We start from the raw sequence: 144179 nt of genomic DNA, 5'->3' as shown, positions 1-144179 counted from the left end.
AAATTTTAAATGGCAATACCCTAACTGAACAAATAATGCTGCTCACAAAAACCATAGATTTTGAAACAAAAATCTCAATGCCAGTTGTGGGTTATTTCCTTCTGAGTTGTTGGCTAGAGGCTCCCAAACCATGGAGGGTACTGCCATTGTTAGGTCACCCACCAGAACTAGATGAGAAGACTACATCACTGAAGGAAGCACAGACTTTGAATCAAGCTAAGCTGGAAGCTTCCACTCTGCTGGCTGGTGTGCACAGTGCTGGAAGGCCCCATGCAGGTTGTGGGGGAAAGCCATCAATGCCCTTACCCAACTCTGGATCCTATCCATGGGAAGAATTACATACGTGGAAGCGCAGGTCTGTGCTGCCGTGATAAAACACCATGACCAAGAGCGACCTGGGAGGAGGAAATGGTTCCATCCTTCTTACAGCTTTGTAGTCTGTCATCCAGGGAAGTCGAGGCAGGAACCTGGAGGCAGGAACTGAAGCAGAGAACATGGAGGAGTGCTGCTCACCAATGTGCTTGCTCCTCATGGCCTGACCAGCCTGCTTTTACTTTTTTCATCTTTTAATGTCTTCTTAAGTTAATTGTTATTAGTTTTCCTTTTTTCTTTTATATTTGAGATAATAGAACTCCAACATTTCCATATTCACTTTCCTCCTTCCAAACCTTCATGTATAGCCCTCTTTGCTTGCTTTAAAATTCATGGTTTGCTTTTTGTTAACTGCTATCACACACACACACACACACACACACACACACGTCAACTGCACGAGGAGCCAACTATATACAAACATATATGCTAGTAAACATCTCTCATCATCCTCAGCAGGCCCACCATCATAGGCTACTGATTCTGCTCACCCAAACTGCATCTCACCACCTCTCTGAAACAGAGCAGTCTTCCTCTGAGCACTCTGACCGATCTTGCATCTCCACATTGACTACTGCCAGTACAAAATGTGCTGTCTTCTGGACATGACGTGGTGACCAGAGTCATGAATTGACAGAAGCTATGTATACCTGCAGAAGATCAAGTCAGTCCAAACTCAGAGAGGGGTGCTCTTCTGGATTCACTCCTTAAAGCAGAAACACTACTGACAGCCAATAGCTGCAGGGAGAGGGAGAATCATTGCTTTTTGAGGGTTTGTACTGCTAGGTTTCCTTTAGGGTGCAATAATTGGGCTGAGAGGGTTACAAAAAAAAGACATGAAGTTAAGAGGGGGCATGCTGGGGTTGGGGGAACATGACAGAAGTTGGAGAAGGAAACTGAGGCTCACACATAATTATCTTTCATTGTAGTTATGTATAAAATTCCCACCAATTGTATACAGATCTATTAAATAGACACATACACACACATAATAGAACATAAAATTCCTGGATGCCAAGGAACTATCTGTTTGATGCCATGTTATTCTAGGGTGGAACACACTAAAGGGAATTAAGAAGTCCAGGTGAAGGAGGAGCATTTCTTTGACTTTGGTTTGGTAATATCAAAAGGGTTTCTGTCTGACATCACTGTATACCTGTTGCTAGAAATTTTTCTTAATTACAGAAGCAAAATAAGTCAAATAGAAATGTACACCAATGAATTTTCTAGTGAGAATCTTTAAGAATAACCTAAAATTGCTCTCAGAAAGTGTCTTCTAATATGCTTTAGATTGCTGTATCTCCACTGCTTCCAATCTGTCCCACTGGAAGGCCAGATATTACCTCCTTCTTCACTGTTGCTGGTACCGCAGCAAAAAAGCAGGATCACATGGAAGACAGAGCTGAAAGCAGACAGAAAGGCATACTCAGCTGCCCCAAAGTCCACTCATTGCAGCAATAATGTGGCACTTTCAACTGCCCAAAATTAGCTCAGCAAGCCCTATTTTCTAGACACCTGCTTCCCCATAGTGACCTGACTCCGTTCCCACATATGGGATGAGGAAGGATGCACAGCTCACAAAGGTAAGCACTGACCTCAACCTTCTCACCTGTCACGTGCTGCTCAATGGGCTTTTACTAGACCGAAGACATGTCCTTGCTCACCTCAAAAACACGAACATACCCTACTCAAGAGCTATGACTCCATCTCCACATCATGATGTCCATTTAGACAAGGGCAGCAACAGTAAGCAGCCATCGCATTGCATACCTGCTTTCTGTAGGCACTCTCTCCGTTAGATATTCCGAGCCTTGCAGAGACCGATGCTCATACCTTTCCTGATGCCGACACGCTCTCAAGAGACAGTCAAGATGCACACTTCAACCCTGGGAAAATGGGAAAATGCAACAGGATTCTGTCCAAAGTCAGTCAGTATCTCTTAAGTACGTATCGGGATCTTTGGCATATGCAAACATTTCAGCAAACCTCTATGTTGCTGCCAGTGCTTTTTCCTAAGTCACAGGGATGTGGCACAGAAGATCTTTTAGGCAAGAGGATACCAATGAAGAAAACAGGTGAACAACCACACAACTATTTCCACATCACTAAGCAAAGAGTAAGGCAGCAAAAACTTGAGAATGGGGGGGGGGGGGTATGGATGCACAGAGAAAAGGAGAGGAAGAAAGGGAGGTGGGAAGGATGGACAGAAAAGAGGCAGTTTAATAATTGAAATTCTTTAAGATATATTGTTCTGAATTCTGTTTCATTTTTCCTTAGTTCCTTTTATGTAAAGTTCACACACAAGCAAAGCTTTGTATGTTTATAGACATCAATAACTACACAAGTTCCAAATCTATAGGCATACAAAGGTCTATTTAACTCTATGACAGAATCCCCGCTAAGGCAGACCACAAAGTGATGTGAGAGATAAGGGTCATGAGATGAGCTTCATCTCTGTCATGCTTTCTCTGGTTTTTTTTTTTTTTGCAAGTTTTAAAAATCTAAAATATAATTACATCATTTCCTCCTCTTCTTTCTAGCCCCTCTCATGTCTGCCCCTAACTCTCAAATTCATAGCCCTTTTTATTATTCTTTCATATACATAAATATATACTTACATATGTACATGTATGTATACATAGATAAATATATAAATAAATCTTCTGAGTCTATGCAATGTTACTTGTATGTATATGATTTTCAGGGTTGACCCCTTGTGGATAAGAGATTTGGAGGCTTAGTCCTGGGGAGACTAATTCTCCCTTTTTTCAGCATTCTCAGGTGCCTGCAGTTCTTTGTCTAGGGGTACAGTCCCACAAGATTTCCCCCTTCAAAGTAAGCATGCCTACTGGTGTATCCATTATTCAGGTTCATTTGGGCAGCCATATTTTTGATGGTATCATGGGAGTAAGTTCCCTGTCACTTCTAGTAGACACAATCTCACAGCAAACTTACCTGTCCTCTGGCTCTTGAAATTTCCGTGCCCTCTCCAATGTCCCATGAACTTTAGAGTTGGGGGTTCTAGATAGATGGATCAGTTCAGGTTGGCACCTACCATCACTCGTTCTCTGCATTGTGACCAGTTGGGGTTTTCTGGATTGTCTTTGTCTTTTGCAAAGGGAAGCTTCTTTGATGAGGGGTGAGAGCTACACATATCTGTGGGTAAATATTCAGAATGCAGTTAGGTTAATTACTGTTACTAGACATGGCACCAGTAGGTTCTACTTGAAGATCCATGAGCTCATTAGCAACAGGTAGTTGGTTGGGTTTCCAGTACCAGGCATGATTTCCCACTGTTTAGCAGATCCATAAGTCCAATTAGACAGCCGCTGGCTGCCACCAAAATATAACTGTCACTATTACATTTCTAGATCTTACCAATGCTGTTCATGCTTTGGTCATAGGACTCACAGACTGGTAGGACTGTTGACGGCTTCCCTCTTCCAGCAGCTTGTGCAGCTCCTTCCATTACTGGGAAAGCTAGTCCTCAGGGAAGAGGCTCTCAGGTCAGCTTCAGCTCAAATCCTCCAAGTCCTGTGTCTGAAGAGCAAGGAGTCGTCAACACTAGGAATTTACTTCTGGAGGGCAAAGACAATAGCAATAGCCTATATTGTTTTGGGAGTATCTTGGACTCCCCTGCACAACAAGAGGAAAGGAGATTTATCAGACTTTGTACTGGGGGTGGGGGTTTTTAATCTATGGTTCTTTGAGGAAGCATTAGTGAAAAGTTTCTGCACCCTGATAAGTCTCTCTGCTAATGCAATAATCCGAATCAGACCAAATCAAACTGAATTAGAAAAGACCCAGGTTTAACGGATACCAATGCTCCAAGATGGATTTCCATCCTCCTAGAGGGGAGATAGGGAAGGAAGACCAGAAAACCACGTGCTTGTTCTCTGGGGAGCAGTCTAAGTACCCTGTGGGAGTGGTCTTGAGCATCTCTGGGGAAGGATCATCATTTGGTGGGCTGTCTTGGAGGTGGAGTCTGGGCTAAGGCTTGGGATGAAACTTCCACCCAGACATTCCAGCTTCTTTGGGTATATGGATGCCAGGGGCTGGGATGAGGCCTTAACACAAACATTCCAGACTCTTTGGGCATGTGGATGCCAGGGGCTGGGGTGATACTTCCACCCAAACATCCCAGACTCTTTGGGTATAGGGATGCCAGGGACTGGGAGGAGGCTTTAACCCAAACAATTAGTACCCCAAGTGACATAACTTCACTGAAATTATTCACATATATAGACACATATACCTGCTACAGATGAAGACAGAGGTCCTACAGATGAAGCCTCAGATACACTGCCCACTAGAATTTGGCCACAGCACCCTGGACCACCCCTCACTTGGACTGACTGTAATGATCTGTTCTGTCTCTTTAAGAGACAAGCCACGCCCACTCCCTCCCCTGTCTGCTGAGACAGGCTGATCTTCAGCTTCCAGCCTGAGTTCCTGTTCCTTCTCTTTTCAGTCTCCCTCTCAAAGAGGCAGCTTCTGCCTCTCCCCACTTCTCCCCCTTCTCCCCTTTCCCCATTCTCTCTCCTCTCTCTTCTCCTCTCTCTCTCTCTCTCTCTCTCTCTCTCTCTCTCTCTCTCTCTCTCTCTCCTCTTCTCCTCTTCTCCCTCTTCCCTTCCATAACCCCCAAATAAATATCCAACCTCACTCTGCATGGTGTGCCTATCCATGTCTCTGTCGCCTGCCACTGTGTGTCTCCCTGCCCAGGACCAGCCACAGCTCAGGGACCTGCAGCTGTCTCTGCCTGGGACTGGCTGCTCCCAGGGCCCACTGCCTGTTGCCACATGGCCTGCTGCCACATGGCCCGCTGCCACGGCTTGGGGACCTGCAGCATTTCTGCTGCTTACCACAGCTGGGGATCTGCAGCATTTTTAATTTTTCCATTACAATGACACCCCTAGATTCCACCTCCTCTGAGAAGAAAGTAAGTCAATACCCACTCCTCCAATAGCAGGCAGTATCAATCTCTGAGGGGGTGGTATTTCTTAGTCATTGCTCTATTGCTATCCAGGCACACCATGACCTGGGCAACTCTTAGAAAAGAAGGCATTTAGTTGAGAGCTCCTTTATAGTTTCAGAGGTTTAGTTGAAAGTCACCATAGTAGGGAGCAAGACACCATGCAGACAGGCACTGGAGCAGTACCTGAGAGCAATATCCTTATCTGTAGGCAGAAAGAGGGACACTGGACCTGGCACGGGCCTTTGAAACCTCAACACCCTCCCTCAGTGACGCACTTCTTCCAACAAGGCCACACTTCCTAATCCTTATAATCCTTTTGAATAGTTGCCACTCCCTGGTGATTAAGCTTTCAAATATGAGCTTATGGAGACCATTCTTATTCAGACCACAGGGTATTAAGCATAGTTAGAGGGACTTAGGTAAACAGGGAAAACAAAAGCAGGCTCTGTGAGATGGCTGCTTTTTGTTCCCAGAGGACTCCATGAGGAGAAATGACAAGAAAGTCGGGGAGGGGAACAGGTATCTATACAGGATCAATAGGGGAAAGAAGAGGAACTGTAAAGTACCCAAGTCAGCCTCTGCTTAATGGACTTCCAGCTTTGGACTTCTCCCATCCTGACAGGAAAAAGCTGTGTCGTCGGTCTTCCTAGTCATTCAATTCTTTGTTCAAGTCAGGGAGCAAATCCCCTAGACAGCTGTCACATCTCCATTACAACAAAGATGGCAGAAACAGCCTGGACAAAGACGGCCTCTTCAACAAATGGTGCTGGAAAACATGCAGAAAAAAGAAATTAGACTCGTATCTACATCACCCTGGTCAAAAACAAACAAACAAACAAACAAAAGCTCCACATGATCAAAGAACTCCAATGTGAAACCTGAAATGCTGAAACGTACAGAAGAAAGTTGGGGTGGATCCTACAAGAGCTAGGTGCAGGAAATGACTTTCTGAAAAGGACTCCCTTTGCCCAGAAATGAAGGCCCAAAATTGACAAGTGGCACCTCATAAAACTAAAGAGGTTCTGTACAGTTATGAAAACAACCAATTGGGTGGAGAAGAAACTCACAGAGTAGGAGTCTTGGCCAGCTAAACATCTGACCGAGGATTAATACCCCAAATACATAAAGAACTTAAAGAGTTACAAAAACAAATGAACAATTAAAATAGACTATGAGTATGAACAGAAATCTCACAAGGAATGAATATGCCTTAAAATGTTCACAATCTTAGTAACTAGGGGAATTCAAATTACAGCTCTGATTTCATCTTACCCCAGTCAGAATAGCTAGGATCAACAAAACAACCAAAAAAAAAAAAATACCGTTGAGGAATTTAAGAAAAGGGAACCCTCATTCACTGTTGGGGGGATTCAAAACTGGTAAAGCCACTCTGGGAACAATTTTAAGAATTTTCACAAGTCTAAAAATAAGTCTAACATATTATACAACTACAGTACCCCTTGGCATATGTCCTCAACATCCTGGTCCATAAATGCTTGCTTAGCCTTGTTCACTGCCGCTCTATACACAATAGCTATGGTAATGATTTGAATAGGTATGCCCCCATAGACTCATGTCTTTGAATGTTTGGCCCAAAGGGAGTGGCATTAGGAGGTGTCGCCTTGTTGGAGGAAGTGTCTCACTGTGGAGGTTGGACTTGAAGTCTCATATGCTCAAGCTATGCCCAGTGTGGGACACAGTTGATTCTGTTGCCTGTGGATCAAGATGTAGAACTCTCAGCTCCTCCTCCAGCACCATGTCTGCTTGCACACCACCACGAAGATAATGGTCCAAACCTCTGAAACTATAAGTCAGCCCCAATTAAATGTTTTCCTTTATAAGAGTTGCTGTGGTTATCATATCTATTCACAGCAATAGAAACCCAAACTAAGATAGGTAGGAAATCCTAAATGTCTGTAACTGATGAATGAATAATGAAAATTTAGACATTATATGTAATGAAAAATTAAATCATGAAATTTGCAGCAAATGGAACTATAAAATATTATATTGAGAAGAGTAACTCAGACCAGAAAGACACACTGTGTGTTCTCTGTTACCTGTGATTCCTAGATCCAAATCTTCAGATGTGAATATGTAACCTTGAATAATTGCAGTAAGCAGGAATTTTCAGAAGCACATGTGGTGGCGGATGACCCTAGAGAGGGAAATAGCAGGACATGAGTGCTATGAAGAGGGAAATGGGAAAAACGAGGAGCGGAGTTTTCATTGGGGACGGGGGAAGAAAAACAATGCAGAAGGAGAGGACACAAACAACATCAAATATTTGGAAAATTAATAGTGAATCATATTATGCTGTATTTACCTAAAATTCCATAAAATACATTTATGTAGACATATATATGATGGTTTCAACTGATACAAAAACTAACACTAATCACCCTGGAGAAACTATGGGGAAGGGACTGTTTCTCGACATGTTATTTATCATAAAGCTAAATGGATGAAAATTGGACTAAGTCCAACTGAAATCAGAACAAAACAAGGGTATCCATGCTTCCCACTCAAATTCTACATAGTACTTAAAATACTAGCTAGAGCATTAAGACAAATGAAGGAATTGAAAAGAACTCCAAGTATCCCTATTTGCATATAATTTTTTCTGCAACTGAAAGACCCTAAAGACTTCCCTAGACCTGACACTTTCAGCAAGGTGGCAGGCCACAAAAATCAGCATATACAAATCAATGCCCTTGCTATATACCAAAGGCAAACATACCTTCACAATATCCTTAACTTATATAAATACAATACCACAGAATAAACCTAACCAACTGTGCCTGTTTAAATAAGAAGTGACCCCCATAGGCTCTGAGTTTTAAATGCTTGGTCCCCAGTTGGTGACACTGTTTAGGAAGGTTAAAGAAGTATGGCCTTGTTGGAGAAAGTATGTCACTGTGGTAAGGCTTAAAGTCTTGGCCTGCTTCCAAATTGCTCTCTCTGCCTCTTGCTTATCGCTAGGATGTGAGTTTCCTGTTCCAGCTGCCATGCATGATGCTGCTATGCCTCCCTGCCATGATGGATTCTTTATCCTTGTGAAACCATAAACCCAAAATAAATTCTTTCTTCCATAAGTTACTTTAGGGAATAGTATTTAATCACAGCAACAGAAAAATAACTAATATATTAAGGAAATAAAGGATGAAGAAATTAAAAAAGACAACCAGAAGATGGAGAGACCTCCATGAACATGGATTGATTAATAGGGCTAATATTGTAAAACAAAAAATTGGCCATCCTACCAAAAGCAATCTACAAATTCATTGTAATCTCCACCAAAATTTCAGAGGAATTATTCATGGATAATGAAAATGCAATCTGAATTTCATATGGAAGTACAAATGACCTTGAGTAGCACAAATAATCCTGAGCAATACACACACTACCAGAGGATTTCAAGGATTTCAGAGGCACAGTAAAGAAAACAGTATTGTATTTGACACATAAATGGGCAAACTGAAGACCAGATGAAAGAACATAAACCTATAGCCACCTGATTTTTTTTGATTTGTTTATTAACGGAATGTTTTCATTTATTTTGCATCCTGACTGCAGCTTCCTCTCCCCCTCCTTCCATTCCTTCCCTTCATCTTCCCTTTAACTCCTTCCCTCTACCTTCTCAGTTCAGAAAAGGGCTGGCCTCCCATTGGTGCCAACAAAGCATGGCATATCAAGTTCAGGTAGGACTTTAAGCTCCTCCCTTTGTTTTAAGTCTAAGCCAGACAACCCAGCATTAGAAACAGGCCCTGTATCCACTGCCAGGAGTCCCACAAGTAGACCAAGCCACACAACCGACACACACATGCAGAAGGCCTAGTCCAGTCCCATGCAGGCTCCCTAGCCCAGCCACCTGATTTTTGACAAATGTCAAAACTAGACATTGGAGAAAAGACAGCATCCTTACCAAACGGTGTTGTGAAAATTGGGTATCTAAATGTAATTCAAATTTGCTTCTTATCTGTCAGCATGTGCAAAAATCAACTCCAAATGGATCAAAGATGTTAATGGACACCTGAGCCCAAGAATCTGAAACTTCTGGGAGCACACACACACTTCAGGACAGGCTCAGACAAGGACTCTCACAAAACAGAACCAACAATCAGCAAGTTGGACTTCATCAGCTTAAAAGGTGTCCATACTGCAAGATAAACTTTCAATTAACTGGAGTCATCCAGAATCCGAGGACAGAGGCATGAGTCTTCAAAACTATGTGTTACAGAGAGTTAGTATCTAAGGTACATAAAGAACTCAGAATATTAAACACCAAGAAAACAAACTCAGTTTTAAAATTGGCTATGGAACTGAACAGAATATTATCAAAAGAACAAACACAAAATATTAAGAATATTTTTTAAAGTATTTGATACACTTAGCCATCGGGGAAATGCAAGTTAAAATTACATTTAGATTTAATCTCTCCTATTCAGAAATGGCTAAGATTAAGAAGACAAGTGACCACAAAGGTTGGTGAGGCTGTGAATAGTGGAGCCCTCACTAACTAGTGTGCAAACTGATAGAAGCCAGTGTAAAATAGTTTAACTGCAGTTCCCCTGCAGAAACGATGTTTCTCCCAGAAGCCAGAGGTTGCCAAATAAAAACCCACAGTCTCAGGCATGAGATTCCTCCCGTCAAGCTATTTGTCTGGATTGTTCCACGTATCTCTCAAACAATACAGGCTGCTGCTATTGCTCTTGCTTGCCCACTCACTAGAACTTGGCGGTAAGAGCCTAAGTGCTGAAGACTCTGAGTTTGGAGCCTAAGTGCTGAAAAGCCACAAGATTCTGAGTAATCAAGCTGGTACTGAGTGGGGAGCTTCCCCCCTACGGGCTAGCTTTCATACTAATGAAAGATACTGCGCAGGCTTCTGGGAAAGAGAAGCTGTTAACAGCCCTTCCCAGCTGTGAGCCCTGAAAGCTATAACAATGACCAGCCTGTCAAGGCATAGGTACAGTGGTAACTTAACTTAATGTAAGGCATCAAGGAATTAAATTACCGGTGACAAGCACAAACAACACCAAATTGAAAGGAAGTTGAACTGCGGCATTTATATTATCTCTGTGAAGGAAAGAACATCTCCCTTTGAATGTTTGTTATTTTATTCTAAGAAAAGTCAATATTGCTACAAAGTGGATTTCTTGGTATTTATATGGCACTGAAAGGTACTTCATAATTATATAAAGAATCACTATAGTAATCAAATAAGTTAGACCCAAAGATATTACTTTTCTAGAGATACACATCAAAGTATAAGTGGGGCAGCACTGTGTTCAGGGTCATTTCAAAAAGCATTAGAAATACCTATTATTCTTGTTTTTTCTCATTTTCAAACATGCCAGAGGCTGTGCACTTCAGAGAACTGCTGTACATATGTGTCTGGCCTTGCACAAGATATATTGCCCCTGCTTCGATCAGCGGATGCTGCTAGAACCACAATGCTTTGCAAAGCATGACTTTTCTCTGTGCGAGTGTACCCACTCCAGAGTTCCCACACAATTCTCCGTCGTCGTGTCTATGACCACACTGGATGCCTCCTTGCCCCCATCTCCATAACTCCAGGTTTAGGGATCTGAATCTGTTTCCCTTTCAGTCTGCCAAGGGAGGAGTCCACCTCCTGTCCCCTCAGAAAGGCACAGGCCAGTCTCTCGGTAGTGTCTGACCCATGTTCAAGTGCTGCTCATCTACTCTTCTATAATAGACTACGTCTTAACTAAAGTAAGTGAATAACGGCCAATAACTGTGTTTCAAAAAACAGATAAGCAGGGCATGGCGGTACATGCATTTATTCCCACAACTAAGAATTCAAGGCCTGGACTGTAAAATGAGTCTCAGGCCATCCAGGGCTACGTAGTGCGGACATATATTTTTAAAAATAAAATAGGAAAATTATCTCATGTTACCAACCTCATTAAAAAAAAGCTGAAATCACTATGCAATATGAACTTCACTGTGTTTAACATGCACTTTTGTTTTTAAATTATTTTCAACCTTTCTACCCTAAAGCCATAATAAATGGTATGAACTAAAGTGCTCAGGGGAAAATCTGCATCTACTTTAAACACTCTACAAAGCTAAGACAGTTGGAATGTTGCAGGACCAAAGCCAAATTATCTTGGGCTACCACAACTCCTAAACAGAGTTCCACCCAATAGATGTCATTCAACATCCTTGTGACTAGTAGGTAAATCCCAAAGCTAAGAACAGTACCTGAGGCCTAGAGTAGAGCTTCCCCACTCCCTCCCCACTCCCTCACTATAACCACTGCCAAGGAAAGAAACAGGTCTCACCTCAAAGTTAAAAAAAAAAAAGTGTCGTTTTTCTGGAGTCAAATATGAGTTGCCATGGCCCAGGAATAGAGATTTAGATCTCCCCCAAAATACCATGTTCCGATGAGGTAGCAGTTTCATACACTTTATCACTTTATAGTGACAGAACAAAGAAATCCATAGATCAAGATACTTTTCCAAATACATCAGTGGGCACATCAGATTGAGAGACCCCTGCTATAGGCCTTGATGCCACCTAACAATACTGTTCGCCTTTTTGGTTGGTTTTATCTGTTTGTCAGGATGGTGGGTCTACAGAGGGCAAAGAAAAGGCCATTCAGTAGGCTAAAGATCACCCAAGATAAACTGTAATTAGGCCCCAGAATGGCTACATTCCAGCCTCTCCACATCATTGAGGTAGGTTGTTTGTTTCTTTGTTTGTTTGAGACAGGGTTCTCTTGACAGTCCTGAAACTCACTATGTAGACTAGGCTGGCCTCCAAGTCACAGAGATATGCCTACAATTGCTGGAATTAAGGCGGACACCACTATACCCCACAAGGTTTTAAACAATCAGTAAGACTTTGCAGACTAGGCTTCTTCAAAGAATTCTCACATCCAGCTATCTGAATGCACTTGCAAAGGGTTCCCAATTAGGATTTCCTTTGTCTGTTACTATAAAATCTCATGAAACCATTACCACATCTTAACATGGTATTTGGGGTAACCCAAATCTATGTTCCAGGGTCAGGGTTACTCATCTCCATAATAAACTCTCTTCTTCCCTTTGAGGTAAGAGTTATGTGGTGATAATGGATAGATATTTCATTGAGTATTACACAATAAATAAATAAAATTTCACACACCTCATAAATATATTCAATATTGATTTCCAAGTATGAAAAATACAGTTCAAGAAAAATAAAATGTACCATTAGGAATGAAAAACTTGTAAGGAAAATTATAAGATAGTATGGTCATGGTGACCGGATACCTTATCTGGATTCCAAATTTTATACAGTGATGCTAACTGACGTCTATGAATCAAACAGTATATGGCCTCAATACAAAATCGGATCCTTACATGCCAAGACAACTAATAAAGAGAAAATATGAGTAGTTGGAGTTACCCGAAACCAGATATTGCGTTTTAGGAAAAAAAAAAAACAACTGAAAAAACACTCATGAAAATCCCATGGAATCTATAGCATTTAAGGGAGAAGAAAAAGAAGCACCACTCCCCACCCCCAGAAAACAGGTAAAAGGTAAGACAGCTTAGCTTCGTTGCGCCGCATTTTTTTCAAGCACAAAGGGCGGGGGCGGGGGGGGTGAAGCCAGGCAGCAGGCGGCAGCAAGGAGCAGTACTACCATCTACCGGCCAGAAAAAAAATAACTAGATCCAACCACAGCGAACGAAAATCTAACTTTTCTTCGTTCTTCGACCCACGGCCCAAGTGAGAAAGGATGTGGCAGCCAGGCGGCATAAATGAGGGGGTCGGAGGCTACAAGATTTCCTGCACTAAGTGCGCCGACTTGGAGAACATGCCCGGAAACACAGCCTTTAGTCTCGCCCTCGGAGCCATAGCAACAGCAGCAGGCCAAGCCAGACATACAGGAAGTACACAAGCCAGCAACTCACTGGATTCCTGGGCTTTGGGTCTGCACAACGATGGGATGTGAGGTCGTGAGCATCGGCCCTCACTTCTGGACCCTAACAACCTACCTCTGAGCCCACGTGAGTGGGCAGGCTGCCACTGCAGTCTCTCCTTTTCAAGAGCCTTCTGCTTATCCATTCTAAAGTCTCTTCACCTGCAACCCAGCCCTGCGCAGCACAGGAGACAGTGCATTTCTGTGCAGTCCAGGAGTGGCCAGTCGCCAGCACACATCTGAGCTGGGCAGGAGTCCTGACCTTAAGAAAGCATTGCTTATATAAACAAAAGAGGTTGCATCCCCTGGCCTATATGAGCTCTAAGCTTTTCTCTGTGTTCAGTGCTCCAGAAAGCAAAGGAAGCTGCGAAGACAAAGGAAATTAGGAAACCGAGTAAAGTTAGCATTCCTTAGGCTTACCAGTCACCCCAACTTAACCTCTAAGCTCCAATCCACAGCACTGACAAGCTACTGCCCAACCTTTGACTTAAGCAATGATTTGTAAGGAAACGTCAACCTTTTAAAAATCTCATTTGCTGCCTGCAAAATAGCCTGTGGCTCAGAAGCAAGTACAAAAGTGCATCATTGAAAACTAAGTTTCATAGAAATTTCAGTCCTATTTTTTTAGTTTTAAAAATATGAATATATTTTCACATTGTTTCATCTGCGTGTATACACATTTTTCCAAATAGCTCATCATATTTTTTCTTATGTGTAATTCCTACTTGAATGTAAAAATTGTTTTGTTGCAGGACCCTTTGCTTGCATGTTTGAAGATGCAGAGAAACTCTCCCAATTCCAGGGCTTAAAAATAATCTTACCCATTATACCATCATGTGACTAAGGGTTGAATATGTACTTCTAAGAACCAAAGCTTACATGCTTCAGGATGCAGGGAGACACCAGAACAGAGTGAGGGGGAGGCCTTATGTTGTGACCTGACAGTGGTGCTCCAGAATGCTCTGTCTTTGTCTTACATTTTAGTGTGGACAGATTGTTCAGGTCATCCAGGGCAAGGTGTCATGTCAAAGGGAAAAACAGAGTGACCCGAAGTTTAAGGGCTATTCATCTGACACAGAGCAAAGAGGACAGTGAGGCCAGACCACACCAGGGCTGACGTAGGGTAGAAATTTACTTAGGAAAGGAGTATGGCATGCAACTGTGAAGAATCCCAGCTTTTGAAGCTGGTTAAAGATGCTGGAAAGTTTCTGACTGCCAGAATGATCCCGAGAATGTCTTTCTTTCATCACATTCCCTAGTGCCAGAGATTGATACCACGGCCTCCCCATTCCACGTATGTGCCCATACATTGAAATTACGTCCCCAGTCACAAAGTAAAATCAGTCTCTTACATGAAATCTTACATATTTAAGCTGAACATAGTGACATGCACCTGTAATCCCAGCACTTGGGAGGTGACAGCAAAAGGATCTTGAGTTCAAATTACCCTCAGCTATGTGGCCCAGCTGACCTTGAACTCCCGGTAAACTAAAGTTGCTTGAAAAAAATAACTTCTGCAAGGCTGAATGGTTTGAATCATGCCTGTGGAGAGCGGAAATGTTATAAACCCATAGCCAAAACTATCTCAGTCCCCTTAAATAGCCATCAGTGCCTCCCTTCTGCCTCTGACCTAACATCCTTTCAATTAGTAGATGGAACCTTTAAGGCAGGAGGATCAAGAGTTCAGACACATCTCACTCACTCACTCACTCACATACACACACACACACACACACACACACACAGAGAGAGAGAGAGAGAGAGAGAGAGAGAGAGAGAGAGAGAGGAGAGAGAGAGAGAGAGAGAGAGCAGCGCAGTGGAGCATGATCAAGTACTTGAGTTCTACACCTAATATAAAAAAATCATGCTACACTCCCACCATCCATTTATGTATCTTAATTTTCTAATTAAAATATATCATATCTCTCATTCCCTTTCCTCTCATGCCCACTGTCCACTCTGTCTCAAGTTCATGACTCCTTTTCCTTTCATTGTTAGTATTACGTTGTTTTGTGTTTGGGGATGACTGCCTCTTGGGCTTTTTAGATCTATAAAGTGTCCACACAAAACACACAGTGCTCACCTCAAAACAAATATGAGATAGTTCGCTCTTAAGCAAAACCTAAGTACTCATGGCCTGGGACTATAGTACTCAGTCAGGGCACTCTGAATCCAACACTGTTTTTAGTTACGGAAGAAAACAAAGTCATAAATCAGAACATTTCTCAAATACTTTGGCAGAACAGCACATTATAGCAAAGCAGGGGCATTCTGCACTGTCTATCTCAGCTACTATCAGCTGAAATTCTTAGCTCTGGGGCTGGTGGAAGTTCTGGCAGAAACACCTCATGAGGAAGGAATGAGGGGCACTTTACAGGAAACCTTACAGGTGTTTTACAAGGGGTTAAGTCACAAAGTCCAACCAGCTCAGATAACCAACAAGCACCATTATTGGATAGTGATTTACCAATCACAACAAATGTTGTGTTCATTGTAGCTATTCATTTTATAAAGGGCTTCTAACCTCTACTTTTGCTGTTTTCAGCAAATGGTATACATATATTACTCTAGGTCAGGGGCATGGAAAACCTGTATATTTTAAGATTATGGCTATACATTAGCTTAGGCTGTAAAAGTTGATTACATGGAAAATCCAAGGCAAGCAAGGTTGGTGGTTACACTCTTTTCTTAAAGGCTGAGTACAGAGCGGGCTAGCAGTCTTAAGTCACCTCAAAGTATATTATTAACTCTAGCTGTGAGGTCCAGCAAGAGTTCCAGTCTTTTAAACATAGAGATACTTTACCACCTCTCTCCTCCCTCCCTCTCTCTTCCTCCACCCCTCTCTTTCTCTCTCACCAAAAGTGAGGAAGTGTTTGAATGCTTAAAGATAAACCATCATCTGGTATTCTAGCCAGTTTATATAACTACTTACTAACTCTCAAATATTTGGAAACTATAGAGGTTGAAGTAAAGATAAAATAACATTTACTACTTCCAAACTGGTTTTATCTCGTACACTTACACAAAGTCCTAGGCAATAAAAATTTCTAAAAACACAAATAGCCTGCTTTAATTCAAATCTAAAATACTGATAAAACTGCTAATCCATAATAAAGAGCTTTTGAAATAACTACATGAGTTAAATTAGATGCTAAAATAAATTAAGATTTGAGTTTATATCAAAACTAAAGATAAATTCTAAAACAGCTCCCTGCTCATTGAAGAACCAAAGTTCCTCCATTTTGTCCTACGCTCCATCTTATGTCTTGTATAAGCTATTTTCTATAAAACATTCCAGTCTTCAGAAATGGCTAGGAGCAAAAGCAACAGAGTAGCCATCCGGAAAGTACAAATAACAGCAGAATGTCCCCACCCAAAGGTCAGCTGATAAGAACACTTGACAAGCAACAGGCAAGTTTGAAAATAAAATTTCTGAGAAGTCCCTAGATACGAGCCAATCAGGAAAGAACCCATCACCACACTCTGCTAATGTAACTTTTCTGGCTTTTACCTTTAAATAATGCCCTCTAGAAGAGCAGGGTACCTCCTTTTGCCACTGCTGCGCTGAGGAGGTCCCTGCCAGCTTGCATGTGGACACAATAAACCTTGCTTTTGCATTTCGGTGAGTTAGTCTCCCTGGTGGCCTTTTGGGGTTCCCAGGGACTGGGTATAAAATTTATCCCTTTCTCTGCCCTTGTTTCTTTGTGTCTATGTGTCTTACAGTTTTCCTTGAGCAGCTTTTTTTCTCCTTTTAACTCCCCTGTTTACATCAAAGTGAAGTTTTTGTACAAACAAGTACTAAAATTCCTTCCAGTCTTAAACCAAAAGTCTCTGTTTGGCCTGAGTGGAGGTCCCTAGCTTAGGGGAACTGCTCAAACTGTTAAAGATAACCAAGTGAGGCCGGGCGGTGGTGGCGCACGCCTTTAATTCCAGCACTCGGGAGGCAGAGGCAGGCGGATCTCTGTGAGTTCGAGGCCAGCCTGGTCTACAAGAGCTAGTTCCAGGACAGGCTCTAAAAAAAAAGCTGCAGAGAAACCCTGTCTCGAAAAACCAAAAAAAAAAAAAAAAAAAAAAGATAACCAAGTGAAGCTAGGTCTGTGTCCCCACCACAACATTCCTGGAGATTTATGCTGAAATCCATCCTGAAAGTTGGGGGGCGGGGGTCCTTGTCTGTCATTTGTCTGATGGATCCTATTAATTGTGGGTTCTGGGTTCCTTGGCTTCTGCTTTTCTACCCAGAAACCTACTAAATGCCTGAATGATACTCCCACCAGAAATAGACATTGCCTAGAATTCTGCTCCTGAGTCATATGTAATAGCACATTTGGGGGGGGGGGGGGCGGGTTGGTTTGAGGGTAACATCATAAAACCTGATTCCCTATGTAACTGGTCTGGCAGAAATAAAGATATTATAAAGAGACACAATCTGGCTATCAGACTGTTGAAACACAGATCCTAAAACTATGAAAATTTCCCCAGAAATCTCATGCTGGGAGAAGAAAAGGACACCAGGTAGAGGGAACTTGTCTTAGGAAAGAGATTATTTCCACAGTTCTAACAGCTTGTCAGCCACCTTACAGGAGGAGACGGAAGCCGCCACAAGTGGCCTTGACCACACACTGGCCAGGACTGCTTAGATGTGCACATGCTTGGCCTTCTCTTTAAACCTTGACCTTACTTAGAGGCCCTAAAAATGGACATGAAGAGGTTTCTGTATTTCTTTGTCCCTCTTTCCAATGTGACTCCATTGAATAAATCTCCCTTTTCTGCTTTTCACTTTTAGTTTGACTCTTTTAATTGCCTTGTTGAGGAAGAGTGACCAGATCTGACTTGGTACAAATTGTGACCTCCAAATTCCTTAACACCTGCACATCCTAAGTCAATTTCTTACCTCCTAGTAAAGCAGCCTGGTGCACAATAAAAAAGTCCCTTCACTGTCAGCTCACTAAGGAGAGAAAGAAGAGAAAAGGGAGAGAAAATGTGGTACATTTACACAGTGACGTATTACTCAGCCATTAAAAAAACAAGCAAATGTGTAGAACTAGGAAAAATAATCCTGAGTGAAGTATCCCAGACCCAGAAAAACAAATAGCGACTGTATTCACTTACATCTGGGTATTAGCTGTTAAATCAATGACAACCACGCTACAACACAGAACCTCAGAGGGTAAGTATAGAGACATTAAGGGACTAGAGAAACAGACAGGAAAGGGAAATAGACTAGATCATTATGGATAGATGGGGTGGGCTGGAACTGGAGAAGCAAGTGGGGAGAGTGGAAGAAGGGGTTGAGGGAGGGAGTATGAGGAGAGACAGCTAAAATGAAGGGGCATCTAAGGGGTGGTATGGAAACCTAATAAAGTAAAAACTTCCATATATATACATATATTATAGGTGATTTAAATGAAACTGCTAAATCATGGGGGAGGCAGAGCCCTAACTAGCCATCTCCTGTCACCAATGAAATTTCCAGTACCAGGAATGGATTACATCGAGTTGAGTTGTTGGCCAAAGGGGTCCCATGGGAACCCCGAAACAACCCAGGCTATTGCTAAGACAATAGGTTGCTCTCCACAAACTGATGACAAGGCCCTATTGCTGAACACAACACCCACACAACTCACTGAACATGGAGAGCCCGCATAGAACTTCCATTCCTATGTTCTAGTGTCTTTGCTGATGTAGGTGTGTCTTCTATCTATCTGATGACTTCATTGGTTAATTAATAAAAAAACTGCTTAGCCTGATAGGTTAGAACATAAGTGGGTGGAGTAGACAGAACAGGATGCTGGGAGTGAGGCAGATACCTCGGGCAGATGCCATGATTCTCCTCTCTGAGCCAGATGCAATGAAGCTCCGACCCAAGATGGACGTAGGCTAGAATCTTCCCAGTAAGCCACCCCTCGTGGTGCTATACACATTACTAAATATGGGTTAATCAAAATGTGAGAGTTAGCCAGTAAGAGGCTGAAACTAATGGGCCAGGCAGTGTTTAAATGAATACAGTTTGTGTGTTGCTATTTTGGGGCATAAGCTAGCCAGGCCGGGAGCCAGGCGGGATGAAAAGCAGGCCTGTCCGCAGCTCATCACTACACTTTGCTATGGGAAGGTACTCTGCAGACTAACAAAAGAGAAACGTAAAAACTAACCTAGCCATAAACCCTCTGATCTTCAATAGTGTTCTGCCTGCAATATATGCTAGGGCAATGGTAGTACAAAGCTTGTGGGAATCACAAATTAAATTCTGATTAGACTTAAGGCCCACTCCATGAGATTGAACCCTTACTACTGATACTATTAGGGTAACCAAGAACCAGAGACTAGATAGCCCAGGGACTAAGGTAAAATCAAATACTACTTGTCTAAAAGAAGGGAGGGGAGATGGTGACAAAAGGACTCCTAGTAACATTATGCTATTCTTATAAATCATTGCCTCGTTCAGCCATCATCAGAGAAGCTTCCTCCTGCAGCAGAAGGGAACAAATACAGAGTCACAGCCAGACATTATACAGAAAGTGAGAGACCTTAGAACACTCAGTCCTAAATAGGATGTATCCATCAAATCCCTCCCCTCAGGGCTCAGAAAATGATGCTTCATACATCATTATGGGGTTCAGAAAATAACTGAGGAGTGGTGAGATGGCTCAGCAGGTAAAGGTGCTTGTAGACAAGCCTAAGGACCCAAAAAGAGTGTAAGAGTCAGAGCAGTTAGAGGACCCTGGGAGAAGAAGGCCCTCTAAAGCAACTGGAGCACATAGGAACTCAGAGACTAAAGCAGCACATACAACTGTGGCCTACACGGGTCTGTACCAGGTCCTCTCTCCCTCTCTCTCTCTCTCTCTCTCTCTCTCTCCCTCTCTCTCTCTCTCTCTCTCTCTCTCTCTTTTTCTCTCTCTCTCTCTCTCTCTTTTTATATATATATATATATATATATGTTGTGTGTGTGTGTGTGTGTGTATACACACACATACACACACATATATATGCTTTCAATTTAGTGTTTTTATAGGATTCTAAAGTGGGCAAATAAGTGGATATGATTCTTATGCCTTCTTGTGGACTCTTTTCCTTCTGCTTGTTTGTCAGATTCTAAAGTGATAGTTTTTGTTTTATCTTATTATATTATATTTTATGTTATATTTGAGTATTATCTCTTAAAAGCCTGTTCTTTTCTAAACAGATCTAAATGGGTTAGAAACTTGGAAGAACTTGGAGGAGTAGAGGGAGGGGAAACTGTAATTAGGATATATTATTTATGTGAGAAAAAAATCTATTTTCAATAAAAGGGAAAACTAAAATAAAAAAAAAGAAAGCTCTATTCATGTTTTTAGTGAGAACTGAAAGAACCAGATGTTGGAATGAGGTGGGAGGCTCATGTTCCAAATGGTCTTCACCATCCTTAAAGTCACAAACAAACCTGGCAGCCATCAGTGTTCTCAGATTTAGGCAGATAAATAGCTTGTAGACAAAACAACAGAGAATCAGAGGAATGCATTGTCAGAGCCTGTTGTCTGATTTTTTTCCCCCGTTTAGGATAAAAAAAAATGCCCAGTGTTATTTAACCCTTCGAAACCTTCGTCCTTTCTATATTTCCCAGGAACATTTTTTACCCAAATCTAGTTTCATCTTGGACTAATGCACCACTTATGTCTGATCGTCTCTGATCCTTACTAATAGAACTTCTAGGCTTCAAACTAAATTCAATAATGCCAGCCTCTTGAGGATACAAGAATTTGTTTCTCCTTTATTAACTATTAATAAGAAATATTAGTTTTGACGATAAAACTTTATCAGCACACATGAATTAACAAGAGACAAAAAAGAAAAAGACAGTTTGTATGTCATTATGGAATGACTAACCGAGGCCCTTTGAGACAGCTCAGCAGGGAAAATGTTTGTGGACAAGCCTGATGATTCACGTTTAATCTCCACGCCACACATGACGGAAGTAGATGACTGCTACAAGCTGTTCTCTGACTTCCACGCATGAACTGTGGCATGCACTCTCCCATAAATAAGTACAAAATAAGATTGGAAAAAAGAGTAAAAGATAAAGTATAATCCCTATCACCTGACCCTGCCAGGCTAAATGCCATTCCCACATCCATGATGACTTTTAGAGAGCAGTTATTTTCCTTATGATTTCATACAAAGGCCTTACCCTGCCAGTATCAGAGCATGCTTAATTGTATGGAATACCAATGCACCCTGTTAGGTTTTGTAGGTGGAGTATTATATAAAGCACTATAAAGTTTCTTTACAAAAGGAACAATAGAACTAACCTATGATCCAGCAATACCACTTCTGGGCATGTATTGAAAGAAATGCAATCAATATTGCAGATAAATGTCCAGTGCCCCATGTTCACTGTACCACTATCACAGCATCTAGGGATGCATAGATAACTGTTCTTTTAAAAATGTGTTCTGAAAACAATGACATCTTGAAATTTGCAGGCAAATGGAACTAGAAAAAAGTCATCCTGAGTGAGGTAACCCAGACCCTGAAAGACAAATATAACTAGAAAATAGACATAAAGCAAAAGACAACCAGAGAACCTAGGTAACAAAGAGGACCCTAAGAGAGACATACATGGATCTGTCTAGGAAGGGGAAAAAAAAGACAAGATCTCCTGAGTAAATTGGGAGCATGAAGGACAGGGGGAGGGAGGTGGGAAGGCAGAGGGTAGAAGGGGAGTGGGGAAAAATGTATAGTATTTTCCTTTCCAAACAATTAAAATGAGAAGGATTTAATAAAAAAATAAAAATAATGTGTTCTGGGTTACCATGATAACCTGTGGATCTCTTTGTAGAAACTCTTGGCTATTTCATATGTGTCCTATACAGTACAGCTTTAAAAATATGTATGTGTATTAAAATACATAGGAACACAACATGATGAAAGATATCAAGTACTGATACTGTTCTCAAATGATTTATTTGCAGATGGGAGTATTTACAACAAGCATGAAACCAGCAATGATTGATGCATGGAGTATGAGAGACGTTACTAGATCAACCCAGGCCAGAGATAATATTGGCCTAGACCAAGAGGACACGGTAGATTTGGATACGGAAGAATCTAAACACATTCCTGGCACTTTCTGTAAAAAGAAATCAATGGAATGAAATGAGTAGAAGAGACTATTTTAAAGAGGACGAGTAACACCGAACAAGGACTGCAGCTCTGTGCTTTAAAATAATTTTATTGTACAGGTTTGCTACTTTTAGGCTATGACACAGAAAAACTCATTTAACCACTCTGTGTCTCATGTCTTCAGACCTGTTTTAGGGTAAAAGGGACAACTGGGGCAGGAAACCAACCAATCACTGAGCACCTGACTCTGAACCCAGAGATAGAGAAAGAAACACACCCTGTATTTGAGACCTGAGCCAGAGAGAGAAACATCTTTATCCCTCAACCCAGGACTAAAGACGTGTGCCCTGGCTCTGACACTAGTGTCCAAGAAACACACTTTGTCCCTAGAATCAGAGTCAGTGAAAGAAATGTGCCCTGGTCCTAAGGTTAGAGTCAAAAAGCTAAAAAGGACCAGTGAAAGAAACACAGTTTGGCCATAAAGTCAGAGCCATCTCTGCCCCTGACCAAACTAAACTGACCAATTCCTGAGCAGGGAAAAACTAACCAATTCCTCTTCTCCCTGGGAAAACTGTGCCCCTAAGAAGCCCTGTATAAGCCTCTCTGCCCCTTCAGTTAAAAGCCACCATTTATCCCTCCCTGGCAGAAGGAGCCACTCTCCTGTACTCCTCCTTCCCAAATAAATTATCTTTCTCCAAAGAGTCTTGGTTGACAACCTTCATTTGCCTGCACAGACTAGAAGAACCTGGCTGGGATGTCCCTTAGGGGACTGAGCTGAAAAACCTTGCTGAGATGCCCCCTAGGGGGCCTCAGCAAGGTGGAGTAGCATAGAAGAACCTTGCTAGGACACTCCTTAAAGGGGGCTGAGCAAGGCCGGGCAGAAAAAAGTACCAACGGCAGGGGCTTCCCTTAGCAGAGTGTTAGCAGAAGAAACATCTTGGGCTGGAGAAGAAGCAGACAGCTCTGCTAGGTTGCTCCCTTAAGGGAGCAGAGCCGCTCTCCAGGAGAAGAGCAGGATCCCTATATCCTGCGGGGAGACCATCCCCCACTGCACCCCAGCTTCAGGTATCCTGGCTTCCAGATAGTCAGGACACATTTCCTACAGGGCTGAGCTGTCCTATTGTGGCTCTAAGTATAGCCTGGCTTCCCGGTAAGTCAGGATCTCTCTCCAACTCTACAACTGTAACACATTTCCCTACACCTGTAACTTGGTATATTGCCCAGCTCACTGTGTTATGAAATTTACATGGATTACAATATACTTCAGATAGTCCTGAACCGTATAGTGTGGAAAAATCAAATTGAACATAAGCAATCAAGCACGTTGGATGTGCCAAGCTCCTGCCCCTGTGACTTGCCTGCCATGCTAGACTGGAATCCAGAATTGTGAGCTGAGTCACCCTTTCTCTGCCTCAGTTTTCTCAGGGTATTTTCTCACAAAAACAAAAATGAAACTAGGATCTACCTTTTGGGTAAAACTGAGAGACAGAGACACATGGAAAATGAAGTGAAAGTACTAAATGACTACCTCAGAATATGATGGCCCAAGTATAGAAAAAAGGAATATCCAATTTACATGATCCTGTAAAGTACATGATCCTGAGTGTGTGTGTGCTTGCGCACACATGTGTGTACAAAATATTTTGGAGGAGATAGTAAGGAACAAGGATTTTCATTCCATCTCTCAATATTAAGGAACATGAAGATGAAAACATTTGGTCTCCAGAGAGCTGTTTCATACTCATAGGCCATCAAAGGACCACAGTAGGAAAAAGCTCCCACAGAAATTGAGGAACTTATTGGCCGTGTACCATCAATAGTAGCAGAAAATTATAGAAAGTTTTGGAAGTTATGGTGAGAGGGAAGAGATGAAGGAAGGACTGGATCAGAGACAGGAAAGGAAAAAAGAAGTGTAATCCCAACAAACAATAATGTTTAACATCTTGGTATAAAAATCTTATGTATGATTATAAATATATACACTATCTAAATGTGATTTTTTTCAACATAATTTACTCAATACAAGATTGGTTTATAAGTAAGTGTACCCAAATGTGACTGGACAAAAAAAATGAGTGAAATGATTCCGAATGATACTCTGCTCCACTCACAGATCAGATTGGTTCGTAGTCCACTTGTCATCAGAGAAGCTTCACCCAGCAGCTGAAGGGAGCAAATGCAGAGACCCACAGTCAAACATTAGATAGAGAGCCCAAATGAGAGATCTCCATAAGGTCCCTCCCTTGAAGTTCGAGAAACCACAGAAGATGGGGAGGAGAAGTAGAGGGTGTCAGAGGGATCAAGGACACCAGGAGAACATGGCCCAAAGAAACAACTAAGAAGAGGTCATGGGGATTCACAGAGATTGCAAAGCCTACACAGGTCTTTGCTAGGTCCTCTGAGAATGTTATGGCTGCTACCTTAGTGGTTTTGTAGAGCGGTGGTGTCTCTGACTCTTCTGTCTGCTCTCAGGATCCTTTTCCTCCTACTGGGTTGCCTTGCCCAGCTTTGATGTGAGAGTTTGTGCCTGGTTTTATTGTACCTTCTAGTGCCACGTTCAGTTGATGTCCCTGGGAGGCCTAGTCTTTTCTGAGGGAAGACGCAAGACCTGGATCTGGGGAGCAGGGAGGTGGGGGGAAGGACTGGGAGGAATGGTAAGAATATATTGTAAGAGAAAATAAATAAAAACAAAAATAAAATAGGTGTTTATGTAAACTAAAGTTATTAACTTGGCTCAACTTCATTTTGCCTTATAGTAAAGTTAAAATTTTAGGAACAAAATAATGAAAAAATACAAAGGAATACATTTACAGAGATGGCCAATGGTCTTAAACATTTCTTTGGAACAATTAGAATGAGTTTTTAAATTTTTATTGTTTTAAAAAAACAAGATATACATAATCATAAAATTCTGATAAAGATGTTAGCTCCTTGATCCTTATCTCAATTCTGGTTCTACAACATGGTCCCAACTGATTGAGGGTAAAAATTAACTTTAAGAGAAGATTTCTCATACTCTAGGATATGTTTCTTACCTATTAATTGTCCTCCTTTGAAATACTAAACTCCTTATTCCAAAGATCAAGAGAATAACTCACCTCTGTGCCTTTAGATATGTTTTGTATGTGAATATGCATATAAATACAATTTAAAAAATATTAAAAATTTTTAAAAGGTTTTAAGAATATTTATACAACTACTGCCTTTTTCAAAACAAATAAATGAGTTTTTCAAGAGCCATGTCTTAACCAAGCCTACGTAAGAGAAAACCCTAAACATATTTTTTATTGTCATTAAAAAAAACACTTTAAAAAAGATTTGGAAGCTCCTGGCTTTGTGTGTGGGCACAAAGTGGTGACTGCAGGAGGCTCCAGTGGCCTGATCCTCTGTGGGGGCCTGGCAGGGACAGGCCCACTACTGGCTATGCTTTCTCAGGATCTGTTCGGCTGGGGCCTGCCAGGTGAGCAGAGTGTGGCTGCCCAGCGGCTGCCCCTTGCTGGTGTTTCTGGAGGCACTAAGCCAAAGAGCCCGTTGGCTGGGATGGGATGGGATGGGAGCATCCCATATCAACCAGGCTGGCGTGGGTGTGCTCTATGCCCTGCCGGATGTGTGTGCGGGTGTTGCTCCTGATCAGGACTATCTGCTGCGGGAGAGGTAGCTGCGGTGGGAGACCCAGAGCCCTCAGGGGTAGCGTAGGTCTTTCTGTTTACACTTAGCTGATAGAATGTCATGCACGGGTCCTGTGTGCCTCTGCCAAGCCCACCTGATGTTTACGTGTGTTTGTCTGGAGGAGGTGCCAGCCCAGCCTCTTGGCTGCTCCCCCTCATGTCCCACACATTGCCCACAGCCTGCTCCCCATAGTAAATGGCTGTCTAGCCTCCCACTCCTGGTCAGCACTGTACAATTTTTTTTCAATGCACAAATTGGTGTACCTCCTCACATTTAGTTCCATCGTCCCTCCAGCCTTCGACCCGGCACTGATATCCTAATGGCCTGGCTTCTGGAAGGTATAGCTGTACATTGTTCTCAGGTGGTCTTGTGGATGTCTTTCTGAAAATGGTTATTTTATATGATTTGTTCGTTCTTCCACGTGGCAGCAAAAATAAACAAACAAAAAATACTTTGAGACTGACCAAGACATTTTAAGAGTTTACAGATAATCTTAATGTGTCACATCAAAATGATATATAAAATAATTATCTGCTTTTATTTAAAATAATAATAAAGTCATAAATGCCAAACTTTATCCTGCTCTGGACGTTTTACCCTACTATTGATGCCTCACAAACATTTAAAAAAGGAAATGCTTAAGCCAGGAGTGGAGGCAGAAGCAGGTATATGTTATGCCTCAAGTCTTTAACAAATAATTTAAATTGGGTTAAGAATAAAAAACCATTAATGTATTTTACCTTTATGCCTTGTGACATACACATCTTCATATACATGACCACAAACAGGAACTGCACACATGAGAATATTCTCACATATGATCATGCTTGGAAACTGCATGTGTCTGTATATGTTCATGCTCAGTAACTGTAAACATGAGAAAACATGCATCTGTACTGACATGTGACCATGCTGAGGAACTGCCCACATATGAACATGTCCTTATGCATTGACATATAACAAGTCAGGAATTGCATACACATGAAAACACACATAAACACTGACATATGACCATATATGTGAACATACATAGATGCACTGATGTGTGACCATACCGGGAAAGTACATACACGTGAACATGCATATATATGCCAATATGTAACTCTGTCTAGTGTCTTAGTTTTTCTCCTGCTGAGAAAAAACACCTTGACCAAAAGCCACTTGGGGAGGAATGGGCTGATTTGGTTACTTACACCTCCTGAGTCACCATCCCTTGAGGAAAGCCAAGGCAGGAGCTCAAACTGGAGGAAGCTGGAGACAGGAGCTGATGCAGACACCATGAAGAAGTGCTCCTTACTGGCTTGCTCAGCCTGCTTTCTTATAGAACCCAGGACCACCAGTCCAGGGACTACACCACCCACAACTGGTTGGACACTCCCTCATCAATCTCTAACTTAAAAAAATGCACTACAGATATGACTACAGCCCAATCTTATGGGAGCATTTTCTCTATTGAGGTTCCTTCCTCTCAAATAACTCTAGCACGCATCCAGTTGAAAGAAACACACACACACACAAAAACACTAGCCAGCAAACCCAAGAAGTGCACACATCTGAACATGTGCATATGTGCTAACATATAAACATGGTCAGGAAATACACATGTGAACACTATATACATTCACTGACATGGCCTTGTATAGGACTGCATGTAGGTGAGCATACACATATATACCAATATGTGACTGCACTTGGGAATTGTACACATATGAAAACTACATATGCGCCAACATGCGACCATACCTGGGACTCCACATATGTGAACATTTGCATATGCAGCAACCTATTCCAATGATGAGGAATAGTACACATGTGAACACGTACATATGCACCAATATATGACCACTCATGTTCAGATCTATACAAGTGACCACATGCATATGTACCAACATATGCCAGGACTTGGAATTTTCATGCATGTGAATATACCATGTGCCAACATATGACCTTGCTCAGGAACTGCCAGTGTGTGACCACGCACATACACCACCATATGGCCATGCTTGGGAACTGCACTTGTGTGGACACAATCATATGCACTGGCATGTTACTGTACTCAGGAAGCGTATAGGTGTGAAGAGCACATATGTGTTAACATGTAATACATAACACCTAGGACTGCCTGCATGTGAACACTCACAATATGACCCAACATATTCCCACTATCCAGAACTGCACACAACAGGCTGGGCGTGGTGGCACACACTTTTATTCCCAGCACTCAGGAGGCAGAAGTAAGCAGATGTCTAAGTTCTAGGCCAGCATGGGCTACAGAGCAAGATCCAGGACAGCCAGAGCTACACAGAGAAACCCTGTCTCAAACAAACAGAACAAAAAAACCCCAACTGCACACAAGTGAACATGTTTATACACACTAATATATTTGAAAACTACATGAACATATACATAAATACTGACATATGACCATATATAGAAGTGTACACAGGTAAACAAACATATATCACAAACGTGACTATGCTAGGAAAAGTATACACATGTGAACATGATTATATATGCTGGCATGATCGTATTCAGCAAATGCACATGTGAACATATGATTATGTACCAACATGTGACCACACTTGTAACTTGCATGTATGTGAGCATGCACATATATGCTGATATGTACCACACTGGGAACTACACACAAGTGAATGTAAGCACATGCATGTGATTTGTTTCGGAACTTAATGCTTGTAAACACACAAATTTGCAGACATGTGACCACACTCAGAACTGCACATGTGGAAACATGCACATAAGCACCATGTGATGCCTTTTGGAAGTTACATACCTGTCAACACATGCATATGTGCCAGCATGTGCTCACTCTCAGAACTTTGTATACATGTTAAAATGTGCATATGTGCCAAAATATGACCATACTTGGAATTGCCATGTGTGCCAACATGCACATATGTGCCAATGTGATCAGGATTAGAACTTCCACAGGTATAAAATGCTCATGCATGATGATATGTGACCATGCTTAGAGTGGCATGCATGTAAACACATTTACAAGATATGTGTCTGCTCAAAATGCACACATGTGAATATATATATATATATGTTCTGATATGTGACCTCCCTCAGAACCACATGTCAGTACACACATATGCACCAGCATGTTTGCTCTTGGCAGCTGTGTAAAAATGAGCATATAGTGGTATGTTACTATACCTCGACACCTATCAAAACACACACATGAAAAGGCTCTAGATTCAATCCCCAGCGCCACACAAGCATACACATAAGCTATACACATGCACACACATGAAAAGTAAAAAGAATTTATGACATGGGACTGAAAAACAACACACGTGCTAACGTAAAGAAAATGCCAAGGAAGTAAGTGGAAAGAGAAATACAATGTATTCAAATATGGGTTTTGGTTTTGTTTGTTGTGCCAGGGATTGAGCCAAGGGTTTCATGCACGCTAAGCATGCAATCTAGCATTAGTCACAACCCAAAGCCTTCAAATAAATATATTTTATATTGCCAACAGTTCAGGGTCCAATGAAAAATGTGTTAAATATAGGAAGAAAACAGCACAAAATAAAAACAAGATCTTTTGGTCCACTAGCCATGATCAAAAAATAGTCCAAAGGCAACTGATCTATCATGGTTGAGCAGTAACTTCTGTGTGGCACTATACATGGAACAGCTCTGTAAGACTCAATCCTATCCCCCCACAGAGAAGCTTTCAATCATGACTAAGAAGACAGCAATGGGAAGCCAATACCTTTCAGTTAGGAGAAGCTGGGTATTATTGATTAATAATCTCCAGAGTGAGCTGAGGTGTAAATCAAGTAATCTCAGTGAAGAAACTCGTGGACTCTACTCTGCAGAGGTGACAAAGATGAGCCGAATGAAGAAAGCCTAAAATAACAAGAACATAGCTGTAATTCTGACGAAGCTTAAATACACGCAGAGTACTGGTCCAGTAATACAAAAGTACTTCAGCATAAAAGAAAACAAATGGCTTCTGGGTGGCCAGGAGAATTCTTCTAGCGTCATTAATCAGGTAACAATACCAGCACTATTCCTGTCACTTGGCCCTATTAAAAGTATCCAATATTAATTTAATAAGTACACACCTATTTGTGTGTTTACTGTCTTTCCAGTTGCTATCAAATCTAGAAGGTCAACTAAACAGACAGCACAGGAATACAAAAGGATTAGTTTCCAAATCTTAATGAAATTTGGAAATTCTACATTCATTTTCACATGCGGTACACGTGCCAACCTTCTGGGCTGGTTGACCAGTCAAAAGAGGCTCCTGTTGGTCCTCCTCACCTTGGTAATTCAGAGTTCCATGAGCTGTGAGCAGAGGAACCATGAGAGAGGAAGCCACAGACAGGGAGCCAGTACACAGCAGTATCTTCATCGCCCCAGCAGCTAAGAGCATGCGCTACTTCATCCTGCATTTCTTTCTCCCAGGCATTCAAGAACTGGAAGACCTATACAAACTAGGAGGCAACCACGACAACCGGGGTCATTGTTACTGGTTATGAATGTGTCAGTGTCAGAGTTACTGTTCTATTGCTGTAAAGAGACACCACAACCAAGGCAACCCCGTCAAAAGAAAGCATTTAACTAGGGGCTTGCTTACAGTTTCAGAGGGTTAGTCCACGATCATCCTGGCAGGAAGCAGACAGGCATGGCTCCAGAGCAGTGCTTGAGAGCTTTACATCCTGATCCATAGACAGAGGGTGAATAAGACTGGACCTGGCATAGGCTTTTGAAACTGCAAAGCCCACCCCTAGTGAAATACCTCCTCCAGCAAAAAGCCACACCTCCTAATGTTTCCCAAACAGTCCCATTGACTGTGGACCAAGCATTTAAACATATGAGCCTATGGGGGCCACTCTCATTCAAACCACCGCAGTTAGGAATCTGGTTCCTTCTGCTGATTTCTGAAGCATCACCTCTACGTTCTCCTCCTCATTTCTGGGTTGTAGGGTCCAGTCTGCTGACTGCCAACTGGTGCGGCCCTAAAGAGTAAATATTGTCAGGGAAGAGCACACTAGTTGGTTATCCAGTGCCAGTCAGCCCTGAAAACATAATACAAGTAACATTATATGGACTGAAGAGGTTATAGTTAGGAATGTATACGTATGTGCGTAAATATGTATATATATGTGTGTGTGTGTATACATATATATGCATGCAATAACAATTAATGGCAAAAGACACCAAGGATGTAAAAAAGATAATGGAGGGGTATATGTGAATGTTTGAAGGGAACAAAGGGAAGCAGGAAATGGTGTAATTAAAATAAATCTCAAAAATAAGCAAAAACCAAAATCTCAAAGTGAGGCAAATAAAAGCCAACCCTTAAAAAGAGAGTAAAAACACTACCTTTAGCACACATGCTCATGCTCACACACATCCTCCATACACTGCATGTGTGTGCATGCAGACAAACAGATACACACAGAGACACACACAGAGGAATGAGCCTCGCACGCTAACCATGTGTACACATAAACCATACAGATACAGCACTGGAAATGCTCACTTAAGCTGTTATTCATATCAGTAAAGAAAGCAGGCCAGCTCTGTTTGAATCTGGATTTTAATTACGTACATAAATAGTGATATAAGAATGAGGAGTTCTAAGGCTTGTACATTATTTCCATGTGAAGGATTGCTGATTAGTTGGCCTGTAATATGGCATCACCCAAGATAGCAAAGAGGCTTAGTGTTGTTTTTCCTGAAGAAAGCCAGTTTACTATATCCAATACTGACTCTCTGCCATTTGTCTGTAGAAATACTGATTTACCGTCTGGAGTTTCCAATGTTTACCTATAACTAAAAGAAAGAAAAATGTAAGTTAACTGTACCCAGGAAAACAAAAATCACCCTAAAATTATGCATTTTGAAATGTATTTAGGTTTAAATTAATAAACAGTATAATTTTTTTACAATACTATTTCATCACCATAAAAAGAATGAGCTAGAAAACACAGTACCTAGTCTCATTTTGCACAGGAGTGAACCAAAACTCAGATTGTGCTCCATTCATACTATATCCAGACTTTCAACTGGCTGAGTACCCAAGCATACTGAGGTATATGGATGATGCCAAGTACATGCCTAAATGGCACAGCAAATACCATGCACCTCTTGCCCTCTGAGGACTAGGATATACTTCCATGTATCACTGAAGGAGAGTACAATCCCATCATCCTCAGACAATTGGATGCCTTTCCTCACACTTTCCTTTACCTCACATCCTTCCTTCCAGGGATAAAACACACACAAATGCACACCAAAGCCAAGCTTAATCTCCTCCAGACTGTCTTTTCCTTCATATATGATGAGCCTGCACAGCTCTAGAAGTTTATAAATCTTTTATGTGCTGGGGATTGAACCTGGGGCCTGACACACATTAAGCAGGCACTCTAGCACTGAGTATATAGCCCAACATCTGAGAAGCCAATGACTGAAGAAGCAAATTCCTTATTTAACACACCTAAGCATGGTGCTGTCTATGAGATATAGTAACAAAAAAATGAAGCCTAAATCTGATCAAGCTTTCAGATCCAACTGTTGTTACATGGGAAAAGAAGAAAAGAAAGAAATGAAGAGAAAAGGAGAGTTGGCACTAAATGGATATATTTAGCCACCATTTGAACATGGCAAATTTAAGATCAAAAAAGCCAAGTTTTTCAGTGAATAAATGAGGAACAAGAAACTATTACATTTAAAAGACAAATAAGAGATTTATTCACTTGAGCTTTTAATGTAAAATCAAAATTTCTTAAACATGCAAACAACTAGCTAATTGGTCTCTCTCCGTTTATCCACCTTTTAGTGACATACTAAGAATTTAACTGATTTAATGTTTTGTTAAATTCTGGAAGCAACCTATATTAACAAGGATTAAGTAAGCTCTGGCAAAGCATAGACCAGGAACTATGTGAATAAAGAAGGGGCAAAGTAGGCCTACAAATATTGATAGACAATATACACAATAAACCCAGTTGAAGAAGCAAATTCCTTATTTAACACACCTAAGCATGGTGCTGTCTATGAGATATAGTAACAAAAAAAAATGAAGCCTAAATCTAATCAAGCTTTCAGATCCAACTGTTGTTACATGGAAAAAGAAGAAAAGAAAGAAATGAAGAGAAAAGGAGAGTTGGCACTAAATGGATATATTTAGCCACCATTTGAACATGGCAATTTTAAGATCAAAAAAGCCAAGTTTTTCAATGAATAAATGAGGAACAAGAAACTATTACATTTAAACAAATAAGAGATTTATTCACTAAAATATGAAGGACAGATAATATTTGAGTCCTGGTTCAAATAAACCAACTATAAAATTGTTACTGAAAGGCCAGTATGGCTGAACAAGGCTGTATCCCCAGCACTCAGAGGGCTGAGGCAGAAGGATCACAAGTCCTCAACTACATAATGTATCTCAAAATAACAACATCAAAGTTATTACTGACACAAACAGGAAAATCTATACACTAACTAGATATTAGAGGGTATTAAGGAATTACTGTTAGTTTCTTTTGGTATGATAATAAAATTATACATACCTTTTTGGAGTTTTTTGTGTATTTGTAGTCAAAAAAACAAAAGCATACAAATGTGTATTATCTACTTAAATCCATGCATACTTAAATGTCTATAGTGTACCAAATTATGAGCAGAAACTATCTCTGGGAAAGGAATAATGACCAGGAAGCTTTTAAAATTTTTATCTGGGGCTGGGGTATACTCAGAGATAGAGTGCTTGTCTGCCATGTATAAAGTCCTAGGTTCCATCACTAGCTTCCAAAACAATAGCTACAACCAACATATACTGTAATTTTATTTTATGTGTGCATAGTATGTGTGTGTATGTGTGTGTGTGTGTGTGTGTGTGTGTATGTGTATGCATGTGTATGCAGGTGCACATGTACCTGGTGACCAAGGGTTGACATTGGGGATCTTTCTCAACACTGTATACCTTATTTTTGAGACAGGCTCTCTCAGTGAACCTGGAGCTCACTGAATCGGCTAGATTCCAGCCGTCATGCTCCAGGAATCAATCTGTCTCCACCTCTCCAGTGCTGGGACCACAGGAACATGCCACCACACCTAGCTGTTTATGTGGGTGCTGGGAATCCAATCTTAGGTCGTCATGTTTACATGGCAAGCACTTTGCTGACTAAGCCATCTACCTAGCCCCCTACTGCTCTTTTAAAAACTAAACCACCAATAAAATTCTAAAAAAAAATCAAGGTTGTATATAGGGTAAGTTGAACCCTGGTCTAGAACCCTCTGAACAGTGAAATGGCTTATTACCGACTTTTTCTTTGTTAGATCTCATCTCTATAGAGAAATACAAACACATTCTATATAAAGTATCTAAGGACTTGTATGGCCCTCTGGAAGCTCACTCTCTAGTCTCCCTTCTGCCGTCATAACCACAGAAATACTGATTCTGGGGTGGAGCCTGAGCCTCTGCCCTTTAACAAGAGCTCGGGATAGTTATTAAATTATTTGTCTAACAGCAGAGAACTACTGACTTTGCATTAGTATCAATGTCAAAGGGGAACTAGGTTTGCTCTCTGTGACACATCAACCAGGATCAGGACCACTATGTAGGAGTCACAAGACAATATCTTTCACTTACTATAAGCAGCAGCTTCCTAAACTATCAACTGCCCTGTGAGGTGTTTCCTACCAAAGGAAGTATATAAAAGGGGGTGATGAGCAGAGCAACAGAGGATTCTGCTTGGGGATGGGGGTTGCACTGCATGACCTCTCAAATTCCAAGTGATATGACTCTCTGGCTCTCTAAGAACATGGAGATAGTTGAGAAAGAGAATCCTCAAACGCAGAGTTTGGGGCATTTTAAATAGAAACTATGATGTACAACAATATAACACAAATTTTTAAGATGGATTGACTTTTGACTCTCTGGTAGAATGCTTGCCTGGCATGTGTGAACCCTTGGGTTCAACCTCAGTGCCAGCCACACACACAACTGATCATAAAAGAAAACTCATATCATGGCAGGAAATGTGAAAAAATAAAGTTCAAATAAAAATGCACACTTAAATTTTCTATATACCTCTTGATCTAACAAAATATACCACCTTTCTTCTCTAATTAATAATTGTAGCTCTGGGTCTGTCATCCTAGCTACACAGGAAGCTGAGACTTAAAGATCGTAAATTCAAGCCCCGTCCAGGCAACTTTATGGAAAGTGTCTAGAAAATAAAAGGGAACGTAGGGGCTATGGGTATAGCTCAGGAGTAGAGAAAGAGTGCTTGCCCAGCATGTGTGACGCCTTAGGTTCAAACCCAGTACCACAAAAAATTGTACATGCTCCCATGCAATTAAGTATAATTGAAACAATAATAATCCTCTTTATAGATCTATCATAACTAAGCTAGTTTCGTGTAGCTGAACACCTAGGTTAAATTTTAATTCCTTATAATTTGCTAATTATCAGGAAATGACAAGATCTATTACATAATTTTAACATATACACAAAATACTAATAGAATTAATACTTTTATACTTAGCAGGTGCTTGGTAAGTAAATATTAAGCAAATATAAGTAATAGTGAATTGAATAAGACTAAAAGAAATTGCATTGAGTTTCTAACCTCTGTCTGGTTCTAGTTTATCTAAAAAAAATTCTGGCACTTCTCAAAAAGAAACACAAACATAATTAAATAAGCCACGGCATTTAAAGCCAGAAATTAAAGACAGAATAAAATATGACCCTTATGTTTCCACATCAAGGTGAAAGTGCTATAATTAATTAACAAGAAATCATTTTAGCTAGCACTAAGAACGCTAAAAATAACCAGGTCTTTGTTTGCTTCTTTGTTTTACTCTTTACCTGATTAAAATGGGCAGAACATGGAGTTTTCTATTTATTTCCAGGTGAGTTCTTCACATTTCCTGGCTTGTAAAAGAAAATGGAAAGCTTTAATGCAACTTGAAAAGAGATAGTGAAATATGTGAAGGTGTCTTCAGTATTTGGCTGAACATAAACATGAAATATTATTATTTCCTTGTAAGGTGGTCAAACCATTTTGTTGAAGGTCTGAGGTGGGGTGTCAAAGAAGGGCTTGAGACCCCGAATTATCAACTAGGGCTGCAGTGAGACGTGTTAAAGGAAGATATAATACAGGTGACCCATTTCTCAGGAGACTGAAGCTATTTAGTCCGTTTCCTTCAGTGTCCTGTTGGGAAAGTAGCTTAGGCACATGGAATAGAAGAAAAGGCTATAGGAATTCTTATTCTATAGATCCAGCCAAACAGTTGATTCCATAAAAGCAAAATCAAATCAATATTCAAAAGATTCATTTCTTAAAAGTTGGATTTATTACTACAGACGTTAAGAAAGCTTCTTGCATTATCCACAAGGGTCAATTCATTAAACGTACACTCCCAAAGAGCTTTAAATTGAGCCACGACCATTCTGCCTATCCTTGGGAAACATATAATTAATTAGGTCATATCCATGGGAAGACATGTAGAAAAGGTTCTAGTGGAGAAAATTCATGTGTTTAAGTCCAGGCTTTCCTTTTCTGTATGTTTTTATGACTTAGATTCTGAAATCCTATTAATAAGACCTGCTTGGATATCAAAGGTCAAAACTCATGAACTGGCAGTCTGAACAACTCTGGGTTGCAACTGGACAGGCTGTGATGCTGTGCTTCGGGAGACTAGACTTGGTGCAGGTGTCCCTGGTGGCCCTCTCTCTCTCTCATCAGCACTAATGGGTGAAGGGGGGGTGTGAAAGCAAGAACATGTGACCGACTGTCAGTGCACAGCACAGCTTCTGGGCAATTCTAAAGTCTGCTCGAGTGGTTTAGAATAGTTCTCTATGTGCTGCTTTATGCCCATCATACCAGCATAATGAACACTGTTCTTTCTCATTCACAGGAGCATCCTAGTTTTGATGATAACATGGGCACCCATCTACACACCATATCACTTTGTAGACGAGTTCTGGGGAACAAGACCATATATGCACTGCCTGGTGATTCAACACAAAATACAGAAGCTGGCCCGATGGAATTCTAAAGGACCTATTATTAGTGCTAAACCCTCCCTGCACAATCACTCCCCACCCCCATCCCACATGTGTGTGTCCAGATGTGTGCACACCGCATTCAAATATTTGTTGCATGAACAAATGGAATAGGAGAGAACTTAGGGGTCTAGCGCTGCAGACCTATCATCTAAGCTCATCTAAACACTCGGAAGGCAGAGGAAGGAAGCCTGGGAGCTTACAGCCAGTCTGGTCTACACACAGTGTCTGGGGGAGGAGGGGGCGATTCATTAAGGACAGTCAGGGCTGTTACACAGAGAAACCCTGTCTCAAAAACTCCAAAACAAAGATATAAACAGAAAGTTATGAAAGTAACTGAGGCTTCCTGCCTCAGTTTAACCTCTCTGGCAACACTTTTACAGAAACAACTCTGTGTCTGATTCCAAATTCAATTAAAATGACAATGAAGATTAACCACCACACCGACAATCCACCTTGACATAGCAGTGCATCAGAATTAGAAACCAAGGTTTCCATGTTTCGAGTTTTTCAGAAACCACTTCAGTTTTGCTAACATAAATTGTTATTTGTGTTCATTGACATGATAATAATACATTGAAAGACAAATATGCATTAAAATCACATTATAAGGAAAATATTTTTTAAAGAAAACTTGTTCTGAAAATACAATAGACTTTTTTGCTTGTTCTTAAATCACAAACTGCTTTTTGAAGTGAGAATGTTGTTTCCTTTGAGATCATGGTGCTGCTTCAAAAGAACTCTTAATTTGTAACGTGGTCATGGGTAGGTAGGTCCAATTTTTTTTTAGTGAGATATTGGTTCTGATTTGTATTATTATAAGTGTTATAGATCTGAACAAGGCCATGTTCTTAGCAACAGAAAAAAAATGTTTTTTTCAATCAGTAGAATGGAATGCTTTGCCTGCTTATTTTCTTCATCTGGATTATTTTTGAAAATCTTGAAAATTTGGCACCTTAGTTTTTGAGGTTGAGAGATTGGCAGGTACGGATAGAATGTGTCTGAAGAATATCATGAGATATACTTGACAAGTAGTAAGTTAATTGAGATGTAAATAAAATTAATTAGGTGGGAAGCCACATTACTTTATGGCAGACCCAGTAGTTAGCCATGGTCACGGTCTCTGGTCGCAGACTAAACATACAGGAAAGCGAGTGGAGCGCCAACATTCCTTGCACTCTTCTGTTAAGATGTGAGGAAATAAGAGTCACAGCAAGAGCCATGCCATCACCATGCCTTTCCAGCCATGAGTACTGTGCCTTCATATCAAGACCCCAAATATGCTCTCCCTCTCTTAAGGTCCCCTTATCAGGTACTCAATCTCAGTAATAAGTAACTAATATGGCCAGCCAAATATTAGAAGCTTTGCATCCTCCTAAAATCTGTGAGTTCTAGAACTAGACAGGAATTTGTGACTTTGATTCCCAAAATCCACGACTGAAAATACAAAATAAACAAAAAAACCACCTTGCTCCTCTCCCATTTTCCTGCCTCCCCAACACCTCTTCATTCAGTCCGCTGGCACTGGGAGTGTCAGTGTGGCACAATCAGCCCTGCCCAAAAATGTTCATTGCAACTGGTCTGGTTCACGGCCTCCAGCCTCTGACACACCATTAATCACTGAACATCATAGACCCTCCTCTTGTATACTCAAAGGCAAATCTTCAATGATCACGTAAGTTACTCTCAACTAAACTTGTGTTTAAAGAGCTAAGAAATCTAGAAAGTGCACAATGTTTACTTAGGGTGGCGGCTGCTGTTTCTCTTGCATTTTCCTGTTGAGCCAGCAAAGGCCAGACTCAAACTATTAAAAGCTCAGCATGAGAGGTTCTACCCAGTTCTCATGTTGAGAAAAGTTTGTATTTCTGTGTTTTTCTGACCTTTAAATAATTATTTTTGGCTTTTAACAGTCATTTGAAAGTAACTTTTTGCAGATTTTAAAAACCTAGTAAAAAGAAAAAAATCTGCCATTTACTGGGAGACAGCTGTGTTTAGCTAATTCTAAGAGAACTTGAACTCTGCAAAGCTGCCTATGGTAGGCGTGCATGTAATCCTCCCAGCAAACACAAAGACAGCCACATGTTCCAGCCTAGCCCAGATTACAAAAGAAGGCCATGTCTTTAAAAAAGAGCTATTTGGGGGCTGGAGAGATGGCTCAGAGGTCCTGAGTTCAATCCCCAATATCTGCAGGCTGGCTCACAAATATCTCTAATGAGATCTGGTGCCCTCTTCTGGCCTGCAAGCACACATGCAGACAGAACACGGTATACATAAAAAAATAAATCTTTATCTGGCGCCTTCTTCTGGCCTGCAGGCATACATGCAGACAGAACACTATATATAATAAATAAATCTTTAAAAAAAAGATCTGAGGTTGGCATGATTCTGAAAAGGTTTTAGAATACTCATGTTCTAATTAAGTTTCTAAAGTAAAAGAATTCTGGAGATCAGTAAATCAACTGTATAAAGAATTTCTGGCTATCAGTAAAAGACAGCAGCCATGTTTGCTGATGTGCACCTGGAATCCCAGCACTTCTAAGAATGAAGCAGGAGAGCCTAACTTCAAAGTCAGTCTGAAGTACACAGTGAGACTCTCCTTACCAAAACAAAACAAACCAGACTTCTGTGCCTAAATAGAGCTTTCAAATGGTCAAATAGGAAGCAGCCTCTGGATTAGCTCACCCAAGGTAACTAGAAGTCATAAAAACTTGGCATGGTGGTGCGCACCTTTAATCCTAGCACTCACCAGGCAGAGGTAGGCACATCTTTTGAGTTCAAGGCCAATCTGGTCTACAGAGTGAGTGAGTTCTAGTCTGAGAGGGTTACATAGCAACATTTTGGGGAGAGACACAGTAAGGGAAGGAGGCAGGCGCGCGCGCACACACACACACAGAGAGAGAGAGAGAGAGAGAGAGAGAGAGAGAGAGAGAGAGAGAGAGAACCCTAAAGTGACAGACTAAGTACTAAAGTGCTGAAGCCATGAAGAAAGGTCGCTGTGTATGCATATATGGTCGCTGTATATACATATATGGTGACTCACGCCTCTAAGCCCAGCACTGGTGAGGCAGAGGTAGGAAGATCACCAAAAATTGGGGGCCACCTGAGTTACACAGTAAGAGCCTGTCTCACAAACAAATGAGAAAGCTATCACAATAAAATCCAGGACAGCAGCTGATTTAAGAGGTGGGGAAGGCTGTGCCTCATCAGCAGCTACCTACCCAGAGGGTTAAGTGGAAAGCTGACTGATCTATTTCATCTTAGGCCATAGTCAACAAGTATTTGCCTTTTAATAATGCACAGCTGTAAAAGTTTATAGTGGGGGAAACTAGAGAAATCTTGAGTGTGGAATATATATTAAATAATATTACTATCAACAATGAAAGAACTTTCCTGGGTATGATGATACCATTGCTGTTCATATAAATGAACCTACATGTTCTTTGGAAATACATATTGAATTATAGATGATGTATGGAGAGTGCAATGAATATTTAGAACTTTCTAATGGCTCCATAGAAGAATATACATATGTGTGTACATGATCAAAATGCATATATTAAAAGATGGTAAGACAAAATAGCAGATGCTAATGGGTGAATCTAAGTGAACAGTGCTGGTTTTACAACTGTCCTGTAGGCTTAAAGCTTTTCCAGCTGGGCATGGTGGCTCATGCCTTTAGTATCAAATTCGGGAAAGACAGACAGATGGATCTTTGTAACTCTGAGGTCAGCCTGTTCTATACAGTCAGAGTTACATATAGAGAAAAAAAAACCTCTTCCAAAATAGACACTGATAAATATATTCTCTCTCTCTCTCTCTCTCTCTCTCTCTCTCTCTCTCTCTCTCTCTCTCTCTCTCTCTCTCTCTCCCTCTCTCTCTCTCCCTCTCTCCCTCCCTCCCTCCCCCCCTTCCCCCCCCTTCCCCCAACTCAGAGTTAGATGTGGTGGCACACTTCTTTAATCCCAGCACTCAGGAGGTAGAAGCAAGCAGTTCTCTTGAATTCAAGAAGGCCAACCTGGTCTACAAAGCAAGTCAAAATCAAAAACAAAACAAATAAAAAAAAAAAAACTCCCATAGTTCTGTATACTGCCAACAGTATGCTGAAAACTACCCAATTAGCCATCAATGGATATATTTTCCACACAAAATTATAGTCTACAGAAGTAAAAATAAATAAGCTACTGCCTTATATTGCTTATAATCATAATATTAAAGGAAAAATACAAAGAAGCCTCAACTGAGATAGTTTATATGTTTATGTGTGGTATATTTATAAGCCAAGATAAAGGAAAATTACAAAAGCTGAACTGGATGTGAGGGCCCACACTTCTAATCCTAGAACTCAAAAGACTAAGGGAAGAGGTTTGGGAGTTGAAAGTCATGCCCATCTATATAGTGAATTCAAGGTTAGTCAGGACAACATGAGACCATGGCTAAAACAAACAAAAAAGAACATGGAAGAACCACAGTGTTTTATAATATATACATACATGGTTAAATAAAATATAAAAGTTTAAAGAAAAACAAGGATTAAAGAAACACATTTCAGTTAGTGATTCCCTCTGGGAGAGAGGAGGGGCCTTGGTAACTTCCTAGTTTTGAAGGTGGGTAGATGTGTGGCTTTACTGTTGGATTTGAAACTATACTTCACTACTTTTTAAAATTTATTTATTATGAATACAGTGTTTTATATGCATGTACTCCTGCAGGTCAGAAGAGGGCGCAAGATCTCATTACAGATGGCTGTGGTGGCTGGGAATTGAACTCAGGACCTTTGGAAGAATAATAGCCAGTACTCAACCTCTGAGCCATCTCTCCAGCTTGAAACTGCACTTATAGAAAAAAGAAACACAAACCATTTGTAACTGAAGTACCAGGAATCCAACACCCTCTTCTGACCGCACACACATGAGATATAGACATACATGCAAGCAAAACATTCATACACATATTAAGACTGCACTGAAAGGGATATTTATGTATATAATGAGGAAGGCTTATAACTTACTCTGTAATGCTACTCCTGTAATGCTATACACACACACACACACACACACACACACACACATATGTAAGTGTGTTTGTGGTACTGGGGCCTTGTGCATGCTAAGCTCACAGTTTACTTTTCCCTTTTTGCTACTAAGCCACACTCTAATGAATTTATTTAAAGACATTTTGATGGGTGTATAGTAATGGTACAAAATAATGGGCTTCACTATGACATTTTCATGCATGTATTTAATTTACCTTGATCATATTTGTCCCTGTTACCTTCTACTTATATATTTTGAGTATTTTCTTTTGAAATAATTGGAGCCAAAATGAACTTTCTTTGATCTATCTGCAGAAAGTCTGTTAACATAAGAACCCCGGTTTGCCTTTAGCTGGGTCTCTGCACATACAAGAGGCACTACACCTTGTTCTGTACTCTATCACAAAAAAGAGACCATTACTGCAGGCCACTGGGAGACGTGAAAAGTGGCACATCCTTATGATGGCACAACTTGCTCTCTCTGCTACTCATCCACCAGATAGCACAGAGAATGTGTGGCCTAAGGCTATTCCCCAACACACTGGAGCCTCAGATGGGAGATGAACAAATAATACTAGACAAGAACAGAGCTTATGATGAAGTATAAAACCAGGGAAGGTATATGTCTCAATTCTGCATTTTTTTTCTTGAGAGCATAATATATTCCACTTGAATCCAGGGCTTTTTTTTCTCAAAGACAGGGTTTCTCTGTGTAACAGCCCTGGCTGTCCTGGAACTCGCTTTGTAGAGTTGACCTCAAATTCACAGAGATTTGCCTGCCTCTGCTCCAGAGTGCTGGGACTAACAGTGCTACCACTGTCCGGCAAACCCAAGGCCTTTTTACATTACTTAATTACTTTATATGTGTAGATGTTTTGTTTGCACATATGCATACATACCATGTATGTGCCTGGTGCCTTTGGAGGCCAGAAGAGGCAGATTCCCCAGGAATGGAGTGACAGACAGCTGTAAACCCACCATGTGGGTGATAGAAATCTAACCCAGGGCACCTAGAAGAGCAGCCAGTGCTCTTAACTACTGAGCCACCTCTCCAGCCCCAAGTATTTTTAATCACATTTATTTACATGTGTGTGAGTGAGTGGACTTGTGGGCATGAGTTTTCTCTTTCCACCATGTGAGGTTCCCAGGATCAAACCCAGGTCATCTGGCAGGTAGCACCTCTACCCACTGAGCCATCTCACTGGCCTTGAATCCATTTATGTTACAACCTTTATACAATATGCTACACTCTGAAGAAACTATATATAGAACAGAATAGAAATTCCAGTCTAAGCTACACTGGAATGCATTTTAGTCACTATTTTTCACCTATTAATAATAACCAAATACTCAGGCATTCTACTACTCTCCAGAAATTAACACTTGAAAATCTGAGTAGGAGACTAAAAGCCAACAAAAGAAACAATTAATGGAATAAGGTCGTTTAAGTATTTTACAAAACTTTAGAAGAATCACATATATAAACCAAAGGGAAAATAATGAAATGTCTCTCACCTTCTGAAAATGTTGCTTCCACAAATCTTCAGCAATTATGTAGCCTTGTAATCCCCAGTCATATAACTTCTCCCCGCTGACCTTGAAACACAAATAGAAAAGACTGATGAACATTTCATTTGTGAATGATAAACAAGAGAATTTCTTTTGGCCTGTTTCCAAAAATACTACATTTGACCACTGTGTGTGTGTGTGTGTGTGTGTGTGTGTGTGTGTGTGTGTGTGTAGCTACTACAGGAAGTCTTGAGACACGTCCATTAGACCTGCATAACATGCCGGGGATACAGTTCAATGGTAGAGCATGTGCCCAAGAAACATCCCAGCTTCATTCTCTAGTACCACAAAAGAAGAAGAAAACACACTCCTACCTCAGTATGGTGGCTCACACCTATAATCTCAGCACCCAGGAGGCTGAGACAGGTAGATTAGTGCAAATTCAAGGCCAGCCTGAATACCACAGTGAAATCCTGTCTCAAAGGCAAAACATTATAAAACAGAAACAAGTAAAAGATAAAAATAAAATGAAAAACCAAAGTTAAGGGGAAAAGGCAAGAAGAAACAGTCTGGTTACATTTAGTTATCTCTTAAAATGACTTGCTATAAATTATAAGTATACATCTTTTATTACTGGTGCTAATGATCAAACCTGGGGCATTATACATGTTACTGATACCTACATCCCAGCTCCCAAAAGGTCTATCTTCTAAACTAAACGAAACGTAGGAGACCACTGATGAGATGGGGAATTCCTAAACTCATAGAGAAGAAGAAACAATCACCTAACCCATCTAGTACCCAGTCTGGTATAGTACAATCAATCAAGTCAAGGTAAAGTGAAAAAAATCATTCATTCATTTTAATGACTTAAGTTGTAAAATATGTGACTCCAATAAAGATATGTCCAATTTTCCCAGGCACAGTCATGACGAAGTCTTTTAATTAATATAGGGATTTTGTAGGTAGCATGATCCATAATCATCCTTCCAACATCCGATGAGGCCTGGACCTGAAAGAGGTCATGACCTTAAAATGATTTTGCCTATCTTTGGCTAGCTGACTTGAATTACTAGAATTTGTGTGTGCTGCAGTGTTTTCCCTGCATGTACGTAGCATACCACACGTGTCTGGTGCCTGTGGAGGTCAGAGGAGGTCAGAAGAGGGCAGCAGAGCATCTGGGACAGGAACTACAAACAGTTGTGAGCTGCCCTGAGGACACTAGGAAACCTGGGCCCTCTGCAAAAAGAACAAGAGCTCTTAACCACGGAGCCAACTCTCCTGGAAATTTTTTCCAAGTATTGGGTCTTCAAAAAATGTTTCTAATAATTTATTCATTGGTTCTACTTATAACAAAGAATGCTGATTGATCCATTCTATGATAATACTTCAAAAGTGTTTTTATTTGGTGTGTATGCTCAAGTGCACACAGGCATATGTGTGTCTGTCAAGCGTACGCAGCTACACTTGGAGACCAAAAGAGAGCCTCAGATCTCTTCGACTGGCTGTGAGCTGCCTATGTGGGTGCTGGGAATCAAACACTTCTTCTGGATGAGCAGTGACAGCTCTCCACCGTGGGGCCATCTATCTAGCCCTAACATTTTTTTTATTTGGTTTTAGAGGAGACATGGTTTCTCTGTGTAACAGTCCTGACTATCCTGGAACTCACATTGTAGACCAGGCTGACCTTAAACTAAGAGAGCTGCTTGCCTCTGCCTCCCGAGTGCTCATATTAAAGGTGTATGCCTCCATTTAAAATTCTCTTCTTAATGGATGAAGAAACTGTGGAATATATACATGCTAGAATACTACTCAGCGGTAAAAAACAATGACATCTTGAATTTTGCAGGCAAATGGATGGAAATAGAAAACACTATTCTGAGTGAGGTAACCCAGACCCATAAAGATGAACATGGGATGTACTCACTCATATTCGGTTTCTAGCCATAATTAAAGGACATCGAGCCTATAAATTTGGTATCCTTGAGAAGATAATAAGAAGGTGAACTCCTAAAAAAAGATATAGTAATCCTCCTGGATATTGGAAGTAGACACGATCGCCAGGCAAAATTGGGAACTTGAGGGTTGGGCGAGACTGGGCCAAGGGAAGATGGGGAGAGAAAAGTGTGAAGGGGAGAATGGGGGGAGCTCGGAGGAATGGGGTGCTTGGGATATAGGAAGGGTGGATATGGGAGCAGGGAAGCATATATCTTAATTTAAGGAGCTACCTGAGGGTTGTCAAGAGACTTGACCCTAGAGGGGTTCCCAGGTTTCCAGGGAGACGCCCCCAGTTAGTTCCTTGGGCAGCTGAGGAGAGGGAGCCTGAAAAGGCCAGTTCCTATAGCCATACTGATGAATTTCTTGCATATCACCATAGAACCTCCACCTGACGACAGATGAAGAAAATGACAGAGCCCCACATTGGAGCACCGGACTGAGCTCCCAAGGTCCTGATGAGGAGCAGAAGGAGAGAGAACATGAGAAAGAAAGTCAGGACCGTGAGGGAACCTCCAGCTGGCGACAGATGGGGAAGGTGACTGAGCCCCACATTGGAGCACTGGACTGAGCTCCCAAGGTCCTGATGAGGAGCAGAAGGAGCGAGAACATGAGGGAGAAAGTCAGGAACGAGAGGGGTGCGTTCACTCATGGAGACGGTGGGACAGAACTAATGGGAGATCACCAACTCCAGTTGGAATGGGACTGATGGATCATGCGACCAAACCCGTCTCTCTGAATGTGGCCAACAGCGGGGGCTGACTGAGAAGCAAAGGACAATGGCTCTGGGCTCTGATTGTTCTTCATGGACGGGCTCTGTGGGAGCCTTCTCAGCTTGGTCGATCACCTTCCTGGACCTGGGGGGAGTTGGGAGGACCTTGGTCTTAGCATAGAGTGGGGAACCCTGATGGCTCCTTGGCCTTGAGAGGGAGGGAGGGGAGGTATGGGTGGAGGGGAGGGGAGGGAAGGGGGAGAAGGAGGGGAGGGAAGGGGGAGGAGGAGGGGAGGGAGAGGGGAGGAGGAGGGAAGGAGATGGAAATTTTTTAAATATAAAAAAAAAAACCATGAGGAAAAAAAATAAAATTCTCTTCTTGATTTTTGTAATTATTCTTTGCATAGTGCTGTTAAAAAAACACTTTCACATGAGTTATCCCTACCTTACAGAACAGTAAGGACAGAAAGACCGTAAGGACACACTCAAAGGCCAAGTGACCTGTCTAAAGTCCCAAAAGAGTAGGCTCTGTAACATGCTGATTTCTGCATGTCACATTCCTCAGCTGAACATACTGCTCTTAAAATGTATGGTATGCTAACAATCCGGACCCTTGTTAGATATGGTGAGCATTTACCATATATGACACTGCTGTTGTTGGTGTTTCACATTTCTGAAAGGAAAATAACATTCACCATAGGAGGGTATTTTCTTTCCTTTTTTGTGGTTTGGCCATGGAATCTTACATATGCTGGACAAGTGCTCTACCACTGAGCTACTGCTTCCCGGCCCCAATCTACGGGATGTTATTTTTAGCTACAAACTACAGAACAGAGCAGGATTTAAGTGGCTAAGTGGTCTATCCAAGTTTGAGGTTTCTCAAAAAAGAAAACTGAAACTGTAAAAAAGAAATTAAACAACATGATACAAGATCGGAGAATCGCTTTCAAAGTTGCTGCTCTTCTGGCTTGGTATTCTTGTAAAATATGTGGAACATGACTTTTAATAGTAAAATTAAAAAGAGGAAACGATATGCAGCACAAAGTTTATCGCCTGCACTGTTTAGGAGTATAGCTCAGGGGTGGTGGGGCGGTGAGGCTATCCTTACTGCTCCACCACCACTACCCACGTCCAGATCCTCTTCATCACATCCTACTCCCTTGGGGGTGAATACAGAAAATGTTCTGCAACAAATGCTGAGGCACAGAGGCTGTAAAACAAGTGCCTCTCTCCGAGGACAACCACAGCTGCTTCCCGACCAGCAGTGAGCCCCTGCCTACCAGCTACTTCTCAAACTGCAAGAGACTAAATGATGTCTAGCTTTTATCTTTTATCTTGGCAAGGCAGACATTATTCCTTCTTCCTGAGCTGGAGCAAGAGCAGGGACAGGAACATTAACTTTCTACTTCCAGAACGAAACCCATCGATTTCCCACTGATGTGGCCATTAGATTCCCAACTACAACTGCAGCCCTGTCTGGGAACTGGAACGTCTGTCATGAAGAATCCAAGGGCCCAGTGTCAAGTTGGCCTGATTCTGAGAACTATACCCGCTGTCTCTTCCTAGGACAGCATTTCCATGTCATATCGAAGTTCTGGCCAGTAGGTCCCTATGTCCCTAAGCTGTTAGGGACCTCAAAACCTAAAGCCTGTCTTCCATGAATTATGTGTTTACAGTACCACTGACTCCAAACCAGCATCTAAAGCTTGTCTGTGTAAATCAGTGGCTCTCAAATATCTTGGCATGTGAATCGCCTGGAAGCCCTGCTAAAACGGAAATAGCTAATCCACACCCTTACACCGCCAGGTTCAATTAGTCTGGGATGAGACCTGAGAATTTGCATCTCTGACAAGTCCCCAGGAGATGCTGATGTTACTGATCCTAAGGTCATGCCTGGAGAACCTGTGATCTATCTTTACCCAAGTTTTCAGTCAACTATTATCTACTTGATACGATATCATCAAATTGAGGTCTGAAGGGCAAGAAAAAAGACAGTAAATAATTGAGAACCGCAAATAGGGCACTTCATGTTGCCATTGGGAAAGTGAGTAGGGCAGCAATACCAGGGAAGAGCACGGAGGCCAGAGCGCAGTCGGTGCCAACAATGCCAGGAAAAGCAGGCTGAAAGTGGCCTGTAATTATCAGACTGAGACACTGAGTCTTTAGACTTCTGCATAAGTATACAAATGGTATCTTAAATTTTCCTGGATTACTATTCAAATTAGGATGCGTTCTCTGAAGATTGACATTACTGGAAGGAAGGCTGCTACTGAGGTAAACAGTGAGGAGACACAAATTTTAAGTTGGCGAAGAAATAATTCTCAGTTTGGTGTAATAAGAACTGCAAAATAAACTAAGCCAGTGGAGCTCCCAGGCGCACAGAAGCAGGAATGAAGACCATCCTTGCTTCCTGGGTCTCACTTACCTGGGCAAAGGTGATGGCTTGTTGTGGGTAATAGACAGAGGCACCTAATCCCATGAAAAAAGGAGGATACACCAGCTTCTTTAGTTTTGAACCTGATCGATTAAAAAGTGGTACACTATCAGATGATTTGATACACAATTTATGTTATACTTTTAATGCCAAACAAGATTTCTTTGACCATAAATTGAAATATTACTTAATAGTACATACAACAAAATGAATCACTACGTCTTTAGGGTTTTGTGACATAATTATACATTTCACCCATTTAAAGTTCAAACTATAACGACTTAGTATATTCACAAATCTATGTAACCATCATCACAATCCACTCTGATATTCTCAAAAGAAACCTTTGATGGTAAAACACATGCTTAGCATGCACAAGGTCCTGAAATCCCCAGCAGTAAGAAACGATGAAAGAAAGGTAGGAAGAAGAGGAGAGAGAGAGGGAGGGAGGGAGGGAGGGAGGAAGCAAGCAAGCAAGCAAGCAAGCTGGCAGAAGCTAGTCAGCCAGCAATATCCCCCATTCCTACCAACAATCACATAAGGCTGAGAGAAACCTATTTTCAATCTCTATGATTTGCCTACTCTGGCAATTTCATATACACGGAGTCATATAAAGTGTGATCCTTTGTGACTGACTTCCTTCACTCAACAAGTATTTCAATAGAGTCACCATTTATTAATTATTAAGGTGTTAGGTGGTGGTGGCAGATGCACACCTTTAATCCCAGCACTCAGGAGACAGAGGCAGGTGGATCTCTGAGTTCGAGGCCAGCCTGATCTACAGAGTGAGTTCCAGAACAACCAGAGCTACACAGAGAAACCCTGTCTCCAAAATAATCAAAAAATAACTATTAAGGCAATGTAGCCTAAGTTGGCCTACAGGTATGTACTGCTCTGCCTTTTTCCAGGTTTTGTTCGTTTGTGCTGCCTTGCTTTTCTGGATTCATTTTGCTTTTTGAGATGGTCTCACTATGTAGCCCAGACTAGTCTTAAACTTGTGATATTTCTGCCTCTGCCTGCTATGTGGTAAGATCAGAGGGGTGGGGATTAGTGTTAGGACTACCTGCACACCCAACTTGAGAACATCATTTCTAAGGAAACCAGAAAAAAATTTTAAAAAACAGTACTTTTGCTTCTAGGGTTTGATTTTTTTTAAAACAAACTGATCATCTTCCTATTTAAACATGAAAGACAACTGTTCCTTTCCTCTCCTTCCTGAGTTTTCATTAAAGCAGCAGTAAGAAAATAAAACACAGATCAGAAATCCCATAAAGAAGAGAAAATGTGTAGAGGGGGCACTGGCATATAAATCATCCAGGATGGGGATGAAGAACAGTGGTAGATTACTTGCTTTAGCCTAAGGAAAGCCCTTGGTTTCATTTCCAGGACCACAAACCACAAAAAAGTATTAACTGCTAGGAATATAGCACAGTTGGCAGAGAACTTGTCTGGCATGCATGAGGTCCCAGGTTGACCACACACACACACACACACACACACACACACACACACACACACCCCAATTTTAAAAAGTATGAATGGAAATGAAAGACCAGTTGGTATTGTCTTGAAGAAGGGATGTGTGGCAAAGGAGAGAGCATATCTTCCACAGATACAGACAGGAATGACTATGGGCAATAGAGTGGGCAACCAGGAAGCAAGACAGGAAGACATACAAGTCCTGGCCTTTCCCTCCATGCCATCCCAGTGCAAACTTGCTCCTGGGTGTCATGGCAGGCAATTTTAAAAACAGAGGCAAAGTCTCACTAAAACAAATAAATCATGAATTTTATGCTGAGAACCAATATTGCACGCGTGCGCGCGCGCACATACATACACACACACACACACACACACACACACACACACCAATGTTAGTGCTTAAGAATAAAGACCTCTCCATACAAAGCCAACTCCCATCCAACTTACCCTAACATAGAACCTGCCTACCAGCAAGCCAAATCTATACACAAAATTCTTACTAGCATTTCAATTGCCTTATACAGAAACATGACTGGACAACAAGGGATCAGCAGACATTGGAGGAGAGCCTGCAACATAAAAGAGAAAGACCAAGACAAGCAAGAGGAAAATAAAGATGACCCAACAGGCAACAGAACTTTACAAAGAAAGTTAAACCTGTTAGGTGTCATGAAATCAACAGAAGAAGCTACTACACTACCAGAAAGCAAAGTTCAACATAAAAACGAACACCCAGAGAACAAGACCTCATGGACATGACCAAGGGAAAATAAAGACTGAAAAAGAAAGAACAAGAAAACATAAGACACATTACGGGCATTTAGAAAGAACTCAACTATTAATTAAAAGAATTCAGGGAGGAAAAAGAAAGAGAATCCTCAAAAGAAAAAGCAGATACAGATCACTGGAACTAAAGAAGGCACACCACCAAAGGCTAAAAGTATCTGTGTGTAGTCACCATGCCATAGAAATTCAGAGCACTGGAAATCCTCAAATTTTCCAAGAATTATTTTTTTTAAAAAAAAAAAAGAGAAGCAACAAGTATCCAGACTGGATACTCTGCCATCTGCCATGCCAGATGCTAGTTTGGATGGAAAAGAACTCCAAGCTATCTAAACTGTCATCATGAGGAACAGACATATAAAGTGTTAAAAGTTTGCCTCTCACATGTAATTATTTTAAAGCAACTTAGGCACGTACTTCAACAACATGGCTGAATACACCAAGGAGAAGGTGACATAGAAGCCCAGAAAACAGGGCTCCATACTGAGTATGAAAAGTCCATGACAACCGTGTGTTAGTCTCAGGCCAGGTTACAGGCCGATATAGAACTAGGGGAAAGTGCACTACATACAACAATCAGCAGGATACGAGCTTTGGAGAAACCTGACAACCAAGTGGAAACAAACTGGTAGAGGATGAGTCAGGAAAATGCACAGGACTTTTCTCCTCAGGTGAACCAAGGGGGCACCAGTGTGGTGGTCACCCTCCTGACTCTAAGATATACCTGAAGCACAGAGGGAAAAGGTCTCAAATCAGAGCAACCGCTAGAAAACTAGGCCCCTCTCTCTTTTATGGTGGTCAGATTAGAGCTCTTTGCTGGGATATTTCTATTTTGAATTTTTGTTTGTTGTGCTTGTTTAAGAGAGAATCTCACTCTGTAGGCCAGGCTGGCCTGGAACTCACTATGTAGCCCAGATTGGTCGTAAGGTAATCTTGCCTCATCCTCCTGAATGCTAGAATTACAGGTGTGAACTGTCACACCAGGCTTCTAACTGAAATTTTCATAATATCTGCATTTTATGTCATAAACATTTATTTTACAACTAGTAAAATTTCATATAGATCATAAAAAATAATCTCTTCATAGAGAAGCCTTTTATTACCATTCTGTGATGCAGCAGCAGAACAGAGTGGTATTTTCCTGTGCTTGGGATAGGGCCTAGGGCCTCAAGCACGCCAGGCAAGCATTCTGCCAAAGCTAGATGTCCCAGTCCCTACAGTAATATTCGGGGATACTTACTAGGTTCTTTCATTTTAAGCATTTTTAAAGTTTTTATATCATCACTAACTGAAGGTGTGACACCTGTTAATAAACTACCAAATCACTGTCTACTTGCTGTGATTAACAGCCTGGCCGCAACAGCTGAAACATTTAGTTTCTCAGGCGTGAAACACTTTGTTTACTCTTTCTGTACCAAAGAGCGACAGATATTTGAACTGGCAGATGTGCTTATTAAGTATAACTAATTTATTTTTCTTACCAAGAGTATACAATTTCTACATATGTTTAAAATCAAATGAAATGGGATGAACAAGGAAATGAATTATATGTTAAGAAGTTCACATTCAGGAACCAACTAATCAGGAAACTATTAATATAGATAAAGAACCTAACATATATCCCGTATAAACTGACTGGGGAATAAACCTACATAAACTGCACCTACCTCTAGCAAAAAGGAGTCCAACAAAACCAGCAAAACCAATAACACCAAGTCTTGGGAAAAATCCAGGAGGTGCGTTTTGGAGATATTCATAGTTGTCTACAATAGAATCAGATTAGGAAATAACTCCATAAATTACTCATTAAAACCAAAAACAAAAGTCTCATACATAACTAGAACATATAGTACCCAATGTTTCCCAACCACACACCCTTTACTTTCTGCTAACCAACATCTGTTTGTTTTTTTTTTTAAGTCTGGTTTCATTTAGTATGGAGTGGCCTTGAACTCATGATTCATGATCATCCAACCTCACCTCCCAAGTGTTGGAATTAGAGGTGTGTTTTAGCAAGCCAGACCACACATTTTAAAGACAGTCTTGTTATGTGGCACACACTTTGTATCCCAAACAGGCCTGGAACTGACAATCCTGCTTCACCTTCTGAGTGATGGGATTATGAATACACACCCCCAGGGCCAACTGTGCCAATATGCTTCTTTTCAGCACATTCTTTCGGGAACCAAACACATTCAACTCAGAAAAGCAAGCATCCTTTGGCATCTAAACTCATTATTTGAACTCAAGAACAATACATTTAGATAATGGAGGAAATTTTGTACTGGCTAGGTTCTTGTCAACTTGACACAAGCAAGGGCCATCTGGCAAGAGGAACCTCAATTAAGAAAATGACTCAGCCGAGCGGTGGTGGCGCACACCTTTAATCCCAGCACTCGGGAGGCAGAGGCAGGCAGATCTCTGAGTTCGAGGCCAGCCTGGTCTACAAGAGCTAGTTCCAGGACAGGCTCTAGAAACTACAGATAAACCCTGTCTTGAAAAACCAAAAAAAAAAAGACTCACTCAGAATGGCTTGTAGGCAAGTCTATAGGGCATTTTCTTGACTGGTGAGTGATGATGTGGGAGGGCCCATCTCATTGGGGGTAGAGCAACTCATGAGAAAGTGGCCCAGGGTGCTCTAAGAAAGCAAACTGAATGAGAAACCTTGGAACACACAGTCCTAAACGGGAAGTCTCTATCAAATCCCTCCTCTCAAGGCTCAGAGAGCCCCACAGAAGAGGAGGCATGAGTATAAAAGCCAGAGAGGATGGAGAACATCAAGGAAACAAGGTTCTCTAAATCAGCATGAGCAAAGTTCCATGGACCCACAGAGACTGAAGCAGCATGCACAGGGCCTGAATGGGTCTGCACCAGGTGCTTTGTGCATATATTATCATGGCTTCCAGTTTACTGTTTTCATGGTATTCCTAAGTGTGCAAACAAGTGGGCCTCTGATTCTTGTGCCTTCTTTTGGGCACTTTTCCTTCTGTTTGTTTTGTCAAATTCCAGTGTGTCAGTTTTCGTTTTATCTTATCTTATATTTTAGTATCTCTCAGAAGCCTTTTGTTTTCTAATTAGACAGGAAGGGAGCGGATACAGATGGAAAGAGCTGTGGGAGGAACTGAGAGCAGAGGAGGGGAGACTGCAGTCAGGATATATTATGTGAATAAAAATCTATTTTCAACGAAAGAAAAAAATTGCATTAGTGTGAAAAAAAAGAAAAGAAAGCAGGCTGGGCAAGCCAAGGGGAACAAGCCAGTAAGTAGCATTCCTCCATGGTCTCTGCTTTAGTTCCTGTCCTGACTTCCTCCATGATGGGCTGTAAGATAAACTCTAAACTGGAATAAACCCTTTCCTCCCCAGCTTGCTTTTGGTCATGGTGTTTTGTCACAGCAATAAAAAGCAAATCAGAACAAAGCTGATGCTGGAAATAAATAGCCACTCTTGGTGGTAACAGAATTTAATAACTGAATAATAAACAGAGCAGTAGGCCTACTCTGTGATAAATAAGACAACACAGACCTTATTTGCCATGTCTAGCTATGTCTTCAGACTTGGATTTGCATGATGTCTCCTCTCCTCTCTATGGGGCCAGTCTCACAGCGAATGAGAGCACTGTCTCGTCTGGAAAGCTCATCCTAAACTCATTGGCATAGACCCTGCCTCCTCTGAAGTACCATCAGATGCTATTCTCCATACCACCCTTGCTATCTCATCCTCAGGCACCTTGTATTTCAGCATTCATGTGAATATATTCTCCCCACACAGAATATATGTTCCTTCATGGTGGATTACTTAGGCATGTTTTAAGACAGCACCTGAAGCCAAAGCCTAGCTTGTTCTGGCTAAGTGCCTTAGCTGTGACTGCTGTAAAATGGACTCACTGTCTTGGCATAATGGAATGCTTCTTCCTAAGAGTCTTTGTAGTAACTCTGTGTTCAGAAGGCGAAAAACGAATATCTCAAATAATGCCAGCTGCCATTAATCAGTGGGAAATGACAGGTTATCAGTAAGAGTAACCTCAGTCTTATTCCACCGTGAGAGCAAACCCCTGGGAATGCAAGACCCTAATATGCTGAGATGCCCTAAAGAGAATAGAAGCTCAGTTCCTTCCTGCAGCTAGATTTGTACACCCTCTTTTTAAAGTTTTTTGTCTTGGTTTTTTGCTTTTGAGGGGGGGAGAGACGGGGGACAGGATCTCTCTACATAGTTCTGGCTGCCCTAGAGCTCACTATGTAGAATAGGCTCCCTTGAAATTGCAGAGTTCCATCTGCCTCTGCCTCTGCCTCTGCCTCCTGAGTACTGGGATTAAAGGCATGCATCACCACGCCTGGCCTACGCAACATTTATTAATGACAGCTAATGAATTACCATGATTCAGAAAATCTTGTGAGGAATAAGCACGTATTTTTTTTTTTTTAGCACTGACCTCACAGATGCTAAGAAAACATTCTGTTACTGAACTACATCCCAAGCCCTGAACATTTTTTTTTAATTCAGGGCCCAACAATCCTAATAACACTGTAGAGATTCATGAACTACTACTATGAAACCAGATTCAAGCATAGATTGTCTTCCAGAAACCATCTACATAGCTCTAAATTCTCCATTCAATTTCAATGACTCTATGGTCTCCAGCACCTATTCATGAAAACCCAGTTCAGTAGTTCAATAGGATGAAGTAACTGATTATGCCTAATTAAAACTCAGCTTACCTATTCCCCACTGGACGAAGCGTTCCACCTTGGGTTTAGTATGGGAGTATATTTCCTAAGAAGATAAAAAGAAAAAGAATGAATAGGATTTGTCAATTGGAAAGTAGCAGAATAAATATACTTTTCTTTACTGAATAAATTTCCATTATTAACACTGTACGAGGGATAAATCTGGGGCCTCCAGCAGGCTATAAGCATATACGCTACCATTGAGCTACACCTTAAGTTTTAAGTTTTTAAACTAAGGGATCTACTTTCAGTTTTACTGCTTTCTTTTCTCTTCTGTCATTTTCCTTTCAGTAGGAGCCTGGTCATCAGCATGCTTTACTACTGTCATGGGAAGCAAAGACTTGAAGTAACATGGCTTGACAACCTACTCTTCTCACTCCTAAGACTGAAGGAAATAAGAAGACAGAAAATTGAGTGGCTAGAGAGATAGCTCAATGGTTAAGAGAACACTTGTTTTGCAGAGGACAAGAGTTCAATTCCCAACACCCATGTCAAGTGGCTGACAACTACGTAATTCAAGCTCTAGGAGGACGCAATGCCTCTGTTCCTCACAGGCATCTGAAGGCAGGTGCACATAGCCACACACGTAGACACAGATACACACATGACAAAAAAAATCCTAAAATAAGACAAAATTGATATTCTTGGTAATCAGAGGTGATCCTTTCCCCATGAGGTTATTAACACCATCTTTCAAATTAAGTCTATTTTATGATTTGCAATACTTTTAGAGCCTACATTTGGAAAATGCTTCTTTGAAGCAGGAATGGGCAGCTTTACTGAGACCAATGAGTTGATAACTCAATTTTAAAAAGACATCCCAATCCTAAAGTAAACAAACTTATCATCATTCTCCTAACAATACAATGGTTTTGAGGAGCTAGAGATGTACCTCAGTGGCAAAGTGCTTACCTAGCATGAGTAAGGAACTGAGTTTCATCACTAGCTCTGGCCAGCAAACAAATATATAAGTCCCCACCCCCAAACAAAATAAAAGTGTAAATAATAAAATGGATTATACATAGGCTGGAGCAATGGGTTTGATTGCCAGGACCTGCACAGTGGCTCACAGCTATCTGTAAGTGCAGTCCCAAATGTTGAATATGGAGGAGGATGTAAAGAACTAACATCACTTCATTATAAATCAACTATTTTTTAGACAAGATCTCTTAAGTAAATTGGGAGCATGGAGACCATGGGAGAAGGTAGAAGAGATGGGGAGAGGAAGGGAGGGAAGCGAAGAAAAATATATAGCTCAATAAAAGCAATAAAAAAATTAACTATGTTTTAAATGTTGACTATACCTTTTTCCATCTATAAGAAGAAAAAAACAGAGGGCTAGACATATGGCTCAGTTGTTAAGAACACTTGTGGTACAGGCATGAAGTCTGGAGTTCAGATCCCAGCACCCACATAACAAGTTAGCTATCCCCAAAACACCTATAACTCCAGCTCTGAGCAATCTGATGCTCTCTCTGGCCTCCATGTGTGCAGACACTCTCACAGGTGCACATAATATGCACACACACACACACAAATAATAAAATGAATCTTTTTAAAAACAGAAAAAAACTACATGTCAAAGTCTAGAGGGACAGTCTATTTCTTTTGCTGGACTAATCATCTTGCCATTTTCAAGAAAGAACAAGAAATTTTCTGATCTAAAAATTTTTTAAAAGGCCAGAAATTAGAAATATTTCTCTTCATAAAGAAATCAGTGTACCTAATAAAGCCATCCTAATTACAAGAAAATTTTCCCATTTATCAGTACTAAAATAAGCATGTTGATATCTAGCATATGAGTCGACAGATATTTTGTTGCACTGAGTATCACAGAAAAAAAGTACTAAAAACGAACTCAGATTGAAAGGCAAACAGACAAAGTACTTTTTTCCTAAGACAGGGTCTCCTTACATAGCCCAGGCAGGCTTCAACCTTGCAGCAACCATCCTGCTTCAGCATCTTTAGTGTTGGGGTCATAGGCATGTGCCACCACCGACAAACTGCTTTTATTACAGAACAAACTAGGCTGCGGACTAGCTCAGCGGTAGGATGTGTGTGCAGCATTGGTGACAGAGCTCCTGGGCTTTTTTGTCCTCAGCTGTGTTCAGCAACAGCATAATTAATGAAATTTAAATTTTTACAGAAAGTCCTAAATAAAAATTGAATTTTCAGATCTCAGTTAAAATAAATCTGGATCATCTTGTACACATATGCATTAGTTTATTCGTTTTTCCTTCCTTTTCAAAACCAAGATCAGGTAGAGCAAATATGTATCAAAGCCTACAGCCGGCGATAGATTACAGACTTTGGTTTCAGTGTTTTAAAATCAGATTACATTCATTTTCTAAAACAACAAATGCCTGGAACCTAAAACATGAGCAAGGAAGGACAGAGCCAATCTATACTTACAGTAGTTTGGTTACTGGAGTGAACCGTTCAGTACTCCAACATATAATTCTACCTTATTATGATATCTACCTTCTATTACAGCACTCAAACACTCTATAGTCATGCCTAACATTTTTTGTTTGGTTGGTTGGTTTTTCCTTACTTGTTTGTTTTTGAGACAGGATCTCTCTGTGTCGCCCTGGCTGCCCTAGAACTATATAGACCATGCAAACCTCAGACCTCACAGAGATCCGCCTGCCTCTGCCTCCAGAGTGCTGGGATTAAAGGCGTGCGCCACCACCACTTGGGTACTCATGCCTGTATGAGTAGGCCTTATCTGAAATATATGGGAACAGATGTTTGCTGGTTTCAAGAGTTTTTGGCTTCTTAAGTTTTTTGGATTTATAGATTGAGCAGCCCTAGTGTGAAAATTCAAATCCAAAATAATCTTGGATTAGGGATGCTCAGCCTATAGGGGTTTGTAGTTTCTAGAGGGAGATAGAAATCCCAATTTTCTGGATGTATGTACATGATAAGCGTGTACAAGTATGTGGTGTGTATACAGGTTTGTCTTACCTGTGTGTGAGTGCAAGTTTGGATACAGGTATTCATTCACACATGTGTGTGCACATATTGTGAGGAAGCCACACAAAGTCAGCCGTGGGTTTCTTTCCTCCGGAGCCATCTACCTTGTTTTATATTAAGATGGAACCTCTCACTGGGACCTGGGTCTTGCTGATTAGGCTAGGTTGGCTGGCCAGTGAGCTCCAGGGATCTACCAAACTGTTACCCTATCACTGAGATTGCAAGTATATGCCACCACACCTACCTTTTAGTGGATACTGGGGCCTGAACTCAGGTCCTCACTCAGTAACTGAGTCATCTCACCAGGCCATCATCACAATTTTGATATACATTTTTACGTTATATTCATTTCTTTCAATTAATGTCCCATGTTTTCACTTTATACTATAAACCAACAAGGTAATTATTTGCCCTCTGCTCTCCAGTCTGGTGCGAGGGAAATCCCCCTTGCCGCCACCAGGATGCCAGATCTCACTGTATCTGCTCTCTGGTTAGAACTGAAGAACACTTATACGTTAGACACTTAGGACTCACTATTACACCTTTTTCTAAAAACATGCAGTCAGGGCTGGGCATGATGGCTTACATCTGTAATTCCAGCACCTATGCTGGTCAGTGAGGCAGGAAGATCACCAGCCAATCTGAGGACAATGCAGTAAATTCCAGGCCAACCCTACAGAGTGAGGTCCTAAGAACCTCAAATAAATAAATAAGTAAATAGAAATTAATCACTAAATAATGAAACTAAAAATTCAAACATACAACCAACAGACTTTTCACTATTAACTCTTAAGTAGCTGTACCTGACACCAACTTGTATATGGCTCACAATGATGTCGGAGTTGCGAGAAGTTTTCTTCAAGTTGAGTCCTTGGCTCCTCCACATATTTAGATTGACCCTCAGGAACTGAGTAGAGTGAAAGCTACACATATTAAAAACAAAAAAGTATATGCTATGAGATCGTGTAACATGATCAATTTTATAGGTTAGCATCACTAATAATTTATAAATTAGTTACCTTCAGGGTTGTACGCAACCTCTAACTTTACTTCAGATGATCTTTGTACCTTGTTCACTCAGTAAGGATAAGGACAAGAAGGCGGGACTACAAAGGGCCCTGTCTTCTCCCATCTACTCTATCTATTGTTTTGTTTTGGTAGTGTGGAGTAATTATTGAACTTAGGGCCTTACACACACAAGCAAGCACCTCCAGTCCCCTTGATCCACTTTACAGAGTGGTAACTGGTACTTTACCTCAAACTTCAAGTGGCAAACATCCTACTGCTCTGAAGAGTGAATGGAGGTTTATTTGCGGGGAGGGCAAAGGTCATGGTGCATGTGTAGCAGTCTGAAACAGCTTTCCGGGAGTCATGGCACATTGTGGCAGTCTGAAGACAACTTTCTGAGTCAGGTTTCTCCTACCATGTGGGTCTCAGGGATCAAACTATGTCATCCAGCTTGGCAGCAAATGTTTTTATTATAACTGAGTCATATTATCAGCCCTAGAGTTTTGTTTTGTTTTCTTAAGAAAAAAGCTGAGATGAACTGAATAACTAGCTACCTGAATCAAATATCAGATTGCTACTGACCAAAGCAGGTGAGCAAATCCACTAGAAAGTCACCTAGAAGAGTCTTCTCAGTAGGCACTACTAGTTCTAAAGCCTGAGAGGAGAGGAAAGGAAAAGGGCCACTAACAAGCTTCACATAAACACCATTCAGGAAATCTTGCCGGGCCACTAGTGACTTTTGTACATCACTTTACTACAAGGTAACAGAAATTGAATAAAATAAAAAATCCAAATAATTACTGTGAGGTACAGGAAAAAAGAATATAAATAATGGAGAGAGGATGTCTTAGTTCATTGATCTATTATATACAAATATTTATTTAAGCATCTCTAATCTTGCTAGGAACCAGAAAGAACCCAGGCATTTAAATCCTTTGAAAGAAAAATGTGAAAAGTTTTCTTAGCTTGATAATCAGTCCAGACTCAGGCAGGCCCTCTGAAAAGTGAGTCGTCCAGAGCCCCACAACTAGACAATGTGCAGAGAGGGAAAGATTTTGGAACCCTCAGTCCTAAATGGGATGTCTTCTCCAAACCCCTCCTCTCAGGGCTCTGGGACACATACAGAAGAGGAAAGCAGTAAGAGCCAGAGGGGATGGAGGATTCCAAGAAACAGTGTCTTTCAGACACTTTATGACTGAAGCACACATCAATTCGGCATGCATAGTGTAATGATTGTTCTGTCTCTTTAAGACACAAGCCATGCCCATTCCCTCCTCCATCTGCTGAGACAGGCTGATCTTTAGCTTCCAGCCTCAGTTCTCTCTCTTTTCCATCTCCCTCTCAGAGAGGCCGCTTCCCCCTCTCTCTCTCTCCTCTCTCTCTCTGTCCCTCTCTCTGCTCTTCTCCCTTTCTCCCCTCCCTTCCATAACCACTAAATAAATATCCAATGGCATGCCTATCCATCTGTCTCTCACCAGCTGCTCATGCCGTCCCTGCCTGGGATCTTATCTCGGGACCCGCTGCCCCATGCCTGCCACCACATGGCCTGCTGCCTGCCGCCGCTTGGGGACCTGCAGCATTTCTGCTGCTTGCCACAGCCAGGGATCCAGCAGCATTTTTAATAATCCATTACACATAGGGCCTGCACAAGTTCAAGCTGAGAGAAGGAAGTAGACACAGGCCCCCATCCCTAACCAAGAAGCTATCTCCAACTGACTACCTCTTGCAAAGAAAAAATTAGTTCTCTCCAATGGAGTCTCACTGAGGATTAAACACACTTAAGGGCAGGTCCCATGCCTTGCAGTAGATGACCAACACAAAATAAAATTAAATAAACTCAATGATATTTTTATAGACTTTTGTCCCATATTGTTTCATTTGGTCATTTTTCTGTTTTACTGGCCTTTTGCTTGTATATTATGGTTTCTGATTTTGGTTTTATGGAGAGAGACTGGTTTTTCTTTGCTGTTTTTAATTATAGTTCACTTGGACTTTTGTTGCCTACTTGTCTTCTCAGGAAAGAGAAGTGTGGAGTTGGATGGGTGGGAAGAAGGAAAGGATCTGGGAGGAGTTGGGGGAGGGAAAACAGTGAATAGAATATATTGTACGAAAAAATTTCAATAAAATAATAAGTACTTACTAAGAAAATGGAAAAGTAAGCTTTGCTTACAATCTGGGATAGAGTAAGCTCTCCACTAAAAACTAAATCTATCTATGAGCTATTCCTAGCAACATTCAACTATCATCTATGGAAAAATCAGAGTTCAGAAGTTTTCCACATAGAAAACAAACTCTCAGGAAATGTATGTCTTCCTTTCAAATATTGTCTAAGTATGATAAGGGTATATGTTAATATCCAGTACCTCAAAGAGTAGAACAAACTACAAACCTTTTATCATCTTGATACATAATTTACAAAAATTCTCCTAACTAAATCCGAAGTTAATTATGCACCAGACAGTATCAGCACATTACCTCATCAACCTTCATGTAATTTTTGTGAGGTGAGTCCTTTTTCGGTGCTGCATAGACTCTGAAGGTGAGCAGGCTCAGGCTGGCTGGCCCCACACATCTCTGAATTACCTGAAATACAAAAGCAATTTTAAATCTTTTGTCCATGCTACATACAAAGTACTACAAGGTAAGCAGGCCGATAACCTCAGACATTCCCACTCAGAAAAGCTTACTGTCCTTTCTGAAAAGTAAATGCAGTTCTGAAATTCAGAGGACGTCAAAACTTAAGCATATAGTCTAAAAGAGGTCAAGTTTCAAGATTTTATCTTAATTTCCCAAAGATAAAAGTTCTAAAGCCTTCAACTAAAAAATTAAAAAAGACACTAGGCAAAAGCTAGGCAAATTGATACCAATCTATATGCAATATATATGTATGTGTGTGTGTGCGCGCGTGCGTGCGTATATATACACATATATGTACATGTATACACATATATGTATATATGTATATATGTGTACATACATGTACATATATGTGTATATATTACATCTCTGAAAAACATCTAACTCATCATTTTTCACTCACACCTGCCTTTTTTTCTCTACAGCGTGTCTCAGGAATAGTGACAACCTCACCAGAAACTGAGGTCATTTGAAATTCACTCCCAAATATAATAGATCAATATTAACTACAATCGCTATACTATGCAATAGATCTTTCCAACTATATATTCCTAAAATTTTGTATTCTTTAACCAATAACCTTCCTCAATCCAAATCCCAGACACTGGTAGCTACCATTCTCCTATCTGCTTCTATCAGTTCAGTATTTTTAGATTACATTTAAATAAAGGGAAAATATGAAATAATGAACAAGTTAATTACTTCCATTTAGACACACTATAATAAATATTTGAAGGCATCATATATATACATATATACATATTAAACACATGCCTTTTCCCCATTTAAAATTAAAAATAAGCAGCTGGTGATAGCGCACACTTTTAATTCCAACACTCAGGAGGTAGAGGCAGGTATGAGTTCAAGGCTAGCCTGGCCTACAGAGTGAGTTCCAAGATAGTCAGGGCTACATAGTAAAACCCACTCTTAAAAAACTAAAATAAATAAATTAATTAATTAAAATTAAATCCCAAGGTCATCTTCACTACCACCGTCAATCCTTCTGGTCACTAAGCTCTGGCAACTGTGCCTATTAAATGATATCACTTCTACTTGCTCTTCTTTACTCCCTCCTGTAACAGTGCTTTCTAGAGCTCTCATTTTTTTCCTGAATTGTTTTTAGCAGCAACCTAAATAGTTGCCTAGACCTCTATGAATTCAAAAACATCACCTGATTCAATGCATCTGCTTCCATCAGTTGCTGGATGCAGGTTCTATGACGACATTTGAAGATAGTCACTAATCTGACTACAGGGCTAGGCCAGTGCAGGCACCCTCTCCACTATTGCTTAGGGTCTCAGCTGGGGTCATCCTTGTGGATTCCTGGGAATTTCACTAGTGCTAGGTTTCTTGCTAGCCCCATAATGGCTTCCTCAATCAAGATATCTCTTTCCTTGCTCTCCATCTTTGGGCTGAGCTCCCAAAGTCCAGTTGAAGAGAGGGAGGAGTGAGAATATGAGCAAAGAGGTCAAAACCATGATGGGGACACCCACTGAAACAGCTTACCTGAGCTAATGTAAGCCTTCCAACTCCAGCCTAACAGCAAGGGAACCATCATGGGACTAAACTAGGCCCTCTGAATGTGGGTGACAATTGTATGGCTGGGGCAGACTGTGGGGCCACTGGCAGTGGGACCAGGATTTATCCCTGCTGTTTGTTCTGGTTTTTTGGAACCCATTCGCTCTGGAGGGAATATGCCGGAGACAGATGCCAAAACTTTGCAGATAAGCTACAGCCACGTGGTGATACACAGATTAATAGAAATGGGTTAAATTGATATGTAAGAGTTAACCAATAAGAAGCTAGAGCTAATGGGCCAAGCAGTGATTTAATTAATATAGTTTCTGTGTGATTATTTCAGGTCTAAGCTAGGCGGGCGGCTAGGAAACAACAAGCGGCCTCCAACAACACTCTCTGGTGTGATTCTATTCTCCAGCACAATTTCTCTGATATGTTCTCTAGTGTAGACCCTCTTCAAACTTTGATTTCACAGAGCCCACCAGGGGCTTAAGAGCCAGAAGAAACTAAGCAACTGCACCAGTATTTGGTTAAACAGGACCCTACTAAATGCTGTAAAAGGGTATGATGCCATTATTTAAAAAGAAAACAAAAACAAACAAAAAGTCAAAGGTCATCCTCCTCCCTTTGCCAATCAAGTGGCTGGGATTACAGGTATGTGCCACCATCCCTGGTGGCTGCCACGATCTTAATACATTGTTGTTTCTTCATCTCTCCTTCTGAAGCTTGACAAAGACTTATGATTACAAAACACCCTCAGCCCGGTAGGCAGGATTACATGTGATAACAATTAGAAGAGGCCAACTAGAACTTGATTTCACAATGTTTCTTGCACACCAGCTGGAAGTCAGACACAGGAAAGCAGATATGGTCCCTGGTTTAAAGAATTTCTGAAAAATTTAGGTTACTCAAAAAACTCAAGCAGCCAACAACGCAGACTTCTTGAGTACAAGGTCAATCCTGGGCTACAGAGTGAGATCAAGGTCAGCCTAGGCCTCCTAGCCAGGCCCTGGCTCAAACAAAAACCAAAAAGACTCAGGCACATATTAACTCTTCAGCTCTAGCCACAGGAGTAGATTTCTGGAAGTCAGCCAAGATAATGAATCTGGCAAGGTCAGAAACATTCAGATCATAATGGGTACACAGAAAGCTAAACTGTTTTTGCTGCTTTCCAAGTTAAAGAGTACTGCCCAGAATTCAGCAACTTGGGGACACTACAACCCAGTAAAATTGCTTTGAAAACAAATGCAATACTCAAGCTAATTAGGATGCCTCCAATTTCCAAAGCCCAGACAACTTGCCTTCTAACTCTCTGGAGTTTCCAGTGGATAGTCTCTTCCATTTTTAAGTAGGGGACCTGTGCTGGTTTCATGTCAACTTGATACAAGCTACAGTCATTTAAGAGATGGGAACCTCAACTGATAAAATGTGCCCAGAAGATCAGGCTGCAGTTTAGCCTGTGGGGCATTTTCTTAATTAGTGACTATTGTGGGAGGGCCCAGCCCATGGGGCCACCCCTGGGCTCGCTAAGAAAGCAGGCTGAGTACACTATGGAGAACAAGCCAGTAAGCAGCAGCCCTCCATGACCACTGCATCAGCTCCTGCCTCCAGGTTCTCGTCCTGGCTTCCTTCAGTGACAGACTACAGTGTGGAAGTGTAAGTCTAATAAGCCCTTTCCTCCCCCCACCTTGCTTTGGATCACAGTGTTTCAGCACAATGATAACCCTAACGAAGACAAGGCCCTTTATTTATTCTCCCAGATAAATACCTTTCATCTTACTAGGCTTTCCATTTAAATTATATAGCTCTATCCTTTTCAATAGAAGGCCTTTTTGTGTGCCTATGGACATGTGGGGTTTCAGAATCATCGAAGGGCTGTTTTAAAAGCAAAGATTCCAGCACTTTCCCCTAAAGAGTCTGACTCCGTAAATCTAAAGGAACCCAATAACATATTCCTACCACAAGCCAAGTTTCAGAACCACCATTCTACAAGATGCTTAGGGAACAGACACCCACCATAAGCTGGGCTACACAATCAAGTGCACTTATTTTTAAGAACATTTTAAAGACAATGAACTGAAATGAAAATTGCCCAAAACATTAAAAACAATAGCATGATTAATTTATACTCCCGAAAACTCTCCCATCTTAATCAAGGTACAACTAATTTTGTCCTCTTCCTTCTCCTCCTTTCCTGGGGGTGGAGGGAGTACTAGGGATTAAGCCCTGGGGCTTGTGCATGCTACAAAATGCTCTATGCAGCACTAGACCTACAGCCCCAGCCTGACCAACACTCCACTCTAATACTCAACGACTACCTTAACCTCTATCAGTCTTCTACCTCCCCCCAGGAACAAATCTGGTTTAGCTTTCTAAGACTGATTTCTTTGTTGTGAGGGAGGGAGTTACAGGCGCTTGCAAATCACCTGACGTGGGTTGTGGGCACCAAACTCTGATCTTCTGAAAGAACAGCAGGTGCTTTTAACTTCTGAGCCTCTCTTCAGTATTTTTTCTTTCCTTTGTTCTTTTTTAACGATTTCTGGAGTTTTGTTTTCTGGTGGTGGTGGTGCTGAGACTAGAACTCAGGCCCTCAGGCATGCTAGGCAAACGCTACCCAGTTTATAAAAATCTAGGGCTTTAGCCGGGCAGTGGTGGCACAGGCCTTTAATCCCAGCACGTGGGAGGCAGAGGCAGGTGGATCTCTGTGAGTTCAAAGCCAGCCTGGTCTACAGAGCAAATGCCAGGACAGGCTCCAAAGCTACAGAAAAACCTTGTCTCAAAAACAAAACAAAAGAAAAAAAACAAAACAAACAAAAAAAATAATCTAGGCCTTTGTACATAAAAGACAAAATACTCCACCAACTGGATTGTATTTCCAGTCCCTAACTTTATTTTAAAATAAGCAGTAATCACAAAAGTATGCATAGCTTTTATTTAGCAAAGTCATCCTGATGTTTAGAGTCAGTGTTACTGGGAATGGCCTCTAAGGTTTAAAACATGAGGATGATTTTTTTTAAACACATCACAATCTTTGCAGCTTTATCCACAGAAGCTATATGGGATCCCATTTAACAGCTGTTACTTTTGCAATATTAAAAATAATTTCAATCAAGTTTTTGTTTTTTGTTGGTTTTGATTTTTTTTTTTTTTTGGTTTTTCAAGACAGGCTTTCTCTGTAGCTTTGGAGCCTGTCCTGGAACTAGCTCTTGTAGACCAGGCTGGCCTCGAACTCAGAGATCTCCCTGTCTCTGCTTCCCAAGTGCTGGGATTAAAGGCATGAGCCACCACTGTGCAGCAACTATAACCTAATCGAAGCAATTTGATTGCAAAACTTGTATGAGCAAATTTATAATGTTTTATTTTTATTTTCAAGTATCTCCCTACTTGGCCCAAACTGGCCTTGAATGCTCCATCCTCCTGCCTCTAGATCCTGAGTGCTGAGATTATGCATTCTAGCTATTTTATCACTTGGCTCATATAACCTGTACATTAAAATGCACAGCTCTTTCCAAAGTTATATAGAAGCATATTAAATCCCTGTGGGAAATAAATGTTACCTGAACATTTTAAAAGTAAATGTCATTTAAAATTAGATATTCTTATACTTACAAAAGGAGGCATACACATGTTTTTCCCCAAAATGTTATACCGAGTCTTTATTCTTTTTATTCGTCTTGTTTCCAATAGTTTCCATTCTCAAAGCATTTATCCTTTTGAAATAGAATGCTCCTATGACTAAGGGTGCAATGTAGTTCAGTAGTAGGGTACGTGCCTAGTATGCTTCAAGACCCTGGGTTCCATCTTCAGCACCACACACACTAAAAACCTTTTCTTTTGACTTTCCAGTCTTAAGAGGTAAAAATCTGAAATGAGGGAGCTGGAGAGATGGCTCAGTGACTAAGAGCTCTGGATGCTCTTCCAGAGGACCCAGGTTCCATTCCAAGCTCCCAGACGGCAGCTCACAATTGTCTATAACTAGTTTCGGGTATCTAATGGCCTCTTCTGCTCTCTGGGCACCGGGCACACACATAAGAGCACAGATATGCAAGCAGGCATAACACAATTTTTAACATGTGAAATGGACTTTTTTTAAAGTCTATGAAAACTGACCACACTTTCAAGGTTATTCTTGTTCTAAATAATTAGCATAAAACCAAAAGATAAGATGTGAATTTTTAAGGTAAAACAACCTAATAAAAATAATCAACAAGCCGGGCGGTGGTGGCGCACGCCTTTAATCCCAGCACTCGGGAGGCAGAGGCAGGCGGATCTCTGTGAGTTCGAGACCAGCCTGGTCTACAAGAGCTAGTTCCAGGACAGGCTCCAAAGCCACAGAGAAACCCTGTCTTGAAAAACCAAAAAAAAAAAATAATAATCAACAATTCGGTCCAAATAACATTACACAGGTATTCGTAAAAACATATTAACAATTTCTTTAATCTGAATTAAAAATAAAAAGAAACATTTCAGCTGGGCAGTGGTGGTGCACGCCTTTAATTCCAGCACTCAGGAGGCAGAGGCAGGCAGATCTCTGTGAGTTCGAGGCCAGCCTGGTCTACAAGAGCTAGTTCCAGGACAGGCCCCAAAGCTACAGAGAAACCCTGTCTTGAAAAACCAAAAGAGAGAGAGAGAGCAAGCGAGAAAACGAGCAAGAGAGAGAAACATTTCAAATCCACTCACAACTCTAGAAGCATCAAAAACAGACTACCTTCCCCTATAACAGGAGCTCAATGGGGATGTCTGTGTCACACAGCCCCCTACCCAGCTCTGTATGCAAACAAATGTTCTACCACTGAGCTATATCTAACTCTATCCCTACCCAGCTTTTCTATGATGGGCACAAATCCAACCCAATAAAGACTCGCTCTAGGTAGGGGGTAAAAGGGAGGTAGACAATAGACATTCGGTCACTATCTGTATCATTTGGACTTTTGAAAGGAAATATTTCAGTATTGGTTATAATTTTTTTAAAAAAATATGTATTTTCGAGAGCTTGCTTTGCCTCCCTTTCATCCACCTCCATCCGAGTCCGGTGGGGCCCATGAGGGCACTCTTGCCGGTGCGTGGAGGAGGTCGGATGCTGGTGGCACTGAGACCGGCAGGGGTGCAGAGCTCGGCTCGCCTGTCACGTCACCTCCCGTTCTAAAAAAGGATTCAGCAAGATCAAGGTGAAAAGGAGAACCCCATGCGGGAACTTTGCATCTGCAAGCTCTGCCTCAATATCTGTGTTGGGGAGAGCGGGGACAGACTGACCTGGGCAGCCAAGGTAAGGTGTTGGAGCGGCTCACAGGCCAGACACCTGTCTTCTCCAAAGCTAGCTACACCATCAGGTCCTTAGGCATCAGGAGAAATGAAAAGACTGCTGTTCACTATACTGTCCATGAAGCCAAGGCAGAAAAAATTCTGGAGAAAGGACTGAAGGTGCGGGAGTATGAATTACGGAAAAATAACTTTTCAGATACTGGGAACTTGGGCTTTGGGATTCAAGAACACATTGACCTGGGCATCAGATATGACCCAAGCATTGGGATCTACGGCCTGGACTTCTATGTGGTGCTGGGCAGGCCAGCTTTCAGCATCACAGACAAGAAGCGCAGGACAGGCTGCATTGGGGCCAAACACAGAATCAGCAAAGAGGAAGCCATGCGCTGGTTCCAGCAGAAGTATGATGGGATCATCCTTCCTGGCAAATAAATTTTATTCAAAAGGCCAATAAAATTTTTCTCAGAAAAAAATATGTATTTTCTAAGTGATGTTGATAAATCATATACAGCCAGAATTTATCGCCACCATTTATACAGCAAATAAAAAATGAAATGTAGTGAGGAGGCAACGGGCTGTGTTCCTGCCACCCAGCTCCTGGCCGCCTGGCTAGCTTATGCCCTGAAATAACAACACACAAATTGTAATCTTTTAAACACTCCCTGGCCCATTAGCTTCAGCCTCTTACTGGCTAACTCTCACATTTTGATTAACCCATATTTAGTAATGTGTGTAGCACCACGAGGGGTGGCTTACCGGGAAGATTCTAGCCTATGTCCATCTTGGGTTGGAGCTTCATTGTATCTGACTCACTTCCCTTCTTCCCAGCATTCTGTTCTGTCTACTCCACCTATCTAAATCCTGCCCTATCAAAATGCCAAGGCAGTTTCTTTATTAACCAATGAGAGTCCTCTATCAATGAAATTTACTTTTTATATGTAATCCCAGCTTCCATTTCTAAATGCCTCTGAATCAAAATTTAAGCCTATAAGAAATTCATTTTCCATCTATTTAAAATAACAAGAAAGCAGAGCTGGAGAGATGGTTCAGTGGTTAAGAGCTCTAGTTGCTCTTCCACAGGACCCAGGTTTGATTTCCAAAACCCATAAGATAGCTCACAATTGTCTGTAACTACAGTTCTAGGGGACTGGATGCCCTCTTCGGGTTTCCACATGGTGTACATACACACATCCAAGTAAATACTCTAACACAGGAAATTATAAATAAATCCTTAAGAAAAGAACAAAAGCCTATCGTAAAATGACATTTGTCTGAAAAAGTAGTGGAGGTAGACTATATGGAGGTAGTATAATTCCATTGATTTTTTAAAAGGTCACGCCAAGGGTATATATAGGTATACTAAGGAACGAGCACGGAAAGATGCACCCCATGGTTGCCTAGGAGTGGAGCTATTAACGGTGATTCTTTAGCATTATCTATATGTCTTGAAGTTTTGAGGTGAGTACTAATTTGTTTACAACACAAAAAGGAATAACACTAGCTGACTTCTGAAGATATTCTAAAGAATATACCACAAAGTATGAAGATCCTTCCAAATGAAGGATAATAATTATTTTATAAATATATTAATCAGTGATAGAGTTTTAGGAATAAAATATATTGAGAGGATAATTAAATCCATGTTCTCAAGATGTCTGTTTTGATAGACGCTATTTGGATGTACAAATACAGACCACAATCACTTCAATCTAACTCAGAGCACTGGGGACTATAAAGTTCAGGTTCACAATATACGCCAGGCTGGTCTTCGATTTCATCGCCAGGCGGGATCTTCCGGCAATATCTTCCCTAGTTCAGATATACACCATTAACACCAACAAAGCCAATATTTCAAAGGTGTGGTGGCACTTGGAGTCTGAGAAGGACCAGTTACAGACCAGCCTGGGTTACACAGTGAATTCCAGGCCAGGCCAGGGGAGGAAAAAGGGGGAAAGAAATAGGCAAAGTTCACACTATGAACCGCATCAGTTACAGGTCAGCCTGGAACTGTAAGATAGTCTGGGCTAAAGAGTAAGACTCCACCAGAAAGAATTGAACAGAACAGAACAGAACAGCACAGCACAGAACAGCACAGAACAGAACAGGAAGGGAGGAAAAGAGAGCAGAAAGAAATAGGAAAAGTTTTGCCGGGCGTAGTGGCACATGCCTTTAATCCCAGCACTCGGGAGGCAGAGGCAAGAGGATCTCTGTGAGTTCGAGGCCAACCTGGTCTACAAGAGCTAGTTCCAGGACAGCCTCCAAAAGCTACAGAGAAAACCTGTCTCGAAAAAAACTAAAAAAAAAAAAAAAAAAAAAAAAAAATAGGAAAAGTTTACACTATGAACCCCAAAAAGAAAAAAATACCTTCTAGACATAGTGAGTGACACCTGACTATAATCCTACCATTTGGGAGGTGAAAGCAGGAAATTCAAAACAGTTCAAGGCCAAAAGGCTGGAGAGAGGGCTCAGTGGTTATGAGCTCTTGCTACCCTTGTAGAGAACCTGGGTTCAATGTCTAGCACCACATGATGGTTCAGAGCTGCCCATGATTCCAGTTCCAGAAGATTCAGTACCCTCTTCCAACCGCCACGAGCACTAATCATGTACATGGTGCAGGTAGCTACATGCAGGCAGAATACTCATGCACATAAAATAATATAAATAAGTCTAAAATAATTTAAGCATTCAAGGATAGTCATGGCTATGCAGAAAGTCTGAAGCCGGTCTGAGAGCTGCTTGGCCTGCAAGGGGACCTGAAAGTCTGCAGGAGGATCCATCGTTCTTTGGGGTGAGTGAGGAGTGAGTGCCCGAACCGCGGCAGCTGCCCGGTGAGGGACCACCGACTCTCCACAACTCCCCCTGCCACCAGCACACTTCCTGCTCTTCCTGCAGGGGTTATTCTCCCCGGATACTGCCTCTCTCTTCCTGTCCCTTCCCAGCTTGAACCCAGAATCCTCCCCCCCTCCCCCTTCCTCATCCTCCCGTCTTTGGGGCCACAAAATCCCACAGCTCAGCCTGTTTGGGCTCTGGGGACCTGGAATTGAGTGCACCCAGGCCGGTGGGAGGTCCCCTCCTTCATTTGACTGCCCGGAGCAAGGTAGGCCTTTGTCTGAGAGCTGCTTGGCCTGCAAGGGGACCTGAAAGTCTGCAGGAGGATCCATCGTTCTTTGGGGTGAGTGAGGAGTGAGTGCCCGAACCGCGGCAGCTGCCCGGAGAGGGACCACCGACTCTCCACAACTCCCCCTGCCACCAGCACACATCCTGCTCTTCCTGCAGGGGTTATTCTCCCCGGATACTGCCTCTCTCTTCCTGTCCCTTCCCAGCTTGAACCCAGAATCCTCCCCCCCTCCCCCTGCCTCATCCTCCCGTCTTTGGGGCCACAAAATCCCACAGCTCAGCCTGTTTGGGCTCTGGGGACCTGGAATTGAGTGCACCCAGGCCGGTGGGAGGTCCCCTCCTTCATTTGACTGCCCGGAGCAAGGTAGGCCTTTGTCTGAGAGCTGCTTGGCCTGCAAGGGGACCTGAAAGTCTGCAGGAGGATCCATCGTTCTTTGGGGTGAGTGAGGAGTGAGTGCCCGAACCGCGGCAGCTGCCCGGTGAGGGACCACCGACTCTCCACAACTCCCCCTGCCACCAGCACACTTCCTGCTCTTCCTGCAGGGGTTATTCTCCCCGGATACTGCCTCTCTCTCCCTGTCCCTTCCCAGCTCGCACCCAGAATCCTCCCCCCCTCCCCCTGCCTCATCCTCCCGTCTTTGGGACCACAAAATCCCACAGCTCAGCCTGTTTGGGCTCTGGGGACCTGGAATTGAGTGCACCCAGGCCGGTGGGAGGTCCCCTCCTTCATTTGACTGCCCGGAGCAAGGTAGGCCTTTGTCCGAGAGCTGCTTGGCCTGCAAGGGGACCTGAAAATCTGCAGGAGGAGCCATCGTTCTTTGGGGTGAGTGAGGAGTGAGTGCCCGAACCGCGGCAGCTGTCCGGAGAGGGACCACCGACTCTCCACAACTCCCCCTGCCACCAGCACACTTCCTGCTCTTCCTGCAGGGGTTATTCTCCCCGGATACCGCCTCTCTCTCCCTGTCCCTTCCCAGCTTGCACCCAGAATCCTCCCCCCCTCCCCCTTCCTCATCCTCCCGTCTTTGGGGCCACAAAATCCCACAGCTCAGCCTGTTTGGGCTCTGGGGACCTGGAATTGAGTGCTCCCAGGCCGGTGGGAGGTCCCCTCCTTCATTTGACTGCCCGGAGCAAGGTAGGCCTTTGTCTGAGAGCTGCTTGGCCTGCAAGGGGACCTGACAGTCTGCAGGAGGATCCATCATTCTTTGGGGAGGATCCATCATTCTTTGGGGACACCAAACACCTCCGCGCTCCTTTTGAAGGAAGAGATGGGCAGGCGCCAATGCAGGAGCTCCTCCAACAACATGAAAGGCAACATGACATCACCACAAGCCAGACATCCCGAAACAACAAGAATTGAACACCCTACCCCAGAAGATATAGAAGAAACCGACATTAAACAGTACTTTATAAAAATAATAGAGGACCTTAAACAGGAGGTAAAAACTGCCATAAAGAAATGGAGATGACAAACAAAAAGGTAGACGAAATAAATAAATCTCTCAAAGATACCCAAGAAAAACAAGAAAAACAAGAAAAAGCAATCAAACAGGTAAGGGAAACAGTACAAGACCTGATAAATGAAATGGAGGTATTGAAGAAAACACAATCTGAGGGACGACTGGAAATGGAAACTCTGAGTAAACGAACAGAAACTTCAGAGACAAGTATTTCCAACCGAATACAAGAGATGGAAGAAAGAATCTCGGACTCTGAAGATACTATAGAAGAAATAAACTCACAGATTAAAGAACTAAACAAATCTAACAAATTCTTAACACAAAACATTCAGGAAATCTGGGACACCATGAAAAGACCAAACCTAAGAATAATTGGGGTAGAAGAAGGAGAAGAATTACAACTCAAAGGCCCAGAAAACATATTCAACAAAATTATAGAAGAAAACTTCCCCAACCTAAAGAAGGATGTTCCTATGAAGGTACAAGAAGCCTACAGAACACCAAATAGACTGGATCAAAAGAAAGCATCCCCACGCCATATAATAATCAAAACACAAAACATACAGAATAAAGAACAGATATTAAGAGCTGCAAAGGAAAAAGGTCAAGTAACATATAAAGGGAAACCTATCAGAATTACACCTGATTTCTCAATGGAAACCATGAAAGCCAGAAGAGCTTGGATAGATGTGCTACAGACACTTAGGGAACATGGATGCAAGCCTAGACTATTATACCCAGCAAAGCTTGCATTCACCATTGATGGAGAAAACAAGATATTCCAGGACAAAAACAGATTTAAACAATACGCAGCCACAAATCCAGCCTTGCAGAAAGTAATAGAAGGAAAATCACAAACCAAGGAGTCCAACAACGCCGACAATAACTCAGGCATCTAGCGACCCTTCACCAGCACAACTAGAAGAAGGGAAACACACAAACTCTACTACTAAAAATGACTGAAGTTAACAACCACTGGTCATTAATATCACTTAATATCAATGGACTCAATTCACCTATAAAAAGGCACAGGCTAAGAGACTGGATACGAAAACAGAATCCAACATTTTGCTGTTTACAAGAAACACACCTCAACCACAAAGACAGGCACCTACTCAGAGTAAAGGGTTGGGAAAAGGTTTATCAAGCAAATGGCCCTAAGAAACAAGCGGGTGTGGCCATACTAATTTCCAACAAAGTTGACTTCAAACTAAAATCAATCAGAAGAGATGGAAAGGGACACTTTATACTCATAACAGGAAAAATCCTTCAGAATGAAGTCTCAATCCTGAATATCTATGCCCCTAATATAAAAGCTCCCACTTATGTAAAAGAAACACTTCTAGAACTCAAGGCAGCCATCAAACCACACACACTAATAGTTGGAGACTTCAACACTCCTCTCTCACCAATGGACAGGTCAATCAGACAGAAACCTAACAGAGAATTGAAAGACTTAATGGAGGTAATGAACCAAATGGACTTAACAGACATCTATAGAACATTCCACCCAAATAGGAAAGAATATACCTTCTTCTCTGCGGCTCATGGAACCTTTTCGAAAATTGACCATATACTTGGTAACAAAGCAAACTTCCACAGTTACAAAAAAATATTAGTAACCACCTGTGTCTTATCGGATCACCATGGATTAAAATTAGAATTCAACAACAATGCTACCCCCAGAAGGCCCACAAACTCATGGAAACTGAACAGTCAACTACTGACCCACACCTGGGTCAAGGAAGAAATAAAGAAAGAAATTAAAGTCTTTCTTGAATTTAATGAAAACAAAGACACGACATACTCAAACCTATGGGACACAATGAAAGCAGTGCTAAGAGGAAAGTTCATAGCACTAAGTGCCCACTTAAAGAAAACGGAGAAAGCACTCATTGGTGACTTAACAGCACACCTGAAAGCTCTGGAAAAAAAAGAAGCAGACTCACCTAGGAGAAGTAGAAGACTGGAAATAATCAAACTGAGGGCAGAAATCAACAAAATAGAAACACAGAAAACAATCCAAAGAATCAATGAAACAAGAAGCTGGTTCTTGGAGAAAATCAACAAGATTGACAAACCCTTAGCCAATCTAATCAAATGGCAGAGGGAGAACACGCAAATTAACAAGATCAGAAATGAAAAGGGGGACATAACCACAGACACAGAGGAAATTCAGAAAATCATTAGATCTTACTACAAAAGCCTGTATGCCACAAAATTGGAAAATGTAAAAGAAATGGACAGTTTTTTAGATAAATACCATATACCAAAGTTAAACCAGGACCAGGTAAATGCTCTAAATCGTCCTGTTAGTCGCGAAGAATTAGAAACTGTTATCAGAAACCTCCCTACCAAAAAGAGCCCAGGACCAGATGGTTTCAATGCGGAATTCTACCAGAACTTCCAAGAAGACCTAATACCTATACTCCTTAAGGTATTTCATAATATAGAAACACTAGAGTCACTGCCAAATTCCTTCTATGAAGCTACAGTTACCCTGATACCTAAACCACACAAAGACTCAACCAAGAAAGAGAATTACAGGCCAATCTCACTCATGAACATGGACGCAAAAATTCTCAATAAAATACTGGCAAACCGAATCCAAGAACACATTAGAAAAATTATCCATTACGATCAAGTAGGCTTCATCCCAGAGATGCAGGGCTGGTTCAACATACGAAAATCTATTAATGTAATCCATCATATAAACAAACTGAAGGAAAAAAACCATATGGTCATCTCATTAGATGCTGAAAAAGCATTTGACAAAATTCAGCACCCTTTTATGATAAAGGTCTTGGAGAGATTAGGGATACAAGGGTCATTCCTAAATATAATAAAAGCTATTTACAGCAAACCGACAGCTAACATCAAATTAAACGGAGAGAAACTCAAGGCTATCCCACTAAATTCAGGAACACGACAAGGCTGTCCACTCTCTCCTTATCTCTTCAATATAGTGCTTGAAGTTCTAGCAATAGCAATAAGACAACATAAGGGAATCAAGGGGATCCAATTTGGAAAGGAAGAAGTTAAACTTTCATTATTTGCAGATGATATGATAGTATACATAAGCGACCCCAAAAACTCCACCAAAGAACTCCTACAGCTGATAAACTCCTTCAGTAACGTGGCAGGATACAAGATCAACTCCAAAAAAATCAGTCGCCCTCCTATACACAAAGGATAAGGAAGCAGAGAGCGAAATCAGAGAAGTATCACCTTTCACAATAGCCACAAATAGCATAAGATATCTGGGAGTATCGCTAACCAAGGAAGTGAAGGATTTATATGACAAGAACTTTAAGTCTTTGAAGAAAGAAATTGAAGAGGATACCAGAAAATGGAAGGATCTCCCCTGCTCGTGGATTGGGAGGATCAACATAGTAAAAATGGCAATTCTACCAAAAGCAATCTATAGATTCAATGCAATCCCAATCAAGGTCCCATTAAAATTCTTCACAGAGATTGAGAAGACAATAATCAACTTTATATGGAAAAACAAGAAACCCAGGATAGCCAAAAAAAATCTTATACAATAAAGGTTCTTCTGGAGGCATTACCATCCCTGACTTCAAACTCTATTACAGAGCTACAGTATTGAAAACGGCTTGGTATTGGCATAAGAACAGAGAAGTTGACCAATGGAATCGTATAGAAGACCCGGATCTTAAACCACAAACCTATGAACACCTGATTTTTGATAAAGGAGCCAAAAGTACACAATGGAAAAAAGAGGGCATCTTCAACAAATGGTGCTGGCATAACTGGATGTCAACCTGTAGAAGAATGAAAGTAGATCCATATCTATCACCATGCACAAAACTCAAGTCCAAATGGATTAAAGACCTCAATATTAATTTGAACACATTGAGATTGATAGAGGAGAAAGTGGGAAGTACTCTACAACAAATGGGCACAGGGAACCGTTTCCTATGCATAACCCCAGCTGCACAGACTTTAAGGGCAACATTGAATAAATGGGACCTCCTGAAGTTGAGCAGCTTCTGTAAAGCAAAGGACATTGTCACTAAGACACAAAGGCAGCCTACTGACTGGGAAAAGATCTTCACCAACCCTGCAACTGACAAAGGTCTGATCTCTAAAATATATAAGGAACTCAAGAGACTAGACGGTAAAATGCCAATTAACCCAATTAAAAAATGGGGCGCTGAACTGAACAGAGAATTCTCAACAGAAGAAGTTCGAATGGCCAAAAGACACTTAAGGTCATGCTCAACCTCCCTAGCTATCAGGGAAATGCAAATCAAAACAACTTTGAGATATCATCTCACACCTGTCAGATTGGCTAAAATCCAAAACACCAATAATAACCTTTGCTGGAGAGGTTGTGGGGTAAGGGGCTCACTCATCCATTGCTGGTGGGAATGCAAACTTGTGCAACCACTTTGGAAAGCAGTGTGGCGGTTTCTCAGGAAATTCGGGATCAACCTACCCCAGGACCCAGCAATTCCACTATTGGGAATCTACCCAAGAGATGCCCAATCATACAACAAAAGCATATGCTCATCTATGTTCATAGCAGCATTATTTGTAATAGCCAGATCCTGGAGACAGCCTAGATGCCCTTCAGTGGAAGAATGGATGAAGAAACTGTGGAATATATACATGCTAGAATACTACTCAGCGGTAAAAAACAATGACATCTTGAATTTTGCAGGCAAATGGATGGAAATAGAAAACACTATTCTGAGTGAGGTAACCCAGACCCATAAAGATGAACATGGGATGTACTCACTCATATTCGGTTTCTAGCCATGATTATAGGACATCGAGCCTATAAGTTTGGGATCCTTGAGAAGATAATAAGAAGGTGAACTCCCAAAAAAGATATAGTAATCCTCCTGGATATTGGAAGTAGACACGATCGCCAGGCAAAATTGGGAACTTGAGGGTTGGGCAAGACTGGGCCAAGGGAAGATGGGGAGAGAAAAGTGTGAAGGGGAGAGCGGGGGGAGCTCGGAGGAATGGGGTGCTTGGGATATAGGAAGGGTGGATATGAGAGCAGTGAAGCATATATCTGAATTTAAGGAGCTACCTGAGGGTTGTCAAGAGACTTGACCCTAGAGGGGTTCCCAGGTTTCCAGGGAGACGCCCCCAGTTAGTTCCTTGGGCAGCTGAGGAGAGGGAGCCTGAAAAGGCCAGTTCCTATAGCCATACTGATGAATTTCTTGCATATCACCATAGAACCTCCACCTGACGATAGATGAAGAAAATGACAGAGCCCCACCTTGGAGCACCGGACTGAGCTCCCAAGGTCCTGATGAGGAGCAGAAGGAGAGAGAACATGAGAAAGAAAGTCAGGACCGTGAGGGAACCTCCAGCTGGCGACAGATGGGGAAGGTGACTGAGCCCCACATTGGAGCACTGGACTGAGCTCCCAAGGTCCCGATGAGGAGCAGAAGGAGCGAGAACATGAGGGAGAAAGTCAGGAACGAGAGGGGTGCGTTCACTCATGGAGACGGTGGGACAGAACTAATGGGAGATCACCAACTCCAGTTGGAATGGGACTGATGGATCATGCGACCAAACCCGTCTCTCTGAGTGTGGCCAACAGCGGGGGCTGACTGAGAAGCAAAGGACAATGGCTCTGGGCTCTGATTCTTCTTCATGGACGGGCTCTGTGGGAGCCTTCTCAGCTTGGTCGATCACCTTCCTGGACCTGGGGGGAGTTGGGAGGACCTTGGTCTTAGCATAGAGTGGGGAACCCTGATGGCTCCTTGGCCTTGAGAGGGAGGGAGGGGAGGTATGGGTGGAGGGGAGGGGAGGGAAGGGGGAGAAGGAGGGGAGAGAAAGGGGAGAAGGAGGGGAGGGAGGGTGGAGGAGGAGGGAAGGAGATGGAAATTTTTAAATATAAAAAAAAATAAACCATGAGGAAAAAAAAAAAACAAAAAAAAAAAAAAACAAAAAAAAAAAAAAAACCTATCACTCTCCACTATGGTTCCAGCTTAAGATACCTGGGCTTTGCCCAGAGAAAGACAGCAAACACATGACAGTATCACGTGGACAGCCCCAATTTAAAAAATAAAAGAAAAAAAAAAAAAAAAAAAAAAAAAAAAAAAAGAAAGAAAGTCTGAAGCCGCCCTGGGCCTGGGCTATTTGAGAACTTCCTTAAAAAAAGGAAAAGAGGGGGAAAAAGGTACTTTTTGGTTTTGCAAACAGAACTATTTATGAATTTATGAGAAGCTTTCAATTCTGCAGTTTTGTGCCAAAGTTGCTGATATTTCCTAGTTCTTCTGTATCTACTATAAAGACTATTATAGTCTTAAAAAAGCAAAAAAAAAGAGGCTAAAAAAAGATGTTAACATCTTTTCCTCACAGAAAACTATTTTATTTTCCTTGGGGGCAGGAGCAAATATCACTACAAAATTACACCAATAAAGCAAAGAAAATACATTTCATCTGTAATTGTTCCGTTTTTTAAACCCTGTAAAAACAGCTATCTGATTCTGTCAAATATACATAGAAAAGTAAGAAGCTTGTGTAAGCCTGGCAGTGGTGGGGCACACCTTTAATCCCAGCACTTGGGAAGCGGAGGCAGGCGGATATCTGTGAGTTCGAAGCCAACCTGGTCTACAAGAGCTACTTCCAGGACAGGCTCCAAAAGCTACAGAGAAACCCTGTCTCGAAAAACCAAAACTTGTGTAATAAGCAGAAAAAAAATCTAATCTACATGGGAAGTAGAAAGTAGAAAAAGACAAGATCTCCTGAGTAAATTGGGAGCATAGGGACCTTGTGGGAGGGTTGAAGGGGAAAGGGGAAAGGCAGGGAGGGGAACAGAGAAAAATGTAAAGCTCAATAAATATCAATAAAAAATGGGCTTTTATAACTCTAAAAAAATAAAATAAAATAAAAAGGAAACAATGATCACAGTTTAAACATTATCCATAACAAGCTACACACATTGTACTTCCTTATACTATAGTACAACACCGATACTATCAAGCCTAGTACCTTCCAAGCTGGCAATTCCCAAAGCCAGACCAGTCCCTACCATTTATTCTGTCCCCTCTAAGCAGGGACTTGTAGTAGCAAACCTCTCAGCAGAGCCTTTGCAACCCCCCTTTTTTGGTTCTCTGGTCAGTGCCTCTTCCAAATCTTACCCTATTCATGAAATCAGCAACTTCAAAAGCACAGGGAACACGCACTAAGGATCTTACTAAATAAATATTTATATATAGCATATACTTATTTTTACACATAATACAGTACTGGAGGTACTCTGTATACTACCAGAGGAGAACGGTAAACACCAACCTAGCTACAAACCCTGTGATCTACACTGGTGACCTGCCTGAAACATACGTTGGTGCAAAAGTGCCAAAAGTTGTGGAAGTAACCAATCACTATTTGATTGGAACTAAGGCCCCATATCATAAAAATGAACCCATGCCTGACACTGCCCACGTACCCAAGAGCCTGAGACTTGCTAAGCCCAGAGGCATAGGGGAAAACTATTCTGCTAAAGAATGTAACAATAAAATGACTCCTAATAGTCTGCTGTACTCATAGATCAGTGCCTTGTTCAACCATCACCAGAGAAGCTTCCTCCTGCAGCAGATGGGAACAAAGACAGAGAGCCATAATTGGACAATATTCAGAGAGTGACAGACCTTGGAACACTCAGTCCTAAATGGGATGTCTCCATCAAATCCCTCCCCTCAGGGTCAGGGAACCCTGTGGAAGAGGAGGAAAGATTATAAAAGCCAAAGGGGGATGAAGGACACCAAAGAAACAAGGCCTTCTAAACACAGCATAACAGACACAGATGGATTCACAGAAACTGTTGCAGCATGCACAGGGCCTGCATGGGTCTGCACCAGATGGGGCACAATGCTGAGAGAAGTGGACCCAGGTTCCATCCCCAGCACCCATATGGCCTCTGACAACCATCTGTAACTCCATTTCCAGGGGATCATGTGCCCTCTTCTGGCCTCTGTGAGCACCAGGCACGTGTGTCGTACACAAACATACATGCAGGCAAAACATTAATACACATAAGATAAAAAAAATTAAAACTAAAACAAATGTTCAACACAACTAAAGACACAAAAAACAACCTCTGGAATTTCCAAAACATACCCAAAGGGAGTGGTACCAGTCAGCTGAGAACCACTGTTCTACAATCACAACATTCTTTTCCTTCCCTCTTTCTCACTCCTGTAAAAAAATAAACTGTAAAAAAAAAACTTATCTGAGTCATCCATCTGTGTCAATCTTTCATTTCCATCAATTAACTTACATGTATGAGGATCACGAAAGAGTTTCAAAGACCCCAAGTCAATGAACACGTTCACAGACTCATGAATATACCCGACGTGAGCACTGCTGCTTGTGGTTCCACTTTCCACCACACCTCTTCCTCCCTGAAGAACCGCACTGTGGTCATGAAACCATTCTTTTCCCAAGTGTTTAAGCAAAGTGATCCTAGTTAACTTAAACTAACAGGAGCCCAACATCCCCCTGGTAACTGTTATGGGGCTAGGGACAGATACCTGACCCATGTTGGTCCAATCAGACCTGAAGGAAAAACATAATCCAAGCATAGTAGTTTTATCCTCTCCTCTTCCCCTAGTGAATGACAAAGTATTGTTACTGGCAGTCATCTTGCAACCATAAGGAAAATTGACAATGCCATAGTAAACCCAGGAGAGCTACGTCTTTGATTGACAGTGAGCCAACAAATCAATGCATTCAGCGTCCATCCTTCCTCTGGGTTTAGGGAGCTAATTCTCCTCAGTATTTAACAATTAGACGTTTATTACCCTAACTTCAAGCAATAGAAAAAAAAACAGTCATGGAGGAGTTGTGACATGCCCACTATCACATAGCTAGGCACTGGCAATACCACAGCACTGGAAGGCAGAGACCATGATCTGATTTTACAGCCCTTATTAATGAGCCCCGAACACTATAGCTGCAAGGAATTTTTAAATGGGTAGCACAATTTTGAGGTTCTACTGGCACTATTCTGTGAATATTACGTTTCTTGGAGGACTTATTTTATAGATTTTGGGCTGCTTGTTTGTGTTTTGTTTTGTTTTAGAAAGGGTCTCTTTTTGTAGGCCTGGTTATCCTGGAAATCGCTATGTAAACCAGATTGGCCTCGAACTCACCTGTCTCTGCCTCCTGCGTGCTGGGATTAAAGGCGTGCGCTGCCTGTGATTTTTTTTTAATGACAAAATATAAGTGACTTTACGAAAGAATAACTTAATGCTAAAATACAGGTTTTTGAAAGTCTACACTGTAAATACCTTACGGTGGGCAGGTGTTCAAAAAAAACACCTGTAAGGAAGGGGAAGAGTCGGCTTCTCCACACTGATGCTCACTAGAGCGTAAGCGACAGCTTCCCCCACGAAGCCTTTCCTTCCTCAGCCTCCCCGACCTCTTCGGAGGTTGACCCTCCCCCACCCACACGCCAGGTTCTGAAACCTGATCCTGCCAAGCAACCAAAGCCATAAAGGCTGCAGCGTCAGGACCTGGCCTCGTCCTACCCACGAACCCAAAAGGGCATTAGCCGGGGAAGTAGGTACTACAGCGGTGTTGTAAATCTTCAAAGTGTTTCCTTCGCGACAGAACTAGCCCAAGGCCAATCCCACCCATCTAGCGTTCAAAGCCTCAGCCTCACAGGTGCTGGTACCAAGCAGTGAATGAATCGCCGGGCCAGGACTTAGCCAGCCCGGAGGTGGGCAAAGCCTCGGGGGGAGCCGAGTCTGATCCACAAAAAAAAGGCCCCACGGGAGCGTGGGAAGGGCTCCCGGTGTCTGAGATGGGGAGATGACAACCGTGACCCGGCTCCACTCTCTCACCTTGAACATGTCGCTGGCAGCCGCGGCTCCGGCAGGGGCAGGGTCACCCCTCTCTTGGTCCCGCCCACTATAGAAAAGCGTCTACGGAGGCCCGGTTAGATCCTGATTCCCTCGACCGCGAGCAGGCTGGGGCGCACGAGATTCTGTTGCTCCCCGCCTCCTCCACGAGACCGTTCAAAAGCGCCAATCAAACACCGCTAGATGGCGCGTTACGTTGCTTAGCAACCGACGTCGCCCGCGCGCGGGAACCAGACGAACGCAAGCCCCGCCTTCTTGGCGGTTTTGCCTCCCCGAGGGCTGTTGCTAGGCGGCAAAAGGCAGGAGCTCCGTGTAGGCGGCAAGCTGTGGTAAGAGGGCGGCTCCTTGGCACTCTGAAGTGCCACAAAACCTACTTTCTCCTCATCCTCCACCATTGGGCACTAGGCTGTGCCAGATGGCAGCCCTGTGAACTGAAGCAGCCAGGCGGTGGCACCCGACGGACCCGGGAAGGCTGCACCCGCCTCTTAGGGAGAAGCTGCAGATCGACGATGGGGCTTCGATTTACCTCACATAAGGTTTTTTCCCCTAAAAAATGTACCGTATACTGAATGTTCCTTAAATTTTTAGGTTAAACTAAATGCCCCACGTTACTTAATCGCGAAAAATTGACCTTTTAAAAAAGAAAAGTACTGAAGCGTAAAGATATCAAATATTTGTCCCATTTAATACTTGTAGACGGTAAGTGATGGTATTTAACTATTCGCAAGAAAAACAAGCATTATTAAGGACGTAATTTTATTCCTCCCACACAAGTCGATAGGCACGGTTCTCATTGCGGAGTGTCCAAGGCTGCGGAAAATCTAAAGTTAGGATCCAAGTCCAGGTAGTCTGCCTTTTAAATCTCTGCGCTAGCCTCAGCAAACTAGCCCGAACCAGAAAGACGATGTAGTTCGTATTTCCTTCTGCATTTCTGTCCTAATTTGACAGAAGATGGAAGCCACATGGGCGTCCTGAAGATTTGGAGATTTGTTCAATGGAAGGTCACTGTCCTCTTATCCAAAGATAGTGCTAGAAACCACCTGTCCTTGAAGAAATTAGGGGTTTTTTTTCTGCGAAAGAAAAAAACCACAAAACAACAACAAAAACGCCCATCTGGGGCAAACTGGAGCATTCCAGTAAGAAAATGTTAAGTTTGTCGTAATATTTGAGTTTTGGCTTGGTGATATGTGGTTAAGTGTTTTTTAAAGCAGGACTTGGAAGTGTTAGCAAGCTTCAGGGTGGGGAAAACGCTAAGGCTCGACCGAGTGCCAGAGCAACCCCCAAATGTTAAGGGCAGCTTTTTTCCTTCTCAGCAGAATTGTATGTTCCAAGCCACCCCATCTCCGATCCCAAAGGAGAAATACTGACTAGGTCCGAAGGCTCTGCATCAGTAAGGTAATATCTTAGAAGTGCGAAGCACAGTGAGAAATCACAGCGGGAGCTCTTAGTGCTCCGGGTACTTGAACCAGAGAAAGAGGGAGCTGACAGTTTCACCTCCACTAAACTCTGCCTGAACTTCAGCATTTCTTCCAAGTACAGTGGAGGCAACAAGCCTCCAGTATTACCAATACTGTGAGTGTCACCAATAGCAAGCGGAGATATTTTCACACCACCTACAGTCACGGCAGCCAACTAAAAATATCACTTGTGCTCATTACTACAAAAGTACAGTGGTTATTAAATTTTTGTTTTATGCATAAAAAAGACACATCGTACTGCAATTTCATTTTAAACGGTATTTTGAAGATATAACTAAGATTTTGAGAGCTTCATCCAAACTGGAACGTAATGCTTCAAAACAGGAAAAAAAATTACAGGCAGCATCAAATAATTTTATATGTGCCGGCTCACATCGCCAAAGGGACACTGAGCCACAGGGGGCGGGGGGGGGATTAAGTAATTTGTGCAAAGTCTCACAAGTAACCAACTAAAAGAGGATTGGGGAGATGGCTCATAAAAACTTGACCAAAAACTCGACAGAAAATGTGTAAAAACCCTCTGCCCGGTTTCCATAGTCAGCAAAGTACCTCCTGCCACTGAGGAATTTGAGAATGAAGATCCCTGAATTACTGCTCCAAAGGGTTAGCTTCCAGAGACAGGTGTGGTGGTGAGCAGCTGCAAATCCCCGCACTGGGACATTGGGACTGGAGGATCAGTTTAAGGCTATCCTCTACTGCATAATGAGATTGAGGCCAGCCTCAGCTACATGAAACCCTGAATCACAAGAAGAAACATTCGCTTCCACTGTAGGGTGAATAGGAGGAAAAAGCTAGGAGAGAGGGGGCCAATTAGGAGGGTATGCATAGATTCACTATCTTTCCCACAACCACATGACAGTTTAATAAAAGAATATAAACTGTAAGTGACACTTGACGCACAATGCTTTCTTTTTAAAGGGATTCTAAAATTAACACAACAATCATATGACATTTAAGTCTAGTCCAAGTGTAATAATGTGAGGATTATGACTTTAATAGCTTAATGTATGTGTGTTCAGATTACTTCTTTGTAGGGAAAATGAAAAAGTCCTCAAACACAGCAGTTACTGGTGCTCCAAAATCAGATAGTCAGCTCTCAGAAAAAAGCCACAAGACACAATCGTCACGTGCTGCAAAGATAAAGGCAAGAAAAGAGTAAGAAACTATCTTTTTGCCTTTTGTCATTTTTCCACAACTAGACAAATTACAAACTTACCCGGGTTTTTTTTTTTTTGTTTGTTCGTTCGTTTGTATGTTTTCTGTGTTTTTGTTTGTTTGTTTGTTTACACGACAGGGTTTATCTGTGTAGCCCTGGCTGTCCTGGAACTCCCTCTATAAACCAGGCTGGCCTCGAACTCACAGAGATCCATCTGCCTCTGCCGGCTGAGGGCTAGGGCTAAAGGTGTGCACCACCACCCCGAGCTAAACTTGCCCGAGTTTACTCAGATAACTTTAAACATTCATTAATGTCTAAATTAAAATTTTGGTGGTTTTAAAAAAATTCCCTTCAAGTTGAATATTATAGCTTTAGAATTTTATAATTTACAAAGCATAGTCACACGCCTGCTTGCTAACACTGGAGCCTTCTGAAACAGTTTTGTTAGTGCACATTGGAAGTAAGTGAAAGAGCACTAGGGAGATGGCTCAAGGGATTAGGACCCCTCACTTAGGTGCCTTACACCTACCTGAAATTCCAGTTCCACAGGAACTTTGGCCTCTGAGGACCTGCACTGACATACCAATCCCATGCGCAGACACACACATCCATGTAATTAAAATATTTTTAAATCTTCAAAAAAGGAAGAAAAAAAAACACAACTGGAAAGAAAGTTAAACCAGTTAATGAATGGCATCAGCTAGAATTCAAAAGGTTTATTTATTTATTTATTTATTTTTAGAGGGATGACTGGCCTGGAATTCGCAGAGATTTGCCTGCCTCTGTTCTCAGGTGCTGGGTGCTTTTCTTTTTTCTTTTCTTTTATTTATTTATTTATTATTTTTTTGAGTCGGGGTTTCTCTGTGAAACAGCCCTGGCTGTCCTGGAACTCACTCTGTGAACCAGGAAGGCTTTGAACTCACAGAGACCTCCCTGCCTCTGCCTCCTAAATGCTGGGATTAAAGACATGCACCACCATCCATGTGATTTTCTCTTTTCTTTTTTTATTTTTTTTAAGACAGGGTTTCTCTGTGAAACAGCCCTGGCTGTCCTGGAACTCACTCTGTGAACCAGGCAGGCTTTGAACTCACAGAGACCTGCCTGACTCTGCTTCCTAAGTGCTGGGATTAAAGACATGCACCACCATCCATGTGATTTTCTTTTTTCTTTTTGAGGCAGGGTTTCTCTGTGAAACATCCCTGGCTGTCCTGGAACTCACTCTGTGAACCAGGCAGGCTTTGAACTCACAGAGATCTGCCTGCCTCTGCCTCCCAAGTGCTGGGATTAAAGACATGCACTGGCACCACCAGGCCCTTTTCTATTTTTGGTTGTTTATATGTGACAACCTTGAATGTTATCTCTAGGAATGCTGTTCAACTCCTTTGAGATACGCTCTCTCAATAGCCTACTGTTTGTCAATTAGGCTAGGCTAACCAGCAATCTGGGGGGGGGGTCCTCCTGTTTCCACATCCCCAGCACTGGGATGGCAAGCACATGCGACAATGCCAGGCATTTTTATGTGGGCTCTAAGTAGACTTGGGTCCTCATGCTTGCATGGTAGGCATTTAGCAGCTGAGTTATTTTCCCAGCCCTCCTCAGGCCTTTTCTTCTCTAAATCTAGTAGTCTGCAATCTTGCCAGCCGGTGGGAAGATTGGACAGATGTCCTTGTCTTTGCTGATAGCCCTACAGGAGACACTGACTGGGCAAGAGAGCACTGGAGGAGAGACCTGTGAATCAGTTGCTGCTGGGACATTATCTAAAGGAAATTCTTTCTCTAGCCACACTGGAGTGAGCCTGGCTGGAGCAAAGATCAGAAAAGGGAATTTCTTTTTCGAGATCACACTCATAAGCCCCTAGAAAAGAAATGGGGCCTCGTGTCAATTCAACTATCCTAGGTTACATTTTCGTTGCACTTCATTCAGCTAGACCGCGCTTTTAGTAACTATCTGCCTGTAATTCCAGCACTAAGGACCTGAGGCAGGAGGATCTTAAGTCTGAGGCCAGCCTGGATTAAGTTCCAGGCCAGTATGCAGTACATAGTGAGACCCTGTCAGAACCTTTTTTAAGAACCTGACTAGAAAGTAGCAGATTGCTGTAGTGCATGTGCATGCTCCTGCGGGTGTGTGCAAGTTTATGTAGATGTGCATGCACTTGGTTATATATGTGTGAAGGTCAAAGATCTTCCTACGTCTCTAGCTGGGGGCGGGGCGGGAGGGTGTGTACGCGTGTGCACAGGAGCACCCACCTGACCAGTACACATACAAACGGAAGTCAGAAGTAGACACTGAGTGTCTTCCTCTGTCACTCTCCACTTCGTGTATTTGTTTCTTGACATAGGGTCGCACACTGAATCTGGAGTGTACAGTTTCAACTGGAATCCTGCCTGCATCCACCCCACCCAGTGCCCTGATTACGGAAGTGCACCACAGCACCCACCTTTTACATGGGTGCTCGGGTTTGCCCAGCAATCTTTACCAACTGAGCCATTTCCCAAGCCCTTTTACCTTAGTTTTTGAGAGACGCTGTCTCACTGAACTGGAATTCACTAACAAGGCTGGGCTGACTTGCCTAGAAGCCTCCGGGATCCACCTGCCTCCACTTCCCCAGTGCTGGGATTACAAGCATTTGCAAACACATCTATCATTTTATATGGTTTCGGGCTACCAAACTCAGGTTCTCATTCTTTACCCACAAACCTATTTCACCAGCCCCATGAATGCTTTTAGAAGGCAAATTTGCCTTCTCACGCCTTCTATTTATTGGTATTCTCTCTTTCTCCATCCCTTTCCCTTCTATCCTCCCACCCCTCCCTCTTCCTCCCCTCCCTCTCTCTTCCACCCCCAACTCCCCAACAGTAGTAGGAGTTAAACCCCAGGATCTCTGACTAAGGATATACATAGTAGAGTTCTTACCTAGAGTGTACAAGTCTCTGACTCAATTTCCTTCACCACATAAAACCAGGCCTGGTATAATCCCAGCACTAAGAAGTTAGAGGCAGGAGGATCAGAAGTTTCAGGTCATACTCAGTTATGTATCCACTCTTCAGAGTCATGAGACACTGTCTCAGAGAGAGAAGAGAGAGGAGAAAGGAAAGACTGGGGGAGAGAGGGAGGGAGGGAGGGAGAGAGAAAATGTCTCACACACACTAGGACTGTACCCTCAATCCAATTTCACTGTGTAGTCAAAGCTACGTTTCTCTGTAGCTTTGGAGCCTATCTTGGAACTAGCTCTTGTAGACCAGGCTGGTCTCGAACTCACAGAGATCCACCTGCCTCTGCCTCCCGAGTGCCACCTGGCCCAAAGTTGGTCTTGAATTCTTGATCCTCCTGCCTCCACCTGCTAGCTGTTGGGAATATAAGAATAAACCACCATGACTGGCTTTATGTGTGTGTGTTGATAAAATCTTAGCTGATTTTTTTTAATCTCGGGAAATATTAACTATTCCATATTCTCATTCTGATTAGAGACTACAAAAACTAGTTCCAATTGCTCCATCCAAATGTTCCTTATTAGGTCAGTCTTAGTAATGGGGAAATATAAGAGGATGCATAAGTTGAAACTTGTTGAAGATTTTAGGAAAATGAAAAGTACTTCATAAATTTCTAACCTCTTTTCCCTCTTATAATTAATAGACATATTTCAGCAAAAATAATACAGAAGGCCTGGTTCATTTATGTGGACAAATCATTGTTTAAACTCCTAAAACACACAGTTTGTGCAGCGGTAGGTGTTTTTTTTTTCCTCTGGCAGCTATTTCTTAACTAATTAAAGAGAGAACAAATAACCCTATTTATCTCTTTGACTTAGATATAGTAATATTATGTAAAGTTATAAAATTGCTTTTTTCAATAATCTTAATGAATATTTCCAGTTGATTGTTTTAGACCTTTTTATTTTATTTATGTGTATGGATGCCTTCAGGTGCATCTGTGCACCTAGGCATGCAATGCCTGTGGGGACCAGAGAGGGCATTGGATTCCCCAGGACTGGGGGGTGAAAGATAGTTGTAATGTGAGCATTAGGAATCAAATCTGGGTCTTCTGAAAGATCAGTCAGGATGTTTAACTTCTGAGCCATCTCTCCAGCCCTCTGGATTTATTTTCAATGTGAATGAGTATTACTATTTTTCTGAAATTATTGCAGTTGTATTTTAGTTGTTTTTAATTCAAATCTAACAATTAAATCTCTGAATTAAGAACTGGGGGTGTAAGCCAGGCAATGGTGGCACACACCTTTAATCCCAGCACCCTGGAGACAGAGGCAGGCAGATCGCCAAGTTTGAGTCCAGCCTGGTCTACAGAGCGAGTTTCAGGATAGCCAGAGCTACAGAGAAATCCTGTTTCTGAAAAAGAAGAACTAGGGGTGTAGCTCAGTGGTAGAATGTGTGTTATGTGTGAAGCCCTGGGTTTGATCCCCAACACTTCAGGGGGGAAAAAAACACCTGAATTTAAAAATGCACTTTTACCCAGCAGTTTCACTTCTTTTTTTTTTAAAGAATTTATTTATTATATGTGTGTATGTACATGAGCCTGAGTGAGTTTATGTGCATGCAAGAGCCTGTAGAGGTCAGAAGAGGGTGTAAGATCCCCTGGAATGGGAGTTACAAGCAATTGTGAGCCATGGGGTGAGTGCTGGGAAGCAAACCACTGAGCCATCGCCAGCAGTTTCACTTCTAGGAGCGCATTCTACGATATCATTTCATTACAGTAGTGGTTCATGGAAGAAAGTAAATGCCTCTGCCTTCACATGTAGAGTTTGCAGTAGTAACACGAGTCTACAATACAAAGATGACCAAGACAGCTTGTTAGTGAAAAGGGCAAGTCAGAGTGGTATGAGGAATATAATCCTATTTAAATAAAAATCACAGATGCCCATCCTCCTTCCCTGAAAAAAAAAAAAACCTGGAAACTCAGCAGAGTATTAAGCCTTGCTTAAAGTAGTCTGCTATTTCTGATATTCTCATTAGAGGAGTTTTGCAGCCCCGAGAAAGTTTGAGCAATATGTATACTTCTTCACTACCTTACCCACAGACCTATATGCATTACCATACAGAACTTATTTCTAATTATTATGTTACTGAATTATCATAATTTTAGTAAATAAATGAAGTTAATCAGCTATTTTTTTACATCTTTGTTTCAGTGCTTCACTTTAATACTTCACATTAATAATGCTTTATCTTAGCTGGGCAGGGGTGGTGCATGCCTTTAATCCCAGCCCTCTGGACGCAGAGGCAGGGAGAGCTCTAAGTTCAAGGCCAGCCTGGTATACAGAGTGAGTTCCAAGATGGCCAGGGCTACACAGAGAAATCCTCTCTCAAAAAATAAAAACAAGGAAAAATGCTTTATCTTGTTAAAAATATTATTATTGTACATTTTAATGGAATTATCACAGCATAAAATTGAATAGAGTCATTTAAGGAAAAGAATGGCATTTTAGAGTCAAAAAAATCTAAGTTGAGACCTAGCTTTCTCATCTATGAACTGAGTGGTAATATTCTACTTGTGGTGTTCTTAGGATTAAATGAGGAGATAGACAGACAGACAGACAGACAGACAGACAGATAATAAATGATAGATAGATAGGTAGAGATAGATAGATGACTATGATACCATCATATTATATGGTAAATAAAAGGTACTTAAAAATTAGTCACTTAATACCATTATCATCTCCATATTACCATGACTCATTTAACATTAAACACTTGTTAAGTTTCTTGTGTGTTTCAGGTACTGTATTAGATGCTAGGCATAATAACAAAGAAGAAAAATGCTGTCTCTACGTTCGTGATGCTTATAATCTAGTTGGAGATACGGATAAGTCTATAGATAAATTCAATAGTTTGCAGGAAAGTATTTTCATAGGGATCTCAAATGCCTGCAATCTCAAAAGGCATGAATACCTAAATTTGGAGACCCCTGAGTTGAAATAACAGACGAAAGGCTGCATAGACGATAAATGGAGGAGTCAAGAATAGAAATCCACCTCTTTAGAGCCCTGCACTCAGGGTTCATTTCACTATGTTCCCCATGTTTTTGTTGTTGTTTGTTTTGTTTTCTGGGCTCTTCTGGATCTTACTCTGTAGACCAAGATAGTCTTTAACTCACAGAGATCCACCTGCCTCTGCCTCTTTGAGTGCTGGGATTAAAGGTGTGCGCCTCCACCACGAGGCTGCTTCCATTCTCGTAATCAGGAAATGACATCTGGACAGGATACCACTTTCTGTTTACAGTGTTGTCCTTTATTTCAGGAATATTGTGTGGCACACGAACTGCTGATGAGAGTGAGCCCCGTAGAGGCTGCACTTGTTAAAGATCCCAGCATGAAGTGTAAAGTCAGATTCAGGTAATGTAACTATGCTGATTTATTTTCAGAGAAGAAATAATAGAAATGATTTGTTTAATACTGTTTATTTTTCACGACAAAGTTTAAAAGTAAGTATTTCCCTGTTTGCATTTGTTATGTAAAAAGGCTAAGACATGACTCTGGCTATAAATTGACATAAGGTCTCACCACCATGTGTCCATTCCTTTGCTTGATCTTTATATGTAAATGGCCATTTCTCTCCCACCCACCAGTTCCCAAATAACACTCAAAGGCTTAATATTGCTTATAAATGCTTGACTTATGGCTAAGGCTTATTATTAGCTCTTACATTTAAATTAACCCGTATTTTTTAATCTAAGCTTTGCCATGTGGTTTGTGGCTTGCTACCCTCATTTTTTACGTGTCTTGCTTCCTCTGGGCCTGGCTGATGTCTCCAAGACTCCGCCCTTTTTCTCCTGTAGTTTCTGATTGGATTTCCTGCCTGGCTCTATCCTGCCTTGCTATAGGCCAAAGCAGCTTATTTATCAACCAATGTGGGCACATATATTCACACAGCGTACAGAAGACCATCCCACAGCATTTATATATTCTTCTATGCCCTATATTTGAAAACCTGTATGAGCTGTGCTAACTACATGAGGAAGAAGCAATGGATCCCCACAACTGATGTCATATCACTAATTTTTTATCTTTATTTCAGATTTGTGGTGAAACGTTTCCACCTTTTATCGTGTTCAAAATTTTTTTTAAAACGATGGCCATGGTTACAAGTATTTCAGTGGGAAAGATTTACTAAAGTCGTCAAGTAAGGTGATGTTCATGATGGATGTTTTTATATTAATATTGCTTTGTAACATCTATATGATATCTAATGGCATTCCAAGTATACAGGCTACATTATTTGCTATTAGTCAGCCCACCAAGCTTATGCCTAGGCACCATATTTCAAAGTGTCTCCACTAAAAAACAACTTGAATATATTACTTATATGGGGCTCCAGAAAAATATCTTATCAGTTTTCTTTGCATTAAAATTTTATCTGGCAAGGCAGAGGCAGGCAGACCTGTGAGTTCAAGGCCAGTCTGGTCTACAGAGCAAGTTCCAAAAACCAAATATTATAGTATAATACATATTGGTTTTTTGAGACAGGGTTTCTCTGTGTAGCCCTGGCTATCCTGGAACTTGCTCAGTGGACCCTGGCTGGCCTCGAACTCACAGAGACTCCTGCCTCTGTCTCCCAGGTGCTGGGATTAAAGGGTGTGTACCATCACGTCAGGATGAGACTCTTGAGGGATAAATTCATGTTTTGTTCATCTTTAGATAAGATGAGGTTGTTTCTTATAAATACCATAGAATCGTTTCTGCTGTAAGATTATATAATCAGACTTTTCCAGGAACTGAAAATTCTCCTGGGTCAATTCCACTGTCCCCATTGTTAGGGGTAAGAAATGACAACCTCAAAAGGAAGAAGTTACTCAAAAACAGTATTTAAACATTAAAACATGGCATAATAACTTCATTAATTTTTGTTTATTCCTGAAGTAAATGTTGGAGGGGGAGGAAATAGCTCAGTGATATAAAAAAAGAAAATGTGGCTTCCCTTTCCTCCAGCATCCTGTAAGCTTCATCACATGCCTTGCTGTGTCTCCGCCATCCACCTGTCTGAGAACCTGTTAACAGACAGTAGGAAGATATCTGGGTTTAGGAAACCCCAAATCAGCACCTGAGGAAGACTGACAAGACTCCCAAATGATGGCTCAAGTGGTACACACCCTTACATGAAAACTTTTCCTTCCAAAAACATTGAAATTCAAAATTTACAGAATCTGGGAATACCAGGGGCACAGAGAGTCCCCCACCAGTAGAGAATCCCAACATGAATGCAAGAACTGCGGGGGCCTTTGGACACACTATAAGAAGCAGGAACTGCCCTATGAAGACTTGGGATGGCGCCATGGTCCCACTGCCCTTGGGCTTTAGGAAGGAAAAGGAGAGCCAGAACCCACGAAAGCCAAAGAATCTTTGGGGTCCTAACCCAGGGAATGAGACAGAGAGAGAGAGAAAAGACAGAGAAAAACAAGAGAGGCAAAGGGAGGCTCTCCTGCTTAAATTTCCCAAGAAGCCCCCAAAGAGGAGGCCACCGTGTTGGAAGGATTTGTCACCTTTTGGTAACTATCTGAGGCGTCCAAAACAGAACCAACGTTTATCCATATAAAGAGGAGATCACCCGCCAAGGCCACTCAAACTAATCTGCCATCAGTCAAGAGATCTTATGGGGAACATGTGTGCGATGCAGCACCTTCCACAAAAGACGCTAATATCTTACCTCTTAAGGAAGAGAACCGTCAGATCTTGGAGGTCCCTAACTTGCCGAAAACAGCATTTGAGCACAGTGGTGAGAACCCGACTTTCAGTGAGAATCCAGCAGACCAAAGCACAAAGGATTGCTTCCATCAAGTTCCCCAGGCTGCTTCCAAAGTGCAGGAGATGGGCCACATGCTGAACACCCAGTCACCAGCCCAGCGTTCTGATGAAGATAAACACCCCTGTGTGTACCCCAGTGCACATCCAGATAGCCAGCATGCTGAGCTCAGCCTCAAGGCAACCCATGAGGGAAATCTCCAGTTCCCCACCCAGATTATCCAAAATCCTCAGAAAGAAACAGCGAATAAGCTTTTATCAGAAACAACCAGAAGCCTATGCTGGAGGCTTTTCATGATGTGCCATGTTCTAGTGCCAGTCAAATTGACCCAAAAGGGTTACCTCAAGTGACCAGTGTTGAACAACAGCCTCCACCCAGCAGCGATTTCCTGAATTTCCCCCACTCTCTCACTGAGTCCCATTGTCCAACGTCCAACCACGTTCCAGTAGAACATGTCCGAATGATCTTCACTAGATTGAGAACCGGCTACTGGACCTCCAAGATCTTGGAAGCTTCCTCATCCCATCCTCCTGAAAAGAAAATGTCTCCGGGTAGGATCTCACCTTCCCTGAAGCACTCTGAAGGGATCATACATACCGAGTCCCACTAAGTATCTTTATAAATCCCTTCCAGCCTCTCCTTTGAGGAGAGGAAATGAGATCACATCAGGAGAAACTCTCTCCAGTCTCAGAAGGACTTATGGAGGACTGTTGAATGGAGGAGAGAGTACAGGAAGCTGACTGAGCCAGTTGAGTGGGGACCGTGAAGCACAGGAACTGGTGGAATCCCATCAACTGAGCAACGGAAGTATCATTCAGAGCATAAAAAAAAATGCACTTCAAATGGAGTTTTGAGGAGGGAAAATGTAAGGAGTCTCACATGAAATCTGTAAGAACTTGAGTTGGTATGTACACACGTGTTTATTCACACATAAGTAGAAAGCCAGAATTAAGCTGTTTAGCATCCAAGTGTGTGTGTAGAAAGTCTGGATGATTGCAGGACTCACATCTTCATCCTGACCTTGGGAAGATGCTCTTGACTATCACGTGTGTAGGCGAAAGCCGGCGTGAAGAAAGCTCTCTTGCACTTACACAGGTTCTTTAATGACCTGTAAATATGTTTTAGAAATACGTTTCAGTGTTATTAAAGTTCTATAAGCTATACCAAAGAAGAAAGAAAATGCACTCACTGTTACGCCTGCCCTAATGTGCTGCAGCTGTCACTCTCTGGGAGTAGTCAGCCCTAATAGTTCATGGTGTTGCCTTCATTTTATAATGAAATTTTAGAACTGTGTTTGTTCTTGTTATTAAGATGTTATCGTGGTATTCCGCCTGACTGTTTCAGTAAACACTATAATGGTCTTTTAATGACCAGAACATTCCCAACTTGAAGAGGACAGTTTGGACTGCCCTTGTCCCTTTCATTCCTCTTCAAAACAGACTTGGCTAATATGTAAACCCATAGCTGAAAGTTTGCAATGGGGGGATTGTTCTTATTCTAAGTTTACATTTTTGCTCTTTGAATAAAATTTTTGGTATCAAATTGATCCAACCTTTCTGTTTACTTATTTCTTTTCGGCGTTTGTTTGTTTGTGAAAAGGTTCCTCTGTGTAGCCCTGACTGTCCCGGAAGTTACTATGTATACTAGGCTGGCCTTGAACTCTCAGAGATCTGCCTGCCTCTCCCCCTCACCCAGAACTCTGGGATCAGAAACATGCATCACCACACCCGACTCTTGAACTTCTTGAGCTTTGGCTTGCACTGCCTCCACCTCCAGAGTGCGAGGATAACAGGTATGGCGGCACATCTGGTGTGTGCAGTGGCGGGGCTCAAACCCAGGGCTTCATGTGTGCTGGGTTTGTTGTACGAAATGAGCTACCTCCCTAGCCTTAAGTTCATTTACTCTTTCATTTTATTATGCATATGGGTGTTCTGCCTGAATGGATATCTGTGCCACATTCAAGTCTGATGCCAGAGGAGGATGTAAGATGCCTTTGAACTGGAATTGGAAATGGTTGTGAGCCACTGTGTGAGTGCTGGGAATCGAACTCCTATGCTCTGTAGGAGAAATCAGTGCTCTTAACTGCTAAGCCATCTTTCCAGGCCCTTGTTTATTTCTTTATATAAGTGGGCCAGTTTTAGTTTGTTCAGATGTCTAGTCTAAATCCACTTATCTTTGAAAATATTTTTATTATTCTTTTATGTTGGAAGTGTTTGCCTGCATGTCTGTGCACTACATGTGCCTGCCTGGTGCCTGCATGTCTGCATTACATGTGCCTGGTGCCTGCATGTCTGTGCACTACATGTGCCTGCCTGGTGCCTGCATGTCTGTGCACTACATGTGCCTGGTGCCTGCATGTCTTTGCACTACATGCCTGCCTGGTGCCTGCATGTCTGTGCAATACATGCCTGCCTGGTGCCTACATGTCTGTGCACTACATGTGCCTGGGGCCTGCATGGTGCCTGCCTGGTGCCTGCATGTCTGTACACTACATGTGCCTGCCTGGTGCCAGAGGAGGCCAGAAAAGGGCATCGGATCCCCTGGAACAAGATTTACAGACAGTCATGGGCCTCCAGGCAGGTGATAGGAATTGAACCCGGGTTCCCTGGAGGAGCAACCAATTCTCATAACTACTGAGCCATCTCTCCAGCCCCTGTAATTTCACTTCTAAAAGAAGAGGAATTCAGCACACTTTGCTGCAGAATTCCCCTCCGTATCTCCCTTTCTTGTTGCATGTCCTCGTCGTTTTCCAGCCACCTCTCTCAGGTGTTCCTAGCAGGCACAGCAAGTGAAAGGGGAGGAACAAAGGAAGTTAGGCAAAGCTACTGTAATCAAGACAGGAAAATGTGGCATAATGTCAGACACACATAGGATCCTCCAGAATAAAATAGAACTGCATCTACATAGAGATGATCAGTATTCTTTCCAAAGGCACTAAGGCAGGTCAAATAGCTCTAGAGCAGTGGTTCTCAACCTTCCGAATGCTGTGACCCTTTAATTCAGTTCCTCTTGTTGTGGTGACCCCCAACCGTGAAATTATTTTTGTTGCTCCTTCATATCTGTAATTTTGCTAATGTTATGAATCGTAACGTAAACGTGTTTTCCAGTGGTCTTAGGAGACCCCTGTTAAAGGGTCTTTCGACCCTTCCCCCAAAGGATCACAATCCACAGGCTGAGTTTCGCTGTTGTAGAATAGGATAATGATTTGTACGTGCATGCGCATTTGTGCGTGCGTACGTGCGCATATGTGCGTGCATGCGCATTTGCGTGTGCCTAGTGCGCATATGTGCGTGCGCATTTGCGCGTGCGTACGTGCGCATATGTGCGTGCGTGTGCATTTGTGCGTGCCTACGTGCACGCATGCGTGCGTGCGCATTTGCGCGTGCGTACGTGCGCATATGTGCGTGCCTACGTGCACGCATGCGTGCGTGCGCATTTGCGCGTGCGTACGTGCGCATATGCGTGGTACGTGCGCATATGCGTGCGTGCGCGTTTGCGCGTGCCTACGTGCGCATATGCGTGCGCGTTTGCGCATGCGTACGTGTGCATATGTGCGCGCGCATTTGCGCATGCATACGTGCGCATATGCGCGTGCATGAGCATTTGCGCGTGCGTACGTGCGCACATGTGCGTGCACTCTCGTTTGTTTTCGACTTTGACAATCTATTCTCTCAGCATGGTAATTTACAAGAGCTTCTCATTATTGTTGGTCCACCAGAGGATTTTCTAAAACCTTGCTACCCAAGCATTTCTTACACACGGGCATGGCACTGGGCCATTTTAAAATGCAGAACCTTGAAGCGGGAGAGACAGCTGAGCAATCAAAAGTATGCTCTACTCCTGCAGATGGACCTAAGTTTGGTTCTCAACACCCATATCAGGTGGCTCAAAACCACCTGTAACTCCAGCTTCAGGGGATCTTGGGTATTCTCTGGCCTCCTTGGGCACCTACATGCATGTGCATATGTGCACACATAACTAAAGAATAAAAATAAGCCAGGCGATGATGGCGCACACCTTTAATCCCAGCACTTGGGAGGCAGAGGCAGGTGGATCTCTGAGTTCGAGGCCAGCCTACAAAAGCTAGTTCTAGAACAGGCTCTAAAGTTACAGAGAAACCCTGTCTTGGAGCTCGAGAGATGGCTCAGAGGTTAGGAGCACTGACTGCTCTTCCAGAGGTTCTGAGTTCAAGTCTCAGCAACAGCATGGTGGCTCACAGCCATCTATAATGAGATCTAGTGCCCTCTTCTGGCCAGCAAGCACACAGACAGAACACTGTAATATAAATAAATAATAAATAATCTTTTTTTTTTAAAAAAAAGAAGAAAGTTTAAAAAAAAGAAAAAAGAAAAACCCTGTCTCGGAAAAAAAAAGAATAAAAAATAAGTATTTTAAAGAAAAAAATGCAGAAGCACCTGTCCTACACCAGACCTCCAGGCCCAGCATATACATTTTTAACAAGCCCTCCACACAGTGGTCTTTGACAAGAAATCATTTATGAGGACTATCCTAAAAAACCTCCTACTCCATGGCCCGGAGCACCACTGGGTAACTGGCATTTTTTTACATGTCAGACAGTATTGTGCCTACATGTAATGATGTTAAAGGAGGCACATCTCACCTAACAGACTACAAAAGGATCCGTGGATCCAACTGACAAGCCTTAAGTGTTGACATATAGCAACCGTTGTTTTACATTGAAAAAGGACTTTTTCATGTAAGAAAAACATTAATAGCTACCCTTGTTACTTGATTATGCTCTCTCTCTTCTTTGTCTCCCTCCCTCGCTCTCTTCCCCTCCCCACCTCCTGCTCTTTTCTCCTCTTTGTGGCAAGATTCATATATACTAGGCTGGCCTCGAATTCCTGTAACCAAACTGGAACTTCTGATCCTCCTTCTTCTGCTTTCCTATGCTGTTAATACAGGTGTCCACCATGATATCTGATTTGTACAGTAAATTCAGAGGATCAAACTCAGGGCTTCATTCATGCTAGGCATGCGCTCTGCCAGCCTTGCTGTCTTTGTCAGTCCTGCTTGATCACTTAGGGGTGAGGGAGTGCCCACGCTGGAGGTTAACGTTGAGGAAGTCTTCCTCATTCGTTTTCCATGTTGATTTTTGAGACAGGATCTCTCATTGATCATGGGCTCACCAATTTTTTTAAATTTATTTATTTTTAATTAAAAATTTCCACCTCCTCCCATCCTCCCATTTCCCTCCCCCTCCTCCCATTCCCCTCCCCCTCCCTCTCCAGTCCAAAGAGCAGTCAAGGTTCCTAACCTGTGGGAAGTCCAAGGTCCTCCCCCCTCCATCCAGGTCTAGGAAGGTGAGCATCCAAACAGACTAGGCTCCCACAAAGCCAGTACATGCAGTAGAATCAAAACCCATGTTCAGAGAGTCTGGTTTAATCACATGCTATATCAGTCCCAGTTTAGCTAGCCTTGGTGAGCTCCCAGTAGATCAGCCCCACCGAAACTGATCTGGAACAGAAAGAGCCTCCCTCCACATAAGCAGACCCTTTGTGGCCAGAAGCACAGATCCACCTTAGAAATGGTGTTAGATGATTCTGCACATACTTATGGAGGACGGGCAGTACTTAAGTCTCTCCCAGTGTGACCAACTAGTATCAGCAGGACAGATACATGTGTGGGAGGATTTGGTGTGAATAGAGCCAAGACAAAGAACTTCAGCCTCTGTGCTGTCTGTGAATTTTCTCTCACTGGCCTCTCAGACATTTTCCTTGAATGCAAACTGTTGACATTTTAGAAAGAAGGAAAAATCCTTTATTTGCTTTTCTTTGACTACTGAAAATGAAAGCTGAAGGAAAGGGAGGTATGAGCAAGGCAACACATCTGCCATTTCCGTTTGAAACAATGAGTTAGCTAACAGAAAAGATTGTGAATTCCAGCAGTGGCAATGTCTTCTCGGTCCCTCAGGCACCCTGTTTCTTTTCTCTGACGCACAAATGAGAGTATGGTGTCTTTTGTTTTCATTTAAATAAAAGAATGCTTTGTTTTGTTTTATTTTGTTTGTTTTGTTTTGTTTTCGAGACAAGATTTCTCTGTGTAACTTTGGAACCTGTCCTGGAACTAGCCCTGTAGACCAGGCTGGCCTCGAACTCACAGAGATCCTCCTGCCTCTGCCTCCTGGGTGCTGGGATTAAAAGTGTGTGCCACCACCACCGCCTAGGTAAAAAGAACGTTTTGTAAAAGAAAAAAAAATCTTAAAAACTATGGTCCAGGCTGGAGAGAAAGCTTAATGGTTAAGAGCATGTAGTTCGGTTCCCAGCATGCACATCAGGCAGCTTACAACGGACTGTAACTGCAACCCTAGCAGATCAGAGGCACACTCTTCTTGCCTCCGTGGGCACGGGATTCATATTACAAAATTCACATGCATATACACATAATCAAATATAAACATAAAATCTTTCTTAAGATTTGGTGTGTTGTTTGCATGTATGTCTGTACACTGCCTGTGTGCAGTGCCCACAGAAGCCAGAAGAGGGCATCAGATTCCCCTGGTTGTGAACTGTCAGGTGAGTCCTCTGGAAGAAAAACAAAGGCTCTTAATTGCTGAACTATCTCTCCAGCCCCAAATTAAAACCTTTTTAGAAAATGTGGTCCCTTCAGGACTGTAAACTCAACTATACCTGTAGTTTTATTTTAAAACTATGCATCAGTATCTATGTGGATAGATTTCAAATGGTTTTAAAATGCCTATATAAGCCTGACATGAAGATCCATCCCTATAATCCCAGCACTTGAGAAGTATAAGCTCATCCCTGACTACATAGCAAATTTAAGGCCAGCCTGGGTTACATGAGACTGTGTCTCAGAACAAATCCTTATATAGCTGGGCATGGTGGCTCATGCCTGTAGCCCCAGCATTCAGGGAGTGAAGGCAGGAGGATTACTAGTAAGTGCTTGGCCAACCTGGGCTACATAGTGAAACGTTACTTGAACCCCTTCCCTTCCTCCCCCCAAAAGCAGCTATATAATTTCCTTTTTGTAAATGTAGCCTTTCTATTACTAGCAAGACTGTAAAAGACAGGAACAATATTTGCTGTATTTGTCAGAAAATATATAAAATGTGTGCCAGCGATTTAAAATATATTATTTTGAAAATCTGCTTTCTTTATAGGCAGTGGCTGATTCTTACAAGATAATGGGGGAAAGAAAATTTTATCAACAAATTATGGAAGATGAGCAATTTTTCCAGAAATTCAAATAGCTGATCGTCTGATGTTGTCACAGTGAAAGATTACATGCAAGTAAGGAATTAGATATAGATATTGAAAAATCAACAAAAAGGATTTCCTGACCCTATCCTCTAACAAGAAAGAATCATAATTTTGTTTTGTTTTGTTTTTTAATACAGGGTTTCTCTGTGTAACAACCCTGGCTGTCCTGGAACTCACTTTATAGACCAGGCCTCACTTTGTAGCTGGCCTCGAACTCACAGAGATCTGCCTGCCTCTGCCTCCCAAGTGCTGGGATTAAAGGTGTGCACCACCACCACCCAGCTCATAATTTTTTTAATTGTGGTAAAATACATGCAACATAAAATTTACCATTTGGAGGACTGGAGAGATGGCTGGGCGGTTAAGAGCACTAGCTGTTCTTCCAGAGGACCCAGGTTTAATTCCCAGCACCCTATAGCAGCTCACACCTGTCTGTAACTCCAGTTCCAGAGGATCTGACAATCCTCACACCAATGCACATAAAATATTTTTTAATAAAACTAGCATTTGGGGAGCCAGAGAGATGTCTCACAGGCTAAGAGTGCTTGCTGTGCTTCCAGAGGCCCTGAGTTCAGTTCCCAGCACCCATATCAGACAGTCCACAACTGCTGTTAACAGCAGCCTGAGAAGACCCAATGCTGCTCTTTTCTGGCCTCTGGAAGTACAGCATACACATGCTCACGCATGCTTGAGCACACACACACACACACACACACACACACTGAACAAAATGTAATTTTTAAAAAGATTGATTTATTTGTTATGTCCTGTCTATATGTATTCCTGCATTCCAGAAAAGGGCACCAGATATATATGGTTGGAAATCACCATGTGGTTGCTAGGAACCCAGGTCCTCTGAAAGAGCAGTCAGTGCTCTTAACCACTGAGCCATCTCTCCAGCCCCCACAAAATGTCATTTTTTTAAGCCAATGAGTGAAAAGTTACCTCTGGCTGCAGGGTACAGAATGAATTAGGAACCAGCAAGAGTTCTGTTCAAAAGCTCTTGATATTCCAGGGAAAATGGTGGTTGCTCGGTTTAAGGATATATGTCTACAGACACAAGATTCAGAGTAAAGGCAATGGGCCTTGGTGACAGACAGGAAGAGAAACTGAAGGAATACGTCTGGCATGACTCCTGGGTTTCTGGTTTGCATAGCTGGACAGAGAAACGCTGAACTGAGGCACTTAAGCAGCATACCTGAATAATAATAATAAAATAATAATAATTAATAATAATAAATGTTTTTGTAACACTCCCTCCCATTTTTCTACTGACAATCCAAAGAGGCAAGCATTGACAATACGAAAATTACCAGTATTCTGACTCCTAATGTGATAACTATGTGACCTTAGCTTCTTCATTTGGAAGCCTCAGCCTCACGTTGCCATCTGAAGTTAATATGGAGCCTTAGAGACTCTTGATTGTGTTTTCTTTCTTCTAAGAGGCTTAACGTATGAGACTAGGGAATTAGATCAGAAACTAAATGAAGCTAGAGATGCCAGCTATCTTTGCCAAGAACATGAGTCACGAACGCACAGGTTGTGAATATGTCAAGGATTGGGGTCCCAGACTGAAGGCCCCAAATATTTACACTGGAAAAGAGGTAAGATTCTTTGTGGGCGTGAATGGCATCTGGAAAGCCCTTTTCAGGCTTGTCATTTCCTTTGCTCTTTAAGTTTGTAAATTCTGTGACCCTCTGTAGGGATAAGAGCAATGAAGCTTCAGTGAGTTCTAAAGACTCGCCCAAGGTCACACAGTGAGTGAGTAGCAGAGTAGCCCATTGACAGGTCTGAGACAAACAGAAAACACAGGCATTCTCACTGTGCATGTGGTGTAGAGCTAAAATAACTGAGGGTACGAGCTGAAACTATACAGAGCACAGTTCACATTTTTTTTTTGTTTTGAGACAAGGTCTCATGTAGTCCAGACTGACCTCAGGTTGGCTATGTAGCCAAAGGATGACCTTGAACTTTTAATCTTCCAGTCACCACACCCCAAGTCTTCTTGTGCCACCTCTCCTTGCTGTTTGATTTCCATTGTGTGAGGATCTGATTTTTTTTCGGCACGGAGCTTGAATCCAGGGTTCCTTGCATGACATCAAGCACTCTATCCCTAAACCATGTCCCCAGCCCCATACAAAACAAACTTAATAATCAATAGAGAAAATCTGTTGGCACATTAAAAATACCTGGATGTGCTGGTGCGTGACTGTAAACTTGGCACTCAGAAAGTTGAGGCAAAGAGGATTTCAAGTTCGAGGCCAGCCTGGGCTACATAGAGAGCTCCAAAGCAGCCCTGAGTTACATAGAAAGATCCAGTCTCAAAACCAAAATACAAGCAAGCATTAAAAGCTCTCTCTCTCTCTCTCTTTTTTTTTTTTTTTGGTTTTTCGAGACAGGGTTTCTCTGCAGCTTCAGAGCCTGTCCTGGAGCTAGCTCTTGTAGACCAGGCTGGTCTAGAACTCACAGAGATCCACCTGCCTCTGCCTCCCGAGTGCTGGGATTAAAGGCGTGCACCACCACCGCCCGGCTAAAAGCTCTCTTATAATAGAAACGAAAGTCTCATAATGTTCAGTATGGTATTATTTAATACATCTAGAAACTTTGAGAGTGGACGTTTCATTTCTTTGTAAACACTAATCAGCCGAGAAGACACTAAAAAAACCAGTGAGTTGGCTACGTTAAGTGGGTGAAGTATATGATACGTGAACCTCAATAAAGCTTCGAGCATAACAGATTGGGGGTGTAACTCAATGGTATGGTGCCCTGAGTTTGATCCCTACCTCAGTCAAAACAAAGAAAAGCCATGGGGGGAAAAAACATAATCAAAAAAACATGAAACCTGTGGCTCAGGCCTATTATCCTAGATGTTTAGGAAGCTGATGCAGAAGGATCACAAGTTCGAAGCCCACCTGAGGTACAGAGTAAGTGCAAGGCCAACCTAAGTAACTTACCAAGATGGTATCAAATTTTAAAAAACTGGCTGGGGAGATGACTCAGAGGTTAAGGGCACTGGCTGCTCTTCCAGGGGTCCTGAGTTCAATTCCCAGCAACCACATGGTGGCTCACAACCATCTGGTGCCCTCTTCTGGCATCCAAGCATGCAGGCAGAACAGTGTATCCATAATAAATAAATAAACAAATATTTTTTAATTAGTGTTAAAAAATAAATTTTAAAAAAATGTAAAGGTCGAAGGGTAGAGCACTATCTAGTATGCACACGGCCGTAAGTTTTACCCTCAGCCCACCCACTACCTAAACAGCCCTTGGAAGAATGCTGGCCTTCTTGTTCTCGCAGAAGTTACAATGGGAACTAAACTGTCTTTGTTGTGTGTCAGTTGTCACACTCCTAAGTTTGACTCGGCTGCTGACATTTTAGTCTTCATATTGTACATGTTACAAACTATGTTAGATTTCTCCCAAGAACGAAGCTTTTTCTGCCAGAGCCACTTCATTCATCTGGTCACAACCATTTATGTTAGTGAGTCCGCCCTCTCCAAGCCCCTCTGGCGATGCAACATCTCCAGTTCCCTAAGCCCTGGCGGCCTCCTAAAGCCACCCGTTTTTTCTCTAACTCGCTCTGCACTGGGTTCCAGTTTCTCTTCCAATGATACCACGTTTGGTTTCTCTGCTGGCCAAGTCTGTCTTTGAAAAGGTTATTTTTATTTTAATCGTGTATGGGACAAGATTGTGTGCACGTACGTGCAGGTGTCCACAGAGGCCAGAAGAGGGCGCTTGAGTTACAGATGGTCATGAGCCAACTGGCACGAGTGAGTGAGCAGCATGTGCTCTTAACTGCTGGGCCGGCTCTCGGGGGCCCCGAGTCCCTCTTGTGATTAGCCATTTTTGCAAAATGTCACATGGGCTTAAATGTCGTGAGACAAAAAGGCCACGGAACTGCGTATTTGCTGTCTGTATGTGAACTCGTTACTGGACTCACAGTGAGCAAACACTGATGTTTTTAGAGACAGGGCATGACTTGTCACTAAGGATGATTGCACACTTGTCACCAATGCAGTAGGCTGTGAACTGACGATCTAGCTACAGAGTCTGCTTTATGCAAAGGTTTGCAGTGAGAAGTGGAACCGGCTGCTCCTTGGTGAGAGACTGGTACTACTCAACAAAATGGTGGCAGCTGACATTTCTGCATGATGCCACAAGGGTACGTGTGTGTTTGTGTGCGTGTGTGCATTCGAGTGCACACGAAAGTTGGAGAGTATGTAGTAGGCCCTAAAAGCCTTATTCCTAGCACTGTATCTCCTAATCCCCTATTCCTATCTCTTAAACACACATTTATATTTTTGAATTGAATATATAAATTGTGTTTTTAAATTGCTTGCCTGATATCATTTTAAATTGAAAAAAAGTAAAGCGAGATTCCTACAAGTATTACAAATAAAGATGATGAAATTCTCCAGTTAGCACCAGAGATTAGCTCGTCATTTCTAAAATAGTGTGTGCCGGTGTTGCTGCGTTAGGTAGACATTTAGAGAACATGGGGCTAGGAAAACGGAAACTTCACAGCATGGGGCCTGCCTTCCGGTAAGGGAGTTAAGGTGCGCACAGATAACGGAAATGTCCAGCTGGGATGACAGCCATAGGAGAGAGCTGTCGGCAGTTTGGAGATGAGCTCTAACCACTGCGCATTCTGCATTTTCCCCCATGTAGTACTGCAGTCTTCTGGATGAGACCCCTGCATCATCTGGTGGCAAGAATAACCACTGGCGAAGATTAAGCCTCGGAAGCATTCCCCAAACAATGATAATGTATGACATCATCGATTATGCAGAGTCCGGAGTAATCTCGGACCGTTTACAAAAAGAAATGAGATATTTGGTGCAGAAGCCACTAACAGAAGAGATGCGTCAGCACCAGCTAGAGATTGTTTCTAAAGTTAGGTAAGAGACTTTTCTTGAGTTTACAGTACTAAAAGCATTCCTGAAAATGTTCCCTTGCTGAGACACAGTAGACTAAAGAGAACCACACAGCACATGGGAAAGCTTGAGTTGGGGAAGATGGTCCCAAACATATGCAGCTTTGTATGCAGAACACTAACAGAAAGGCCAGTTGGTATTGAGGTGGTGACTTGTGCCACCAGGCGGGCGCCTCGGGATGCCCTGGCAAATGTGAAGGCAGTGCAGTGGTAAGGAGCTGCTGGTGACTGTCACTGGAGCAGGCACACACGAAGATGCTGCTGCTGCGGCGGCGGCTGTTGCTGGAAAAGAAGCCTCAGGCCAGCAGGGCTCGCTTTCAAGAGAACATAAGACGTGGCGCAACCTGGGAGCCATCCTAGGGTCAGGAAGTGGTGGGCCACAGTAGCGTGAGTCAGGGCTAAGTGTGCCTCTCTGGGGAGAGGGACCTGCGTGCAACTGTTGATATTTTGTTTTCCTAAGTACAGTCAAAAAGGCTCGCATTGTCCGTGCGGCACAGAGCTTGAAGGCGTTTCCTTCCTGTTGAAAGCTCGAATGGGCCGGGCAGCGGTGGTGCATGCCTTTAATCCCAGCACTCAGGAGGCAGAGGCAGGTGGATCTCTGTGAGTTCGAGGCAGGCTGATCTACAAGAGTTATTCCAGGACAGGCTTCTAAAGCTACAGAGATCTTGAAAAGAAAGAAAGAAAGAAAGAAAGAAAGAAAGAAAGAAAGAATGAAAGAAAGAAAAGAAGAAAGAAAGAAAGAAAGAAAGAAAGAAAGAAGAAAGAAAGAAAAGAAGAAAGCAAGCTCGAATTGGACTCTCACTCTCCTGGCTCCCACTGCCTAGGATCAATTGTATATAAATTGCAATGGCATTATTCCCTTCCTTACCAATAACAAGCAAACCAATTCATATTTGGATGACCATGTTGTAACAAAATATATGTATTAGGATCTGAACGACAGAGACAGAACGCTATTATTCCAATCAGATTGCTTTAATGTCCATTACTAAGACTCACCCGGCCCAGCTTATTTACAAGTTAATCTGTCTTTCTTAAGAAAGAGAAAGGTATGCTAAGGCTGAAGGGGACTTGTTGGCAATATGTCTTAACACATATACTTGCAATGAGAAATGGTCCTTTAGACCACAAAGAAGACACTGGCAAGGAAACACACTGGGGACTCTCGAGAGCAGAGATGAAAGGTGTTGGCCCGGCAATGTAATGTAGCTCCTTTATTTTACAGTCAAGGCTGTGCACTTTCCAGACAGATAGCCTGGCTCAAGACGCAGTCTGTCATCATGAAATAGATTTTCTCTAGCTCATGCATATGAGCATTGAATATAGAACTTAACCCTATTACCACCAAGGTCAAATAAATGATGTCATTTTCCTCACTGCCATACATAACCTTGATCTCCCCTGCTATTTGGATTCATGCTACTGATTATCCAAGAATGAGTCATTTGGAAGCCAGACAGCTAGCCAAATTTTAAATCAACTGAAGAAGAAAAATATTTTCATAAGAGCATCTTTGGATAAAGTCCTAGTCTGGGATCTCCCAGAAGCAAACCCCCAAGAGCAGGAATTGAGTCGGAGCAGTTTCTTTGGGACCTGCTGAGGGTTAGTTAGGGCAGTAACATAGAAACAAAAGCCACCTAGACTGTGTGTTAGCAAGAGTTACCACTGGAGCTACCTGGAGCTTTGTGTTCTTTTAAATTTGTTTGTTTGTTTCTGTCTCTAATTCAAATGTCTTCTAGGTGTCCATGCATTACAACCATCCGTCCTTTTTACCAGCCTTGGGAAGAGCGAGGTAAAGCGAAACATCTGGGCCGTCGATCCAAGCAGGCACAAAAGAAGGTTGAAAAAATGAAAAAAGCCTATATGGCATCCAAAGAAGAGAAGGCTTCCTCCGAGGTAACTCAAATTTAACTAGCAGGGAACTCACTTGCTAGCTTGAACAACTTTCAAACTGCCTATACGTAACTTTATTTGCACAAAGAAATGCAAGTTCAAGGCTGAAACACCTTTGGCATACCAATACCTGGGTAGTGGGAAGCTACTGTCTGGTAACACCCATTTTCTTTTATTATATCTTTGTTTTTTGTTTGTTTGTTTGACTGTGTATCCCCGGCTGCCCTGGAAATCTGGATAAAGCAGGCTGGCTTCAAACTCACGGAGATCTACCTGCCTCTGCCTCCTGAGAGAGGAGGTGAAAAGCATGCGCTACCACACCCAGCTGCATTTTCGGCTCTTAAATATCCAGGCATGGTAGCACACACTTTCTAGTCCTGGGGAGGCAGAGGCAGGGAGATCCTGAATTCAAGGCCAGCTGGATTATATTACTGAGCTCAAAGCCAACCTGAGCTGAATAGCAAGACCATTTCAAAACAGAAAATAAAGGTGGGGGAAGCAACCTGGAGAGATGGCTCAGCAGTCAAGAGTACTGACATTCTCTTCCAGAGGACTCTGGTTCAATTCCCAGTGCCCACACTGTGGTTCACAGCTATCTTTGACTGCAGTTCCAGGGGATCTGACGCCCCACTCTGGTCTCCAAGGTCACTGCACGCACATGGTACACAGACACACGTGCAGACAAAACACACAGACACGTTAAATAAAAACGAAGGTTAAAGCTTTTTTTTTTTCAAAAAGAATTCTCACACAATATTGGTAACTATTCTATTAAGCACCTGCTGTTTAAACTCCACATCGGCAAAAGCTGGCAAAAAGAAAAGAGTGACTTATTGTCCCACAGGTTCGATCCAGTGTGTCTCTGCGGGTGCTTTTCTCAGAATGAAAGCCATCTGATGTGTGTGCTCAAAACTAAAGCAGGGCTTCATGGGCGCCATACACTGACCTCTATCCCTACCTCTGTCATTTTTTAGACATAGGGTCTTTCTGTCTTGTCCAAGATGGCCTCTCCTTCTGAGCTCAAGTGATAGTCTCGCTTTAGCCTCCTGAGTAGCTGGAGCTATAGGCTGGGGAGTTCTCTTTAACCATAAAAAAGCTATGCTATATAAAATCTGCCTCTAAGCCGGGCGGTGGTGGCCCACACCTTTAATCCCAGCACTCGGGAGGCAGAGGCAGGTGGATCTCTGTGAGTTCGAGACCAGCCTGGTCTACAAGAACTAGTTCCAGGACAGGCTCCAAAGCCACAGAGAAACCCTGTCTCGAAAAACCAAAAAAATAAAATAAAATCTGCCTCTATACTTCCACATTGGAGGGATATTTATAATGAACATGTTTTGATGCACTACCATGTGATTTTTAAAAATTTTGCCAGGCTGGCGAGATACTCAGCAACTAAAGGCACTTGCTACCAAAGCTAATAACTTGAGTTTGAGCCCAGACTCCACATGATGGAAGGAGAGAACCAACTCCCAAAAAGTTGCCTCTGGCCTTCACACTTGTGCCATGGCACTTGTGTGTTTTCACGTTCACACATATTAAATAAATACATGAAAATATTCTTAATTCTGCTAAAAATTCGTGGAGGGTGAAGCTAAGTAAAAAATAGAGAATAAAAATACAAAGTAGTGAAAGCCAAATGGGAAACAGTCTGCTTTTATTTGTAATTCCACCCAGGACACACAGGCAGACAGGTTTGAAGGGAAGGAGAAGAAGGTCATCTTCAGCACCCCATCTTTTGAAATCCTGGCAATTGAAGACTCCTCATCAGACACCGAACTGGATAAAGAAGAAAAGGAACTATTTGCCTGGTATCAAGACCTGTATGTTAAACAGCCTTCATTGTTTTGAAACATTAGTGGACCGAAAGCCACAGTTATTTGACAATGTTGTTGGCTATCTATAAATAAAGAACAGCCCAAGTAGAAAAAAGTCTTTGGTATGCTTTCTTAACCAGATGGCTGATGTATTTGGAAGCCCCTTTGTATTATCGTAGGTGGGAATGGTTTTTAACCTGAATTGATTACTTCCATTAGAGATCCTGAAACTAGCAATATACAGTTTTGTCCAAGAAATGAGAAGCAAATTAATGCCTAAGTGTTTGGTTCCATGTTGATTTTTTTCATTACAAATATTTGAAAGGGGCATGCTTACCACAAATTCACAGAATAAAGGGCTAATCTTTTTTATTATTGATTTTTATTGCGCTCTACATTTTTCTCTGCTCCCTTCCCTGCCTCTCCCCTCCCCTTCAACCCTCTCCCAAGGTCCCCCTGCTCCCAATTTACTCAGGAGATCTTGTCTTTTTCTACTTCCCATGTAGATTAGATGCATGTATGTCAAGGGCTAATCTCAAGTCGGCCTCCGTTACCGTTGTTTTTACGGAATGGTTATGGAATGACCATTCTGAATTAAAAGAAAATGATGTTATGACATAATTTCATAACATTTCATAACAGAAAAATCTGTTATGACAGTAGGCACGACACAGCATACCTAATCATTACTGAGCACTGCAAGCATCTGGGACACAATGTAGCGTCTGCTTTGGATAGTTTTCAAATATAAAGACTGTTTTGAGCAATATTTCTCCATTTCATTTTGAATTGACAAATTTGCCTTCCTGATAAGAGCAAATTATTGATTTCATGTGTGATCCAAGTTACTGAATCATACCAAATATTACTAGAGACTGCAATAGCTAAACTGAATCTAGTTATTTATTGAACTCTTAAAATAGAATATTTTACTTTGCTTGGGATTTAAAATGCACAGGTTGATTGTTAAAGCTACTCAGGCATGGCAAGGATCTCATTCTCTATTAAAATACTCTTTTAAATTATAAATATTGAAAGAAATGTATATGAGTCACACTAGAGCATATTTAACATAAACATGTATTTTTAACATTAATAAATAGCCTCATTTGAGATCCACAAAAGAAGCATAATATCTTCTCTTTAGAATTTGTCCTGACACTGATCAAATAAAACACAGCTGTTTGTCCTCCTGAGTCCTGCATCGACTCATTCACTAACTTAGGAAGCAGCCTCTCATCTGGTCAAATGCCTACGAGATTCAATCCAGCCACAGTACCTGCAATAGCAAAGCTAAGGAAGCTGTCACATAGAAAGACGAGAAACAGGACAGAGGTCACACTCTTTGTGCCTCAAAGAGCCCATTCCTCCCATTTTGTTAGCTGTAACTTCTGCCTTTCCAGAGCACACGCCATTGCTGCCACATCATAGAAACCCTTTCCAAAGCAGAGGTGCACACAGGCTAGTCTCAGCAATGGCTGCTCTCATTTCCCTGTCCCTTTCTATCCTTGGGAGTGCCTGTATTGGTATTTTATTGGATAAATTATTGTAGTGATACTTTGTTTGCGATCTAACAAATAAAGCTTGCCTGAAGATCAGAGTGCAGAGCTAGGCCACTATAGAAGCCAGGGAGTGGTGGCAAGCACCTTTAATCCCAAGACTCAGGAGGCAGAGGCAGAGGGATCTCTGCTAGTTCAAGGCCACTCTGGGTTACACAGAATTGATCAAGTCTATAAGAGAAACAGAGCTCAGGGAAAGGGGATCCCACGCCTTTAATCCCAGCACTGGGGAGGTGGAGACAGGAAGGGAGATGGCTGGGTGGAGAAAGGAATATAAGGCAGGAGGAGACAGGGGCTCAGTGCAGTCTGAGGATGCAGTCTGAGGTGCAGTATGAAGTAGATGGTCAGTCTAAGGACAGGATCATTCGTCCCTTTGGTCTGAGGATTCAGTAGACGTCAAAGGTCTCTCCAATGGCTGGCTGCACTGTTTCTCTGATCTCCCAGCTTTCACCCCCTAATATCGGACTCCGGGTTTGTATTAGAAGAATAATTAGAATTTGTGCTACACCAAGGTCCAGCTATCAAAGTAATAAAGTTCAGCAAGCAAAAACCCTCTTTTGGCTGCCCTAGTGAACATGTCAAATCAAAGTGAACCAACTCATCCTAACATGGGGCTTCTCCTTTTCCCTTTATAAACTGCCATTTGAGATACAGGAGTGAGTGGGCTTGGGAGGGAGGAGGGGAGGAGGGGGAAGGACTGGAAGGAGAGAAAGGAGGGGATACTGCAGGCGGGATGTAAAAACTAAAATAAACAAATAACAAAATTAAAAAAAAAATAAACTGCCCTCCGCCTATGGGCTACATGTGTCTCCTCCCAGCCCTTTGACCCTCTGCGGCAAACATCCTTTCCCCATTCCCCTTGTTCCTTTCTCCTTCCCCCTAGTCCTCGTTCTCCTGTCCTTGTCTCTTATTCCCTGCCCTCTGTTCCTCTGGGACAAATAGATCTCGTTTGCGCTGAGAACTTGAGCTGGGGGTGTCCTGCCCGGGCTCCAGTCCTTTCAGTGTGCACACGGACATGCTCCTGTGTGTGTGCGCGTGTGTGCCTGTGCGCCTGTGTGTGGAGGAGAGCTTGATGTCACATGTCTTTCTCAAGCACTCTCCATCTGAGTTTTTTGAGAGAGGGTTTTGTCACTCAACCTAGAACTCACCATTTGGGGGTACTGGCTGGCCAGAGAACTCCACATGTCTATGCCTGTCTCTGCCGTCCCTCAACCTACACACACACACACACACACACACACACACACACACACTGTGCTAGAATTACAGAGATTTCCAGCCGTGCCTGCCGTGCCTAAGGCGTCTCCACAGGCACTGAGGATTCGAACTCTGGTACTCAGACTTGCATAGCAAGCATTTACCCCAGTGAGTCATCTCTCCACCACCATATTTTTTTGAAATTTATTTTTGTTTTCTCTGTAGCTTTGGAGCCTGTCCTGGAACTAGCTCTTGTAGACCAGGCTGGCCTCGAACTCTCAGAGATCCACCTGCCTCTGCCTCCCAAGTGCTGGGATTAAAGGAGTGTGCCACCACTGCCCAGTTTACTGCCCAGTTTATTTTAGTTTTTTGTTGTTGTTGTTTTGTTTAGGGGTTTAATATATTTTCTTTTTTTAAAATTATGTGTGTATGTGTGGGGGAATTGTATATGTGTGTGCGGTTCCTACAGAGACCAGAAAAGGGCATCAAATCCTGAAAGGCTGGAAATTAAAGGCAACTGTGAGCCTCCAGACTTGGGTCTAGAACCCCTGTTCAGTTCTTCTAGAAGCACAGTAAGTGTTCTTACCCACTGAGCCATCCCTCCAGGCCCTGTTTTGGGAATGGGAGTGTTTGGTTTCATTTATGTGTCTGTCTGTGCATGTGAGTATGCAGAGGTGAGGCAGAAGAAGGAGATGGATGCCCTTAGAGCTGGTGCTGGAAGCTGAGTAATAAATACCCTCTGCAAGAGCAGTACATGTGCCGGGGCAGTGGTGGTGCACACCTTTAATCCCAGCACTTGGCGGCAGAGGCAGGCAGATCTCTGTGAGTTCTAGGCCAGCCGGTCTACAGAGCAAGTTCTAGGGCAGCTAGGGCCGTTACAGAGAGAAACCCTGTCTTGGAAAAAAAAAGAGAGAGAGAGTAGTACATGCTCTTAGCGACTGAACCATCTCTTCTTGGAGTTTTCAAATGGTGTCTAATGTAGATGAGGGGTTTGAACTCACTATGTAACCTACTGACACTCCTGCCTAAGGCTTCTTCTTTATCTTTTTTCTAGAACATGAGGTGATTCAGTTTTATTTCACTGTGATCTGTTGCCGTGATATGGTACCAAAGGCCCCAAACAAGCAGGATAATTAACAGTAGACAGATATTTCTAAAATAAACTCTGTCTTGATCAGTTGGTTACAGTGGGCGCTTATTACAGAGACAGAAAGCTGGCTCACACATTCTGTTGGTTTTGCGTTATGCTATTTGAGGATGTGGTTAAATACATATAATTTCAGAATTAAATATGAATAAAGTCTACTTTATCTAGCTTTGGGGTTTGGGGTTAGTCTTCCTGGAATATCTAAAATAATTTTTCATCTTTTTTAGAGTCAGGAAACTTTAAGCAAAACATTTCAAGATATGATTGAGACAAGAACTTTCTGAACAGGATTTCAATGCCACAGGAAATAATCCCAAGAATTGACAAATTGGGTGTATTGTGTTCAAAGTCTTAGTCAGAGCAATTAGTTTAAAAATATAGAGAAATAAAAGGGATACAAATAGGAAAGGAAGAAGTTGAATTATTTTTCCTATTTTCATAAGACATAATCACAAATTTAAAATATCCCAAAGACTCCACCAAAAAAACAGATATGATGCACTTTCAGCAAAATAGCAGGATACTAAATCAGTACACAGAAATAAGTAGCTTTAGGTCAGTGTGGTGGCTCATGACTTTAATTCCAGCACCCAGGAGACAAAGACGGGTGAATCTGTGAATTTAAGGCCAACCTGAGGGACATAACAAGTTCCAGACGAGCCAGGCCTACCTAGTAAGACCCCAGTCTCCAAAAGGACAGTAGCTTTTCTGTGTGCTAACAATGAAGTTTCCATGAAAGAAATTAGGAAAAAGAATCCATTTGCAATCACTTCAAAAATTATCTAATAATGAATCTAATCAAAAAAGTAAAAGGCCTCTAAAAAATTTTAAGATACTGAACAAAAAATATTAAAGAAGACACTAGAAGATGGAAGACTTCCCATGAATTAATACTTTCTAAATGACTATTTTAACAAAGGCAATCCAAGATCTAACACAAACCCTATCAAAATTCCAGTGACATTTTCACAGAACTAAAAATAATGCTAGGATTCAGATGGAAGCACAAATGACTCTCTATAGCAGAAGAATCTTAAGCAGAACAGTTAACTCTGGAGGTGTCCACTGTATCTGACCCTTACGCCATCCTACAAAGTCATAGTGATAAAAACAGACATGTAAACAAATGGACTAGAATAGAGGATAGAATAGAATAGAAATAAACACAAACAGGTACAAATGCTTTATTTTGACAAAGTGTCAAAATCATTCATTCAGTTAAAGAAAAGAAGCAGAACACCAGCATCTTCAACAAATGATGCTGAGGACATTGAATGTCCACACATAGAAAAATGAAATTGGGTCTCTATCTCTCATCTTTCACAAAAATCAACTCAAATGGATCATAGATCTTAAACGTAAATTCGAAATCTTGAAACTACCAGAGGAATATGTTAAACACTTTAAAATACAAGCGCAGGCAAGGAATGTTCCCAACAACTGACAAATGAGATTACACAAAGCAAACAAGTTTCAGCAAAGAAAAAACTCAGCAGAGAAAAGAGACAGTCTATAGACTGGGGAAAATATCTTTGCCAATGAGCTACCAGTGAATTGATGTGCAAAACACATGAAGAACTCTAAAAAAAAATCAAGTATCAGGTTGGCAAGATAGATCAGGGTGTAAAACACTTGCCACAGAAACTTACAACCTGAGTTTGATCCCCAGAATCCGAGAACTGACCCCTGATAATTAGCCTTTAACCTCCACACATGCACCATGGTATGGCCACACCTACACGGGAATGCACACATCACACTCACACGTATGCATGCACGCATGAATCACACACACTAATAAAAAACAGAATTTTAAGTTAAACACCAAAAAGTCAAAATCAAACAAATAGTAAATGGACTAATATAGTTAGCTGGCAGTTCTAGAAAGAGAGAGAGAGAGAGAGAGAGAGAGAGAGAGAGAGAGAGAGAGAGAGAGAGAGAGCAAGCTAGGCAATGGTAGTACACACCTTTAATCCCAGCGCTCAGGAGGCAGAGGCAGGCGGTATCTCGGTGAGTTTGAGGCCAGCCTGGTCTACAAAGTGAGTTCCAGGACAACCAGAGCTGTTACACAGAGAAAGGAAGTAAAGAAGGAGGAAGGGAGGGAGGGAGAGAGAAAGGGAGGGAGGGAGGGAGGGAGGGAGGGAGGGAGGGAGGGAGAGAGAGAGAGAGAGAGAGAGAGAGAGAGAGAGAGAGAGAGAGAGAGAGAGAGAGAGAGAGAGAGAGAGAAGGAAAAAAGGATGAAAGAAATATTAATGAGCAACAAATATTCAAATGGTGGCGATGGAGTCAGGAGAGAGGGTGATGAAATTCAAGTGACATGACTTGCTATACTAACCTTACATTTTAATTTTTTTTTTTGGTTTTTCAAGACAGGGTTTCCCTGTAGTTTCTAGAGCCTGTCCTGGAACTAGCTATTGTAGACCAGGCTGGTCTCGAACTCAGAGATCCGCCTGCCTCTGCCTCCCGAGTGCTGGGATTAAAGGTATGCGCCACCGCCACCCAGCCTACATTTTAATTTTGAAGCATCTTGTATTTTAGGAGCTGGAGAAGTGGTTTGGGGATTAAGAGCATGTACCCCTCTGCCAGAGGACCTGAACTGAGACTCCTGTCACAAGGCTCACAACCACCTGCAATTCCAGCTCCAGGCTGATCTGACACCATCTCCCTCACATACCTGCACTCATGTACACACACCCCCACGCAGACACACACATACAAATTATCTAATACAAACCATTTTCTTTTATTTCTTGAGACAGGATCTCTCTGTGTAACCCTGGCTGTCTTGTAGACAAGGCTGAATGCACAGAGGTAAGCCTGCCACTACGGCCAGCACTAAAATAAATCACTTTTTAAAGTTGTAGTTTGGGGACCGGAGAGATGGTTCAGCAGGTAAAGGACCCCAGTTTGCTTCTCAGCACCCACATGGCAACCAAGCAAGGTCTGTCACTCCAGTGCCAGGGGACCTGACACCCTCTTCTGATGTCCATGGGCACTGCACGCATGTGGAGCACAGAAATGCAAGAAGGCAAAACAAACACTCATACACATAAGATAAAAAGAAATAAATCAACCAGACATGGTGGCACATACCTCGAATCCCAGCCCTCCACAAACAGGTGAATTCATGGCCAGCCTGGTCTACAAATGAGTTCTAGTTCAGCCAGGGATGTTACACAGAGAAACCCTGTCTCAAAAATAAGGGTCAAAAGAAAGAGTAAAAAAAAAAAATTAAAAAAATAAACAAAAATTCTAATTTTATACATAAATGGAAGAACCTGTTGTGGTGGCGCACGCCTTTAATCCCAGCACTCTGGAGGCAGAGGCAGGCGTATCTCTGTGAATTCAAGACCAACCTGGTCTACAGAGCTAGTTCCAGGACAGGCTCCAAAGCCACAGAGAAACCCTGTCTCGAAAAAAACAAAAAAAGAAAAGAAAAAGATACAGATACAGAAAAGAAGAAAGAGCGAGTTGCAGGGCTGGGGCTGGTTCTTAGTAGTAGAGTACTTGCTGGCAGCCCTTGGCTTCATGCTCCGCGGCAAAGGAGAAGAGGGGGAGGAGCAGCAGCAGGAGGAGGACGAATTAAGAATATCAAATACGTTCTCCGCTAGTAACAGTTGGAGCGTGCTCACAGTCTTCCGCAAACCACCAGAGGGAGCAGTAGGCCCACGGGTGCCCCCACCTTCCAGTTGCAGCCTCCAGAACTACCGCAGTCTGATTCTCCGTTGTTTGGTTTGGTTTGGTGGTGGTGGCTTCAGTTGAGGGGTTGTTGCTGTGCCTGCTGTTTGTTGCTGTTGTTTGGGACAAGGTCTCTTACAGGGTAACCCAGGCTGGCTGGGAACTCACTATCTTCCTGCCTCAGTTTCCCGGTGCTGGGATTTTACACAGGTAAAAAGCATGGCTGATTCATTTCTGTAACCACAAACCACCTCATTTGGAGAACTCAGTCACATCCTCTCTGGGGAACTAATATACTTATCCTGAGACAGATAGCGCGCCGTCCTGCCTGTGGGCATGAGAACAGACTTTTTGCCTGCAAGAGGGCTTAAGAGACAAGCAAGGTACGGCTAAAGTGAGGGACCATGTCAGATGCAGATCAAGCGCATGCTCACTCACTGAACATTAAAAAACCCTGCTCGCCGGGCAGTGGTGGCGCACGCCTTTAATCCCAGCACTAGGGAGGCAGAGGCAGGTGGATCTTTGTGAGTTCAAGACCAGCCTGGTCTACAAGAGCTAGTTCCAGGACAGCCAGGGCTACAGAGCTAATTCCAGGACAGTCAGAGCTGTTTTACAGAGAGACCTTGCCTTGAAAAACTTTAAAACAAATGTATTTGCTGATCAGTGGTGGCGCACATCTTCAATCCCAGCACTCAGGAAGCAGAGGCAGGTGGATCTCTGAGTTCAAGGCTGTGGTGTGCCAACACGCATGCACACAAAATAATTTTTTAATGTAATAAATTTTTTTCATGATTTTGAAATCAAAGAGAACTCTGTAAGGAGCAATTGAAACTGCATAATTTCATACAAAGCAATGGTGGCTCAAACCTGTAATCCTAGCACTTGGGAGGCTGGGACAGGAGGATTGCAAGTTTGAGTTCAGTGTAAATTACTGAACAAGACCTAGGCTTTTTGTTTTATGTATTTTTTGTTTTTATTTATATTTATTTATCTTTGGTTTTTGGAGACAGGTTTTCATCTATGTAGTCCTGGCCGTCCGGGAACTCTACTTTTTAGACCAAGTAACCTCTAATTCACAGGGATGTCACAGAGATCCATCTGCCTCTGCCTCCCTCAGGAATGCTGGGATTAAAGGTCTGCGCTGCCACCACCCAGTGAGACCTGGATTTTAAAAAGAACAACCAGAAAGTTTCATTGTAATATTTTAGGATACTACAGACAAAAAGATAAATAGCAGTCTCCTAAATTTCCAGGAAGGAGAAAGTAATCCCACCCAAAGACGTTGAGGCAGGCTTCTCACCGGTAGCCCTAGAGGCTCCAAGACAGTGAAGAGAGACCTTGAAAATCCCGAGGAGAAGAATTTCCCCTAAATCTTCAAAGCAAGCCAGATCCTCACTTCAGAGAAGATAGAATAAGGGCATTTTTCCCAGTTGTGCAAGATTAGAGCAATTTCACCTCCCATTTGCTTTTCTCGAACAACCCTAGAGGATATGGTTTCAGCAACAGCAGAGCACAAAGAAAGAAAGATGAACTTGGAATCCAAGAGCCAGGGTATCTAACACAAGAGAAGTGAAAGAAATACTTGAGATAATGAGAGAAGCCTCAAAATAGGAGCTATGGTGCCCAACCTGGGAAAACAATGCCACTGGGCCAATCAGATGACTCCAGAAACTTCTTAGGAAGACAAAAAAATAAACCTAAGGAGTCTTAATTATGGAAAGTTTTCCTAACCAAAAGTTAGAGCATACATACCAAACTCATGAAAAAATAGGACAATGAGTGACTTCAGAAAAAAAAATGAAAAGGCTTTGAAGAAAGGAAGGCTAATGGTAGCACATGTTTGAGCATTAAATAACATTCCCACACTGCTCTAACAGAAATTAGAATATGATCGCATGGGAAGCCTGGAGAGTCGGCAAGTGTGTACAGTACAGTTGGGAAGGCCCAGGAGGAAGGAGAGTTTGATCCTTATCCCCCTTAGGGGGAAAATGCAGATGACCTTTAGCTCGGTTTGCAGGCTGCTCTAACAGACAGCAGAAACCAGGTAGCTTACAAGCAGCAGCAATTGATTTCCGCACAGTCAGGGATCAAGGCACCAACAGACTCCATGTCTAGGAGGGGGACTTGTGTGCAGTCTTTGAAGAATGTCTTTTCTCTGGGTCCTCACAGACTGGAAAGGGGCATATAATCTCTCAGGAGTCCTTTTTCTCAAAAAAAAATTTGACATTTTGTGTGTGTGTGTGTGTGTCTGTCTGTCTGTCTGTCTGTGTGTGTAAGTTCTGTTTGTTGGCTTATCAAGATGAGACAACAGAAAAAAAAGTACTTGCAGCAAAAAGTCTGACAACCTGAGTTTGACTTCCAGGGCTCATATGATGGAAGGAGAAAATCAACTCTCAAAAGGTGTCTTCTGACCGCCATACATGTACTGTGGCTCTCTCTCTCTCTCTCTCTCTCTCTCTCTCTCTCTCTCTCTCTCTCTCACACACACACACACACACACACACACACACACACACCAGTAACTTTCTGCATATGTATGTATTTGATTAAAATACTAAATTTAAAAAATACAAGAAAAGCTGGTGGTGGCAGGGCAGGGCACACGTCTTTAATCCCAGAGCTTGGGAGGCAGAGGCAGGCAGATCTCTCTGAGTTCAAAGCCAGGCTTGGGCTGGTCTAGGACAGCCAGGGACACACAGAGAAATCCTGTCTTAAAAAAATGCAAGAAAGTAGAATTATTAGCATTATTAGGTAGTTGTTATATTTTCAGGAATTCTGTGAGCTAGTTATTAACTACAGGCATTATTAGCAGACTAAATTGCAAAAACTTGTAACCAAGTAAACTATACAGAAAACAAATTTCGGGACTGGAGAGATAATTCAAGGGTTAAGAGCCCCAGCTGCTCTTCCTAGAGGACCGGGGTTCAATTCCCAGCATCCATATGGCAGCTCAAAACTGGCTTTAATCCAGCTCCAAGTGATTTGACATCCTCACACAAACATACATGCATGCAAAACACCAATGCACATAAAACAAAAATAAATAAGTAAAAGATTTCACTGCTCAAAAGCCATCACTTTTTTTGGTGATGGAAAATAAACCAGAACCTTAGCCACACTAAACATGTTTCCCATCACAGTTACTGTGTTCCCAGATGGAAATGCATTGTTCAAATTCTTGCCTTTGAGGCAGTGGTTAGAAAGACAGCTCAGCAGTTAAGAACGCTTGTCATGCATGCCCAGGGCCAGGGTTTGGTTTCTAGCACCCGCGTGATGGGTAACAGCCACGTCTAATTCCAGTTCCACGGGATCTGATACCTTATTCTGGCCTCTGAGGGCACTTCACTCTAGGGGCACAGGCATACATACATACAGACCCATACACACAAAATAAAAAAATTAAATGATTGTGTGTTTATGATGGCCTTTGCACTTAATGTTATTAATACGTACTTTCAGTGTATGACAGTAGTGTTGTTGTGTGCTGGGAAAACACAAGACAGCTCTTTACTATGTTTGATGTCATGTTGGAAATTATATGCACACATATCTTTTTTAACTGTTATTTATTTATTTTGATGTGTATGGGTGTTTTGCCTGCACGTATGCCTGTGCACCGTTTGTGTGCCTGGTGTCCTTGGAGGTCAGAAGAGGACATCAGATTCCCTGAGACCGGAGTTACAGACTGTTGTGAGCTGCCATGTGGGCTCAGCGAACTGAAATCTGATCCTCTGTTCTTCATGCAAGAGCCACTCTTAGTCCTAGATACATGCTTCTTGAAACTTCGGGGGGGGGGGAGGAGCTGGGGAGATGGCTCAGTGGTTAAGAGCACTGACTGCTCTTCTGGAGGACCTGAGTTCAGTTCCCAGCCCCCAAGTGGCAGTGCACAATTGTCTGTAACTCCATTTGGGAGGAGTCTGACACCCTCTTCTGGCTGCTGAAGGCACTATATGTGTGTGATATGCAGACATGCAAACAGGCAAAATGTTCGTACATATAAATATAAAATTAATAAGTTATTAAAAACTTTTATTTTAAAATATATGTGTGTTCTCGGTGTGGCATCGTCGCTTGTCTTAATCCCAGCACTCGGGAGGCAGAGGCAGATGGGTCTCTGTGAGTCTGAGGCCAGCCTGCTCTACAGAGTGAGTTTTAGGACAGTTAGGGCTGTTACACAGAGAAACCCTGTCTCAAAAAAAGAATGTCTGGCTGGGCCGTTGTGGCCCAAGCCTTTAATCCCAGCACTCGGGAGGCAGAGGCAGGTGAATCCCTGTGAGTTCCAGGCCAGCCTGGTCTACAAGAGCTAGTTCCAGGACAGCTAGGATTTTAACACATGGAAACCCTGTCTCGAAAAACCAAAAAAAAAGTCTGTAGAAAACTATATAAAACAAATGTACGTTTAAAGATATCTTTTAAATGTCATAACAACCCTTGGTTTTAAAACTTACCTTTTCATGAATTTATTTGATTGGTTTGCTTTTCAGGACTTGATTTGTTCACTGCCTTGTGTACAGTAGCCCCAGCCCTTCTTTGGAGAAGAAGCTAGTTTAATGGGCAGTAGCAGTCCCAGGAACAACTTCATACTTGCCCTCCATAGGCACAGTCGTGTCTACTAAGGGCCTGAGCAACACTGCATCGCACCAGGTTTCCTTACTGACCCTCCTCCTCCAGAGCTCCTGCTCCATTCTCGGCTTCTCTCAGAAGCGTGCCTCAGAGGCCCCCATCAGGCAAGAGCAGAACTGAGTGTCCAGAGGTCATCGCCTCTTCCCCTTGAGGCAGGAGCAGGCGACTGGAGAGGACACCTCCGCGATTACCACAATGTCAGGAGAACCTTGACTGGCCAGCCCAGCAGCCACCTACCCTTCTACTCAGCTCTACCAAGAATAAGCATACTCCTTACTTTTAATCCCCCCTGGCTTTACTGCAGCATCACCTAAGCACACATCCACAAACATGCTTTCTAGTTTCACCTTCTTTTTATATGGCCTTCACTTCCTTTTCATCTAGACGTTCCCTGCCTACCTCTTAAAATTTTATTTATTTACTTACTCTTTTTTTTTGAGACAAGGTTTCTCTGTGTAGCCCTGGCTGGCCTGAATCTATGTAGAACAGGTTGGCCTCGAACTCAGAGATCCACATGCCACTGATTTTGCCTCTGCCACCCAAATGCCAGGACTGAAGCCATACACAACCATGCCCAGATTGTTTTTCTTTTTAAGATTTTTGTTTTTGCCGGGCGGTGGTGGCGCACGCCTTTAATCCCAGCACTCGGGAGGCAGAGGCAGGCGGATCTCTGAGTTCGAGGCCAGCCTGGTCTACAAGAGCTAGTTCCAGGACAGGCTCTAGAAACTACAGGGAAACCCTGTCTCGAAAAACCAAAAAAAAAAAAAAAAAAAAGATTTTTGTTTTTATTTTCTGTGTATGAATGTTTTGCCTCCGTTTATGGACCGCACTGCCCTAGGCCCACGTATAGGTCTTCAGGACCACGTTTCCTTGTCATAAAGAGACCATAATAGCGCGACGGCAGACTCCTGGTTGGTGTGACGGTGTTGCTGGAGTCCTCTCTTGGGCCGGGGCTAGAAGACTGTTTTTATTTTTTATGTGTATGGGTGATTTTGCTTGCATGTATGTCAATGTACTACATGCATGCACTACCTGCAGAGGCCAGAAGAGGGCATCAGATCCCCTGGAACTGGAGTTACAGACACTTGTTAGCTGCCACATACCGGGTACTGGCGACCAAATCCAGGTCATCTGTACAAGCAGCAAGTGTTCTTATCTCCGGGAGCTGCCTGCCTACCTCTTTTTCGTCCTTACAATTTGTTGATTTTAACTGGCTGCGTCCCCCAGGATCTAGGGAGTAGAATTGAGACAGGGTCTCTCTACACAGCCTTGGTTGTCCTGGAACTCACTATTTTTTTTTTTTTTTTTTGGTTTTTCGAGACAGGGTTTCCCTGTAGTTTCTAGAGCCTGTCCTGGAACTAGCTCTTGTAGACCAGGCTGGCCTCGAACTCAGAGATCCGCCTGCCTCTGCCTCCCGAGTGCTGGGATTAAAAGCGTGCGCCACCACCGCCCGGCTGGAACTCACTATTTAGACCAAACTCAGAGTTCACCTGCCGCTGCCTCCCCAGTGCTGGGATCAAAGATGTGCACCACCATACCCTGCTAGGATCTGGATTTTTTTTATTGAATATCCACAGTGTGGCTAAAATAATATGTGCATGAGTGTTTTGTCTGATCATCTGCATGCCTGGTGTCACGGAGACCAGAGATGGTAGATGCCCTGCAGCTAGAGTTACAGTCAGTTGTGAACCCCATGTGGATGCTGGAACTCAAACCTGGGTGCTCTGCTTCAGCAGGCAGTGCTGGTAACCAACCCCTTGTCGTCATTAAAAACAATGACAATAGCCTTGTGCACCTTTAATTCCAGCACTGGGGAGGCAGAGGCAGGCAGATCTTTGTGTGAGTTTGAGGCCAGTCTGATCTACAGAGTGAGTTCCAGAACAGACAGTGCTATGCAAAGAAACCCTGTCTCAAAAGAACAAAAAGAAAAAGAAAAAAAAAAGCAATGAAAACAACCGGAAAAAATGAATTCAGAAATATATTTGCTGAATATATATTTAATATTTATTACATATTTGAATATACAGTCAATATTTATTACATATTTGAATAAATATAGATTCAATATTTATTACATATCTGAAAAGGAAAAAGGTATAAAATAATTTCAAACTGTTTTCATCATTTCAAGCAACTTGAGAAGACTGTCTTTAGGAATTGGTTGTTGTAGTTCACATTATAACATTAGCCTGTCTCTGTATTAGTCAGTTTTCCATTGCTGTGACAAAATGCCAGAACTGGTCAACTTATAAAAAGGAAAAAGTTATTTTGAGACAGAGGTTTCAGGCCAAGGTTGTTTGGCACTGTCCTTCTGGGCCTTGGTGGCACAGTGCACTGTGGCAGGACTATGGGACAAATCCTTGCAAACATGACACAAAGACAGGAAGGTGCCAGGGTCCTCTCATACCATGCCCCCAGGGCATCAGCTTTCTCCTACTCCCACTGGGCCCCACTTCTTAATGGTTCCACCACCTTCCAGTAGTGCAAGCAGCTGGGGGGCAAACCTTTAACAATATGGCCCTTTAGGGGAATATCTCCAAACCATAATGGTCTCCAGCTCAGAGGACAGCTCCAAAAATGGTAGGCCTAGCCAGCCAGATGTTGTGGCCCACACCTGCAACCTCAGCACTTCAGATGCCCGGGTTGGAGGGCTGCTCTGAATTTTAGGCCAGCCTGAGTTCCTGGGTGAGTTCTAGGACATCCTGGGCTGCAGAACAAGTCTCTATTCCAGCAAAGGAAAAAGAAAACGGTCAGAGTTTATGCGTGAAATCGATAACAGACAAGACATTCCTGGCAAGCAAACAGAGGCAATGGAGCAATGCCTTCCTAAAGACGGTAATAGCCACGTGGCTGTTTATGTAGAAGCTGCAGGTCTATTTATCACGGTGGGTTCGATAATGCTATACTGACCAAGCACCACTAATAATGACTGCAAATTTCCTTCCGGTGGAGGGGTGCTGTCCTGGAACTCTCGCTGTAGACCAGGCTGGCCTCGAACTCACAGAGATCCGCCTGCCTCTGCCTCCCGAGTGCTGGGATTAAAGGCGTGCGCCACCACCGTCCAGCCTAAGGAGCAGTTTTTGGTAATTAGGTAATCAAGGATTTTTTTAAATATTGATTTATTCATTATGTATACAATATTCTGTTTGTGTGTCTGCCTGCAGGCCAGAAGAGGGCACCAGACCCCATTACAGATGGTTGTGAACCACCATATGGTTGCTGGGAATTGAACTCAGGACCTCTGGAAGAGCAGGCAATGCTCTTAACCTCTGAGCCATCTCTCCAACCCAATCAAGGATTTTTTTGAAGAGAAGAAGGAATATCATGGATATTTCTAAATAATCCCAACCTTAGTGAAAAGGGGTGTGCAATAAGTGACTTTATATCCACAGGGCAGCTCCCCTAAATAGTGCTACTTATCCCTAGAATATGATTGATAACTTGAGGAAATGTTAATTCACATCAAGTCAAACTTCAAGGCTTCCATTTTGTAACCTGTAGCTCGTTAAGTTATTTTACATGTCCTTTCATTTAAAATTAGCTTATGACTTATTTTTACATCAAACTGGTGACTGTAATTTAATAAGTATACAAAATTAATCAGGTTTTAGTAACAGGAGAATATTTTTTTTCCATTTCCCTCTTAAATCTTTGTTTAGAAGCAACATGATAGGCCCAATATCATTGGCCAAGAATGCTACAGAAAAACTGAATATGGCCCAATATTCAAAACTGTGTGAGCCTAGTCTATAAATTTACAGTATTATATTCAGCCATGACTCATAGAAATGACATTAAGCTTAAAATATTCAAGTGTATCGTTTTTTTAAAGTTCTCAAAGAGTAAATCATTTCCTTCTGTATTTTGGGAAAAGTGAATATTCATTTCTCCCTGGCATTCAAATTAACCTGTCAAATTACATCTCCCCCAATTCTCCAACATTCCCAGAGATGAGAAGCTTCTGAAGACAAAAATGAAAAGATGTGATGGTTATGGGCCACAGTAAAAAAATCACTCCATCATGGAATCTTTTAAAGACTCAAATACAATCTAAGCCTATTTTAGATCAATAATTATTACAGATTTCTATAAATAAGCTTTCAGTGTTAAAAGATGTTGGCTCAGCATTTCCGGAACTCTGAGTAATGTCATTATACTATCTGTCTGAAGAGTTTTGTTATGACATCATCTCTTCAGAAACTTTAAATATTAATCCATAGGCTATTCTTAGCTTGTTGTCGTTGATTTCTGGTTCAGGGTACTTTGCCATGTTGTGCAAATGAATGTAACTCTTTAAGCACGCTCTAGTGAATACAGCCAGTCGGCCTCCGTTCAGTCAGATTAAAAGGCTCTGTGCTGCAACAGCACCTTGCCAGTCTCTCCCGTCCCAAACTACTTACACAACATCAAAGGGATTGTGTTTTGAGACCTGTCTAGTCCTGTAGCCCAGACTGCCCTCCAGCTCTGGGTTCCTGGGCTCTCCTGTCCCAGTCTCCAGAAGTAGTCAAGACTTGAGGCACGTGCCGCTGTGTCTGGCAGGAACATTATTTCTCACAAAAACATTTTAGAGTCATTTGTGTGGAATACATTTCCATAGTTCAAATAATTTTTGCAACAAATTAAATCATGCTATTCATGGTTTTCTTCTAATATCATGCAAATATTTCTCTGGAAGCTAATTTCTCTCACCATGTCCAAAATGTAACTTCCAGCCCTACTGTGGGAGATGCTGGCTCTGGGCTACCTGGATCTCCTGGCTCTTACTGCCTAGAGGACTTCTAGTCTGCCAATCCCTAGGCATCTTTGTTCAGGGTAGTCTCCTGCACCAGGGCTTATGCAAGCATGCAAAAAAAAAAATAGGTTAGGTCAATTCTGCTCTTGAGTTGCTCTCCCTCAGAGGCTGAGAGAAGCTGCTGCAGAGACATCCCAGCTGCTTCTGTCTTGTGGGGTGACTGAAGTGTGTGAGAGCCTGTTCTCAGAGTGTGTGAGAGCTGGCTCTCAGAATTTTCTAGCACAGTAGATTGAGGCTCCCATAGTGGTTACTGATGTAACGCACCTCCTTTCTTGGCTACCTTGCCTCGCCTTCCTTCCCTGGTGATTTCCTCATTTTCCTAGGAAGGTCGATTTTGTTTCTGTTGTGTGTTTGCACCTTCTCAGGGCCAGAAGCTGCCTTGCCTGCACTCACTCCCCTGCTTCTGGCAGCCCGAGGCTCAGCAGCCCTGTGGCTTTGCTTTGTTCTCTCCTCTGCATTTGAATTTGTCATTTCCTGGGCTTACAGTGCAGTGAGCAGAGCAAATGTCAATTTTGTTAGGAAATGGCTTTTCCGGCTACTCTGGATCTGTCTTCTTTGTACTCTGTGTCAAAAAACAGTCATTTTATTCCTCAGTTAATCCCTCAAGATAAACAAATCTACAATTGGTTCTGGCAACCTGGAGAGAAAAAATTGGGTCTCTGGAGTCAATAGTGAGCACAGGTTCCAGACAGTGATTTCAAGGGTGTTAACTCGGCTTTAAAATTCTGTGAATTTTATCCCCAACTCTACAGAAACTATCTCATAAAATTGAAGAGGAAAGAATATCTCCCGATTCATTTTATGAAGACAATGTCATCCTAACAGCAAAAGCAGACAAAGGTGGTTTGAAAAAAAAAAAAAACCAACTTAGAGCACAAGCTTGTTTATGAACTTGAACGCAAGATTCTGTGAAAAAGTTACAAATCAAATTCAACAATATAGAAAAAGAACTGTATGCATCATGATCAATTAGAGGTGTGTTTCATTCCGAATATTAGTGTTTGATATTCAGATATCAGCTGGGGCTGGAGAGACGGCTCAATGATTTAACAGCACTGGATGTTCTCCTAAGGAACCTGATTGGGATTCCCAGCACCCACATGGCAGCTCGTTCCGTCTGTAACTCCAGCCGCAGGGCAGTCTGTCACCCTCCTCAGACCTCCATGGCACCCGGCACATGGAACACACACAGACATGCCGTACAAACATGCACATACATTTTTAATCTAATTTAAAAAAAAAAACTCCAATGTAATTCTTTAGCTATATTAATAGGCTAAAGGAATTGATTCAGAAAAATTACTTGAAAAAAATGAACACCCATGCATAATAAACACTTTGTAAATTAGGGGAACTTCGTTAACTTGATAAATCCTATAGTTAAGATCATATTCAAGGGTGAAGATGAATGCTTTCCTCTTAATCAACATAGTCCTGAGAGTCCTAACGGTTACAATAAAGCAAGGGATGGAAATAAAAAGATTATAGATTGGAAAGGAGAAAGAGAAACCATCCATCCCTATTTGTAGGTGAGAGGATTGTCTCCATAGAAAATCCTCAGGAATTTACTAGAGAGGAAAAAAAAACTTGAAGAATAATGAGTTCAGCAAGATTATCTTTTCTTTTTCCTTTACATCTTTGTTTTTCTAGACAGGGTTTCTCTGTGTAACAGCCCTGACTGTCTGGGAAATCACTCTGTAAACCAGGCTGGCCTCAAACTTACAGAGATCTGCCTTCCTCTGCATCCTGAGCGCTGGTATTAAAGGCATGTGCCACCACCATCCAGTTTATGAAAATTTCATTGTAAAAATTCAAAGCACAGCTGGGTATGGTGGAGAACGTGGGAGGGAAGGCAGGAGAGAGGGAACCGCAGTTCAAGGTCAGCTACAGAATGAGTTTAAGGACGACCTGTACTGTATGAGACCCTCTCTCAAAAAAAGAAGAAAAGTGATAATAAAAATAAAAAAACACGATGCCATCTAAAATTGCTATTTAAGCCAGGAATGTGTGGTAGCATATGCCATCAGCCCCACCACATGATAGGCAGAGGCAAACAGATCTCTGTGAGTTCAAAGGCAGCCTGTTCTACATAGAGAGTTCCAGATAGGTCAAGACTACATAGTGAGAATCCTGTTTTAAAATTTTTTATGTTTCAAAAAACTACCTAGATATAAATCTAACAAGACATACATAAGTTCTGTATACTGAATTTTTTTAAAATGTTGATGAAAAGAATCCAGTTTAGAAATGGCAGACTTAGCAAGCATTCTGCCCGAGCTGATATAGAAGTTTAACACACATTCTATCAGAAATCCAGTAGGACTTTTTTGGTAGACTTACACAAGCTTATTCTAAAAGGTCTAAAGGTCTGTGAAAAAGACAAAGGAATGAGAATGGTGAAAACAATTTAAAAAAATAGGAATGAACTAAGAAAAACAAGGGCTGGGCGGTGGTAGCGCAAGCCTTTAATCCCAGCACTCGGGAGGCAGAGGCAGGCGGATCTCTGTGAGTTTGAGGCCAGCCTGGTCTACAGAGCTAGTTCCAGGACAGCCAGGACTGTTACCTGGAGGAGGGGGAGGAACAACAAAAAAGAATAACAAAGAAGAATGAGTCAGGAATAATGTGTCACCACATAGCAACATTCTCTGCAGCCACAGGAATCTGGATGCCATGATGTCGGGGAAGAAGATGCACAGACATCCATGGAGCAACGGAGAATCTGCAAACAGACTAAAATAAGCACGCAAATCAATTTCCATTTTTACAAAGGTGCAAAAGCAATTCAATAGAGAAAGAGTAGTCCTTTCAACAAATGCCACTGAACTGATGAGACAGCCATCAGCAAAATTAAAAACACAAAAAAATTTACACTGAATACTACACAAAAAAGAAATTAAAAATAGATCATGAATTTTAACATAAGACAGAAACTTAAAAACTTTTTAGAAGAGCAGGGCAGTGGTGGCGCACGCCTTTAATCCCAGGACTCAGGAGGGAGAGGCAGGCGGATCTCTGTGAGTTCGAGGCCAGCCTGGTCTACAGAGTGAGTTCCAGGACAGCCAGTGCTACACGGAGAAACCCTGTCTCGAAACACACACGTGCGCACAAAACTTATAAGAGGGAAGTTCAAGAGAAAAATCAAGAACTAGAATATAGTGGTTTCTTAGACAAGACATGAAAAGGATAATCCACAGAAGTCAATAGATTGGACTTTAGGAAAATTAGTTTTTGTACAACGAAAGACCCTATCAAAAGGATGGAAATACAAGCTACATGCTAGGGGAAAATATCTGCAAATAACAGGCAGGCCCCCAGACCTTCCTTAGAAGGCCCTCAGACATTAGCACAACTGACTACATGATGAAACAGCCATTTAGGATGTAAAACTCAACACGTAGACAGTACCACCTGCCAAAACTAAAATAAGGCCTAATCCATCAAAAATCCATAGATCTGGGAAAGTCTGTAAGTACACTAACCTTGCTTTTTGGTTTTCTGTAGTTCTGTTTTTGGCTAACTGCTCTTGTTAACTGAGTATGTCAATCCAGAACATGGTTTTTGTGCTTAAAAGCTCACCCTGAGAAAGGCTCAGGGTTCCACTTGGATCCCAATGTAGTTTTCTGCCAGCTAGTAAAGATTTTTTTATTAGTTTAAACCCATATCTGAGCAGTCTTCTCTGGTGGATACCCCACAACGCTACAACGGACTTGTTTCCTGAATATATAAAAGAAGGAGGGGGGGCAGGAAGAGAAAGAGGGGAGAGGAGCAGGGAGGCAGAGGAGGGGCTCACTGTTCACCCAACAGAATTGCGAAATAAAAAGCGAAAGCAATAAATGCTTATGCGTGCTACAATCCAAGTCACCGCAGAGATTAGAAGAAGGGGAAGTAAGGTAGAGTGGTACAGAGAGATGAAGGGAAAGTAGAACAGGATTACGTGAGGAGGGGATGCGAGAGTAAGGTAAAAGAAGGCTACGGGGAGGGACAACAACTAACACTAAAGGCCTCTTAAAAACCATATGGGATAAATAAAGGACATCGAGCCTATAATTCGTGATCCTAGAGAAGATAAATAAGAAGGTGAACCCAAAGCAAAACAGTTATCCTCCTGGATATTGGAAGTAGTCAAGATTGCCGGGCAAAAATTGGGAACTTGAGGGCGGGGTGGGATGGGGGGAGGGGGGATGGGGAGAGAAAAGTGTGAAGGGGAGGATGGGGAGAGCTTGGGGGAATGAGGTGGTTGGGATATAGGAAGGGTGGATATGGGAGCAGGGATGTATATATCTTAATTAAGGGAGCCATTTTAGGGTTGGCAAGAGACTTGACTCTAGAGGGGTTCCCAGGTATCCAGGGAGATGCACCCAGCTAGTTTCTTGGGCAGCTGAGGAGAGGGAGCCTGAAATGGCCAGATCCTATAGTCATACTGATGAATATCTTGCATATCACCATAGAACCTTCATCTGGCGATGGATGGAGATAGAGACAGAGCCCCACATTGGAGCACCAGACTGAGCTCCCAAGATCCAAATGAGGAGCAGAAGGAGGGAGAACATGAGCAAGGAAGTCAGGACTGCGAGGGGTGCTCCCACCCACCGAGATGATGGGGCTGATCTAATCGGAGCTCACCAAGGCCAGCTGGACTGGGACTGAAAAAGCACGGGATAAAACCGGACTGCCTGAACATGGCGGACAATGAGGGCTGCTGAGAAGCCAAGGACAATGGCACTGGATTTGGATCCTACTATACATACTGGCTCTGGGGAGGGGGGGGGGGAGGCGGGCTAGCCTGTTTGGGTGCTCACCTTCCTAGACCTGGATGGAGAGGGGAGGAACTTGGACTTCCCACAGGGCAGGGAACCCTTACTGCTCTTTGGGCAGGAAAGGGAGTGGGAATGGAGGGGGAGGGGGAGAAAAAAGAAAAAACAAAAAATAAAAAAGAGAATAAAATTTTAAAAAAACCATATGGGAACTGCTGCTCAAGAAGCCCCCTAAAATGTGTACATAAACGAAATGAACTTAAATGGAGTCACCATATAATGGGGGAAACCCCCGAGTAGACATCTTATGCCACCAAATACAAACTCTAGCGCCATGAATGGGTTATAGCCTATTGAGTCATTGGCTAAAGGGGCTCTATGAGCCCCGCAAACATCATAGGCTGTCACCAAAACTATTGACTACCCTCTGTAACCTGACGGTAAAACTATTGCTGGAGACACCGTGGCTTACTTAAGTCACTGAACAGCAAGAACTGGATTGGTGCTCAAATAAAAGTTTGACCTCTACTGACTAGTGTTCACGGTGCTGGAAGGTACTCTGAATGCTACGGGAAGAGACTGGTAACCATCAATATCACCCAACTACAAACCCTGAAACATGAAACAGCTGCCTGCCTACAAGATACGCTGGTGCAATAGTAGCACAAATATTATGGGAGCAGTCAGCCACGTTTTAAACTGGATTTAAGGCCCAGTCTGTGAGACAGAACTCATACCTGACACTGCTAAGGTGGCCAAGAACTTGAGATTAGAAAAGTCACGGGTTTAGGGGAAAGTCTGCTACTATTATTCTGCTAAACACAGCAACAAACGACTTCTAATGACATATTGTTCTAGCCATAGATCAGAGCATCCCTCAGCCTTTATCAGAGCAGCTGCTTCTTGCAGCAGATGGGGATTAGTCAGGAGACCACAGCTGGACAATGTGCAGGGAATGAGATGGAGCACTCAGTCCTAAGTGGGATACCTTCCTAAAACCCCTCCCCTCAAGGCTCAAGGGTCTAAGCAGGAGAGGAGGCCAAAAGACTTTAAGAGCCAGAGGTGGTGGGCAACTCGAGGGAAAGCAGATTCCTGATACCGCAAGCCTGGTGATGCTCTGAGGCGCATATGAGCTCGCAGAGACTGTGGCAGCATCACCAGACCTGCGCAGCTTCCAGGCAGACAAGGTCCCAGTATGAGAGGGGGGAGAAGACATGTGGCCCCACCTCCAGCCAAGAAGCCTTTTGCAATTGATACTCGCTGGTAAAGGGAATGTCAGCTTTCTCCAATGGCTTGTCACTGGGTATATCAACCACACTCCAGGGTAGTCCCCATGTCCAACACAAAACTAACTCCATGGGGTTTTGTTTTGTGGGTGGGCAGTGGGTGATTTTTGTTGGTCTGTTTATTACTTTTCATCTTGTTGGTTTTTTGTTTATTTGTTTGTTTGGGTTTTTGTTCGGGGAGATTGTTTTTGTTTTCTTGAGGAGGCAGGAAGAGAGAGAACATCAGGTTGAATGTGGGCTAGTGAGGACCTGGGGAGGAGTTGGAGGAAAATCGTGCTCAAAACAGATTGTATGAAAAAATTCTTAGGGCCTGGAGAGACAGTTGAGTGGTTAAGAACATGTGCTACCTTTGCAAGGACTAGGGTTCGATTCCCAGCACCCACATGGCAGATCACAGTGTCTGTAGCTCCAGCTTCAGGCTTCCTCTGGCACCTACACATTTGGCACATACACATATAGATACACACAAAAAAATAAAATAAATTTAAAAAGCAAAATTTTAACAAATAAAATAATACCAAATACTTGGTAAGGGTGTGAAGGATTGAGTCACTTCATTACTTGCTAGGAGAAATGGAAAGTGGTCCAGGCACTCTGGAAAACTGTCAAAAGTAAAACACGCATTAACCATGTGACTGAATATTCCCACTGTTAAACATTTATCCCAAAGAAAACTTTGTTCAGAGAAAATACTGGGTATGAATGCTCACGGCAGTTTTACTTGTAATAGCAAAATGCTAGACACATCCTAAATCTATCTCAGTGGCTGAATGATTGGGCAAACTTCGGTACATCTGTAGATTGGAATAGTATTTTGAAATCAACGGGAATGAATTATTGATATTTTGGCAACAACTTGCATGGACCTCAAGCTCATTATTCACAGTGAAAAAAGTTAACCTCAAAAGGTTATACACTGTATGATTCCATCCGTATAATATGCTCGGAATAATAAAACCATAGAGGAGAAGAACAAATTAGTGGTTGCCAGGCAACCAGAACAGGAGGCCAGAATGGGAACTACATGCAAATGCAAAATTCTGAGATAGTATTCCTAAGTGATGATGGAACATGTCTGTGTCTTGACTGTGATAATTAGTCCACAAAGCTCCACATATGATCAAATGTACTCTCAAATCCACACAAACAAACGCAGGCTATAAAACTGGTGAAAACAAAGCCAAGTACGGTGCTACACGCCTATGATCCCGACCCTCTGCAGGCAGGGGGATCAGGAGTTGAAAACAAGCCTTGGCTACATATCAAGTTTAAGGCCTGCCAGGGCTACGTGCAACCCTGTCTCAGGAAAACAGTAAAAACAATAGAGAAAATTGAATATCTACAGTACAATTAACAGTGATTAACTGTTTTACAGTAATTTTCAATTTCCTAGTATTTTAGATTATATTTTGGCACATGGAGTGATTTGCAATATTTTTGACACTCCCTATTAAGATTGGTTCTAAGGGAAAGAAAATTTTAATTCTATGAGTTTGTCATCATAGTGAGAGACAGAGAAAAAGCACCAAAGCTCTTTGATTATTAGAGAAAGAATCTTTAGATTACACTTAAAAATGCTGTAAGTACTTCAAATCGAAACTAGTTAGACAAGGGATGTAGTTCAGTGGTAGAACACTTGCTTAGCATGAGTGACATCGTGGTTTTCATCCCCAGCAAAGGAAAAAAATTAAATATATATATATATACATATAAAATATATATACACACTATATACATCACACACATACATATACATGTACACACATACATATAAGGTAGAACAGTGAACATTTTGATGTGCATAAATTTCTAGCAAAATGTAAATTATCTGTCACCATCAAAGCCTTAGGAGAGTGTCTTGGAGCATGAACGAGCAAGAGGGGCCTGGGAGCAGCGGAGTGGAAATGCTCTGACAGGACATTTTCTGACTTTGCTCGTCGCTGTGTTTCAATCTAATCCGCTCTCTTTGTTTTGCTACTGTTGAGGGTACATAAAGGTTCATGAATTATACATTATATGATGATAAAATACCATTCTTTGTCTTATTAAATGTTTGCTGTTTTGAATTCTATTTGTCTATTATAAAGAATTTCCATAATGCTTTCTTTTCCCAGAATCTGCTTAGTCTAGCTTCCCAAATTATACTTGTGACCTTTGCTTGTTGCTTATGTGTGTCCTTTTCTTTCTCTCTTCCCCCTCCCCTCCATACTCTCCTGTAGCCCAAGCTGACCTCAAACTCACTACAAGACCAAGGATGACCTTAAACTCCTGCTTCCACCTCCTAAATGTCTTTTGTGTGTGTGTAGAAAACAAACAAGTCTATATTTTCCAAGGAAGAAACTTAAACTAGCTGTGCGCACACCTAAAACCCCAGCACTTGAGAGGCAGAGGCAGGAAGCCCAGGAGTCTGAAGGCAGCCTGAACTACATAATGAGACTTCATCGCAAAAAGTAGAAAAGGAGAAACAAGAAACTTTACCCATTTTTAAAAGATGTTTAAATTTTTATCTGTGTGTGTCTCTGTGTAGCTATGCCCAGAAGAGGGCACCAGATCGCCTAGGGCTGGAGTTCCAGGCCTGTGTGAGCTGCCCACCATGGGTGCTGGGAAACTGTGGGACACTAGCAAGCACCTTTAACCAATGAGCCGTCTCTCCAGCCCTAAGCAATTTTACCCGTTTGTTTTATTGTGACGACTCAGTCTTCGAGTTCATCTTTTTGCATGTTCTGTGTCTCATGTGTTGTTTCACTTCCTCTTTTAACTTTTGCTAGGATAATCCAGTTTCCAGTGTTCTCTATTTTTTCCCCTCCAGTGATTCGTAAGGTTTTTGCACTACTTTCATTCTAACATTATTTTGTTCAATTTCTAATCTTTATTTCTAAGTTTGAAAGTGTACTATTTAGGGCCGGGTGGCAGTGGTGGTGCACGCCTTTAATCCCAGCACATGAGGCAGAGGCAGACAGATCTCTGAGTTTGAGGCCAGCCTGGTCTATAGAGTGAGTTCCAGGACAACCAGGGCGACACAGAGAAACCCTGTGTCAAAAAAAAAAAAGCATACTATTTAGTTAGGAAAATTGAAAAACATCTACATTCCCCCCACCCAGGCCCATTGAGGCATTTGTCCCACTTACTCAAGCATCTAAAATTTTGTTGAAGCATTTTGCAATTGTTTGTATGCAACAAAGCTCTTTGGTACTCACTAGTCCCAGAAACATTCCTTACGAGATTATCTTTTTAAAAAATGCCGTTGGGGCCAGCAAGATGACTCAGTGGAAAAAGGCAGCTGCCATCAGGTCTGACAGCAGACGTGGATGCTCTCGGACACACATGGCGGGAGAGGTCTGCTCGTGCATATTGTCCAGAAGTGGATGACTTCTGTGTGCATACCGCAGCACACACACCCACACACAAACACACGCACTAAAATGTAGCACGTTTTTCAATGAAAACAATGAAATCATCTTTGGAGTTCTGTGGGCCTACACCATCCTCTCTGTTCTAGTCCGTGGACCATTTGGTTCTTTGCTTTTGCTGAGATCTCACTGTCTTACTTCTGAGACCAGTTCCTAAGTTCTCCAACTTTGTGTGCTTTTCCAAAATTGTTTGGACTATTACAATCCCTTTGCTTTGTTAAAGATATTTTAGAGTTCATTTGAAAATTTTTACAAAAAGCCTTTCTGGGGTTGGGTTGTTGACAATCTTTTCATAAATTTTGGGAGAAATGACATTTTATTCTCTATTACTACATTACAAAAGAGCTCAAAATTTAGTAGCTGTAACATCACGTATTTATTAGCTCACAAATCCTATGGTTCAGGAATCTGGGTAGCGTTCAGGGCCTGCTACCTCAAGATCTTAGGCTCACAAGGTTGCAATCAAGTTGTCAGCCGGAGCTGAGTTAAGGATCAACTGGGGGCAGGTGGGGTCCATACTCTTAGAGCTGTCAGCAAGGTTAACCTTGCTACTGGCTAAAAGCACAAGTTGCTCTGGGTGGGTGTGGTGGCACACATCTTTAATCCCAGCACTTGGGAGGCAGAGGCAGGCGGATGTCAGTGAGTTCGAGGCCAGCCTGGTCTACAGAGTGAGTTTCAGGACAGCCAAGACTACTGCACAGAGAAACCCTGTCTGGAAAAAAACGAAAGGGTTGGGGGAGAAAGAGAAGAGAGAGAGAGGAAAGAGGAGAGAGAAAGAGAGCCAGAACACATGACAGCCTGTGAGGGCACTGCACACATCATAACATACATGGAGATAGCCCAGCTTGCTTTCTATTGCTATGATAATCACCATGGCAAAAACCAACACTGGGAGGAAACGGTCTGTTTCAGTTTACAGTTCTACACACATTCTATCACTTGAATACCAGAAGCTATGGGGGAATGATGCTAACTGACTTGATCCCACGGCTTGCTGTTCCATAAAGCGCAGTACCACCTTCCCAGGGGTGGGACCACCCACAGTCAGCTGGGCCGACTCAATGAAAACTAAAAGAAATGAACCTTTCATTTTCTAGACAAGGACTTCCTGTGTGGCCTATTGACCACTATTCCTTCTTACATCCCAGAGGCTTCTTCTAGAACTACTTTTATCCTTCTGGGATAAGGTTCTGGAAAGTTCTTTTAGGGGCCGAATTGGTACCCGGTGCTTGCTATGTAAGCATGCGAGCCCAATCTGCAACCCTGACACCCACATAAAAAGCCGGGTGAGGTAGCATGTGCCTATAACCTCAGAGCTGGGGGAGCAGAGACAGGAGGCTCCGTGGGGATTGCCAAGTAGCCAGTCTACCTCAGTCAGGGAGCTTCGGGTTCTGTGAGAGCTCCTGGCTCACATGAGGTGATGAGCCACTGAGGGAAACACCTGGCACTGGCCTCTGACCTCCACATGCATATGTGCTCATGTACACACACACACACACACACACACACACACGCACAATTAATTAAATAAATGCACCAAAGTTCTTTTGATGATATCTGTTTATGGCTGAAAATATCTTTGTTATGTAATTATTCATAAAAGCTTACTTAATGAATAGAAAAGTCTAGGCCAACAGCTCTTTCTTTTATTGCTTCAAGAATACCTGTTCCATTGTCTTCCAGCTGTCAGTATCATTGACTTGTCTTTGATGTTCTGAAGTTTTATCACTCTGAGTACGAATTCATTTTATTTATCATACTTTGAACTTCTTTGGTTTCTGCATACGAAGACTAGCATCTTGGGCTGGCAGCCCGAGTTCTGTGTTCTGGCACCCACATGGTGTGCAAGAGAGAACTGACTTCTGTAAGGTCTTCTCTGACCTCCATGTTTGTGCTGTGGCACATGCTCCCTGTGCACACGCACACGCGTGCACACACACACACATACACACATGCACGCACCCATACACACACACATGCAAATAAATAAATGTAAAAATATCAACAACTAAGATCTTTCCTAATTTCTGAAACTCGTTTTCTTTGTATACTGTCTTTTCCTCTATTCTTGCTGTTACTTCCTCCCGGAATGCCAGTTAGAACACACACTGGACTTCTCCTCTGATTCATGGTTTCTATCATTCTGTCTTTTGTCTTCAGTTGAATTTTTTTTAGTTTTTTGTTTTGTTTTGTTTTGTTTTGTTTTTGTTATTTGAGACTAGGTTTCTCTGTGTAGCAGCCCTAGCTGTCCTGGAACTCATTCTGTAGAGCAGGCTAGCCTCGAACTCAAACTAGCCCTAAGCGCTGGGATTAAAGGTGTGTGCTACCACTGCCCGGCTCTGGTGATATTTTTTAAAACTATCTTCTAACTCTCCCAGTTTTCTCTTTGGTGTTTATAGCATTATTGTGAGTTTCTAATTTGAATTATAATTTGTATTGTTTAAGTTTTTTTAAAGAGTTGTTTTTGTTCATGGGCGGGGTGTGTGTAAGTGCCCTCAGAGTCCAGGACTAGAGTTATGGATGAGTGTGATCATGTGGCACATCTCTGGGCCTAGCTTATTTCACTAGTCATAAATGACCTCCTTTTCCAAGCATGCAGCAAATGACGGATTTCATCCTTCTTATTACCCCAGAAACCATATGCGAATATAGCATGTTTCCTTTATCCATTCGTTATTCAAATGGTTAAGGCATATATAAAAAACTGGCCCTCCGGCTTCTTTCCATTTACTGCTCATTGTATATACTAAGTACAGCAGTGCAGAGGCCTCTTCAAAGTACCGATTTCATTTCATTTAGAGAAACACTCAGAAGTGGGATTGTGCCTTCATATGGAAGTTCGGTCTGTTAATTTTTAAGGTATCCATATGGTTTTCTCCAGTAGCTGTGGAAGTTTATATTATCTCCAAAATTGTACAAGAGGTTCTCTCTTCTCCACATTTTTCCCAGGACCTCTGGTATTCTAAGTAGGGTGAGAAGGTACATAGTGTTCAGTTTTGTTATTTTTTATCTCATTTTTCTCATTCTTTTTCAAGAAAAAAAATCTCATGTAGCCCAAACTAGCCTTGAATTCACTTTGTATCCAATAATGGCACTCCTCCACCCCCTACTCCGGATCTCCCATCTCCACCTCCCAGCGCTAGAATCACAATTTACTTTATGGTGATTATTTCAAGTCGATAGAACATGTATCTCCAAAGACTTTGTTTCCAATCTGGTAGTTTTCTGTTGGGTATGCCTTAAAGACTGCACTGGTTTTGGCAGGGGGTTATGTTGAACATCAGAGACTGAGGTTTCCATCTGTCCACACCGCTGGGAGAGGGCACGTGCTTGGCTTTCCTTGGGCATGGGCTTTCATTAGCTGAACTTCCCTAGGATGCATTCTGTGTTTCCAGCCTTCATGTGTGATGGAATGGGGCTTCCTTTTGTCCTCTTGATTAACTATGGGAGCTCTTTGGCTGCATACCAAACCCCAATTAATACAAGCGCTGATTGGCAAGGGGAGGGGAGAAAAGTTTTGTTAATTTTTTGAGTGTGGGAAGCACCACAAGGGTAAAATCTGAAACAATGAACAAAAGAAAGAAAAACACATTTGTGCTGGAATGACGGGACACTCTGGGCTCCAAACAACACAAAGTCCCATCAAGTCGTACTTAACATATTTGCTTTGCCTCACTTACTGTAAGATCTGCAGCAGATGAGCGCTGGCACCGAGAGCATATGCCTTGGATCCGTGACAATGCTCAAGGGGTAAAAGAACTTTCAGCTAAGCCTGGCAATCTAAGTCTGACCCCTGGCATCCACACAGTGGAAGGAACCAAACCCTGCCAGCTCCCTGCTGACTCATACGCAAGCACACATGTGTGCACACATGCATATGTGCATGCACATACACACACACACTAAATAAATGTAATTTTCAAAATTTTTAGGTTAGTTTTTATTTTACATGTATGCATGTGTGTCTCTGTACCATGTGTGTGCTATTGCCCGGGGAGGCCAGAAGAAGGCATTAGCTCCCCTGGAGCTAGAGTTCCAGATGCCTGTGAGCTGTCATGGGGATGCTCCAAGGTTCTCTGGAAAAGTAACAAGTGCTTTTAACCACTGAGCCATCCCTCCCAGCTCCATTAATGTGGTATGTGTGTGTGTGTGTGTGTGTGTGTGTGAGAGAGAGAGAGAGAGAGAGAGAGAGAGAGAGAGAGAGAGAGAGAGAACAGAGAGAGAGAGAGAACAGAGAGAACAGAGAGAATTTGGTCCATCCCCTTTTTTCCTATCAGGAAAAACAAAAATGCTTTCTCTATCTAGATATGGTTCTGTATGTGAATATGCCTGCTACCAAGACAAACAACTTGAGTTCAACCCCCAGACCCCGAGTGGTGTAAGGAAAGAACTGGCTCCAGTAAATTATCCTCTGACCTCCACACACACGTATGCTCAAGCATGCGTGCAAACACACACACACTAAAGCAAAGCAAATAAAGATAAACAAAAAGGCTCCCACTTATTAAAAAAAGAACACAGAAAGCCTCCAATAGACTTCATATATCTCCTTGACTAGAAGGGGGCCCTGTGGCCACTCTTGGCTGGAAACGGGAAAAATGGAATGAATATTGTCATCATTTGGGCCTGGAGAGGTGAAAACTACTCCCTTGCACAATCTCTGACTTCTGTTAGTGTAGAAAAATAGAGACGGGCCAGGTGGTGGTAGTGCACGCCTTTAATCCCAGCACTCGGGAGGCAGAGGCAAACAGATCTCTGTGAGTTCAAGGCCTGTTGACTTTCTTTGCCTGCCTCAGACCATTGGCCTGCTTGAGTGAAACAACTTGTTTTCCTCTGCTCTGAGCAGCCTGCAGCTGCTCTGAGCACGAGACCCTGATGTCAAGGGAGTGATTTCTGGTGGGCCTGCAGCTGAAAGATCCCGAGAGCTGGGGCATGGCCAGAGCCCTACATAAGCTGCCCCTGAGCACAATAAACGGGCATTCTTGTATCAAGGATGACCTGTGTCCCCGTGTTTCTATCTCTGTGTGTATGTTTTTAAATCTCCAGCCTAGTTCCTGGCTCACATACCGTCCTGTAGCACAGGTGCTACAGGTGGAGGCTCCCAGCAAGATGGGGAACTGGGGAGATGCTGAGAGATAGCCCTCAGAAGGCTGGCCAGCACGCGGGTAAGAGATTGATGGTGAGGGTGGATTAAAGATGGGTTCCAGTAATTCTGTTCAGGTATTGACCAGTCATTTGATAGTTCTTTTAAAGAATCAGGGCACTGCTTTTAAAACTGAGACAGCACAAGAGTTTATTAAGACAGTTTTAGAATTTAGTCCCTGGTTTTCTCAGGCAGGGGTTTTGAATATTCCTGATTGGGAGCAGGTAAAATCTGACCTTCAAAAAGCTTTGAAAGAACGAGGGCCGGAAGAATTTCCCATGGAAATATTTTCGCTTGCTCTTAGTGGGAGTTGAGGTGGAGCCAGAGCAAGGACTTGTTTTCAATATGGACAACTGGGACATTTTAGAAGGAATTGCCCTGTGGGTAGCGGAGTAGGTAGTCAGACCAGGGAAAATTCAGGTATTTGTCTGACATGTCAGGGGGGGGGGGGCATTGGGTTAATGAGAGCCGCTTTAGAACTGACATTCAAGGAAATCCCCTCCCAGTGTTGGGAAATGGGAGGAGGTGCCTACTCCATGCCCCCAAAATGCAAGTATATGGGGCGATGAGTGGACAAGCTGTTCTCATCAGATTCATTCCTCAAAGAAATGCCTCACTGTCCACGACCTTGTCCGAGGCACCCCAGGAAGCACGGGACTGGAGCTCTGTGTCTCTGCCCAGGCAATATTGACCCCACAAATGGGTGTGCAGGCCTTGGGGACTGGAATATATGGACCTGTTCCAGAGGGGTCGATAGGAATAGTCCTGGGGAAAAGTAGCTCAGCACTTAAAATTCTACCAGGAATTATAGACTATGATTATACTGGAGAAATTAAAATTATGGTTAAAGCCAGGGTGGGAGTCCTTGTCATCCCTCAAGGAGCAAGAATGGGTCCCCCCTCTGACATGTCAGACAAATACCTATGTTTTGCTCTACTAATCCATTTCTAAAACAAGAACGAGGAAATGAAGGGTCTGGCTCCAGGGGGCTCCCTGGAACTTTTTGGGTTTCTAGTTTAGAGAACCACCCCACACTTACATTAACAATTAATGGGGAAAAGTTTGAAGGTCTTCCAGATACAGGGGCTGATTCTTCTATGATTGCTAAAAAATATTGGCCCACAGTCTGGCCTCTATAACCAGTCTCAACAGCACTACAGGGGCTAGGAATGGCCAGTACTCCAGAGTGCAGTACCCATTATTTAGATTGGAAGGATGAGGAAGGTCATAAGGGCATTTTTAGATCATTTGTCCTGGAACACCTTCCCCTAAATTTATGGGGAAGAGATATTTTGCAAGCTATGGGGGCAGTTCTGACCACTGAACCTGTACAATTATTTTGCTAGCTCACCTAGATTGCATCCTTACCTCATTTGGGAGCATGGAAGTGTATGTGTATTTCCACAGAATATTGAAAGCCCCGTTTGGATTCCTGAACAGCTTGTGCATCCTATGGACAGTTCTCCTGACCATCAGCCACAGCCAACAGGTACAATGAGCCCCAGTCAGGAAGCTGCTGGTGCTGACTCTGGTGGGCCTGGCTAGTCCCATGTGGCCGTACTTCCTTTCCATTGATTGGGCTATGGAACAGCCAGCCATTCCCGTTGATTGGAGACACAATAATGTTATTGTTATGTATGTGGAAACTTTCTAGCAGTTTGTTTTATTTCTGCTGAAATTTCTTTCTCCTTGTGTTAAATGTTGGCCTGGTATTATGATTT

General features: G+C 42.4%; 2 protein-coding genes and 1 pseudogene across 4 annotated transcripts; 2 read left to right on the top strand and 1 right to left on the bottom strand.

Annotated features, from left to right (window-relative positions):
• Window positions 1–31602: 31602 nt before the first annotated feature.
• Window positions 31603–83630, bottom strand: Apoo (apolipoprotein O). 3 transcript variants are annotated; one of them, XM_038317366.1, is made up of 9 exons: window positions 83584–83630; window positions 62232–62339; window positions 59552–59671; window positions 55764–55818; window positions 52716–52811; window positions 48775–48866; window positions 43649–43729; window positions 35902–35967; window positions 31603–31856 (listed from the first exon to the last, which is right to left on the bottom strand). In XM_038317366.1, the coding sequence occupies exons 1-8, from the start codon at window positions 83590–83592 to the stop codon at window positions 35932–35934; spliced, it is 597 nt and encodes a 198-aa protein (XP_038173294.1). In that variant the 5' UTR covers window positions 83593–83630; the 3' UTR covers window positions 31603–31856; window positions 35902–35931. The 3 variants fall into 3 exon arrangements, with proteins under 3 accessions (XP_038173294.1, XP_038173295.1, XP_038173296.1); XM_038317367.1 differs by lacking the exon at window positions 35902–35967; XM_038317368.1 differs by lacking the exon at window positions 52716–52811.
• Window positions 69070–69640, top strand: LOC119805409 (annotated as a pseudogene).
• Window positions 83631–86118: 2488 nt separating the features above from the next.
• Window positions 86119–110903, top strand: CXHXorf58 (chromosome X CXorf58 homolog). Its single transcript, XM_038315636.1, is given in 10 exon segments — window positions 86119–86233; window positions 89862–89959; window positions 92490–92586; window positions 93268–93315; window positions 93318–93376; window positions 102130–102215; window positions 102217–102259; window positions 106898–107127; window positions 108902–109058; window positions 110730–110903. Coding segments are annotated over 10 exon segments (1107 nt in total).
• Window positions 110904–144179: the final 33276 nt, after the last annotated feature.

Source organism: Arvicola amphibius, chromosome X (genome assembly GCF_903992535.2).
Source record: "Arvicola amphibius chromosome X, mArvAmp1.2, whole genome shotgun sequence".
Lineage (NCBI taxonomy): Eukaryota > Metazoa > Chordata > Mammalia > Rodentia > Cricetidae > Arvicola > Arvicola amphibius.
This window is presented reverse-complemented; position numbering and strand designations above follow the sequence as displayed.

Coding starts and splice junctions, on each gene's coding strand:
- Apoo (XM_038317366.1), bottom strand. Junction 59,672..62,231: donor ATTACATGAAGGTTGATGAG/GTAATGTGCTGA, acceptor TAATATGTGTAG/CTTTCACTCTACTCAGTTCC. Junction 52,812..55,763: donor CTTCGTCCAGTGGGGAATAG/GTAAGCTGAGTT, acceptor ATTCTATTGTAG/ACAACTATGAATATCTCCAA.